This window comes from Phragmites australis, chromosome 9 (genome assembly GCF_958298935.1).
Source record: "Phragmites australis chromosome 9, lpPhrAust1.1, whole genome shotgun sequence".
Taxonomy (NCBI): domain Eukaryota; kingdom Viridiplantae; phylum Streptophyta; class Magnoliopsida; order Poales; family Poaceae; genus Phragmites; species Phragmites australis.
In genome coordinates this window covers 34,013,107-34,154,152 of record NC_084929.1, presented here as the reverse complement: position 1 = coordinate 34,154,152, position 141,046 = coordinate 34,013,107, and the positions used below count along the sequence as shown (strand labels likewise).

Here is a 141,046-nt window from a genome sequence, read left to right as displayed (position 1 = left end):
TTTAAGTGAAATTCAAGAAAACCAAAAAATAACTCAATTTTGTAAAATCGACAACTAATTCATCTGAGCTTAAAATCAAGTGAAACAATTTTTATTTGTTTCCTTGTAACATGATCTACATGATAAAAGTATTTATACTCATGAAAAAGTTATATATTTTTGTGAGAAAATATATTTGCTAAACCTAGTTAAATGCATATTAATTCTTTACTAATCCAAAAATTATGGAACTAATTTTGTTAGTCTTCTTACTTGATACTATGCGTTTTAAAAATACATGGACTCATGAAATGGTTATTGTAACATGCAGGATTGTGTAAATGTGTTGTAACTAGATTAATTCATAACTAACACATCACACCTCCAAAATTAGTGAACCCACTTTATTAATTTACTTATACTATGTTTTATGTAGGAAAAATAATGGTAGACATGAAAATATTAATTACAGTGCTATTTCTTAACATGTTCACTTTATGCTTGTGAACTTTGTTAAAATCATAGAGAAATTAATAAGAATCTAAATAAAGTGAAATAAATTTTAAAGATTCAAGTGAAATAATTTTAAAGATTCTCTTAAGATATGTCCTGCACAATAAAAATATGTGTTTGCATGTTAAGTTTTTCCTTAATGTAATGGGCCAAATTATCATATTCATACGACTTATTTTAGTATTTTGTTTCAAACTTACTTCCATATAAAATATGATGTAAATGATATTATTTTTGAATTTTTTCACATAAGATCTTAGAATTGTCTCTAGTATTTTTAAATTATTTGTGATTTGTGATTTTTTATTTTGAAATTTTTAAATTTAAATTAAAAACCGGTTAAATTCTAGATTTGGTGCGAACATAATTGATCGGTTTTTACGAATATCTAGCGGTTTTGGACGATTTTACAAACCTGGCTGAAACACAAGGCTCCCGGTAGGTATGGCCCACAATGGTGCATTCGAGTTTTTTTTACAGTATCTACTTAACTGACTTAACGACCCGGAAATCACTGGGGCCTGAAAGCAGACACCGTTGTAGTTTAGGAGCCGTAATCCTTGTTAATAAATTGGTATCAGTCAACGTTGTGCCCAAGAATGTCGGCCTCAAAGGCATGCTTAAATTACTGAGGTTTGCATTTGACCATGCTGGGAATCTGTGTACATTTGCAGGCTTGAAGTGCTAGTGTATTACTAGGGCCCCTTGTTGTACTGAGGTTCAGTACTCAAGGCTAGCTGTCTCAGGACTAAAAAATTGTCAGCTTCGTCATTGCCGTATTACTTGGCCGCTCCAAAGTCTCAAGATATATCATTTTAATGTGCCACCACGAAACACTAGGCATTTGTAAAGTTTAAACTTCACACTACGTCTTGTCATATGCGCCACCCTGTCCAAACTTCCTAGCAGTGCTACACTGCTACCGTTCTCTTGAGCAGTAAATTGAAGGTCGGGTGGCCATTTCTAGTTCAGTTACTTGACCAAACCGTATACAGCAGCAACAACTCTCTTTACTTTGACCTCACTCTTCAGTTAGCTAGACACAGACCCGCAGCCAGACATCCAACCGAAGGTAGATACACCAGCACAGTATGTGTATGAAGCAATTGAACAGCCACTCTAATTGCTACATGATGGAAGTAAGGAACTTGTTGGAGTGAGTACAATGTTACCATCTCAAAATTACTGATGCTATCCTGCATTACAAGCAACGTCTCACTTTCTCACTTTCTTCTCTTTCTTAGATTCTACTCAAGTTTGTGTAAAAGACGGTAACTTTTCACTCATATTCATCTTAAGCACGTTTTTTCCTAACTAGCTTGGATCAGGACTATACCAGTCCAAAACTCCGATAGAACTCCCACAGAAATACAGCTAGACCGGTAAGCAAAGGAACAAAAACGGGAGAAGGCAGCACAGAAAGGTTCGCCGCTGACAGAGCTAGTCACCTAGACATCACGCACGCAGAGTCACACACAAAGAAACAAACAAAAACAGTCTTGAGATGTCGATTCCTATATCATATCTGCCACAGCCAACTGTGACAAGTAAAAGAAGCCTGCCTATCCTCGGATCCGGTTTCTCTGACGTCCTGGTGAAGTCACAGAGAAACAGTATGAACAGTATCTTTAACGGTTGACAGCTCGACTTCACCCTCCGACGATCTTATTCCGCCTAGCCCCCCAAAGCCCCTCCTTTTCTCTCTCTTTTCATCTCTCGGCCCCTCCTCGCCCGATTCCAACACTTGGATCATCTGCCCTTTTGCTCTGGATCACTCCACAGTTTTTCTTGTTTGATATAGGATTTAGTTTAGGAAGGTTCACAAGACTTCAAGAGGAATTACAGGTCAGTAGTCATATCTTGAGCAAGAGTTCAATCAGTGGGGTTTCTTTATTCTTTTGTTCTCTAGCATTTGTCCATGGTTGTTCATGGGATGTGACCAAGGCATGATCTTTTGGGCATTTAGCAATCCCGTCAAGATTCGCCGAGTCGAGAAGAATTGGAGGTAGCAATTAATTCTTTGGGAGAACAAAACTTGCAGCCACTGGTTCAAGATTCTTTTTTCTTGCATTTATTCTGAGTTTTGTAAGTATGTGCGCGAGAGAGAGAGAGGCATTCAAGATTCAAAAAGAGGAGATGCATTGCATCACAAGTCTTGGAGAGAGTTGAATTTCCAAATTTCTTGTGGGCGTGGAATATGAAGAGTGGCAGTGGGAGCGCCTCAGCGCCGACCGCCGGCGGCAACAGCCTGGCGATCGCCGAGCGGCAGAAGCCGGCGCCGTCGTGCGTGGCGGCGCTGTTCCAGATGTTCGCCAAGAGGAAGCTCTTCTCCTCGTCCTCCAAGAAGAGCAAGCTGCTCCCCCCAGGTGAGATTGCAAGGAAACTACAGTACATTGTTCTTGCTCTGCACCAATCATGCTTTCTTTTCTTCACGGGGTTGTGCAAATCTGCCTCTGTATTCATCAGCTTGTGTGTCTTCTTTGTTTCAGTGCGCGCACAGAAGTTCTTGCCTGGGAGACCGCCGGGCGGCGGCGAGAAGACGCCAGCGGCCAAGAGGCTGCCCCTTCTGGTACGGTACAATTTCCCCTTTTTCTTCTACTTCATCAGATTTTTTTGGGGGTGAAACTACAAATTTTGCCGGAGTTTTAGTTCTGAAATAGTGATGAACGGATCATGATATTTTGGGCCATTTACCTTCAGCAAAATTTATGCCTGAAAAGTCAGATTCCCCTTCCCCAAGCCATTTACCGTTTGTTTTTCCAATAGTTCTAACTCTTTCACGTTCTTTTCCTTCAGCTTAATTCTGCAGATTACTCATCAAGAAGCAAAAGCGAAGGCAATGGCAACAGTCGCTACCCACAGCCTGGCCAAGACAAAAACTGCAGTGAGAACGAAATGTGTACTCCAGGAGTGGTAGCCCGGCTGATGGGTCTCAGCTCGATGCCGTCTGTGAGCCATCAACGGCAGACAAAAGCCACAGACTCCTCTGAGCTCGGGGATCACCGGAATTCAGGTCCTCAATATTGGTCCGGTACATCTCGGAGCATATACACATCACCTCAGAAGCAACAGAAGACAGGGCAGCTCATAGACGATATGGGGCATGACAATGCTCCAGATACACGGCCGTTGTGGCCACGAAGGCATGCACACAAGGTAGCTTCACCAGTCAAGAGCCCAAGGTCAATGTCCAGCAGGAGCAAGGCTCGATTGATTGAAACGGCTGCCAAGGTTCTGGAACCTGGTTTGCAGTCCAGGAATCGCCGTCTCTCTCGGCAGCATGCGTATTTGGAGTATTCATGTAATCGTGTTGATGGTGCGCCCGGTGCTGCTGCTATCTTGCATAGTTTATCTGATCAATTCTTAGGAGAAATGCACGAAGTTGATGTACCGAGACTAGGTGCTCGCAACATAGGAGGTACCTCTCTGCACAATTCTATTTCTAATCAGTGGACTGAAGAGGATGGTAAAAACAGTATTCCAGTTAGGAGGTCAGACCAGAATGTATCATGTCAAATGCAACCTGAAGAAAATGGTAAGTGCTTGCTCGTTAGCTCAAGCGAGAAGGCTGGATTTGGTGACGGTGTTCAGAGGGCATCCAATTGTATTGCTGCTGTTACAAATCTTGATGTCAGAAAAAATCAGCTGAGGATCATATCCCGGGGGAGTGTTCCTTGTGGCCCTCTCAAGCAAAACAACCTGAAGCAGAATGCACAGCATGTGGCTTGTCAAGCGGCAGATCCAGGATATATGGTCCAAAGGCATAAACATAGAAGTGGGGAGCGAAATGCAACAAACACATCCCAGGACTTTGTTTCTCTGAACAAAAGGATGACAGGAAGTACATCTTTGAAGCCAAAAAGAAAGGTAATGGATAGATTTGGTGAGTCACATACTAGTGCAGAGAACAAGAACATGAGCACAAAAGGTCATCGAAACAGTTGCCTGCATAGTGATAACTCTAACAAACTGAAGCTAAAAACTGCAACACCAAAAGCTATGGAGAAAGACATGATAATTGCAAAAGGCGCAGGGTTGCTCAGTGAGAAGCCGAAGTCTGCCAGTCCAAACTGTGCAATGAGTGATTTGCAGAGACAGGCAGTGCCACACAATGTTTCAAGGTGTAACAAGAAATCAGACATCATTTGTTTCACTTTCAGTTCACCGATGAAGGTTACCCCTACCTCTTTGCCCGGTGATAATGCTACAGGAACAGGTAATGCCGTTCAGGGATCTCCAGTTGGTACTTGCTCTAAAAGACATTCTCGTAGAGATGAAGGTTTCAAGGAAGTTTTACAAGGCACATCAAGTCCGGAGACTGCAGAATCAGTTTTCTTTAACCAAGATGATTTGAAAAATAGAGATATTCCTGGTGGTAGAGCACCCTCTTCTTTGCTTGAAAAGACAAGTGCTATCCTTGTTACTGATGAATCTTTAAGTGATGAACTGCTATCGCAGTGCAACTTAGCGGACAGTGTCATTTATGGTTTCAGAGAAACCCATAAAAAACATGAGGTCAGTAATTTTGATCTTTCTTGTTCTCAACCATGGCATAACACTGAGATAATTCTAATGAAAACCACACTATTTTTTTTCTGACGGAAAATTCCTTGCTCGCTACCATTTGCAGGTTGGTGCAAAAGGTTACTATCCACCTCCATCTATATCCAGAGGCAGCAATAAGCGAAGCCCTACATCTATTCTTCAATCTGCATATGCAGATGATGCCTTCTATTCTGGTATTCCACTCAATACTGCAGGTAAGGAAAACAACCTTTTTGGTGCACTGAAAAAAATCTAGATCTGATCAGTAATGCTTACAAGTAAAAGCTTTCACTCTGGTATTCCACTCTTTTGTTTGTTAGTAGTTTAGTTCTTCCCTTTATCATTATAATTTCGGTCAATCAATAAAAGCTTTCACTGAACATGTGGTTACATTACCTTGTATGTGGCATTATGTTATATAAGATGTAAGATCCGGACAGATATGTTACACAATTTTGAGTTGTGTACTGACTATTTCGTGTCTTCAACAATTGCCAACAGAAGCTGCCTTCACTGACAGCCTTCCAATGGAGACATGCACGCCAGCAGCTAGCATGAAAGATGTAACTACGGAGAGGAGTTCCAGGTGTGCTGAACCTAATTTTGGCCAGGGTGGTGCTCAACCGTTTAAACCGGCCGTCCAAGACAGCAAGCTGGTACACTCTGGAGAGGTTACAACAACTGTTGAACTGCTGCTAACAAACGTTTGCTCATCTAGTCTACGTAAATCGGAAGGATCATCCAAGGCATTCCTTCTCCGAACAATCGAGTCTGCAATTGCCACCTTGACGACAAGCGCCAAGCAGGATTTCAACACCATCAAGGCCACAGAAGCGAGCCCGCTAAGAGAGCTCGCACTCGATTTTGTTTCGGAGTGCCTGGACTTGATGTGTGTTCAGCTCTGCGATTCAGGTTACAGGTCGTTCTCAAGGCTTGCAATGATCTGCACCGAGGAGAGGCTGGCTGCTGAGGTCAAGAAAGAAATTGCAAGGTGCAGTGACATGGCTGGGAGGGGCTTGGACGATATGGCTGGGAGCGACGTCGAGCACGCGGTTGAGGCTGGCATGGATTCCATGCTCGAAGCGTTTCAGATCGGAGCCCAGATCGAGCAGGATTTGGTCCAGGAGCTAGTAAACGAAATCGGGCTAGACATGTTCAAGCGTTTGTGACTCCTAGAGTTCTATTTTGCTGTGTAGTGCTTTTCCTGTTTGCCTGCCGGAACGTTTGCAAAGCCAACGTTCGTGGCCTTCTGAGCAAAATCTAGTTGCGCTGCATCGCTTGATGCTGTCTGCCAGTCATCACTACTCGATACAGCCAGAATCTTATCGCTTCCAGAAGATTATCTTTAGCATGCAGTCCATGCTCGGAGGAGAGCCGCGGCGCTTGGGCCCGTGCTGATCACCATGGTCAGGGTCCGAGCTCGGTCGGGCTGATTCGGTTTGGCTCGTCTCGCCATGGCCGCCGCCCCCGCCGTCTCGTTCTCGTGGCAACCGGCAATGGTGCACTACTCGACGCTTAGGTCGCGACCCGGCACCGCCGATGCCCCCAACGCTGATCCAGGTGGAGCGATCGTAGGCTGGAACCGGGCAGTGTCCCAGGACAATCTGGCTATGAACTGAGTAGCATAGCTATCACAGCTACGAACACAAAGTTTCTGTCCCGAAACTTCAAAAAATCGCACCAAAAAATATTTACAACAATGAATCGCACCAAAAAAAGAAAAAGCAAAGTTCAAAAAATAGAAGAAACAAAAGGCAGAATGGGGTTTGAGGGGGGGGGGGGGATCTCGCCTGGTTAATTTGATGTAGACCACTCTACCGTATCAGTTTTGATAACTCTGGTGTTATACGAACCACAGAAGCCACATTTGTGATACAGCCAATGGAATCGAGATCTACCTTTTCTCTCACAGTCGTTACAAAGTATGTCCTGGGCCAATCACGCAACACAACGGTAAATATACTAAAACAGACGAAAGAATGAAACTGAGAGTGGACAATGGCTTACCTGACACCGGTCCCGGTATTCCTCAGGAAGCTGCTCCGCAGCCAGCAAATCATCAAGCATGCCAAAATACACCTTCAGAGAAACAAACGATTGTATTAGCTTCCATACTGAACTGGAGAAAAGGCTGTACAACATAATCATCAAGATCTGTGAACAGAATAAGGCGTCCAAAAAAGATACTGATAGACCATTCGATATGCACATCAGACACGCACCAAGAGAAAACACTACGTAATTTACTCCTACGGCCCAACACTACGTAATTTACTCCTACGGTCCAAAGGAAGCCTCTAAGGCTGGTCTAAGGCCCCCTTTGGATATGTTTTTTTCTGACTTTTTCTTGAAAAAAGACAGAAATTATCCAAACCGGTTATAACTGAAATGAACTAGAAGCTAAGAAACAGATCGAGAGTAGTTTTGCTAGCTTTTGGTGTCCTGAGCAGCTAAAAATTTATTGTAAAAGCTAAAAACCAAAATTCAACAGCCACAAACGTTTCCTCAGCCAGTCAGAAGCTCTAAAGCCACAAACTATCCAATCTGGGCCTAAGTTGGCTAGCTCAGGTCACCGGTCGAGGACTGGTTGCGAAGTCGAGTCAAGCTGCATTATCTAGCTCTTGCCTTAACTTCACAGAACGGTTGCTCGTTCAAGGTTGCGTATCTCCCAGCTCCAAGCCGGTGACGCGAACACGGCATTCTTCCATATGCACGCAAGATATCGCAAACGCAAGAATTTTGTTCCGATGCTCAGGGATGGGGAGCGGGTCCTGACCTCCCGGGAAGACAAAGAGGAGGTGGTGTGGAACTTCTATAATGCTTTGCTCGGCTCACCACATCCCCGCCAACTGACCTTGAACTTGTCTTCCTTCCACCAGCCCGGGCATGACCTCAGCGACCTTGAGTTGCATTTCACTGAGTTGGAGGTCTGGGAAACCATAAAGCGCTTGCCGTCAGACAAGGCTCCGAGGCCAGATGGATTCACAGGTCGGTTCTATAAAGAGTGTTGGGGAGTGATCAAAGAAGACATTATGGAAGTGTTGCTCGCTATGCATGATGGTGACGGGAGGAAGTTACATTTGCTTAATTCTGCCTTCCTAATACTGATCCCCAAATCTCCTGACGTCGAGCTTATCAAGGACTTCCATCCGATTAGCTTGGTGCACAGTTTTGCTAAGTTGGTTACAAAAATACTTGCTAACCGCCTTGCCCCGAAGCTTCCATCCATGGTCGCTGTGAATCAAAGCGCCTTTATCAAGGGGAGATGCATCCATGAAAACTTCCTCTCAGTGCAACAAATGGCTAAATTCCTTCACGGACAACGGAGCCCTCGGATTTTGCTAAAGCTTGACATCACCAAGGCCTTCGACTCGGTGTCGTGGCCTTTCCTGCTCGAGGTTTTGGTCCATCTGGATTTCGGGCCTAGGTGGAGAACCATGCTTTGCTTCTTGTTGGCATCGTCGTCAACCCGTGTGCTTCTTAATGGATGGCCAGGCCAAGTGATCGAGCACCGTCGTGGTCTTTGGCAGGGAGACCCTTTGTCACCGATGTTGTTTATCCTCATCATGGACGTCTTAAATGCCTTGTTCCTCAAAGCCAGTCAAGAGGGGATCTTGTCACCGTTGGCGGGCAGAGACATAGGGCACCGAGTATCTATGTATGCCAATGACGTGGTCTTGTTCATCCATCCGTTGGAGCATGATTTCTCTGCGATTAAGGCCATTCTTGAGTGCTTTGGTGCGGCATTCGGTCTGTCCACAAATATGAGCAAAAGCTCAATTGTGCCGATCTAGTGCACAGAGGGTGACCTTGAGCTCGTCCTCATTGAGTTACCATGCACCATTTCTGAGTTCCCTTGCAAGTATTTGGGGCTACCACTGTCAATCCGCAAGCTCCGCAAGTCTGACCTCCTACCGTTGCTGGATAAACTTGATGACTTGCTCCCAGGATGGAAGGCCGACCTCCTAAACTCGGTCGGTAGGGCGGTCTTGGTGCGCGCCGTGCTCACGGCCGTGCCCATCTATACTCTCATGGCACTGGACGTTCCCAAATGGACCATCAAAGCAATAGACAAAAGGCGTCGAGCGTTTCTCTAGAGGGGCAGACGTGATGTACAGGGTGGTCATTGTGCAGTGGCTTGGTCGAGGGTTTGCCGACCAATTGAGCTTGGAGGTCTTGGTATTCAGAATCTTGAGTATCTCGCTTGGTCGCTTCGGATGAGGTGGCTTTGGATGCGGAAATCAGAGCCGGGGCAGCCCTGGATGGCGCTTAACATCACCGTTCAACCTAACGCTGCTGCTATGTTTGCTCTCTCAGTCGTCTCTGTCATTGGTGATGGAAGAAATACGTTCTTCTGGACTGATCGGTGGTTGTCTGGGCGGTCCCTATTTGATCTGGCGCCGACTCTGTCTCAGTTCATGCCGAGGAGGGCGGCGGCCAGGCGGACGGGATATGATGCCTTGCAAGAGGGTGCCTGGATACGGGACATTTCCAATGAGCTATCTATCCAGGCGCTGGAGGAATATTTGCATGTGTGGGAGGTGCTGCAACCGGTCGTTCTCACTTCTGACTGCGAAGATCAGCACATCTGGACACCAGCTGCCTCTGGGAAGTTTTCCACTCAATCGGCATACCGTCAGTACTTCATCGGTTCCACCAGCTTCAAGCCCTATCGGAGGATTTGGAAGTCTTGGGCTCCTCCGCGAGCTAAGTTCTTTATTTGGTTGGCCTCGATCAATCGTTGTTGGATGGCTGACCGCCTAGTGCGCCGCGGTCTCCAACATCCGAGCAACTGCCCCTTGTGCGATCAGGCTGAAGAATCTATCCATCATCTCCTTGTTGGTTGTGTGTTTACGAGGGAGGTCTAGTTACAATCGATGCTTCATGTTAGCTTGCAAGAATTGGCCCCTGATCACACCACTAGCGACTTCCAAGAGTGGTGGCACGATGCTGGCCGAAGGACCCCCAAGGAATCTCGTAAAGGGTTCAACTCTTTGGTGATTTTGGTAGATTGGTCGGTGTGGAAGCTTCGTAATCGTTGTATCTTCGACAATGCTCAGCCTAGGATGCCACAATTACTAAGAGAGATCAAAGAAGAGGCTAGCTTATAGTGCTTAGGAGGGGCTTGGGGGTTGCGGTCTTTGTGGCCGTGAGCTTTCGGTCGGGGTAGTTTATATTTTCAGTGGCGCGCATGTATCCATATACTAACCCGGCCGTTGGTACGGCTTCGTAATCGGACGCTATCCTTTTCTTCTTCTTAATATAATGACACACAACTCTCTTGCGTGTTCGGAAAAAAAAAAGTTGGCTAGCTCAGCTACTACAAATCCAACAGAAGAAACAGTGTTTTCAGCATACGGAAAATGCAACTTGGAGAGCATAGCATGTAACTTGTAAGACCAGCTTATGATAGACAAAGTCCGTTTCTACACCCTTCTCTCTCTTTCTTTTTTCAAAATGAAACGCTTGGAGCCTATATGACTCTTAGGCATCCCTCAGATTACTTTGGAGAAAAAGAGCATAAGAAGAGTTTATCAGTGGCAGAGAAAAGAAACTAGAACAACCTAAAGGTAGTAGACGGCTTTTTATTAAGAAATAGGCACACAAATTCGCATTGAAGAGGAATCAAATATGAGTGGTCTAAACGTACATCAACACCCTCAACCAACTGAGTCAGGCTCAGTTTGTAGAGCAAACCAAAATGGTAAATGCAAAATAACTCTTGCTGTTTAAGTGGTGCAGGTTACCGTCATATCTCCCAAGGATTTGCAGCAGATTGGACAAGTGTAGTGAGTGCAAGTATATGCCTGAAATTGAATCTGTCATAACAGCATTTACCCCAGCCAGCGTAGTATATCAGAATACTACTAGATTATCATACCTGAAAACAAGCTGAATGTATGAAATGGCCACAAGGAAGACCTCTAACTGGTGCACTTGATGTAAATATGAAGTTGCAACAGATTGGGCAATTCATCTCTAGCATCTTTTCTCGGCATTTGTGTTTTATCAATTTAATGCTAAGGCAACAATTGCACTTCATGCAATGGAAGAAATCAGTACCCAATCCTTCCCCAAGACGACACAAATTACAGAAAGGACAATGGTAGACGGTCCTGAAAAACAACCTAGAATTAGGAGTGTCTAAAATATTACAAAGATGGACCACATCAACCTACAATTAATTTCAAGTAATGCAATACAATTAATTAAATGTGGCACACAACACATTATACAAAATTAAGGACAGGCTCTCACAGCTTACCACTGCAGTGGCTTAAATTTTTGCATAAAACTTTAGTTAGAAAAGAAAATGTGACTGGACAATTGAAGCATTCATACATAGAACACGACCATAAGAGGGCAAGAAATCAACATCCGCATGTTCAGTGCCAAGAAAGGAAAACAGCACATTGTTCCAAAGAAGTAAGGGCAAAAGTGAGCCACAATGCATTTGTCACAGAGAAATATATGGAACCTACAAAGAGAAGGGTTGTACGCAGCAATAGAAACTAAAATCTAGAGCAGTATAATAGTACCTTTCGTCATCAAAAAACTTGCATATGCTACAGTAATACTTTGCCATGGATAGCCCATTGCAAGAAGCGGTTTGGCAATTTGGACCAACCGGCTGAACTTTCAGGCATAGCATGCACATCATCTCCATCGTTGCTTTCCTACAAATAGCAGCTCCACAAAGTGAACAAAATATTTTAGCCTTTTATCTTATTAGATTTCTAAGTTCTAACAATCAACACTTCATATGACAAAAGGTTGTCCCAGTACGCGATTATGTATCTACCAAATCTTAGCTGCTTCGCAGAAAATAAAAGCTACAACTGGGAATTTCAATAAGAGGAAAACTGTTCAGTTTGCAAAGGAAGTGTTGTCCCATAACAGCATTGCAACCAACAATTTTCAATCGATAACTGCAGGCTTATTTGATGTTTGTAGTTAGATGTTAAAAAACGGAATCTGAAAACTCTACCATAAGAAATACAGAAGCATCCTTTATCAACTAAAGGTGTAGAAGATATTGAAATAAATGATTGTGGCAAAGTTACCTTTCCATTGTATGGTCACTGACTTCATCATGACAGAATCTGCATGTGAACAGCTTATTGCAGCATACAGCAACAACCTTGCAGTTTCGTTTGTAATGTTCACAACCAAATACTTGTCTATCTGGATCTCGATATGAAGGAATGCATCCAGGTATTCCTGTGCATCTATTATTATGTTCTGCACTTGACTCCAGTGATTTCTGCTGAGAAGCTATCCAGCGGCTAAAATTTACATAATTAGGAATAGACAATAGTCATGCCAACTTATTTCCTGTAGTTTTAGAAGGAACAGAAGGAAAAATCACTTGAACTTATGTATTGTTTATTTAAATAACAAACCTGGTCATGAGATTTTGGATCAGATAGGCCTTTCTCCTTGGATCAAGAGTAGAATCTCGAGAAACCTTTCGTATCTCAGCCTCCAGCTCACTCTGGTTCATTCGGAAGATGTCCTTCCAACCAGGCTTAAACATCTGGTCACTCTGTTCAAGATTCCCCTGAAAATGACTTTCTACAAGGCCAAGATAAAAAAGCTCAGTGAAATAAAAGTTTGTATGAAAACTGTAACGTACCGATATACCATGAATCACGAGAAAGAGCTATTTTACAGGTTATCCTCTTTTATCATAATATTACATCCTGCTCTCTCTACTCTGGTTATTATCTAACCAGTCAACCTCAGGTATGATTAATCCATCTTCATTATCCTCGATTAAATTTCTTTTCTATAATAATTCAGAGGCATTACCAAGAATTGCATCGTCTATAGTTTGAGCCGTTCAAATTAGTCAAGCAATTGGGATGTCCAAATTGCCATTTTAGTTGTTGAAATTGCAAGAATATATCAGTCATTGCACAATTTGACATCTAGTAAATTGAATGTTTGTTAATACGCCCCTTGGTTCATCTAAACTAGCATTCTGCCTAAAACTTAGTAGTAATCATTGGCACTGCTATCCGTGTCGCAATAGGAGATACAATGATAATTTCAAATAAAACATCTAACTTATCTATGAACATGTCGCTCATTGAAAATTGTTAAATCTTTTACAAAAATCGTATATAACTGGTAATTATCCTCTCTCTTTTATTCCATCAAACAAGGTATAGACCAGTGGGGCCCAATCAAGGGTTCTCTTATCGATAACGATATGACATCAATGACATTAATAAAATATAATATGGAAACCTAAAACCATGGAAGATGTAGAAGAGAGGAAACAAGAAGAAAACCAATTGAACAGACCTTCTGGAGGAGAAGAGGCCTTGTTTGAAGGGCCAGACGAAGTTGAAGGTCCCTTCCACCATTCATTTAGCCATTCATCGAACATTGTATTCTTAGTTGCTTGCCTCCATGTATCCAGCATTTTATTTTGTTCCTCTAGACTAAGTGCTGATGTAACCCAAGGTAACATTGACTGCAGAACCTCGGCGCCTGTTGTTCCAATTATACGACCGATAATCTTATCCTGCTCCTCTATAGAAAAGTGTTTATCAAACAATGGCCACAACTCAAGTTCTTCTCTATGAACATGATTAGACAAGGTGACCCGGATAGACTTGCACATTCCTTGAAGCTTCGTCAAAAGTTCATTATGCTTTCTGGTCCAATCAATCTTGTTATCTGAACAAATAAAAATTGTTCCAGCTTTATCAACTTCATCAAAGGGATGGCTCAAATCATCATGTAGTTGTGAAAGCTCAAATAGAACACTGGATATATCTTTAAACAGTTTTTCTCCCTGCTTGTGGTCAAGGGTGTACGAGTGGCTGACATTGTGCAGTGTCTCTTTTGATTCAAGAGCAGGAAATACAGTCTCATCTTCAGCATTGCTGTGTGCTCTATAAAGACCCCACAGTAAACGAAACCGTCCGATGAATTGGCGAAGACTAGATTCATCCCCATCGATAAACTTTCCAGACTCAACATCTAAATATTCTAAATCCTTGCGAATTGCCTTATGAAATTTGAATATGGTGTCAATTGGCCTAGAAAGGTTATCTGGGCCAGAAAATTCTGCATCTGTCTCCCATGAAAAAAGGCTTGAATATAATGAAGGTGCAGAATTGTAAGGCAGAGAGCGCAAGGCCTTTGCAGAGGCAAATGAACTAACACCGAGGTCACTACTTTCTACTCTTAACCTAGGAATGTAACAAGGTCTGCTGGCACATGGAGATGCTTCGATGTCAGTATTTTGTGAGCAATGACGTCTATTAATATTGGTACTAGATTCTGCATGACTTAAACGCTTGGCTGGCCTGGAACCATTTTCTGATTGCAATAGTAGAGAAAAGGCTCCCTTGCTACCAATAGAACATGGACAGAATGACTGACATTTTTTTAATTCTTCTCCACCCAATGCGCAGCTCACTGCTCGTGATTTCAAGCATACAAACTTTCCAGAGTTGGATGTGTCCTCCAAACGACCTTTGCATGCCCAGCCAGAGAGAAGACTGACCAATGCAGTTTCAGAGGAAGGTGCTGCTCCATGCATTATTAGTAAATAAAATTAAAATTTGGAAAGATTTTTGCAAAACTAGTGTATTATGGCACAGAGAAAATAGGAAAGTAAATAAATATAACCTGCCAATTGCATATTCTGAAGAAAATATACCACCTCTGCATCATTAAGCTTCGCTGCAAACCATGGTAATACACGTTCCAGTAACTTCAATGGCATGACACAGAGACTCCTATATAACAGTTCCCTTTGTTTCTCTTGTGAGAAATTTATTCTAGCTTCAGGAAGTACCTGGATAATAAGGTGGACAAGAGATGAGATCTATCGGTCAAGTAGGGTTAATATTCGAACTGATAGGACAACAGTTCCAGCTTATTTAGTCTAAACTAACCTTTGTTTCCTCATCATTGAATTGCCTCTCGATTTTCTGCATTATCTGATCAGCTTGTGAACATAACTCAGAGTAAAAATCCACTGCAGTTGATCTTGCTCCTGCTATTTGGATTTGTTGAATTAAACATCTAAATTTATTAAAGCTCTGCTCTTCGTCAGCATGCTCCTTTACAAAGGACAATTCACCATCGACTGCTGGGAATATAACTTGATCCTCGGCAATACTGATCAACAAAAATGCAACTGATGAAACCAAAGAGTTGAGATTAATTCACTTCACTTGAGAACATAAAAACAACATATTTAGATCTGAAACATCAAAAACTTTTGACCAAAAACCAGATGTTACGCCTAAAGGGCCAAAGCATTGAATTCGATGTCCAGATGTATCTGAGATGCATCAATAATTTTATATTCATTTATGATGATGGCTAAATCACTTAATTGTTAATATAAAGCAATGTGTTATCACAGTCTGTGTAAGAAATGTAATGTGCAATTGAATAAATATCAATAATAAGTCTAACACAATAGAGACAAGATTTCATCAGTTGTTAATTTGTCATGTTGCATATGTAAAATCAAATTGGTTGCGCAACAGGCTTTAGAAACAGAGATGCACATGAGTTGAGATTCAAAGCCAAATACCTGTGGAAAACGCACACATCTGCAATGAATTGCAGCCTTACATTAAAGGCTGATATGTCAGAGAAGTCTCCAGATTGCTGGATATTTCTTGTCTCCTCTGCTATAGCACTCAGTTCACTCCGGACAGCATTGTGCCAATACAGAATCTCATCAATTGGATGCGTGACAAGCTGGCTATGACTAGATTCTGTGCACTTTCTCTTTCCAGTTTTGGAATGCTCAAGTGACCGTGCATGTTTATCTGTTTCATCAGAGGTATCCTGACATCTAAAACTTCCTTTTGATTTAGGATCACAGAAATCTTGTGCCACTGTTCTCAATGTTTTCCCTCCAATCCATGCGAATACAATCTTCACAAGTCAAAAACTGACATTAAGTACTCTCGCTAGAAAAAAACTAACATTAAGTAAAAGCATCAGTAGCTTCATAAATAGAAAGGTTAGATGCATTATCATGAGGACCTCTTGGAGAAGTTTCTCTTCAGGAACAATTTTACGCAAGCAGTCAAGAATATCTCGGTGCTCATCAGGTGAAACAGAAGCTGAAAGCCACGGAAGGAACTCTGCCATCATATTAACGGGGATGCTGCATAAGAACTGCCATACTAAATCAGCTTGCTCTTCGTGTGAAAATTTCTTGATAAGCAACGGGAAGACCTGAAACATTCTCAGAAGATTAGACACCAACATCGTATGCCCTACACTGAACATGCTATAATAGACGTAAGAAGGACACTGAAATACTGAATTGTTGCATAAATATCAGCAAGTGAGGAGTCATCATCGAATACATAACCAAAAAAGTCTATGAAAAAACTGTTGTTGGATTAAATCTGTAATTACAGGCCCCCTACCCTCTCCACCCCCCCCCCCCCACCCCAAAAAAATGATATTCAATCAAGTCTTATTTGTGATACAAGCACATATCTTTGAAGTAAAAGAATAAAAGTGTTGGACGAGAAACTACACAAAATGCAAAGTTCTTTCTCTTATATAGGAACCACGCCAAACAGTTAATAGTGAGGATACCAACAATTAAATTCTAGAGAGACTCCACAGTTGGCGTCCAGATTATTAAGCTTTAACAAAGAAGTGAAGAACCACAGATTAAATACATACTTGGGTTCATTATACCAGCAATTGTGACTTTTTATCATAGAACATAACAGCTGGTACACGTCAGCTGGTACACGTTTAGAAATAGGTGCCTCGGCTATTAGAATTACCTAGGATGCAAATTGTGAAGCTACTACAAGTGCTTCACCATATTTAGCCTGATGCTCAGTAAAATGTTTGGAACCACAGATGGGAGTAGACTAACTATTATAGATGTGACAAAGGACAACTAAAAGGTTGACAAATATGCCTTATTTGACTACTAGAACATGTCAACACATCTCATACAGCTGCATAGAGAAACTGAAGGCCTGAGAGTTTTATTTGAATATTTCATTCAAAGGGCAGAACGAACAAACAGGGAAACGGGAAAACCTGTTCTTCTTCCTTGGACATATGTTGGGTTAGAAACGTTTGAAGTGCTCCAGTACAGGATGCAAGTTCCCTTCGAATATCATCATCATTCTGCACATCTAGCTGTAGCAGGACGAATAGATGTGCAAAGAAATCATTTTCGCCATTGTGTTCAAGAGAATATGTCCCTGCGACATTTTTCACTCGAATATCAAGTGCTGGAAAAATAACCTGCAATCACCAATAGGAAAATCTTATACCCCAAATCTTCAGTAAACACTCCACATCACGATAGGCTTACAGTTGACCTAGGAATCTCTCACAGATACACCAATCTATGGGCTTAAAATACCAGCAATTTTTTTGCGAATAAAAGACCAGTAATTAATCTGCAATAAAAATGTATGAGGTCCATGCTTTGAGTATTTGGCATATAATAGGCCTACCCTTTCCCGGTATGGCCGTATGAAACAGGAACAGCACTTGTAACTGCAAATAACAAATTTGTTTGCAACCTTTTCACTTTCTGAATTTTGCAACCTTCATCAAGTCCAAACATCCAGCTCCTAACAGGAATGAATTAGAACAAATTTAACCTACTCCATTGTCAGCAAGTCACATAGGCTATGCTACTCTAACAAGATCTAGGAAACATATAATCCGAGACAGAACCATATATGATAGATACTCTCAAGGGTCAGACATGAATCAATTTTTACCAGTTAGTTTAAGACATAACTAGACGTTCGCATCAGAGTGACAGTGAAATCCTGGAAATCGCCACTGATGTCAGAAAGCAGCAAATTGTTTACAGTCACATGGTCCGTACACGTACAGACATCTCACACTATGCACTTGACAATAACCAAATCACACAGCCAACTAGCTGCACTTGTTAACTCCATCCATTTTCAGACCATGTCGATGCAGCCGCAATTGAACCCGAAACCAAGCCAAACCCTCTGATGAACGGACGCGACAGTTTCCGCAACGTTGAAGCCCTCCCTCCTCCCAGTCACCACAATCCCGCAAGCTCAAACATCGACGCACCGGCACTCGCCACGATCTCAGTACCAAAGCGACGCGAAACAACAATGCAACGAGAAACAGCGGAATCGGCGGCCGCGCAACGAACCGTACGTACCGCGTCCTCGGCGTCGCAGTGGTGCCTGTAGACGGAGAAGAGGAACCGGCAGCGCCCCTCGAGCGCCGCCACGTCCCCCGCGCGCTCCGTCGCGAGCCGCACGGCCGCGGCGTGCATCCCCTCCAGCTCCGCGCGGATCGCCTTGTGGAAGTAGACGAGTATCAGCACCGGCGCCTCGGCCGCCGACCCCCCCGCGGCTAGGGGACGAGGGGGCGAGAGCGGCACCACCGAGTGCGCGATCGGCGCCTCCCCGGCCATCGGCGTCGCCATCCTCCGCGGGTGCCTGCTGAAATGTGCGCGTCCCGGTTCTCTCTCTGTTTCGCCCACTCGGCTCGGTTGAAATGTTTCGATTTATTTTCCCCGGTTGGCTTGTTGTTTTCTGTGGGCTTTATATGTTGGCGGCCGACGAGACTATGAGAGGTGGAGCTGCGCGGGTGGCAGATGTGGGCTCTGCCTCTGTGTGCGCCGCTGGTGCGGAAATGCAAGTTTATTAGGATGGGCGTAGAGTACTGATTGGTATCTATAGATCTATCTTAATATAATTTAATTAATTAATTAGTTATTTTAATCCAGTTAAAATAATTAATTAGTTGTTTGTGTTGAATTAAAATGGATCTACGAATCACTCCACGCTCATCTCTATAGTTCACATGGGTTCAGTGAACGTGTGATTTATCTCAGTTCTTCATCTGTCATAACTCGCGAGTGCACCTCTATCGTACGTCTAAAGATAATACTGTTGAAAGCATTTGCAAATAGCTAAATATTATGCACCCGAATTTAAACACTAATAAATAGAGATGTACCCTCACGCCTGTACTACCACACCAAAATGTGGTTCTGATAGAGGGTAGCTTGGGAAGGTGTTACATTTGTATTTTGGGAAAAATGCAACCCCACCCTGAAAGTTAGTCTGATTTTGAGATTCCCCCTCCTCAGAAGTTGTTTTGTTCCAACCCCACGCCCCACAGTAAATCTGGTTTTGAGATTCTCCCATAATTCAAAAGATTTGAATTTGATTAAAATTCAGCTGAAATAAATATAAGAATTAGATTCAAATCACCACTTAAAGAACCATAAAAACAATTAAATCAAGATACATATGCTCAATTTATTGCAAGTATTAATTTAGAATTTAATTTTGTGTGCTCTTTAAAATACTTAGCCAAAATAATATATTTGAATATATATGTACCATTCAAATATATACACTTGATTTTATGTCAGAGAATAAAAGCACCTAGAGGTTCTTCTCAAGTGCACACAGACTTCACACCCGGAGAAAATTTAGCTCTCAGATATTTTGTATTCCACAAGGAACTACGGATTACACTCCTAGCAGGAAGGCCAAATATACCCCCATGTTTTCCATTTAACCCAATCGGGGAAACGTTATGGTATCCCAGAATGGCAAGTCCAAGTGGAAATGACTAACCCTCAATTGAAACTCTGGTATCAATAAAGGTCTACTGAGAATTTGGATATAACAGCTTGTCTAGTTAAAAAGGATAACAATTATGTTTGACAAATATCACATAGTACTCATACGAAGGTTAAAATAACAGTTGATCAAGAAGAATACCTGATGGAACATAAGTTTTCCGTGATCCCTTCTCCAAACCTTAGATTCGGGGATAAAATTCTTTTTAAATGGGGTAAATTTATAACACCATGTGTTTTAATATCTAGAAAATAGTCAAAATCCACTCCTTTAAAAATCTAATTATTAAACCAATATAAAATCAAGAATATATATATATATATATATGTGTGTGTGTATATTTAAATATATTATTTTGGCGAAGTATTTCAAAGAGCACCAAATTACATTCTAAATTAATCATTGCAATAAATTGAGCATATGCATTTTGTTTAATTATTTTTATGGTTTTTTGAGTGGAGATTTAAATCTAATTCTTATATTCATTTCAGCTGGATTCCAATCAAATTCAAATCTTTTGAATTATGGGTATCCCAAAACTACACTAACTTTTAGAGGGTTTTTGCAAAAAAAAAAACAACTTATAGGGGGATTTCAAAATCATTGAGGTTTTTTTTTCATTTTTCCCTTGTATTTTTGTACGTGCTAAAGCCCATCCGGTGGTTCCAGCCACAAAATCCTCTGAGCGTGCCGTGACTGCTCCCATTGGTGCAGATTCATGCAGCCCATGCACACACGCTGCCGTGTCAGCTCCAGCCGCGTCATAGAAAAAAGAAAGTTTCAGCTGAATTTCAATCAAATTCAAATCTTTTGAATTCTAGTATCTCAAAACTACAGTAATTTTTAGAGGGTTTTTGCAAAAAAACAACTTACAGGGGGATTTCAAAATCATTGAGGATTTTTTTTTTCATTTTCCCTTGTATTTTTGTACGTGCTAAAGCCCATCCGGTGTTTCCAGCCACAAAATCGTCTGAGCGTGCCGTGACTGCTCCCATTGGTGCAGATTCATGCAGCCCATGCACATACGCTGCCGAGTCAGCTCCAGCCGCGTCATAGAAAAAATTCATGCAGCCCATGCACATACGCTGCCGTGTCAGCTCCAGCCGCGTCATAGAAAAAAGAAGGCGTGCCGCGTGCCGCTTGGAAAATCTGATGGCGCGTGCCATGGGACGGTGTCCCCCATAGATAATAATGTCCAATCCATTTGTTAACAGCAGCAGCATGAGACGTTGACACGTACGGGTAATTAAGTACGGCGTTACCGGATCTAGGCTTGCAAACCGTAGCTCCCAACAATTCAGGCATGCGACGTTGTGCTGTGCTACTAATTTTTTACACGGTCTCTGTCGAGCTCTGACCTCGCATTGCAGTCAACGTTTCGAAACTCAGGTCACTTTCAGAGAGGTTAGCGTGCATAAAACAATTCCCAGAATGGAAGAAGCACGATCGCGGGGAGGCGCCTCGTTGCCGCCTCCACATTCGGAAAGGGTGCTTTCAGATATACTAATATACACTACCACTTATCAGTTAAACTAGTTAATTCCTCTTCTTCTTCTTTTGCGAACAACTAGTTAATTCCTCTTTGCACTGGTCTAATACTATACGCATGGCCAGATTGTGGGAGAGATCTGAGTATTTGGATTTAAATTTCGTTTTCCAATTTTTTTCATTCACCAGCGGAAAACCTGGAATTCAAATAAAACGAATTTTTCGAATGAAAAACCCGAAACTCGTGAAATTTCAAGAAATTCCACCGAGATAAAAAATCCATATGCTTATCCGTTGCGTTGCATTGCGATCTCTTCCTGCAATAGCCTACATCGATCCGAATTAGTTTTTTCTTTCTTAGACGACGCTCTGAACTCTCTGTTTCCCAAATGAAACTGGAGTCTCGAAAAATTCAGATATATTAGTTGAGTTAGAGCTGGTATTGTACGACGTACGTACACTTGCGACAGAAGTTAGTAGGATCCGAGTGTATATGTACCACTTCCAGAAAGGAAAGGCCAGGGAGTGGCCAGTGCCAGCGGGAAAGCAGAGAGAGGGTCACGGTGTCCAGAATGGTATGTGTAAGTCACTTCTGATCAACCAACCAATCCAATCTCTCTCTCTATATATATGTGTGTGTATGATCGATCATGTTGCAGCATCAGTTCGCCCGAACTGGTCGCTTTCAGAACCGAGAAAAGACGGTAAAGACTACGATGACAATGATGACGGGGACAGCGGACGGCGATCATTTCAACTGATCGCCCGGGTGTAGAAGGTCAAGGATCTTACGACGACTCGATCGATTCATGTCAGTGTCAGGTAACGAACGGGACAAAAAGCGTGCGGCCGCTCCATCGATTGGCTGCATAGAATACTTGTCTTGAGAATTCGAACCTGATGACCTGTCTTGAGAGTTGAGACCCAATCAGGCGAAGCGTGAATCATGCATGTCTGCCAACACGTTACACGTACGTACGCTCTAAGTGAACGCTCCCCAAATCAGTTATGTAATGCGTTATTCGTCGATCCGCTTGCCCGGTCGAGAGTTCACATTGCATGATTATTCGATTTCAACGATGGCCTTGCTCCTGGCCCCATATGCATGCTCAAATGCCGAAAATATAAAGAAACGCAGCGATTCGTGATGTATCCGACGGGCCCAATGCCACGCACGGTCAGGTCAGGCGGGTGGCTCTTGTGCGTCGGCGTGTGCTAACCCGCGCATCCGTCGGCGTCACGCGTGGCAGCTTTGGCCTGCCGCGAGAAAACGGGTGCCGTGAAGCGGGCGCCGGCACGTCGCGGGGACGGGCACGGCACGAGCCCCTCGCGCGTCATGCCATGCCTGCTGCTTTCTAGAGCGCCCACGCTCACTCGCCTTCTCTTTTTCTGAGCGGATCAAGGGGCGTGTTTGGATGGTCTGCTCCACTCGTGCTTGCATCCGCGCGTGCGTATAAACTCCAAATGATGAGCGTTTGGTTGCCAGGACAGAGCGTGCGGGCTTGCATCCGCTCGTGCAGTTTGGGGGTGATTGGTTAGGGTCTGTTTGGTTGTCCGAATATCCTCAGTCTGGCTCGTACGAGTCATACAGGCTGAGTTGAGTCAGGAGGGTCTGTTTAGTTGGTTGTATGTGCTATGTCTGGCTAAGAAAAGATGGTGTTTGGTTGCCCGCATGAGTATATGTTGTATTACAAAGAAACTCATTTTTTTTACCAAATAACGTAGGGTTCAAAATATTTTTATAAATTAGTACATCACAGGATAAGAATATTAGTGAATTTTTTATGATTTTTGAATAATTTTAATTAAATGGTTAAAGATAATAGTAATTGATGTCTTATAAAGCAACTTGCATTTTTGTTATGCAACATAGGGTTGAAAATAATTTTAGAAACTAGTTCATGCCATATGAAGAATATAAATGATTTTTTCTAAATTTTTGGGAATTATTTTGAAGGCATAAAATTTGCAACAGGTTAAAAAAGGTTGCTTGTTTGAAGAATTTTAGTTCAAATTGGGCTCAAGCTTTTTGGGTCAAATAAGTTAAAATGTATTGCACATGGATTGTAGTTTCACACAAAAATTGTTGCATAATTTTTGGACCACGGGAAGGTGTTCTCTTGGGTAGAAGAAGTGGTAACGATATTTTTCTTCGACCGACTAATGTTCATCCATCGACCTCCCTCTTTCTGTGCATTTGACGGCCGCTGTTTTCGTGGACTTTTGGGGTGGCCGGCCACATCACCGGGAAAACCGAGACACTACACCAAGGCTTCCAGGGCAAGGCCGGTTGACGCCCTTATCCCCACTCCCCTGGCTCTCTCTGCTCACTCTCCTTTCTCTCTCTCTCTCTCACTTGGCGCAGAGCAGTGCAAGCACGGAGCGACATGGCCGCCGGCAAAAATACACGCCGTCGAGCTCACCTTCGCCCCGTCCAAGCCCCCAAGAGCTGGGGTGGATCTTCATCGAGCCCTTCCCGAACGTATTGACGTGTTTCCTCGTCGGATTAAGGCTCACGCCGTCATCTTCTTCGTCGCCGACGCCTATCTCCGCCCCTTCGTCGTTAAGCTACCAACTGCGAGCTCCATCTCCTAAATACGAAGCTTGGTGAGCTCCCTTGCGCCCTATAAAGCTTTTGTGCGTGTTATTTCATCCTTGGCCCATCGTCGGTGCGATTCTCCGCGTGAGCCGCCCACCGCCGCTGCCTCGGCGCATGTCGCCAACCGAGCCGTCGTCGGGCTCCTCGGCCGAGAGTCGTGTCGTCGTGTTCGCTAACACACGTAGATGCCGTTGGTCCCTTCAGTCGGGCCATCTACCGTTGCCGTCTAGCCACCGACGTGCCGAGCTGCCACTGTAGGTTGCCGCCATTTGCTATCGATGGCCGCTCGACGTCAACCACGTGTGTCTCAGTTGGGTCCACCGTGTCGCGCTGGTGCTACGGCTGCCTTCCACGGACCACGCCGCCACGCCGTTCGCCACAGGCGAGGCTGGCCGAACTAGTCGTGCCACCATCACTGTGCTGCCCCGCCTTCAGGCCGTTTGTCCCAAATCAAACAAGCCTGAGCCCATTGTCAGTGGCTGTGGTTAGTTGGCCTTGAGTAGAAAAAGGTGTAGGCCATTTTAATATTCTGTTTAAATCGGATTTTGCAAAATGGAATTAGTTTTGCATTGATAAATTGGGTGAAACACTTAAAATGCATAGGAAAATGTGCATAGCTCCAAAAATCATGAAACAAATTTTGTTAGGTTTGTATGATCATTATATACATGTTAAAAATACTGGGAGATATGAAATATGTATTTAATTTTTATGGGTTAATAAAATAGTTTTCAGCTTCATTAATCCATAATTAATTTTTGGTAGCTCCAAAATTGATGAAATCAATTTTGTAAATCCTATTATCTTATGCACTGGTTATAAAAAATACTCACCATCATTCTAAACCTAATTAAACTATCTATTTAGGGCTAAGATTAGATTTAAGCTTATTAAATCTAGAAAATTATTAAATGTTTAATAATGAATCGAAATCAAGAAATATTTGATGCTTTAAACTCGTGTCATGATGTATTTCATCTCCACTTTGTCATGCACTGTGAAGCATCCATCTTTGTACTTCATTCATGCTCATCATTACACGCGTTCTTCATTAGTGAATGAAGGATCGGAGTGTGACACGAGCACGATCGAGGACAACACCAACCTCCCAGAGTTCTATGAGTGTTGTGTGGAAAGTATTTGACAAACCTTGGAGTAGCAAAGCAAGCATCTAAGCATATTACACCCTTTGTTCAAATTGAACGGTGTCTCAATTGATAAATTATGCTTATGTATATTTGTATGTTTAGTGAGTCGTTTGTCGGTTGTATATGTGTAGAACCTATGTTGAATTGCATATCCTCTCCCTTGAGACGTTGTATCTCCGTATCCTTGTAGTCTTGGTAACATGGTTGATGTCTAAGAGTCGCTCGAAATGCTTAGAAATGCTTAGGTCCTCGGTAGAAGTCGAGCGACGGTGCCCCCGTTATTCGCGAGCATAGGGCTCACTGCAACAACCTAAATTCTCAAAACCAAATATATTAAAAAAATCAAAGAAAATAAAAGAGTTTTTGCAAAATTAAATAAAATCCCCAAGTGTGTATGTCTTTATACATGTTTATGCATATATGTGAATAAGTGTGTTATATGTATAAGTACATATATGCAATGAGGGCTTTTTCCTATAAAAGAATATATATATATATATATATATATGTGTGTGTGTATATATTTTGATTGCTTGATTTTGTGAGCTAGTATATATATATGTGGTGTATACGCTGTATAAGTATAATATACATGTGTATATACATAAGGCAATAGAAAAGCTTTTGTATTAAATAGGTCGAAGCCCACCTCTTCTTTTCTCTCCCTCTCTCTGTTTTGGCCGATCCAGCCCAACCCAACCGGCCCGAGCCAGCCCACCGCTATCTCCCTCTCTTCTCTCTTCTCCAATTCTGCTCGCGCAGCAACACGGCCGTCGCCATGAAGATATCATCGTGTCTGAGTTGGAGATCAACCGCCCAACCGCTCAACAAGATCGCCAAAACATCTACAAGCTCAAGCCCGTGCCAATTTTGCCAAAGCCCGAGCCAAAACCATGAAGAACGCGTAAGAGAGTTCGCCGGCCGTACGAGCTCCCAATCAAATTCGCGGGATTGCGTTGGAGATGAGCTACAGAGTAAAAGGACGAAGAATCCTAGAGCTATGCACGATCTTTTGGCAAAAGATAGAGACCCGAGCTCATTTGAATCCTCAGGGTCGCGCTTGAGCCACCGTCGCCTCTCTATTCAAATCCGAATTGAATTGGAGATGCGGTAGCCGTCCGCCTATAAATATGCAACCCTAGAGGTTCCTTAGATCATTGCATAGTTTTTGCCCAACTCGCCGAAAAGAAATCGACGCCCAGAACGCATCTCCGACAAGCTTCGAAGCTTTGCGCCGCCTGTCGCCATCGCCAGCCTTGCTGGAGCGTCTTCGACGCCGACACATGCCCTAGGTGAGTTCCCCATGCCGACCCGAACCTTTTCCGCCGCTCGCCATCGATTTTAGTTCACCGGAGCGCCTTTCTGGCGAGCTTCTAGCCATGCGCCGCCATGGGAGAGATGCCGCCACCCTCTGTTCCGCAGGAGTTGAGCACCAGTGCATCTGAGCCGTTGGATCTTGATTCGACAGTGAAGATTAGATCCCCTCGTACCCTTTCGCGAGCCAATCAGACGTCACCACGTGTCCTCCACAATCCTAGTCACCCCTGCTTGCCACCTCATCTAGCCACATCAGCATTTTGCCCTACGTGTCAAGCCACCTCAGCAAGGAGTGCTAGTCTGCAAGCCCAGTCAGCATTTTCTTTTCTTTTAATTATTTTAATGACATCATAATTGGTATATATTACGCAATAAATATTTTTTAGTATAAAAATAATTTTGAAAAATATAATCAATAGGAAATTAATTTCTGAAAATATTTTATAATGTTTTATAGATTTATTTAATTCTATTTAATGGTTTTAAATAGTTTTATAATTCAAATAAATGCTGGAAAATTTTAGAAAAATCCCAAAAAAATCATAGATGGCTTTAGAAAATCCTAGAAAATTCTTATAAACATAAATTCATTTATAGATAATCTTTTCAGTCCTGTTCTAACCTTTGAAAAATCATAACTTGTAAACCGTAGCTCCATTTTAACCCGTTCTTCCGCTGAATTGTCTGAAATAGTGTAATATTATGATGATGATGTTTGGTTCTTTTGGATCTTGGTGTTTATGTGTTGTTGTTTTTTCTACGTATGTTGCGAGTAGACGCTAACGTTTCGGAGAAACTAGGAGGTCTGCAAGATCAAGATTTTGAAGACCCAACTGAGTTCAGTGAAAGCAAGTTGTGTTCTTGATCATTTTTATCTCAGTTTTGAAAATATTTGTTTTATAAATATGCATGCTAATAATTTGTTAGGAATCCCAAGAGTTAGGCTTTTTCCTAGATTCCGCTTATCATCCTTGTTGCCTTAGTATGGTTTTGGGTTATGGATGGGTAGATGATGCTTAGCCTTGCTTTGGGATAGTAAATATGATTAATGTTTTACAAACTTGATAACGATCCTATGCAACAATGATAAAATATGATGGTATAACTTTTGTAGCAATATGGTATAGGGATTTGAGCATGTGGTATGATATAATTTATGGTTTGGAAAGTGGTAGTCTTGCTCAAATCTAAGGACCGGTTCGTGGGGTGACCTTTCTGCGTTTATAGTACAACCACAAGCCTGAAATGAGACGGGCATAGCCAAGTAATTTTCTTACTCTCAGCATAATGTAGATCAGACATAAGAGCGATGAATGGACGATGCCTTGGGATCCGAAAGACGCAAGAGGGGGCTTCCATTGTTGAGGTGAAATCACGCGGCAGCGAAACCTTAGCGAGTAGACATAAGCTGAGAGGGGACATTGTAAAGGCTTTGTAGTGGATTCATAGCGCACACCTCGGTAGTGTGTAAGAGTTATCCGTTGACCAACAGATGCTCGATAAAACAGGATGATACGTCTTGTGGGTAAAGTACAACCTCTGCAGAGTTAAAACTGAATATTGAGCCGTTCTCACGGTCATGAGTGACACTGAAAACCTACCATGATTATAATTGGATGTTTTGGTTAGTCAGGTCAACTGTGATGGTGAGAATGATAGTTGAGAGTGGTCAATCATAGTGGTGGGAACTATGATTGAGGTTTCAACCTTAGTGGATGGAACTTTAGTTGAGGTGTTGGTTAGTAGGTTAAGTCAAGGTGGATGAAGATCTTAAGGTGGTTGGTTATTCACTTAATTATATTTGTTTTTCAAATATTTTTACTTAAATGTTGATATATGCAAGTGAGCCATATAGCCTTATCTTTGTCAAGCCTTCATATGCATACTATTCCTTCATAACTTATTAAGTACGACAAGTGCTCAATCTTGCTATCCTCAAACACTCAGTTAGAGAAGGTATCGAGGAGTACGCTAAAGGTGGATCATTCTAAGATGCTTTCTACGTCGATGATGCATGTGGGAGAGTCGTAAAGGATTAGAGTTTTTGTAGTTTGTTTAGTTCCGCTGCAGTTTATTTGGTTCTTCGACCGTTGAAGATCTCTTTTGTAAGATGGTTAATTTGATTAAGTATGGATATTGTAATGATTGTCATCAATGAAGTTACTATATATTGAGATTGATTCCTGAGCTCAACACATAGATGAGATTTGTTTGTTTCTTGAACCGGTCTCGACACTCACTTATGGTTTACGAATACATTTATGATGTTAATATGGTTGGATGAGTGGTGAGTATGAGACGAGATGTGGGTGGTGTTAGGGGTGTTTTCTGCTCAGGAGGATTCCTCGGAGCCATTCGAGAGAGGAACCCAGACACCGTAGACCTTCTGTCGGTGCAGTTGTCTCTAGCACTTACCTTACTCACCACATGCCAATCTAATGGTAAGGTGAACCGAATACTTCTGTAGCTGTAGTCATTTGAGCCTGGACATCGATGGTGTGAGCGGACAGGCTTGTAAAGGTATATAGTTTGCTCCGGGAGTACTTCTAGATACCTTCGCGCCGAGCGATGCATGATCTAAATGGTTGGAGCTTATTAGGAAAGGTTGACATGAGTACCCTTTGCGTGGGCCTGTGTGGACACGTGAGCTGTATGGTCCTCGAGTCGTGTGGGTCCAGGAGTATCCCCTGCAAGGTGTAAAAATATTTTGAAATATCACACTCTCAGTCATGAGCATGCTTCTGTTCATTTGCATCGGTCGTAGAGTTTTTATTTTGGTTTAGTGGCTATGGTATGTTGGTATGAGGATGAGATGGTTCTTTACAATTATTTTTATGATGGTTCCATTCACATTTATGTTCATATGGAGGTTTGCAGGGTAGTTTGTCCATGGTTTGTTAAATATAGGTACTCATACATATATGTTTAGGTTACTTATGCATGTTAATTTACTTAATCTTGTGGTATTTTTTATTGCTAATGGCTCAATGCATAATCCTTAGAGTTGGGCTATTTATATATGCCTTCTATGGATTAAGTCTTGCGAGTACCTTCGTACTCACGCTGCTCTTTCAGGTTCTGCTAGTGAGGAAGATGCGGTGTTTGGTTACTTCACGCCTGCTGATGTTGGCGACGGATATGAGTAGTGCATCCTACTCTAAATGGCGTGCTTTGAGGTGGAGCCTATGAGCATACGGCTTCACCTAGCTTTTGTTGTTATTAGCTTTACTTTCCGTTGCGTATTATCTCTGTAAACTGTTATTAATGATGCTTTCCTAAAGGCTTGTAAGATAACTTTAATTACTCGCTCTTTCTTAAACTTTGTTGTGATGACTTATGTTGGAAAGGCATGTGTTCCGATCTTGAGCACAAAACACGTGCCGGGACTACCGGGATGGTATTCTGGTTAATCATGGAGGTTGTGATTATAAATATTGATCCTCCTCATGATTAATTAGAATATTTTTTGGATGGTTCCTCACACTTGCATCCGCTCAGCCTGTGTATATGGTCCATGCGAGCAACAGGACATGCAAGTAACTAATCACACTCTTTGTACGAGCGTATGTAGGATGGAAGGCACGCGGGAATCAACCGTAGCTTGGATGCAGGCTCACCGGATGCAGCGGTTTGACACTGGGCTCACTGGTCAGCGGCAGTAAACTCCTTCATGTAGCCTCAGATTTAGCCTACCAAACACAAACTCAAACTCAAATTAAACCTACATTCGTAGATCCAACCAACCAAACACTCTTCTTTTCTAAAATACAACCCCTCTCAACCTGTTTCCTCTCATCCAGGATATACGATGCAGCTCTACGAGACACCGTGCAGGCAACCAAACACACCCCTAATTTTTTTTAGATCTCAAGCTATGTGTTTCGACCCATTGCGCCACAACGCAAGCTCTGAATTTTTGGAGATCCCCAGCTCGAGTAGTACTTTATATATATATTTGCAAAATTACATAGCCGTTTGAAAAAAATTCAAGAATAGACTACCATTGCTCGTTTATTGAGCGAGTTCTTGTGAGTCTCAGCGCTAAGAGCATATTAAATGTGTTTCACTGAGATCTCACTCGTTCAGAGGGACCTTACTCTCGCTCGCTGAACGAGTGGGACCCTGAGGAGTAGCCCATTGATTGGGCTAATCCTTTTGACACTGTTAGCTCTAGTGTCTGTACGTGTAGGTGTGTTCACATATTTTTATTTAATTATTGATTTTATTTGAGAGTATAAGAGTGATCTAAAATTTTTAAATATTTTCATGAGCAAACTAGAGCTCATAAGCAACCCATTTTAATTAGTTTGATAAAAAAAAAAAAAATCCTAAACCAATATTTAATTAAATTCTCCAAAGCAGCATTCTTTTATAGCTTATAGAAATTGTTAATGCCACAAATAAATTCCCAAAATCAGGTAAAATTCACTAATATTCTTATCATGTAATGTAATAATTTATAAAAATATTTCTTACCCTAGGATATTTGGTTAAAAAGTAAGTTCTTTTGTAACGCTCTATTTATATGCATTTTTATCCGGCATTACAAATGAACATACTTTTTCACCAAATAACCCTAGTGAATTTTTCCTGATTTTTGGGAATTTATTTGAGGTATTAAAAATTTCTATAATTTATAAAAGTAGGCTACTTTGGAGAATTTTAATTAAATATTAGGTTAGAATTTTTGGATCAAACTAATTAAAATAGGTTGCTAGTTAGCTCTAATTTACTCATAAAAATATTTAGAATTTTTAGACCAATCTTGTACTCCACATAAAATTGATAATTAAATAAAAAATATGTGAACACACTACACAGAATGAGCAGGATGGATGATGAACAGTGCATGAACACTACCCACCAAAAGGAATCTTTCGATCTGTGAGCGATACCTTTTGGTGGGGCCATTAGGGAAAAATCTCGCCTATTGAGCTGGGAAGAACAAGATCTCATATGCTGAACTAGTGAGAGCTGAATGAAATGTATTTAATATGCTCTAATAGAGAAATGGCTAAATGGGTCACTCGGGTTGGCCCGACCCGAGTGGCCAGACTATTGTAACGGGTCGTGCCATGCTAACTCGCGTGTCGACCCATGTGCCACGCCATCGACCCACGACACAGCCCATCTGCCACCGTGTTGTGCCCGACAGGTGCCTCAGGGCGACGGCGCAGGGGCGGGGCGGCACAACGGCGATGCAGCTGGGCGACTAGGCGGGGAGGTCGAGTGGCGAGGCGGGGTAGCACGGCGACCGGGCGGGGAGGCCAGGGAGGGGCGGCACGGCAGCCGGTCGAGGTGGCTGGGCGGGGCAGCCAGCGACGGGATCATGGGATGGGGCGATTGGCGAGGCGGCCGGGCGGGGAAGACGTGCCCGTGCCGACCTGTCTAAACCGGGTCGTGCCATACCAAGGTGTCAACCCAGGCACGACCCGACTAATCGTGTCGTGCTGGTCCGGCCCGGCTCACCTACCATCGAGCCGTACCTACAATATCATACCTTGGGCCGGTCCAGTAGGTATAACCCAGTTGACCATCTTTAAATCTAACCGCGAGGGGCTCATAAGGTCTCGCCCCGTTAAGAAATTAATCTCGTCTGATGAACTAACGACGATAGACTTCTTTTTGAACTTTTTTAACCAGACGTGTAAATTTGAAAATCGCTCAAGTAGAACGAGTTGGCCCATAAAATTCCAACCTACTGGACCGGTACGAGCTGCGCTCAATCGCGTCAAGCCCCAATAGTAAGGGCATGTTTTGAACCCTTGCCCACGCTTGCTTTGCCGGGCTGAACAAGCTTCCGCTGGTTTGGTTCTCTAGCGAGTTTGCCTCGGGGTTTGCGTTTGCAAGTTTTTTCTTGCTTTCGTAGCAGAGCCAATCTAGCTCACCAGCGCTGGTAAGGTAAGGCTTGCTCGTGTAGGAGAGATGAGGCAAACACAGCAAAGATTTCAAACACGCCCTAAGTTCCTGAGAAATATAGTTGGGCTGGATAGATGGTCCTAATTAGATGTGTCGCAACTCAAAACTGCATGTTGCTCTGGTTTGTTCTGACAGCTATATGGGCCGTTAGTGTATCTTGACAACTACACTGTGCAGAGGCCCGTGAACGCTGCATAGTAGGACTCGGACAAGCACGAACTTGGTGAGTGGTGACGGTGAGGAGGTGGTCGTCGTGTCATCGATGTTGACAACTACACGAACATGGTGTCATCGATGTTGGTGTTCCGGTAGGGCTTCTGGCATGTCCGTTCGGCTAGGCTCTGGTCGATGACGGTGAGGAGGTGGTCGTCCTAGTCGACGCTCGTAACCTGGAACCCAGCGGAATTATTCATGTTGATCACCAGCTTGCCATTCGCGCAGGAGAGGCGGTACCCGGGCAATAAGCAGTAGTCCGGCCGGTCCACGCCGTTCACCGAGAACGGGTAATCGACGTCGAACTTTACTGATCCGCACTGGTATGGTGTTGGGGTACAATTGCTGTACCGGAAGAAGGCATCGGGTTGTGGTTTGCAGGGTGGCACTGACGAGAGAAGTAGGATGAAGAGGAGTGGTGCTAAATGCAGCCGATGCATTTGCTCTGATGGCTCCATTGCAAAGGGGATATGGGGACGAGCCTAGGACTCTAGGAGAGGAGCAAGATATATGAATGATCAGAATACTAGACAAGTGTGCTGCTGCAGTGCTACTTAAGATGGTAATTTCTTAGTCGTTGCAATGGTCATGGTTCATGGTGTTACTCGAAAGATTTGCATTTGGACAAAACTCTGAAGGGAAAAACTCACTAAGTTGGGAGAAATTATTTGACATTACAGTTGGCATTGCTCGTGGACTTGAATATCTTCATCGAGGGTGCACTAGCCGTATCGTGCATTTTGATATTAAACCCCACAATATCCTACTGGACCAAGATTTTTGTCCAAAGATCTCTGATTTTGGATTGGCAAAATTGTGCATGACAAAAGAGAGTATTATCTCTATTGATGGTGCCAGGGGAACCATCGGCTGCATTGCCCCAGAGATCTTCTCACAGCAATTTGGACAAATAAGTACCAAGTCCGATGTCTATAGTTACGGGATGATGGTCCTTGGGATAGTTGGAGCAAGGAAGAACATCAATAGGAGTTCAGAGGTCAGTAGCAAATATTTTCCTCAAAGGCTTTATGAGCATTTGGATGAATACTGTACTGTCTATGCTGGTGCGATCAGTGTTGATACTGAGCTTGTCAGAAAGCTGATATTAGTCGGATTGTGGTGCATACAGTTGCAGCCTAACAACCGGCCTTCATTGACTAGAGTAGTTGAAATGTTGAATACAGGACAAATGATCTGCAGATTCCACCACAAAGTCTCTTGTGTTAAAGGCTCCAGCTTCAGTTTTAGTTTGTTCTTATTCCTGTACCATGTAACTGGAACTCCAACAACCAACAAGACGTACTGCAAACGTGCTTTGTGCTCTAAAACGTGCTTTGAACTCATACTACTGGTATGAATCTTTTGTGCATTTGCATTTAAGCGAGACTAGCAAAGAATTAGCAACTCAAAGTGGCCAAACTTTTATTCGTGTAACATTTATTTCATACATATACTGAATACATGACAAGTATCCATACATGACATATCAAGTCTAAAGAGTAGAACTCACATCATACCAAATACTAAAGTACTGGATCTCAATTTATTTTTCTCTACTACTTAAAAATACGTAGTACTCCTTTCCCGCAATTTGCCCTCTCGTATATCCCACGGCCTCCCGCACCGTGGGCCCGCACGCTCTCACCCACGCGCTACCGCACTGTGCGCTCACGTGTTTGCCCACGTGCTGCCACACCGCGCATGATGCGTAAAAACACGTGCATTAAACTAGTAAGTTTTAATAACTCGAAGCAGAACACTCATTTATTAGTACTAAATCACACGACATAAGGCAGTTAGCAATCCAAGCCATGAGATCCGTCTACTTGCATGATTGCACGTATGCGAGAGAGAGAGAACGAACGAACGAACTCAGGCACTCAGCACCTGGACAGGGGAACCTTGCAGGCGGCGAAGACCTTATTGCCGTTGGGGGAGTTGACGTAGCGCTGCAGGTTGGGGTCCTTCTTGTACCGGCAGAAGCAGCTCGGCGGGTGCGCCTTGAGTCTCGCGCAGCATGCACCCGTCGGCGCCGCGTTCCCAACGATCGCAGGCGCGCATGGACACAGATCCTCTGACATATTGCACGGGTACTGTATGCCTGCTGACATGCGGGGCTAGCTCCATATGTCAGCGGCTGTGCAGTACGTCAGAGGATACCAATCCAAAGCGCATGGGTTAGCTGTATCGGGGTGCATATCGTCGCGGCAATCCTATTCTGTGACAATCCTCACAATTAGTATTAGATTTGGTTGATTCGCACGTGTCTCGTTGCATATTCTCGATTGCTTGGTAAATTCCTTGGGGAAGGTGGTGATTGCTTTAGGCGATTGCCGTAAATCCGCTACCTAGGGTCCGGCCAACTTGGAGCAGTGACCACCACGACACCTCCGAAGCAACTTTTGGTGGAGATGGATGCATCTGAGAAGCGCGACCGCAATGAGTGGGTGGCGTTTGAGACCCGTCTGATGGAGCAACTTGCGATCCTCAACGTCAAGGTTGATGTCGTCGACGATCTGAAGACGAAACTCTCAGATGACAACCTCTCAGACTAAGCTTGATCTATCCATGTTGTCCATCAGCAAGTTTCAGCAGGAGCAACACAATACGACACAGGTTCTACAGAACAAGCTTCCTCTGAAGTTGACAATATCTCCCAGAGATGGCATCATGGGGGAACATCCACATCAGCAGCGGTGGGCTTCCACTCATCGCCCTCTGGTATCACTACCTGACACCCCTCATCTCACACCTGATTTGGGTCACCAGCGTAGTGGAGGTGTAGCTATGCATGTGTTTGATAGCCCTAGGAAGAATTGGTTGCCTAAGATGGAATCTTATATTTACTAATTGGAGGCTCCTTTTGGTGCCTCCACGTTAATTCTAAGAAAACCCTAGAAATTCTAATAAAAAAGCAAAATATCCAACCGTCAAATTAATTGATTGACTAACTGTAACCATAGATCAATAATCAGATGAAACAACACAGAAGATTAAAAAATAAATAATAGAGTCCAGCCCCAAGACTACTTCTTGCCTTGCCTTTCTTTCCTTTTTTGTTGTAGATATTATTTGTCCAACAAGGTTACGTTAGCAAACTCCAACTTAATTACGTTAGCAATTAACACACTTTTCCAAATCAATTATAATCAAACATTACAAAATTAAAACAACAGAACGCAAACATATTACGGATTATCACACAAAAATAATATCAAAGAATTTATAATGTATTTCAAAAAAATAATATGAGATACGGTGATGACATTAAAAATAATAATAATTTCAAAAAATCAAGAAACAAATAAAAATCAATTTGCATAACACATAAAATGAAAATTATAAATTAGATCTATTCATAAATAATAAACATGATTCCAATATTATAAACAAAAATTATATTTATATTTTAATTCTAATATTTAAATATAAATAGTTGATGTATCTTAGTATACAGTTATTATTAACACAAATATCTATAATTTAGTCGTAAGCTAAATTTCTAGACTGTGCAGTCGCACGGGTTGATGCGCTAGTTTCTGAAATTTGATGGCTCGGATGTACGCATATGAATTGATAAGGCCCAATCATTCTTCGAGATATATCAGATCCCAATTAGTTTTCAGGTTATGGTTTCAACACTACACCTGGTTGGTCGAGCTCCCCTGTGGTTTCAGACATATAAGCTAGATCATGCGATTTTCACATGGGATCAGTTGAAAGGGGCGTTGTTGTCTGAGTTTGATGTCAATACTCATAGGGAAAAGTTAACTGAATTGTTACTGCTCGAACAAATTGGATCTGTTGAAGATTACAAGTCTGAATTTGAGCAATTAGTGTATTTGGTAAAGCTATATGATCCCGCTGTCAGCGAAACAATGTTGATTACACATTTTATTTTGGGCTTGAAGGAGGAACTCAGGTCAGCTGTGGAAATTTAGCTTCCAGCCACCTTACATAGAGCCTCTGTGTTGGCATTGGTTCAGGAAGGCATTGTCGACAGAACAAAAAAATATGGCATCAAACCTGCCCATACAAGGCCCTTGTCTTCCAGTCAGCAAAAAGTGGATAACAAGTCTAATGCTACGACAGGTGATATTTGGAAAGCCAAGCAATTGAAGGACTATAGAAAAGCAAACAACTTATGCTTTAAATGTGGTGGCAAGTATTCTCCTTCTCATACTTGTAAGTTGACACCTCTCACACAGCTCTATATTGTAACTGTTGGTGAAAGAAAATATCTTTCATGAATAAAGTGTGGCGAGAGCCGACCCATTGAAATTGTAATACTGAATGAAAAAAAGAAATGTTGACCAATAGTTGACTTTTTAATTCATTGCTCAAATGGACGATCGAAAACCGCTGCTACGTATATCTCATCGAGACAAACCTATTTTACTATTCAAACATCCAATTTAGATACACGTGACCCGTAACGAGTCCAATAAATTTAGATTGTCGATTGTTATTAAAAAAAAAGAGAATAAAGGCTGGATCCATCCAGACGCCTCCTGAACTCGCTTGGCTCACGTCGCCCTCTGCCGACTGCTGCCACCCCTCCCCTTACGCCGCTCGGCTCGCCGCTGCCTCCCTCTTCCGCCACGCCACCCTCCTCCACCGGCTCGTAGCCGGTCGCCGCGCTACCGCTCCCCCTCACCACCGCATTGCCGTGCCGCGCTCTACCGCCCACAGCCGTGCGCCATCGCTCGCCCTCGCCGCACCGCTGTCCCGATCGAGCCGCCCCTCCCTACCGTGCTCCGCCACCGCCGCTCATCGTGCCATCGCGCCGCGCACCGCTGCATACTGCCACCGGCCGTCGCTGCCGTGCTGGCCCGTCGCCGAGCAGCCCCCTTCCCGCCGCCTGTCGGCTCCCATGCTCCCCTCTCTGCTCTCTCTCCCTGTGTGTGTTTGCAAAGAGACAAAGAACCGAGAGGGAGAAGGACCAGGAAGGAGAGAAAAGAAAAAAAAGGAAAAGAAGCAAAAGAAAAGAAAAGAAAAGAGGAAGAAAAGGGAAGAAAAAGGAAAAAGTTGAGAAATTTCCTGATTTCCCCGAATTTCTCGTCAATCTTTCGAAGGTGATTCTTAAGTAATCCATAGGTATTTGTGGCTGAATTGGATCAGTCAATTTCCATCGGACATATGATCATCAACCCGATTTACTTACGATAGTTGTCGTTTGAGATAAAGGTGTGACATCCGAATTGAAATATCCATTCCTTTTAATTAAATAAAGTCTAATTAGTAAGAGAAATCTAATTCGATCCGGAGATGAAGGTGTCATGTCCATTCTTGCTGTACGAGTATTTCTATTCGGCATATTCCTAAATATAGATGTATATGCGATGTTTTCGGGCGTAGGAAGAACACTTTCATACTGTTTGTGTTTTCGATATATTTTAGTACTAAAATATACTTGTGCAGGTGGTAGCACTTCTGAGCGTACTTAAGCAAAGTTTCTTTGCCATCTCCAGTTAAAAGGTAAGTAATGTAGGGGTAAAATTTCAGTGCTATGTTTATATTCATGTCTACTTCTTTTGCAAAATAAAATTGAAGTATATGATATTTTCTAATTCTTTCAAATCATAGATGATGTTGCATTTGCTGAATTAAATCCATACCATTCTTATTGATTTGGATTATGTCGTTGGCGTCATGAGTCAGTTGTAGTGTTATTTATCATGAGTCATCAAAAGAAAAGATAAGAATTGACGTTAATTCACATGCATATATTTACAATTATGCACTTCATATGGTGATAAAGGCCGGTCACTGCCATCGTGCGTGACTCGTACTGGTACATGGAGTTGCATGAGAGGTTGGCATCGTCCAACGCAAAACTCTCAATTGGAGTTGCATCATGGCATTCATACATTTTTATAATATTTGAAGAATACAGAGTTTTAGAGAGTTTAATGCCAAGATATACGGGAAAACTGTATTGGAGGTTGTCGTTGTTGTCCTGTTGATGAATATACTGCCACATGAAAGGATATTTTCTTCAAATTCATATGTTTTGGTTTTTCATGGTGAGAAAAATGGTTGTTTCTAAAATACTCCTTCATTAAGTAAGATATGTTTATATTCATAGCCGGTACTTGCTGAGTTTGTCTCACCCCCGTTAACTTATTTTTCAGGTACGCTTAGGTTGTTGACGTGCATTTTTGGGATGAAACTTGGTAGTTGCACGCACTACCTCATCACAATATCGATAATCTAAATTTGTGTTTGAAAACCATATTTTTGGCAGTATGTCATTCGTGCTATAATAAGTTTTGTGCTTGAAGAAATAAACTTGTATATCGCTCAAGCTTGGAGAAGAAGTGGAGAGGAAAAGAATGCTTAATTTGCTAATGGAAAGATCTCCCACTGGCATGATGGTCATGGGTCAGCATTTATATTGCCATTCAGAATGTACGTGTACAAGTATACTACTATGGGGTTTGTAACATCCTGACTTAGCATGTTAACAAGTTACAGAATTTCACTCTAAATTAAAACTTTTTAGGGTTAATTAGGCTAACTACGGGTTAAAAGAATATGTAAGTGGACGTATATATATACCAATATACATGTAAATCATGTCTATAAGTTGCTTAGGTGATTAGAAGTGCTATAGAATCAATTCTAAAATAGTCTCTGCTTCAAGTTGATTTATATGCATTAGTTTGGGATTTTTGATTCTTATGTGGAGGTTTGAACTTGAATGTCTCTCAAATTCAAACCACTAATAGATTCTGTTCGGCTCGAATCCATTTCAAATTCAAATTCTTGAGTTCAAATCATCTTCCAAAAAAGTCTCGAGATCCAAATATCAAACATTCTGAATAAAGATGATCTGAATTAAAAATCAAATCCAAATTCAAATACCTCAAATTGAATTTAAACTTTACTGTTCTTTTTTTTCCAATTATTCTTTTTCCTCTCATAGGCCGAATTCCTCTCTCTTCTCTTTTTCAGCCCAGCCCTTTCCTTTTCTTTTTCCTCGCGCAGCCCAGCCGGCGGCCCATTCGGCCTTCTCCTTTTCTTTCCTCCCGTGCGCGCCGCGTCCGGCCCACAGCGACGCCGAGCGGCCCAGCTCTCTCGCCCACCCCGCGCTGCTGGCCCAGCCGCATGTTCACGCGCCTGCCAGCACGCGCCCGCGCCCTGCCTGCGTTGGCCGTCCACGTGTCGCCGATCCAACGGCTCAATCCCTCTGCCTCCTCCTTCCTTCTCCCTTCCAGCGCGACGATGACTTCGCCGCCATCGTTCCTCCGGGAAAATATCCCGTGCGCGAGCCGACAAACCCTTGCTTCCTCGCTCTCTCTCCTTCGCACCCCTCTCTCCTCCCATGCCCTATGAGCGTGACTTTTACAAACCGCCCATGCTTGCCGGCGCAATCGGCCCATGCTCTAGAGAAAAAGGTGGGCGCCGGCCGCCACCTCGCCGCTGACGTCCCCGTGACACCAGCCCGCACACACCGCCTCTGTGCACTCTCTCCCTCTCTATAAATATTGGCCCCGCATGTCTCTCTCTTCTCCTTCTCTTTCCGCCCCACCACAGCACAGCCGCCATCACCATTGTCACCATCGCACCGCTTTCGCCACCCATTTGCCGACGATGTGCTGCCAGGGATCACCGGTGAGCCATCACTGTCCTCGTGCCGCCGTCCAATCACCGGGAGCCCGACGGGAAATCGTCCACGCCGATAGCCAAGCATCGCTGTCGCCGCTACTTCGACAAGTCACCAGCCGCTGACCCGCTTCTCCTCATTCTTGAGCTCGGTGAGCTTCCTGGTTCCCCTAATAACCCCCCTAGATAGGATGTAGGCGGCGCCCGAGCTCCTTTCTTGCTTATCGTCGTGCGCCTCGGCCTGATCGATGTGCGCCGCTGTGCAAGCGTCACCGTCGACGTACTTATACACTCTGAGTGGTCACCGACCGTAGTGCCATGTGCTCTAGAGGCGTTAGGCCCCTTTCCCGTGCCGAATTGACCCCTCTCCCGTGCGGGCGAGGTGTTGTCCCATCGCGCCGCGCCGTTGTTTTCCTTTGGTGATGTCCTGGCGTAATTTTCGCCGCTGGTCGACGGCGAGAAGCCCCCTGTTGAGTCCGCCGTCTCGTGTAGAAGGCCGACGTCTGCTCATCGTCGTTAAGCTCCGACGAAAATCCAACCCCGACGACCTTTCCGGTGATGCCCGCCACAATTTCTTGCCGTCGACCGAGCCTTTCCCCTCTCCTCTGCCACTGCTCAAACGTGCGCAAAACCAAGCCACGGCTCCGTCTGGCTCAGCCCAACCACCGGCCTCGCCGACCTAGTCGCCAAACGGGCCGCATGGTAGGCCGGCCAGCCTCCACGGCCCGTTAGCCAAGCAGCCCAAACCCGAATAGGCCAAGACTGTGCAACCCAGCCCGTACCAAACCCGACCCAGGCCCGTCCAGGCGCAGATCCGGCCCATCCAAGCCCATTCTGCCCAAAATCATATTGTTCATGTGGGCCCAAGTTACTGTGCATGTGGGCCCCACATGTGAACAGTATCATTTATTAATTTCATGATTTAAATTTTGATTAAATCTTCCGAGGGCAGTAACTTCTATGTTCTGACTCCGATTTCGGCGATTCTTTCGTCGAAATTCATCTAAAATCGAAATCTACTCATCAGTCATGTTGTAGTGTCCATTAGGACTCATTTGGCTTTCCATTTCATGTTTAATTTATTCTTCTTAATGTCACCATTATTGATCGTAGTCGCGATTTCAGGACAACCTGAATTCTGCGAGTGTTGCGTCGGAAGTATCCGGAGTGAGGAGGATCCCGACTACAATCAAGACTTCGAAGGAAATTCTGAAGAAGGCAAGTCTTATTTCCTTGATCATATTGAAGCTATGTTTTCGAATAATATACATGATCAACTAAAACCGGACTTATTATCGCATGTGCTATATATTGCGTTTTCTTCGAACTACTTGTAGTAGCTAAACCTATCAGCACCGTCGTGCCTTACATATCATCATTCAGAATACATATCACCCTAGGAATACCTATTGTTAAATATATTATCGATAGACGACACCCTGATATCTAGTATGCTTAGGATGGAATACGTCTCCCCGGAGACATTGCTTTTAAAAACACTTCTCCTCGGAGATAAGATTTACTGTTATCAATGATAATTCATATAACATGCCTCCTTAATGATTGTGAATTCCGTGATGATCATGAAATCCTTGATGCCATGTGGGACATGGCTGGTGATGTGTAAAAATGGGTGAAAACTATTTTGGCGCAGGTAGATAGAGTAGTTCTCCCGGGAGGATACTCTTGGGGGCTTGAGTTACATGGTGGTATTCATTTCCCATGAAGATGCCTAGCCCGACCGCTTAAGGACCGAGTCATTTCGCCGCCATGCCTTAGCGACCTCGTGCAACCATGTGTCCTGTATGGGCAGGACTTGACTTTTCCTTCACCAGACTGAGTTGGGCATCATACCAGGAGGTTGAGAGCAATGAGCAGCCAAGGGTCTATCTGTCCCGCTGTTTGGAGGTTTCAGGAACCGGCTTAGGCTTAAAAAGGGAGGCTGGCCTTCGGAACATGCAGCTCTGGAACTTGGCGTGTCTCGAGGAAAAGCCCGGCCGGAAAAGTGTTTGGAGAGTCTCGGTATGATTCGCTCCTCCGCTGGCTACGGATGGAGGCTGAGCATATCACGTGGGTAAAATTGTACAACCTCTGTAGAGTGTAAATCTATTCGAATAGCGGTGTCCATGGTCATGGACATGCGAAGGCAGAACCTTTTTGACTAGACTCCGGGTGCGTGTGTTTTGATGAGTGAGTGTGTGGACTAGATGTCCGTGTGATATGGTTCCTGGCTCATTCCGCCAGAAGCTGTGTGGTACTAGAGGTACACTAGATGTGATAAGAAGGGACTGATGAGTGAGGTGTAGCCCCTCCCAGGACTGAGAAACCCCAGAAACAGTTCGCCATTGGCTTCGAACTACTTAAAATATCTTGAAATCAATCATAGTTGATACCATTGGTAAGCTGCATAAAACCTGCTTTACGCTTAAAAACTATGCCGTAAAGCCTTATCCTTGAAATATCCATTATGCATCTATCAACCCCTTGAAGTAGTATAGGACTTATTGAGTACCTTCCGTACTCATTCTTGCTATCGTCCAGATGAAGAACCTAATGCTGACTCCGCCGGAGGTGAAGCCGGGGATGAAGAATAGAGGCCGCGTTCGGTCCCTCATTGCTTGTGGCTTAGGCTTTTGCTTCAGTTGTGTGTTCTGTTGGCCACTAGGCCAGATGTGTAATATTCAATATGGTTTGTAAGCCCTTTTGTACCCTGAATCTTGTTATTTACTTACGAAGTTTAACTATGATATTACAATTATTGTTCTGTACGTATCAGCTACTTAATCCAGGGACTGATATAGGAGGCACAGGAGACCCCGGTAATGAGGGGTCTGACAGGGTTAGTAGGGATACATGTCTTCACCTTACAACCAGGACATAGGGTCAACCCCATAAAACATTGCCACGACTGGTGGCAGCGAGTATTGCGGCAAGTGGCCCTGGTGGCATAGTGCCTAGCCGATTGTCTGTTATGGTGCCGCTCTGTCCCGTGTGTCAGGTCGGTCACCGAGGTGACGAACGACGGTGAAGCACAGTTCGATGCTGAGCTTAGTGCAGAACTCTCAGAATGGGATGGAGTCAAACTGCATCCCGTTGTCGACGGTGAGATGTCGTGGGATGTCGAAGTGGCAAATTATGTTTTTCCAGAAGAATTTTTGGACATTCGATGATGTAATTGCCGTGAGAGGCTTGACCTCAATCCACTTGGAGAAGTACTCCAAAGCCACCACGTCATACCATAGGTTTCCCTTGGTGCGAGAGAACGGTCTGATCAGGTCCATTCCCACGTGTCAGGGGCCAGATGGGAGCGATTGGCTGCAGGGGTCGGAGGCCGTAGGCTTTGGCGCCTCATCTACTGGCATCCTTGGTAGGTGCGGACGAGTTCCTTCGCATCAGACATGATCATGGGCCAGTATAGCCCCTGGCGAAGTGATTTGCCTGCAAGGGCACGGGGCGCAAGGTGGCTGCCGTAGTGTCCTTCGTGAACCTCTCGAAGAAGGTCAGACCCGTGCTCCTTGGTGACACAACGGAGGAGGGGGCACAGACTCTAGCTTTGTAAAAGGCGTCGTCAACAAGGAGGTAGCCCTGGCGCGCTGTTCAATACGACGTAGCTTGACGGGGTCGTCATGCTCCTCCATTCCATTCAGGAAGGAGAGGAGGAGGGGGGCCCTCCAATCCGTGAGTCCAATGGGAAGTATGTTGGCAATAACCCCGTCAGGGATACCTGACACTGACTGGTGAAGGATTTCCAAGAAGGTCCCCAATGAAAGGGCTCTGCTCCCCACGACAACTTTGGCCACGACATCAGCCTCCGATTGTTCGTGCGTGGTATGCTTCGCACTGAGATGCCATGGAAAGACCCTTTAGCTTTGCGGATGGCCTCAAGGTACTCCTCCAGGTCCGGATGCCGAGCTTGGAAACTCTTGTCAACGTGCTCGGTGACAATCTGAGAGTCTGTCCTGACGACAACCCTGGTGGCTCCTAAGGTTCAGGCTTTCTGGAGGCCCAGGACGGCTTCGTACTTAGCGATGTTGTTGGTTGTCTTAAACTCTGAGCGAGCGGCGAACATGGCTTGCTGCCCAGTCGGGGAGATGAGGACTGCCCTGGCCCTGCGCCGGTGGACCCATATGCTCCGTCGGTGTACATTATCCATACATCTTGGAAAGGGGTTACTGGGTGCCTAGCAGTGGGGGAGTCCATTCAGCGATGAAGTTAGCAAGGACCTGCTACTTAATGGCCAAACGGGCCACAAACTTCACAGCAAAGGGTGCTAATTCTACAACCCACTTGCCAATACGTCCCATCACCTCTTGATTATAGAACATGTCGCCCAGTGGGTACGAAGTCGGTACTGTGATGTCGTGGACGAGGAAGTAGTCCCGGAGCTTGCGTGAGGCCATCAGGAGTGCATACGCCATCTTCTCGAGCTTGGTGTAGTGCGTTTTGGCCCCTGCTACGGCTTCCGAAATATAGTAGACCACCCTCTGCAAAGAGCGGCCTTCATTCTCCTCCTCCCACACTTTTACAACACTTACAGTGGAGGCAGACAAGTACAAGAGGATCCCTTCAACCGGAAGGGGTATTGCAAGTGTCTTAAGGTCAGATAGGTGGGCCTTGAGGGCCTCAAAAGCATCCTGGCACTCCGTCATCCATCGGAAAGGTTCAGAGCCCTTTAATATTTTGAAGAATGGAAGGTTGTGCTCGGCGAACTTGGAGAGGAAACGACCGAGGGCTGTGAGGACCCCCTTCGCATCGGTGGGGGGGGGGGGCGGTGACATTTCTGTGATGACCAGGATCTTGCCGGGGTTGGCCTCGATGCCTCTCCTGGAGACGAGGTACCCCAACAGCCTACCGGCTTTGGCTCCAAATACACACTTCTCCGGGTTGAGCCGCCTGCCTGCAGCCCGGAGGCTGCTAAATGTTTCTTGAAGGTTAGCAATGTGGTTGACCTCAAGCTTGCTTTTTACAATGACGTCGTCGACGTAGCCTTCCACGTTGCGGCCTAGTTGTTGCTCTAGGATCTTGCACACCAGGCGGGAGAAGGTGGCTCCGGCATTTTGGAGGCCAAAAGGCATCCGAACGTAGCACTACACCCCAAAAGGGATAATGAAGCTCGTCTTGCCTTTTTCTTCAGCGGCCATCCACACTTGGTTGTATTCGGAGTATGCATCTAGGAAGCTTAACAACTCGCAGTCGGCGGTGGAGTCCACAAGCTGGTCAATGCGAGCGAGTGGGTATGGATCTCGGGGGTAGGCTTTGTTGAGTGATGTGAAGTCAATGCACATATGCCACTTCCCATTGGGCTTCTTGACTAGGATGGGGTTTACCAGCCACTCGGAGTGGATGATCTCACGGATGATGTCGGCTTTTAGCAGCTTCTGGACTTCCTCCTTCGTGGCCTCCGCCCGTTTAGAGGTTAGCTTGCGGAGCCCTTGGCGCACAAGTTTGGCCTGTGGGTCGACCCGGAGGGCGTGCTCGATGATGCAATGGTCTACTCCGGGGAGGTCCTGATGGGACATGCCTGACGCTCCCCTCCGGCAGTGGCTTCAAAGGGCCATGGTGCTCGAGGAACACCGAATGGGGGTCTTCGAGAGGCTCTTTGGCCACGTTATGAACATGGTGGCTATCGAGGGGGGCAGGATGCCTGTATTCGATGTGGCTAGCCTAGCCTTGATCTCCATGGACAGAGATCAGCCCCTGGGGACCGGGCATCTTCATGCAGAGGTGACTGGAAGCTCTATCTGGCCCAGGGCGTCAAGTGGGGCCCCGTTGAACCCCTGAAGGGACCTTTGGGCTGGAGAGAGTCGCCCCTGTGAAATGCGGAGCTGGTCGAAGGCATGTACAAAGAGAGATCTGCAGAACTCCCTCCGTCGACCAGCACCCTCTGGACTTCAACGTCGGCAATGTCGACCGTGACGACTAGGGCGTCAGTGTGGGGAAGTTCACCCCTGCAGTGTCATTGAAGGCGAAAGTCACCTGGGCTTTGGCACATCCGGGGACCTGGTGGTGGATGCTAGTTGCCCCGACATGGTTGACCCCACGCGTGTAGTCTCGCCACTGCCGCTTCGAGGAGCCACCGAAGGTCCCCCCTCCCGTTATGGCTAGGACCACTTGCCTAGCTCAGTCCCCATCGTTGATGAGCTACACCATGGGTGACGGAGGTGGAGGGGGTAGGGCTAGCTGAGTAGGGTTTTGTAAGGCCAGGGAGTCCACCTGACGGCCTACTGCGGGCCTACGGCCCCCGGCCCACTCGTCACTGATCAAATCCCCTGCCACGCATGCCATCTGCCTTACGAGGTACTCCTCTCATAAGGTTACAAGGGTTCAGCGGTCTTCGGTATTATGGGTACATTCGGCCTCGTGCAGAGTGCACTAGTACCCTCCTTCTAGCTGTCGGTTGGGGCGTGCTGTCGCTTGGGGAAGGTACCGAAGCGCCCTTAGCCGCGCCCCATAGATCGAGGCGAGTTTGGAGCCCCTTGCGCGTGGCCAATGTAGTGGATGCCGTGTCGCTGGCGTTGCCTGGATCTACACGCTCCGGAGCCCTCAACCTCTTCGGAGCTCCTTTTTACCAGAGGAGTTGGTGGGGCCCGTGAGGACCCTGCTTGCGAGGATGGCTCTGAGGGCTCGACGTAGGGGGCCATGGCAGCATCCATGACCTCCCGACGGAGCCTCTTCTCCTCCGCACGAACGTATTCCTCGAACTTGCACATGAGGGTGTCCACCGTGCGCACCAGGCGCTGATGTAGTCGATCAAAGAGGGGCTCAGAGGCCAAACCTTGGGTTGTCGCGTTGATGACTAATGACTCTGAGATGCCTTTTATCTGGGCCTTGGTTTTGGTAAACTTCCGGAAGTACTCCCAGAGGGTTTCGCCCGGCTGTTGCCTAATGGGGAATAGGCTCCCAGAGATCACTGGTTCGACGAAGGTGCCCTGGAAGTTTTTGCAGAAAGCAACCCAGAGCTGGGCCCAGGCGTAAATGACCCCAGGTTCCAACGCCCAGAACCACTGGAGGGCTACCCCTTCCTAGGCGAGAGGGAAGCACTTGGCCATGGTGGCATGCCCGCCTCCGTTGGCCTCTATGGCGAGGGCATATGAGCGGACGAACTCTTCCAGGTTCGAATCGCCCTTAGACTTAGGTAGCTTGGGGGTCTGGAACCTATTGGGAAAGGGTACAGCCTGCAGGCTCGCCTGCAGTGGAGAGTCAAAGTCTAGTAGCGGAACCTTGCGCCGACGAGCCTGAGGCATAGGTGCCTACGGATTGACCGCTGACGGCGCTTGTGTGCAATGATCGGCTAAGATGACACCCTCGTTGGCCCCTGTAGCCCGGGCTGGCGTAGCATCGACAATCACAGGAGCGTCGATGTTTATTTCTGCAGATTGCTGCGTGGCGCGTAGGACTGCCTGCAGCTCCTCCAGCTGTGCTCGAAGGGCCGCCATGTGTGCTTGTTGGCTAGTCGTGGTGGTATGTACAACTGTGGCCTCAGTTGTAGCCCCTTGGGGTGTGGGGGGATTCTCACAGTGTTGCTCCTGAAATGCCTCCAAACTGGCGGGACCCCTTGTTCTAGCCGCAGTCGGGGTAACGGCTGGATCAGTGGTGGCTGTAGGGTCCTTTTTCCGCCTGGCTGGGGTGCTAGTGTCGGTGTAGCGTGTGATTGGCTGTGGCTACCTTGCAGACTTTCGCATTGGCGTTGCCGCGGAGTCAGCCACGGCCTTGGTGGCCTTCTTCTTCGGTGGCATCATACCTCTCCTAGTGCTTCTCGGTCCCCACAGACAACGCCATCTGTTGGTGAAAGAAAATGTCTTCCAGGAACAAAGTGTGGCAAGAGCCGACCCAATGGAATCGCTCAAGCTTGGAGAAGAAGTAGAGAGGAAAACGATGCTCAATTTACTAATGGAAAGATCTTCCCCCTATCATGATGGCCATGGGTCAGCATTTATATTGCCATTCAGAGTGTAAGTGTACAAGTATATCCCTACACCATAGGAACCATGTGTATCTTTGAATGCTATTACTGGCACTGAGCAGCCAAGGTCTGTTAGACTGAGAGAAATAGTGGGCAATAAAGTCATGGTTATCCTGGTGGATTCAGGCAGCAGCCACACCTTTATCAACTCTTAGTTTATGGACATGATTCAGTGCAATTTGGTTGATGTTCCTCCTCTCAATGTTAAGGTTGCTAATGGTGACATACCTTGGTGTCATCAAGAAGTGAGTAACCTGCAATGGTGGATACAAGGTCCTACCTTCCACAACAATGCCAAAGTCATTTAGTTGGGTGGATATGAAATGGTTCTTGGCATGGACTGGCTGGAGAAATTTAGCCCCATGACTTGCAACTGGGCTGACAAGTGGCTGGAATTCCAATATTTGAATTCTAAAATAAGACTTCAAGGAGTCTTAGAGCCTTCTGACCCTACCTTGCTACAATTAGATGGAGACAAGTTATTGAAATGGCATAAAGGCAATGAGATTTAGGCTACTGTTGTTCTGGAACCAGTTACTGATGTTTCTGCTGCTCTTTTGGAGGACATACCTACAGTAGTCCAGTCTGTACTGCAAAAATATCAAGAGGTGTTTGCTCAGCCAACTAGCTTGCTGCGAGGAACCGTTCAAATTGTATTCAAATTAATCAAATCCGGCGATCGTCCATTAAGATGAGAGCTAGCACACACCCGCCTCTCGACGTGCCTTGTGCTAACCCACATCCCAAAGCAACAATCACAACCATGAATGATTAAAGCGAATCCAATCCCGGTAGTCCTGGTATGTGTTTTATACCCAAGATCAGAATACACACATTTACAACAAACTTTATCATATCAAGGCATAATAAAGAGTGAGTAATGTAAAAATATTACAAGGCTTTAAGTCATTACAAGTTCAACAATTTAAAGTACTAATTGCTGAAATTAAGGGATGAGAGCCATTTATACAAGTTCGGACTCTCAACATAACATCAACAAATGCTAGAAGAAACAAAATACAACAAGTTCATATACTAGCATGTTAACATTATTACGCAGCAGAATAACATCTATAAACAGCAAAAGAGGTGGCGCCATTTACCCTAAGGCACCACCGAGTCATCACATGTAGCCCAACTACTCTTGCCCATCACCGCAATCGGCGGGCATGAAGTAGCCATATACTAGATCATTCTCACCTACAAAAACACAATGATAGTAACATGAGTACGAAGGTACTCACAAGACTTACTTATAGTGGGTATATATAATAACCCGACTTCAAGAATTATGCATTTGGAATGAGTAGCAAGGAGTCGACGACAAGGTTAAATGAATTTAGACGCAAAAGCAATTTATTGACTCAAGAGTGTGAGCTCCTAACATATCTCAAAACTTATGCTATTCGGTCATGAGAACATAGTGTAAACATACCAACAAAAGAACATGCTCATCTCTTCATAGACATACTCGAGTCACTTCCCAACACACCACCTTAACCCAAGGTCGGAAACTCTATGATTGATGTGGATGGACATAAGCATGATCATAACCGAGAGCGTGGCAATTCAAATTGATCTTATACCTTGCAGGAGGTACATCTTTACCCACACGACTCAGGTTCGTCCACTTGCCCCCCGAGACAATCTTTCGCATACCCGGAACTATCCACTTGCGCTTGCACCTATGGTACCAGGGTTACCGCGAGCATGTCCCGGACACCTCTAGCTCCCCACCACCTTGCTTCTCCCCATTCTTTTTCTCTTACGCGTCATAGGGCCACAAGTCAAGTGTTAGCATGGCATATGATAATCGGCTCATTCGTACATTTATTGAAAATGTAGAAGTACGGAAAGTGATTAAGCCAATGGCAAACAACGGTCGGTGCTTAATCGACAGCCTATGACGTCCAGGTTCCTCTCCCTACCTGCCCCTAACACCACCCACATCTCATATCATGCTCACCAATTCTTTATCCCAATATTATTTTCATTGTGGATAGTAATTAAGCCCTATAGCTCATGAACGATGGAACATTCCACCTCTCGTCTTCTACCAATGACCCTAAGCTTGCTAAGCACATTGCGTTCATTTTAAGTTTGGAAATTACATGGTGAAACCCCGGGTTATAATGGATCAAGATATACACAACGTCAAGGTAGAGGCAATGCAACAAGATAGGTTCTACCCACAAAACCCGACATTGACACGCTAAACATGCATGACATATATGAAGCAATAATTTATCAAAATTAAACACACATAGATCCAAAGTAGAGGTGAAATATGCATAGATATTTGCCTTGGTTTTCCAGTGCTTTGCTCATGTACACCTCTGGTTCGATATCGGCCTCAACCTCTTGAACCGTCGACACGTCACTCTCTATCCAATGGAACAACGCATCGAATAAATAAAAAAAAAATGAGCCAAGAGGTATGCTTATGATACATGATTGTGAACGAGGTGCAATGTGATATGTCATAAAAATATTTGTAAAAGAACGTTTGATCGATTGAGCTAGAAGAGGTTTAAACATCACATGAGACAACATAAGCTTATTGGGTTCTGAGTAGCTGGCGGTTAGACCGGGTGATGTGGCGGTCAGACCGTGGTGGTCGGACAGAGACCAAAACGGTAATGAGTAGCCATGGCGGTCATACCGACTACAGTGGTGGTCTGACTCTTGACTATGGAGTCTGAGCTTGATTCTAACTAGCTAAGTTTCAACTCGACCTTCAGACCGGTCTAGATGGCGGTCAGACCGCTGGGCCTGGCCAGCAACACCTCGGCGAGGTCACCGACAAAGGCTCCGGCGATGCCTTCAACCAAGGGTGGTACCAAAACACTCTATAAGGCTAGAGGGTTCATTTTGGGTGGTTTGGGCGACATGCATGGGGCCAAACTCGAGGACCCCATGGATGATGTAAGGACCCCGCTCTCGACTATCCTTGTGCCTCTTGTATCAGTCCCTAGATCAAATAGCTGATACACACAGAATTCAACATAATGATATCATATACATACTTCGAATAAAATAATTACCTGAACAGAGTACACGATAATCTTGTAGACTAGGATCCACAGCAGACCAACCAGGCAGAAGAGCATACAGCGGAACGAAGCAACACAAAGTGAAACAACCCAATGCCATAGGCAACTTGGGTGCAGACACGATCTTAGACTTCTTCTCTTTAACTTCATCTGGGCTAAGGTTGATCTATATCTTAACAATCTGAAAAAAGCAAGACTGAGTATGGAATGTACTCAACAAGTTCTAATACTACTTCAAGAGGTTGAGTATATGCATAAGGGATGACTCAAGGATAAGGCTTTACGGTTTTAGTTTTAAGCGTAAAGCAGTTTATGCAGGTATCCAACATATATTCTCTATTGATAGCTTTGAAACAGTTTAAATAAAGTAACAAGGTATATCAGGGGGTTTTCGGTCCTGGGAGGGGCTATACCTCACTCCGCAGTCACTGTCATCGTGTCTGGTGTACCTCTAGTACCACACAGCTCCTGGAAGATTGAGCCAGCAACCTCACAAGTGGGCTCTGCTTGACGAAGATAAGCCGCCTCAAGAAGAGCACAAGCAGCGCTTCATCAACATGTTCAAGAATCATGTGCCTCTGAACACCATCCGTGCAGCGGAAGATCTCTTCGACGAGGGGGACGAGCCTAAGAACACGGAAGGGACAGCTACCATCAACTGCGCTTGAATGTACCCAGATCTATGCCCCAAAAGACTGGTGTCTAATCAGTGGTAGTGTCATGCTCTTTGTGAGTCCAGTAGAAAGGAATAATTGTGGAGTTGTAGGGTGGATCATTGGTGGGAGGATGGTGGATGATGTGTGGGTATCGGTGCTTGTTGCATAACCTCTTGCTCGGCTCCACGACTGTGAGGCCGCCATGAGTCTTTGTCCGCTGCAACAGGCAGTTAACCAACGGTGCTTTGTCCTCAGTCTATGAATGGAATTTGCGTCATGTTTAATTGGAATGCTAGAGGATTGAATGATATGGCCAGAAGGCAGGTTGTTCGAGACTTCATACAAGATCATCAGGCAACATTGGTGTGCATACAAGAAACTAAGTTATCCCAGGTTGATGACAGCATGATCTCTCAGACCCTAGGCCAGCAATTTATAGGAGGATATGCAGTGTTGCCAGCACAAGGGACCAGGGGTGGCGTGATCATTGCCTGTTCACAAGACCACTTCGAATTCGGCCACATCGAAGTGGCGCACTTCTCTGTTTCGGCAGTGATCAAACAACGCGCAGACAATTCAACTTGGAGCCTCACGGGTGTGAATGGACCGCAAGATGATGAAGCAAAGCTACAGTTCCTGGCAGAAATCAAAGCCATAAAATTGCACATGTTACCACAGTGGGTCGTCATGGGTGACTTCAATCTAATTTATCGGTCATCTGACAAGAGTAACTACCGGATCAACCAAAGACTAATGAACACCTTCAAGGACGCCTTAGATGAGCTGGAATTACGAGAAATTCACCTCAATGGGAGAAAATTCACATGGTCTAGTGAAACGGTAACACCAACTCTTTCCAAGATAGACCACATTTTTTGCTCTCGTGATTGGGAGCTGGCGCACCCAAATTGTCATATGCAGGCAATTTCCTCTTCAGTCTCTGACCACTGCCCACTATTGTTGACATGCTCACCACTCAACAAAAGATACAAAGGTTTCAGATTCGAGACATACTGGTTACGCATGCCGGACTTCATTGAAACAGTTCTGGACAGTTGGACCAAGCCTTCCTATCACATGACAAGATCAGAGTGCTCCATGTCAAGCTAGCCCGTCTAGCCAAAGCACTCAAGAAGTGGAGTAGAGCACAAGTAAATTCTCTGAAGCTCAAGTCGGATAATGCACAGGAACTCGTGTTCAGACTAGATCAAGAGCAAGAATACCGTCGGCTAAGCACTGAAGAAATGGCTTTGCGAAAGAAGGCTAAGACCAAGATCCTAGGATTCACTGCAGTGCGTCGAATATAGCAAAATCTGCCAACGGTCACGCCTCATAGGCATCAAAGTAGGGGATGCGAACTCCAAACTTTTTCACCTCCGAGCGAATGGCAGACGACGGAAAAACTATATTCCCTCTTTAATTGTGGAAGATCATACTCTCACAACTCAACAAGACAAGGCTGGGGAGCTATTCAGTCACTATACACGGCAATTTGGTAGCAACCCGCCCAGAGCGCACTACCTCAACTGGGATTTTCTCAACATCCAACATCATGAGCTACAACATCTTGATAGTGTCTTAACCGAAGTTGAAGTGAAGAACACCATATTCCAATCACCGGTTGAGAAGCTGATCAGTCCTGATGGTTACAATGGCTTGTTCTACAAGACTTGCTGGCTGATAATCAAAGAGGATCTCATGAATGCCTTACATCAACTCCACAACCTGAGAGCACAGCACTGGAATCTCCTAAACTCAGCCAACATCACCCTACTGCCAAAGAAAGAAGGTGCTACTACTGCAGCTGACTTTCGACCTATCAGTCTTATGCATAGTGCGGCAAAGATCCTAGGGAAGACGCTGGCCAATAGATTAGCTCCCCACCTGGATGGCTTGGTGTCCCACTGTCAAAGTGCCTTCATCAAAGGTAGAAGCATCCAAGACAACTTCCAATATGTCCGAGGGGTCGTGAAACACTTCCACAAGCACAAAACCCCAATGTTGTTTCTTAAGCTTGACATAGCAAAGGCATTTGACAGTGTGAGGTGGGACTACATGCTAGAAGTATTGCAACAAATGGGGATTGGGCAACGCTAGAGAGACATGATGGCACTTCTATGGTCAACCACATCATCACGCATCTTACTCAACAGCAAGCCTGGTCATCCAATTGTTCACCGTCGTGGCCTTCGCCAGGGAGACCCATTATCACCGATGCTCTTCATCCTTGCCATGGAACCCATGCAGCGCATTCTGGATTTGGCAACAGAGCAAGGCTTACTCGCACCAATTGGTACATACACAATTCGATTGCGCACCAGTCTCTACGCTGATGATGCAGCACTGTTTGTCCGATCCAGCACCTCACATATGACAAACCTCCAACGGATCCTTCAATGCTTTGGAGAATTATCTGGACTAATGACAAGTATTCAGAAGTCTGAATTATACAAGATCAGCTGTGACAACATGGATACAGAAGCCCTCATGACCCACCTTTAGGGCAAGCAATGTCACTTTCCATGTAAATATCTTTGACTCCCTCTCCGCATTGGACGTCCCCGCCGAGCAGATGAAAGCAATCATTGATAAAATCGGGGCCAAGCTACCCGGGTGGAAAGGACGGTTACTTACCAAGACAGGAAGACTCACACTGGTCAGCTTGGTCCTATCCTCCATCCCAACCTACCACATCACAGTGTTTCCACTCTCCAAATGGGCAGTCAAGCGAATCGACCATCTTCGCCGAAATTTCTTGTGGAAAGGATCTGAGGATGCAAAAGGGGGCCACTGCCTTGTTAACTGGAAGCGCGTCTGCCGCCCCAAGCAACTTGGTGGGTTGGGTATTGCCGATCTAGCAAACTACAGCAGAGCACTGCGACTGAGGTGGCAATGGTTCAAATGGACAGACCCCAACAAATCATGGTCAGACATGCAGTTACCAAGCACCCAAGCCGAAGAGGAGCTGTTCAAACTATGTACAAAGGTCATAGTCGGCAATGGTCACAAAACAAGCTTCCGGAACGACCGATGGATGCATGGCCGTGCGCCAAGAGAGATTGCTTCAGCCTGCTTCAAACTTGCATGGCACAAAAACCAGTTGCCGCTGGGTTGACAGATAGGAAGTGGATGCGCGGTCTCCGGCGTATATCCGCGAACTTAGAGGCAACACAGTTCGTGGACTTATGGAGCCAGCTGCAGGATTTTAACCTCAACAACCAGGAGGACACCATTTGTTGGAGGTTCACGGCTAACGGCAAGTATACGGCGAGCTCAGCTTACAAGGTTCAGTTCACAGGGGCACATCCTGACCACAATTGGCTGCCCATATGGAAAGCGAAGGTCGAACACAAGTGCAGATTCTTTATATGGCTACTGCTACAAAGAAAACTCCGCACTGCGGATAGAATACTGAAGCGCGGCGGGCAGGCCAACCCGATCTGTCAATTATGCCGCACGACAAATGAATCAGCACTACACATGGTGTCCAATTGTAGCTATTCAGCACAAGTCTGGGCACAAGTGGCAAGATGGTCACACAGGCCAGCACTTCAGCAGCCGGTCCCTGCCACCAAGCTCAAAACATGGTGGAATCAGATGATGGGTAGAGCAGCTAACGAAACGGTGACGGAACACCAACAGCTAGTCACATATACGACTTGGAACCTCTGGAAGGAACGATGTCGGCGGGTTTTTGACAACAAGGCTGCCACGCCACCGCAGCTGCCTGTCCTGATAAAAAAATGATATTGATGCGCTGCACTTGGCGCAAGAAGACCTAGTGCTGTGCTGAACTCTGTCACAACCTGTATCTGTCCGAGTTCTCCCTCGTTGCTTCAGGCGGCGCGCCCGCGGTCGCCGGCGAGACTTACTACAACGCCAGCATGTGCCGGACGTCCCTCGCGTGCGGCGAGAACGTCGACGTCCATTACCCGTTCTTCCTCGCCAACGCAACCAGGTCCATCGATGGGTACACGGCGTACTCCTACTGCGGTTACCCCGGCATGGAGATCACCTGCGAGGGCGGGCGCGCGACCCTGCGGCTCAAGGGCGACAACTACACCGTCATGGACATCAACTACGACAACCACACCGTCACGGTCGCGGACGCGGACGTGCTGAGCGGCGGGGACTGCCCGAGGGTGACCCACAACGTCACCGTCTCGCAGGAGACATGGCTCAACCTCTCGGCTACCGCCAACGACAACCTCGCCTTCTTCTTCGACTGCGTCTTCACGGGGAACACCGTCCCTCCGTCGCTGGACATCTGCCAGATCAACTGCAGCAGCTTCCCGGAAGGGGACGGAGTGTCATTCGTGGCGCCGCAGCCCGTCGTGCTGCCGCAGGATGAGTGGCCGCGGGCGCGCAAGGAAGTGGTCGTCGCGCCGGTGCTGAGGGACCAGCTCCTGAGCAACGAGTACTTCCCCGCAGCTGAACGGCGACGGGTACGGCAAGATGCTGAAGCATGGGTTCCATCTGACCTGGGACCCGAGCACGGGGCTGTGCTTTGTGTGCGAGCAGTCCATGCCTCCATGGGGCAGTGCAGCTACAGCCAGAGCGGCGAGTTACACAGTTGCTTGTGCTCCGATGGCCGCGTACGCAACCCGGATTGCGGTAAGTCAATTCCGTAACCATTACTAATGACCCAGTTGATGCTCCTTGTACTTACTTTGCTTCCACTCCCGTCTTATCTGTTTGTATAAAGGTCACAAATCTGTGGTTTGGAACTTTGTGCAGGAACCAAACCCCATTTTTGGTCCATCTGATGGCCATGCTGATAGGATAATACTATGTACAGACCAAACAGGTTAGGGCAGATTATTTTGCCTAAAGGAAATACGGTAGTACTGCATTCATGGGGGAAGGTGGTTCAGTAGAAATTAGTTGCAAAGAAACCATAGTTAAGAAAGTAGCAGTTCTCCTGCTATGCTGCTTTCAAACAAAGAGTTGCAAATAATGAAACCATAATTAAGAGATCTAATTAGGTGCTGTGCCTTTGACATGTTGCCACATGCACTGACAGTGCAATCGCCTTCGATATATTTTAAGACAAATCATGCTAGGTTTCCAACTAATGTTGCAAATAATAACAGTATTCTATTGATTGGTTTAGGATTGAGAAGAACTCGCTGGGAATTGATGGGGTTCGGTTGAAACGAACTGATAATTGCAAACTGAAATCTGACCCAGGCCACCGTACATTTTACGGTTAATGCCAGATTCCAAAATTTTCATTTGGGTGAACGGAAACGATGAGGCTATAGCCTATATAATCAGCATTCACGTAAAAAGACCGAATTGCAGTGTTTATAAAGTAGTGTAGACTCATTAAGTCATTATGATACCAACATGATAACATGGGGAAACAGTCTAAGGGGACCAAGACTCGTCCGCTTTAATCCTTTTTCTCACTTTACATACCAGAAACTCGCATGCTTCCTTCGTGTTGGAGTAACAAAAATCTTCAGGTCCCAACTCCCAAACAAACAAGGACAAGCGGACCAAAAAAAAAACGAACAAGGACGAAAAATAATTTGAAACGAGGCGCTCATTTGCCACGAACACGAAACGGGCACGCAGCCATGGATCGAGTCCTCACCGTGCAGGCGGACACGCGCGCGCGCGAGGTCATCGGCCGGTGGCGTGCCACCAGCAACCGAAGACCCAACCGCCCCGTCCCAACCAACCGCGCCCAGGCACGGACCCTCGCTCCGAGACCGGGCAAGTCAAAGTCGTGCACCACCGCAAGAGTTAAGCTTAGCAGGCTGCCCGCCCGCGCGCCGCCACCACCAAACCACCAGATGTATCGGACATTCGAAAGCAACCAATTAAGCTAAGTATTCGTCGAGACAGCCGTGTCAGTGTGCGTAATTCTCAATTGCGCATGCTTCGCTTCCTCCTCATCGCCGTCTCCCTCGCTGCTTCAGGCGGCGCGCCCGCGGTCGCCGGCGAGACTTACTACAACGCCAGCATGTGCCGGACGTCCTTCGCGTGCGGCGACAACGTCGACGTCCACTACCCGTTCTTCCTCGCCAACGCAACCAGGTCCATCGAGGGGTACACGGCCTACTCCTACTGCGGGTACCCCGGCATGGCGATCACCTGCGAGGGCGGCCGCGCGACCCTGCGGCTCAAGGGCGACAACTACACCGTCCTCAACATCAACTACGGCAACCACACCGTCACGGTCGCCGACGCGGACGTGCTGAGCGGCGGCGACTGCCCGAGGGTGACCCACAACGTCACCGTCCCGCCGGACACGTGGCTCAACTTCTCGGCAACGGCCAACGAGAACCTTGTCTTCTTCTACGACTGCGTCTTCACGCCGGCGACGCCCCAGCCGACGTACATCGATCCGATCAACTGCACCAGTTTCCCGGAAGGGAAGAGGATTTCTTTCGTGGCGGCGCAGCCCGTCGTGCGGGCGCAGGAGGAGTGGCCGGTCTGGGCGCGGGCGTGCAAGCCGATGGTCGTCGTGCCGGTGCTGAGAGACTGGCTCCTGAGCCCCGACCCCGAGTATTTGCCGCGGCTGAACAACGATTGGTACGGGCAGGTGCTGAAGCAGGGGTTCCAGCTGAGCTGGGACCCGAGTGCGGGGCCGTGCTACGTGTGCGAGGACTCCAAGGGGCAGTGCAGCTACAACCAGATCGGCGAGTTCGTCGGCTGCCAGTGCTCCGACGGCCGCCTGCGCCTCCCGGGTTGCGGTAACTCTCTCTCGGTCTCTCTGTTACAAACGTATTTACTTACTTTTTTTTCTTACGTAACTTCACAGACAGACGTGCAAATTTGCATTGTGTCATGTCAAAGTACGACTATATTACAGTACTATATTACATGACCACTTGGGATTTTACAATGACATCATGCGTACTTGTAGCAGGATCAAGCAAAAATTATTGTTTTCGGCTCAACTTAGAGTTTGTTTGGTTGAACTAATGTTTTTTCAAAAATTGATTTTAAAAGTTGTTATTGAAAAGTTATTTAAAAAATTGCTTTTAATTGACTTTTGCTTTTAAAAAATTGCTTATTATATATATATATATATATATATATATATATATATATATATATAAAATACATCTTATAACATCATCCCTTAAAAACTATAAAAATTTCTCCAAACCAGTTCCTGGCTTCTTATAATAATAACAGCTTTTATTTCTCAGAAACTATTTCCAAAAACAAACTATTTAATTCAGTTTTCTGTTTCTAAATAGAATAAATTAGCAAAAACTGAATCAAGCGTGCCCTTAGTCCAGTAGCATTCTCTCATTTGCTTTTTGGCTCTTCTAATTTGTCTGTAGCTCGGGTGACAAGGTACCAGGATGGTACCGAGCCGGCCGTGGTTCGAACCCCGGTCTCGCATGGGGCCGAGCATCTACTCGATTAGTCAAATCATAAGTAGAAACGGAAATGGCCGATCAGGATTTTAGCGTTTGGATAGTTTTGGCTCGTCTTTGGTCCCGTAGTCTCTAATGAGGCAAGGTGCTAAAGCATGGGTAGTGATATCAATGGGGATCCGATTTCTCGCGGAGAATTCCCTTATTAGCGGGTGGGGATGTGAAGATTTTGTCAATCACAGGGATATAAATGGTATAAATTATATCTTCGTCGGATCTAGCAGGGACGGGTATGGGAAAACATTCCTCATCCCTGTTTTCTCGCAGGGATCTGTTTCGACCCAGCGGTGGTGGTCCAGGCGTGCGCGATCGGCCCAGGCGGGCGCTAGCGTGTAGCCCAGCCAAGCACGGCCTGGCGCCGTGGTATGGTGCGGATCGGCTCAGTGAGTAGCCTCAGCCCAGTGGGCTGTCTCGGTCCAGATGGACGGAGACAGTGATGGAAAGAAAATAGTCCCCGCGAGCAGAAACAGGGATAGAGAATTTTCCTTCGTGCGAGAACGGGGATAGAGATACATTCCCCGATAAGAAATTCTCCGTTAACATCCCTAAGCATGGGTTCCAGCTGATCCGGGACCCGAGCGCGGGCCGTGCTATGTGTGCTAGGAGTCCAAAGGGCAGTGCAGCTATAGCAGCCAGAGCGTCAAGTTCCTCGGCTGCTTGTGCTCCGATGGCCGCGTGCGCAGCCCGGACTGCGGTAAGTCTGGTACAAACTGGTTCATTTTATTTTTGACTCTCAAGATAAATTTTGAATCAGGACTCTGTTGTATTCGTATTTGCATAATTGCATCGTGCCAGCAACCCACCCACCGACCCTAATTGCATCCTGCCACCCAAAAACCACCACCCTAGCAGGGTTCAAAAAACCGTCGGTAATCGCTCAAAAATCGCGGTTACCGACCTTCCCGGTCCGGTCCGATTTCAAAAACCGCTCGGTAACCGAAATTTGAATTCAAAAAATTCGAAAAAATAAAAAAAATTCAAAAAAATTCAAAAAAAAATCTTAAAAAAAACTAGACACAATTCTAAGAACTTCTGTGAAAAAAAATTTCAAAAATAATGTCGTTTGCATCATATTCTATAGGGAGAAAATTTGAAAAAAATGAAAAAAAATTGAAGCGTGCGGCTCAATTATTAACTCACGTTAAGGAAAAGTGTAACATGCAAACACATATTTTTCTTGTATAAAACGTATTTTAAGAGAACCTTTAAAATTGATTTCACTTTATTTAGAGTTTTATTAAATTCTCTATGATTTTTACAAAGTTCACAAGCATAAAGTGAATATGTTAAGAAACATCACTGTAATTAATTTTTTCATGTCTACTATTATTTTTTCTACGTAAATCATAATATAAATAAGCTAATGAAAGTGGTTTCACTAATTTTTAAGGTGTGATGGGTCAGTTATGAATTAATCTAGTCGCAACACATTTACACAATCATGCATGTTACAATAACTAATTCATGAGTTTATATATTTTTAAAAGATATAGGATCATGTAAGAAGACTAACAAAATTAGTTTCATGATTTTTGGATTAGCAAAGAGTAAACTATGCATTTACCTTGGTTTAACAAATAAAATTTCTCACAGAAAATTTTGAACTTTTTTATGAGTATAAATACTTTTATCATGTAGATCATGTTACAAGGAAGCCAACAAAATTTGTTTCACTTGATTTGAAGCTCGGATGAATTAGTTATTGATTTTACAAGATTGAACCCTTTTTTAGGTTTTTTGTTGAACTGCGCTGAAATTCGATAAAACCGCTCGATAAATCGAGAAAACCGAGCGGTTACCGAGCCAAACTGCTCGGTAACCGACCGAATCAAAAATGCGAGAAAATCGCTCGGTAACCGACCCAAACCGCTCGGTAACCGACCCAAACCGCTCGGTTACCGAGAGGGCAAAAACATGATTTTTTCGCAAAAATTTAAAATTTGCCGAATGAATTTTCTCCGAATTTTTTTGAATTTTTGACCGGTAATCACGGTTACCGCGGTTTTTCGGTTACCGCCGGAGGTCGGTTACCTCCGATCGGTAACGTGAACCATGCACCCTAGTGGACGTCGGCGTTCTTGCCGTACTCGAAGGACTTCTGGCACATGCTGGCGTTGTAGGGCATCTCCCCGATGGCGCTGGGCGCGCCGCCAGAAGCGGCGACGGAGACGGCGACGAGAAGGCAGAGGCGGACGAGGACGAGGAGCGGCATGGCGCGATTGAGAATCAATCCGTGATAAACAGAATAAATTCGTTAGAATAAATACGCTATACGATCAGTCCATGTTTTCTTATTGGGTTGACGATCTTTCAGATTTCAGTCAATGAAGAATCGATGTTCACAAATTTTGCCCAAGTCCGACGTTCGAAGAATATGCCGTACCAGCAGAGCACTCCGTTGAAGTGTTCAACACAGGTTGAAGCACTGGTCATTCCACTCCTTCGAGATATACCGTGTAACCGGGGATATGCATTCCAGAAGTCTTCTGAGTTTTTTTTCTCTACGCAAGGGAGCTACGTATTATTATATTAAAAAAATAATTTAGTTCGATTATAACACAATCCCACCGTAGTGGCTCACACAGGGCTCCACATGATTATTAGATTACTCCTAGTGCAAAAAATTTTACTTGTCTATGTCTTCTATATCAGTTAGATACAAATATAGATATCAACCTCATAATACGTAATGTCTAATAGTGGGGCTCAATCAATAAATGTAGGCATAGCTCGTAGACACTCTTCCTTTACCCCAATGCATTGTTTTACTTATGTCTTATTTCTTGGATTATGTGATCAAACTCTAATGCAACTTTTATGCTATATCTATGTGTTGGATTTTATATCAAGTTAATGTCTTATGAAAGACACTACATTCTTTTCTCTCTTCTCTTAATTACTTGTCACACCACCTTTTATCCTATGTGACTATCTAATTAATATCAATACATTGTACAACATGGAACATTGTATGCTTATCGTACGATGTGCCACACTTGTTCATACGCGTTGTACTTGTATGCTTTTCTACTCCTTCCCGGTCCTCTCGTTCTAGAGAAAGGCAAGAGGCTCTTTGACCAATTGACCTTGTCCTCATTGTACCGAATTTCTTCAGATCGAGCCGTCAGGGAAGGAAAAAAACAACCCAATCCATTAAAAAGTCTCAACGCCCCGACACCATGTTCTGTTTACCGAACTCTTCTCACTTCTCAGCCATCTATCTTGACCTGTGATAATGAACCATGACCATTGCAACGACTAAAAGTAGCAGCACACTCGTCTAGTATTCTGATCATTCATATATCTTGCTCCTCTCCTAGGCTCGTCCCCTTCTCCCCCTTGAAATGGAGCCTTCAGAACAAATGCATCACCTGCATTTAGCACCACTCCTCTTCACCCTACTTCTCTCACCAGTGCCACCCTGCAAGCCACAACCCGATGCCTTCTTCCGGTACAGCAATTGTACTCCAACACCATACCAGTGCGGATCAGTCAAGTTCGACGTCGGTTACCCGTTCTCGGTGAACGGCGTGGACCGGCCGGACTACTGCTCGTTCCCCGGGTACCGCCTCTCCTGCACAAACGACAAGCTGGTGATCGACACGAATTCCACCGGGTTCCAGGTCACGAGCGTCGACTACGACAACCTCCTCCTCACCATCATCGACCAGGGTCTAGCCGAAGAGACGTGCCTGCAGCCCTACCGGAACACCACCATCAACGACACCATGTTCATGTACACCGACCGTGACCAGTTCCTGACGGTGTACATCAACTGCAGCGCCAAATCATCGTCGATTCCTTTTGCGTATGATATATTCTCGTGCTTGTCTGGGGGCCGCTCCTACTATGTGCTGGATAATGGCACGTTGGCGCCGGATCAGCTGGGATCATGTAGCTCAACTCTGGTTCTTCCATACAACTCGACGATGGCGGGCTCGCTGGCTGCCGGAAATTCCAGCCTTGGGGATGCGATAAAAGGCGGTTTCACGGTGAAGTGGAAGGCGGGCATGGGGTGGTGTGGAGTCTGTAGGTATTCCGGAGGGATCTGCGGATATAATGGTAGCTATCCTAGTGATCAGATATGTTTCTGCCCTGATGGTCCATCTATTGGGTCATGTTCTTCAGGTATATTCTGCCTTAAAAATCAAACTTTTGAACAGACTCAAGATTGATATCAAGGCTGCTATGTAGTTATTTTGTTTTTATTAGGAGGCTAGCCTTTGATAGAATGTAGTCTGGTCGTGCTATTTGGACTCTATCCGTTTGGTCTAGTACATATTATACAGGTAAAAATTCTAACTGATGATGCGTTGTTCTGACCTGAATATATATCAGGAGCTCCCATCTGGTTATCGGATTCAACCTTTGATCGTAACATCAGGACATGATATCTTTGGCTCAGGGTGCATTTGACATGGTTCAAATGACCCAAAGTTGCTTATGCTACCTGAATTGAGAATTCAGATATCTCTTGAATTGGTCTCTTGCTTTGTCTTCGGATTTTTTTTTTCTTCTTTGATGTTGACACTTCACCTTGTTTGCATATCATTTGTTGACTAGAAGATTAAGGAGTACAGAAGAATTAATTTAGCTAAGCTCACGGCACAAGGCAAACCGAGTACCCTCCACCTAGAACCTTTCCTGAAATCCTACTTTCCTCATCTCACACGATGCGAAATGTCCTAATTAAGAAAAAAAGATGAAAAGAAGAACCGTACCTTGATAAATTTTAGCAAAAGGTTTTTTAGTTTTGTTTTCTAAAAGCAGGTTTTATGTCCATTTGGTCAAATATTTAGGTAACAAGTAGTAGATACAAACAAAGGACCTAACTAAGAATAAGATAAAATTGTAACAGGCTTGAATTGCAATATAATATAACATGACCCCGATTAGGATTTTTTTTGAACTTAATTACTAATAAACTTGGTTTGTACACTGTTATAATTCTTTTTCCTGGTTTTGCAGGGCTGAAGAAGTCGAGCAAGAAATCGATTGCAATAGGTAATTCTAAAACGTCTGTCCACTTTGCCAGTAAGGCAGTAATACTGAAATCTTGCATGGATATGAACTGTAAAACTCAAATCTTTGCCAATAATACTGAAATCACTGTATGTTTCTCTCTTTTGGCTCGTTTGTGTGCTTCCATTTGCATCTCTCTATATGCCTATTCTTTTTCCAGTTTCATTGTATCTTATTTACATTGATAAGAATTTACAGATTACATGTTGTGTCACATCCTTATGACTTTTATAGTGATAAGAACTTACAAATTACAAGTTGTGTCACATCCTTATGACTTTTGTACTGTTTAATGTTCTTGCAGGTATAGTGTCAGCTGTCTCTTGTACAGTTTTACTGTTGCTGCTCCTTTCTATGTGTGCTCTATACCATAAGAAATTCCACGGCGCAATGTCCTGGAAAGGGGGATCGAAACACGCTCCAAGCATTGAATCATTCTTGCAAAAGCATGAAGCTCAGCACCCAAAGAGATATACTTATTCAGAAGTGAAAAGAATGACCAAATCCTTCTCGCACAAGCTAGGCCAAGGCGGCTTTGGTACTGTTTATAAGGGTAATCTGCCAAATGGGCGTGAGATAGCAGTGAAGCTTCTCAAGAACTCCAAGGATGATGGGCAGGAATTCATGAATGAGGTAGCAAGCATCATGAGAACTTCTCATGTTAATGTTGTGACTTTGCTAGGGTATTGTCTCCAAGGATCAAAAAGATCTCTTATCTACGAGTACATGCCTAATGGTTCACTCGAAAGATTTGCATTTGGACAAAACTCTGAAGGGGAAAACTCACTAAGTTGGGAGAAATTGTTTGATATTACAGTTGGCATTGCTCGTGGGCTTGAATATCTTCATCGAGGATGCAGTACTCGTATCGTGCATTTTGATATTAAACCCCACAATATCCTACTGGACCAAGATTTTTGTCCAAAGATCTCTGATTTTGGATTGGCAAAATTGTGCATGACAAAAGCGAGTATTATCTCTATTGATGGTGCAAGGGGAACCATCGGCTACATTGCCCCAGAGGTCTTCTCACAGCAATTTGGACAAATAAGTACCAAGTCCGATGTCTATAGTTACGGGATGATGGTCCTTGAGATGGTTGGAGCAAGGAAGAACATCAATAGGAGTTCAGAGGTCAGTAGCAAATATTTTCCTCAATGGGTTTATGAGCATTTGGATGAATATTGTACTGTCAATGCTGGTGAGATCAGTGTTGATACTGAGCTTGTCAGAAAGCTGATATTAGTCGGATTGTGGTGCATACAGTTGCAGCCTAACAACCGGCCTTCAATGACTAGAGTAGTTGAAATGTTGGAAAGCAGGGCAAATGATCTGCAGATTCCACCACAAAGTCTCTTGTGTTGAAGGCTTCAGCTTCAGTTTTAGTTTGTCCGTATTCCTGTACCATGTAACTGGAACTCCAACCAACAAGACGTACTGCAAACGTGCTTTGTACTCTAAAACGTGCTTTGAACTCATACTACTGGTACGAATCTTTTGTGCATTTGCATTTGAGCGAGACTAGCAAAGAATTAGCAACTCAAAGTGGCCAAACTTTTATTTGTGTAACATTTACTTCGTACATATACGGAATACATGACAAGTATCCATGATATATCAAGTCTGCAGAGCAGAACTCACACCATACCAAGTACTAAAGTACCGTGTCTTAATTTATTCTTAAGTATTAATAACTCGAAGCAGAACACTCATTTATTAGTACCAAATCACACGACATATGGCAGCTAGCAATACCAAGCCATGGCATCCGTCTACTTGCATGAGTGCACGTGTGCGAGAGAGAGAACGAACACAGGCACTCAGCACCTGGGCAGGGGAACCTTGCAGGCGGTGAAGACCTTCTTGCCGTTGGGGGAGTTGATGTAGCGCTGCATGTTGGGGTCCTTCTTGTACCGGCAGAAGCAGCTCGCCGGGTGCGCCTTGAGCCTCGCGCAGCATGCGCCCGTCGGCGCCGCGTTCCCAACGATCGCGGGTGCGCATGGGGTCAGCTGCGTCGGGGTGCACGTCGTCGCGGCGCCCGCGCCTGGGGAGAGGCTCAGCACGGCGCCTGACACCGTGAGCGCCACCAGAAAGAGCACGAGGGACGCCTTGCTCGCTGCCATGTTAGGAGGATCGGATGAAATCGCAGTTGCCGGCCTGATGGACTGATCTCGGAACAGCGAAAGACGATGGTGTGTGTTGCGGGGAGTGGGGGAGTGATCTGTGGTGTATTTATAGGCCTCGCAGTAGGTGAAGCGCGGCGTAAGCACTGGGCAACAGAGTTCATCACCCCCATCGATCACGCGGGCGCGCCGTAGGAAAGCTCGAGCCCTGGTCAAGTTTGGTACGTGAGAAGCGAAGATCGCATCGCGGAAGCATCAAGCATGCACTGGACGACTGACACACTACGGCTCCACTACCGGCCGAGTTCATTGCGCATCTGTGTACATGGCTCTTACGGATTCGGCGCGTGCAGAACCAAAGGGTACGGACCGGGGTGATGTGTTAAACTTTTTCGTTTTTCCGTATGAACAGGACGATCCTTTTCTGGAGAGATAAGTCATAAGAGCTTAGTGGGATGGGGTTAGTAGAACGGGGAGAATGCATCATGAGTTTGCTGAACCGATGGAGGGAGGCAAAAGTGGGTCGCAGCGGCGTCCACTGCTGGGTTACACGTAGTAGAGTTCATGCATGCGCACCCGGAGCTCCGGCTAACTTTCTTTGGACGGCAAGCATGCAAGAGAGCATGCTATATAGTTTCAATTCATCGAAGCTCAGGGCCTCGGAGTCATCGGGATAGCGTGACTGACGTGATCATGGATCAGCATTTCGACATCACTCGTCATTGTGCAAGTATTTGAATCCAAATCCTCGAGATTTAGTTTAGATTAAACTACATCTTAAATTTCCTTGAGCAATCTACTAATCGATCCAAAGAGGGATTTGTGTTACCATATTGTTTTTTTAAACGAATGTGTTACCATATTGTTAGTCTCAAAATTACAGATCATTAATCTCCCTTTACACAAATCTTATATTTACCAATTGGAGACTCTTTTGGTGCCTTCATATTAATCCTAGAAAAATTCTAGAAATCCCTGTAAAAAAGCAAAACATCCAACCGTCGAATTAATTGATTGACTAACTGTAATCATAGATCAACAACCAGACGAAACAACATAGAATATTAAAAAACAAATTATAGAGTCCAGCCTCAAGACTACTTCTTATCTTGTCTTTCCTTCTTTTTTTAGATACCCTTTATCCAACAATGTTACGTTATCAAACTCTAACTTAGTTACGTTAGCAATCAACACACTTTTCCAAATCAATTAAAATATATCAATTAAATATGCGTGTAATCAAACATTATAAAATTAAAACAACAGAACGCAAACTATTATAGATTATCACATAGAAATAATATCAAAGAATTTATAGATGAGGTACGGTGACAACATTGAAAATAATAATAGTTTCAAAATATGAAGAAACAAATAAAAATCAATTTGCATAACACATAAAATAAAAATTATAAATTAGATCTATTCACAAATAATAAACATGATTCCAATATTATGAACAAAATTGCATTTATATTTTACATTCTAATATTTAAATATAAATAACTAATGTATTTTAGCATACAACTATTATTAACATAAATATATATAATTCAGCCGTAAGCTAAATTTCTAACCTGTGCAGTCGCACGGATTAATACGCTAGTGAAGATTAATCACTACCTGCCAGTTCCACCTAAATTGTGAGGCTTCAGATTGGCCCGAAATGGGTTAACCCCGACTTGAAGGCATGTCCACCTCTCGATCTAGGTCCTCACCAATCTATGATAATGTACTATTAGAAGTTCGCTCTACCTTCCATAGATTCTTGGCTCAGCCACAATCGAGTTAAACTTGTTCATCGGATGTGCAGTTTTTTAAAAAAATATATATATGAAAACAACCTGTTTTTTTATGTTAGATATTGGTGTTGGAGCACAAAGACGTGCCCAAACAGATAGGACGAGAGCCTCCTCCATCGAGGGGCTCAAGCTTAGAGATGAACCTGTGAGATGGAGAGAGAAAGAGAGAGAGATAGAAACATCACTTTTGTAATGGGGAAAAACCTTCGAGGGCCCTCCTCTCTTGCCCTTTGAGGGCTTATTTATACAGAGAAGGGGCTGGAGAAATTACCAATCTGTCCCTAAGATATTATGTTACAATCATATGTATAGAGGAGTATTTTTGGTATTTTATCTCTTTACATACCACGTGGTGGCTGAGACACTATGATATCTATAATAATACCGCACTGTGTCGTATAAATATCTCCAGGCTAGGGTGTTCCCCCAACAGTACCCCTTCATTCGCTGGCTCCGAGGTTCTGAGGGGCGAGCGAATGAATCAGAGAACTAGCTCCAGTGCTGCCTTAGAGTTAGGATATCCTGAACAGCTTCCCGTCCTTGTAGAACCTCTCAGTGATGGCCGCAAGCAGCGATGGTGAGGTTTGAAGGAGGTGACCTAGTCCGGAGCCCCATGACGATGCTCGACGGAGGCGAGGCCTGCCGGAGCATCGCGGTGAAGCTAGAGACGAAGTCGAAGGCGAGGCTAAGGGGCGTGATGGAGGCACAGCCATCCGGAGCCCCCGATGGCGAAAGCCGGAGGCGGAGTCACTGATGAGGTTGAGGCAGCCCGTTACCCCCTCAGCAGTGGATGCCGAAGGTGGAGTCATCGGCGAGGCTAAGAGGGGTGATGGAGGCGGAGATGAAGTCGACGACACGGCCGAGGGGGCAGTCTGCTACCCCCTTAGCGGTGGACGCGGCGAGGCTTGATGGAGGTAGGACCGTTCGGAGCCTGGCAAAGTGAGCTGGAGACAGAGTCGATGATGCGGGTGACAGAGGCGGAACCGTCCGAAGCGTGGCGGAGTGAGCCGGAGACAAAGTCTATGATGCGGCCGAGGGGGCAGTCTGCTACCCCCCTCAGTGGTGGGCGCGGTGAGGCTTGATGGAGGCAGGGCCGTCCGGAGCCTAGTGGCGTGACCCGGAGACGAAGTCGATGACGCGGCCAATGGGGTAATCTGCTACCACCTTAGTGGTGGACGCAGTGAGGCTTGACGTTGGCAGGGCCATCCGGAGCTTGGTAGCGTGAGCCGGAGACGAAGTCGATGACGCGGCTAAGGGGGCAGTTTGCTACCCCCTCAGCGGTGGACGCGGTGAGGCTTGACAGAGGCATGGCTGTCCGGAGCCTAGCGGTGTGAGCTGGAGACGAAGTTGATAACGCGGCTGGGAGGGCAGTCTGCTACCCCATCAACGGTGGACGCGGCGAGGCTTGATGGAGGAAGGGCCGTTTGGAGCTTGGTGGTGTGAGCTGGAGACGGAGTCGACGATGCGGGTGATAGAGGCGGAGCCTTCCGAAGCCCCCGGCGGCAGAAGCCGGAGACGGAGTCGATGACGCAGCCGATAGGGGCAGCCTGCTACCCCCTTAGCGGTGGATGCAGAGAGGCTTGACGGAGGCAGGGCCGTCAGGAGCTTGGCGGTGTGAGCCAGAGATGAAGGCAACAACGCGATCGAGGGGGCAGTCTGCTACAACCTCAGCGATGGACGCAGCGAGGCTTGACGGAGGTAGGGCTGTCCGGAGCCTGGCGGCGTGAGCTGCAGACAGAGTCAGAGATGTCCAAATGGGCCATTCGGGCCGACCCAGTATGGGCCCAGCTCGGCACAGCCCGGCTATGGCACGGCCCGAACAGCCCAGCTACTGTAACGGGTCGTGTCGTGCCGGCCTAGGCACGATTTCGGACCGGCGGCACGGTCGGCCTGGCGGGCATGGTGCCACAGGCGGCCCGTCGACACAGCCAGCTCAAAAAATAAAAAAATAGCTACAAAATTAAAAAATAGATAGAAAATAGATAAAAATATAGAAAATAGATAAAAAAAATAGCTACAAAATTAAAAATATATATAGAAAATAGAAAATAGTCGGGCCCATGTGTGCCGGGCCGGATCATGCTGGGCCGTGCCGGGTCCGTGCCGACCTGACTCAGCCGGACCGTGGCGTGCGCTCAGCCAGGCCGTGCCGTGCGCTCAGCCCAGGCACGGCCTGTGGCCTCGTGCCGTGCCGTGCCTGGGCCATACCTACAGTGTCATGTCTTGGGCCGGCCCAGTAAGCACGACCCATTTGGACATCTTTAGATGGAGTCGACTATGCGGGTGATGGAGGCAGAGCCGTCCGGAACCCCCGGCGGCGGAAGCCGGAGATAGAGTCGATGACACGGCAGATGGGGGAAGTCTGCTACCCCCTCAACGGTGGACACGGTGGGGTCATCGGAGGCTGGGCCGTCTGGAGCCTCCCGTGGTGGTAGCCAGAGATGGGGTCGATCTCAATTCTCGCACCAGTCGTGTGCAGGATCGATCAAGCCTTTTGGCTCCCTGACTTCTCGCCCCCCTCGCGCCTTTCGGCCGCAAGCGGGCAGAGGGCACGTTTTATTAGCGCTATTGTCATGGCTTTAGCCAAGACAAGGAAGCTCCTAGGGCGGTTATACCACATGTGAGTATATGTACATGTATGTATGTATGTATGTATAAAATTGTACTGTGCTGACTTCACCTTTTGCCTTACAATTTTGGTTGCATCAACGCTTCTTTTGTCTCCCCTATCCCGGCTCCGTCGCATTCTGCGGTTGCTACCGACCCGAGGGTGCGATTTTTTAGGGGTGCTTAGTTGCGTTGGGTGTGAGCAGAGCTAAACTCTTCGTTGGCTAGTGGTTCGATGCGACTTTTTCGGCGTGGAGGCTATGCCTTCAAGATACCGAGGGTCCATACCTCTCTGGCATGTAGCCAAAGGGTCCATACCTCTCCCATATGGGGAGGGTTCACACCTCTCTGGCACGTAGGCTATGCCTTAAAAGATACCGGAGGGTCCATGTCCTTGCCAGCACGGAGGCTATGCCTCCAAGATGCCGGTGGGGCCATACCGCTCCGGCACGTAGGCAATGCCTTAAAGATGCCAAAGGGTCCATATCCTCACCAACATGGAGGCTATGCCTTCAAGATGCCGGTGGGGTCATACCTCTCCGGCACGTAGGCAATGCCTTAAAGATGCCGGAGGGTTCATGTCCACGCTGGCACGGAGGCTATGCCTTCAAGATGTTGGTGCGTTTTGACCGCTCCATCACGTAGGCAATGTCTTAAAAATGCCGAAGGATTTTCATGTCCACACCGTCACGAAGGCTATGCTTTCAAGATGCCAGTGGGTTTTTGCCGCTCTGGCACGTAGGCAATGCCTTAAATATGCTGGAGGGTTCATGTCCACATCGGCGGAGGCTATGCCTTCAAGATGTCGGTGGCTCCGGCACGTAGGCAATGCCTTAAAGATGCCAGAGGGTCCATATCCACGCCACCACGGAGGCCGTGCCTTCAAGATGCCGGTGGGGCCATACCGCTCCAGCACGTAGGCAATACCTTAAAGATGCCAGAGGGTTTTCATGTTCACGCTAGCACGGAGGCTATGCCTTCAAGATGCCGGTAGGTTTTTAAGACATCTCCATTGCGGAGATTTTTAATTGCTATGCACTATTTGAGTAAAGGTATAACTTAAGTTTTATAGTCTATCGTTGTCAGCAAATAGCTAGTTGCAGCATAAGTTATGACTAGGTCAGACGGCTATTCTTAGCATATGCCAAATCAAGATATAACTTTAAGTTTTGCTATCTACTATTGTCTATGAACAACTAATTGCAGTAGATAATATCCCTAGCTCAAACGGTTATTTGCACCATGCACTAATGGACAAGAACAACAAAAATTAAGCACCCCCTAATTGTTAGCTCTACCTACAGCAACTCTCACGATCTGGGCGCTATCTCACACGAACTCGACTCACGTGACACTGGAACTCATGCAAACCGAGGAAGAGGATGAACAGTCGAAGAGATTGATTTTGCGCTGCTCTACCTCACATCTTGCAGTGGGTTTTCTCTTCTATTTATATGCGATCAAAACAAACAGAGAGGTGCGCCATGATCCCGATTCTACCACACCATCCCACGGACTCGCGATCATGGCGATATCCCATGCAGCTGCATGAGTGCACAAGTCGCACAATGTGCAGCGACTCTAACAAACTCTGACAGACTCTAATTGCCTAACTGAACTACTCTATGGAATCGGCCACATAAATGCATGCTCTGACCCACGACTAACTCCGGCCTCACCACGAACGCAGCGTGACTTGGGTCACATGCAATAACAGACTTAACCGGGCAACATGATTACAACTAACAAATCACCCCCTAATTATAATGCCATGACTCAACCTAGATGACGTCAATCTTTGGGCATAGATCCTCTACTCAGCTCGACAAGAGGCCTCCAACACATGCATGGCTAGTTTCAATGACACATACGTGCACTCACCTCCTGGCTTTCGATCCGCTCTCTACTCACTGCCGATCCGGGCACTACGCCATGTTGCAAAACTTCGCTATCTTGAACTCTAGCCCTCTCAATGTTACAATGACATGTGAATACAACTAACATGTAACTAATGGACAAGAACAACAAAAATTAAGCACCCCCAATCCCCTTAAACTTGTTGCAATTATTTCAGCATCTTCTCATCGGCTTCAAAGTAGCGCCGGGTCGTCGTCGGCATCCGCCATAATGAGATGTGCCTCATTCTTCTTCTTCGACACATCACATTTCTTTTCCCAAGAGTAGTGCAGTGGTATGAGATGTGTAGTGGAAGAGAAGGGTGAAAAGTTGCTGGAAACTACAAGGCGCAAAATGGGGCTTCTAGGTGGTGTGAAAACCACTTTGACGTTGATGAAATCTAGCAGGCGTGCACATACTGGATGAAACTTTGTAACCGCCTTGTAGTGATATTTCAGGCGACACACCATGGGCGTATGTTAAGTATTTCACGGACATGGCAACAAGGAATTCACGACTCATGGGGAAAGCTGGACAACCTCTACAGAATGTAAAATCTGATATATGAGTCGTGCTCACAGCCACGAGAGACTTGAATCCTCACATGATTAGATGAATGAGTTTGGTTTGGTTGGTTGGTTTGGGAACTTGATGTGGGATTCAGGGAGTTGGGAAACCCATGGAAATATTTTTAGAAGTTGAAAGTCTAGTGATGATTCACCTAATTAAAAAGGATTGCTTTTATAACTCTTTCGTGAGCATAGTTGGTATTTATGCAAATTTAACTTGTTATAGCATGTCCCTTTATTTAAGCTTGTATGCTATTTATTTTTCACACTTGCGGAGTACGACACGTACTCATACTTGCTATATCCAAATATACATCAAACGTTGCTCAGACAATGAAGAAGAACCATACTACTACGTCGATGAAGATGAAGATTGCTAGGCTGGTGGACCCCGATCAATTGCCTATGAAAGATAGGAGCTTCGCTATGTTTAGTTTATATGCTTAGTTAAAGATTTTGGAGTCTATGGGCTATGTTTAGTTTATATGCTTAGTTAAAGATTTTGGAGTCTATCTATTTTATTTAAGTTAAACGTTATAATAATGACATTGTGTGTGATACATTGATAAAGTCGATGTATGTATGAAACTTGATCCTGATATATATGTGATTTACATCTAATTTTATTTCTTTATAAAATCGGGTGTGATAACTTGTCACTTTTGAGTTTTGACCATATGGCTCCAAAGCAACCATTTTGTTGCTTACTATGATTAGAGTGTCCTTAGCAAATGAGCACACTGATCAAATATTTTTCTTTTCACAGCCCATTGCTTGGAAATGGGGATATGGTACCCAACGAAAAATCATGCATCCACTGACACGTATTTGTGGACAAATAAAGTGATCAATAGTACTAACAAGTACCCATGAATGGAGCGAGTTGACCTTCACTAATCATTTGCCTTCCAGATATTACTATCTACGTTATTTTTACCACCATCATTTGCTTACGAGCGGTCCGAAGTTGAACTTCCATTATTTAAAATTAAAAACCATTTGCTCACAAATCAAAGAGCCATGAACTGACACTATATATAGTGGCACACGTCATTATTACATCCTTTATTCATACACTGCAGCGGAGTACACCAACACCAACGGTAACCGATAACCATACACGGCACGATCCAAGTACGTACGTACGGAAACAAGCGACACCACACTGTGCCTCTGCTGCATACTACTGGTTGCATCTCTGTCAAGTGGATGCCCATGCTACCGGCAGACCGACGACTCATGTAGCCACGAGCAGATGCCGCACCACTGACCCTGCCGGCCAGCTCGTCGTATTCAGCACGTCGGCACGGGCACCTTGCACGCGGCCATGACCTTCTTGCCGTTTTGCGAGTTGATGTAGCGCTGCAGGTTGGGGTCGCGCGCGTACGTGCACAAGCACGGCTGCTGCTCCCTCATCCTGCTGCAGCACGCGGCCGTGGGCGCCGCGTTCCCGATGATGGCGCCCGCGCACGGGGTCAGCTGCGTGGCGTCGCACACCGTCGCCGCGTCGGCGCCCCGCGGCGCGACGCACAGCAGCAGGATCATCGCCCAGGCGGCGAGGAGCGCGAACAGCACCTGGGCCGGCTTCATGGCTTGGAACTTGGGAATGTGTTAGCTGATGGGACTACAAGGATCGGTAGGATTTGGATGGTGCAAGCGTTCCGAGAGAGACCGGCGGCATTTATAAGCTTGAGGAGAGTGGCGACTTATGTGCCACGTTGAGCAGAAAGCTGCAATCACAGGACAAGGGCAGGCATTGCTAGTGCAGTACAAGTGTGCAACGCAGATTGCAGGAGCTGATGAGAGGAATATGCACGATGCATGCGCCACTAGGGAAGACAAGATGATAAGCGTCTGCACTACTTAAATGGAAGCGAAAAAGAAAGGAAAGGGAGCTAAGACCATCTTCAACTATTTTTTCTTCATTTTTTCCTTTTCGATTTTCTTTCTCGTTCTCATTATTTTTATTTTCTCTCATCTCTAACAGCTTCCTTTCGAAAGATTTGTAAAGTGAAATGAGAGAGAATTCTGTCTTGAAAGGAATAATCTTGATAATTTTTTCGTGACGAGAACTGTAAAGAAAAATCATTGAAGCGTCGAAAGAAATCAACATCCCTTTTTATTCCTGACGGAAATCTCTTAGAGATGATCTAACAATTTTGGTGCAGCACTGAAAGGTGAAAGCGACTCAACTCGCGCATAAGAAAACTGCGCGCACTCCGCAAGTGTCTGGTGGGTCGGCCACGATAAGGTTTGTTAAATTGCACTGTTCATTCTGCTGATCAGGTCAGATTAGTTAAGCTGGCAAAAGTATAAGGAAAAGCTGTTTTACTTTGGAAGTTAATTTGGTTGCTTTGCAAAGCAAAGGGAACATAAAACATCTGGTAAAAGGGTAGGGTAAAAAGGTGATGGAATGAATGGTCAGGGCACGGCAAAGCTAGTACTGCATGCTTAGCTGAATATCTTCAGAACATTTTGGGTAGATACAAGAGCAGAATTTCCCCTTCTGTTCCAAGAAAGTTGCATTCCATTCACAAAATCGTGCTAGGCTGTTAGCTGAAACAGAAGTACAGCGAAACTGGATTCACTGGTGCAACAGAACTCGTTTGCAGAAGTGGTTTTGCATTTCTATTTTCTAGAGAAACTGTACTCATAGGCCCCCAAAATGTAACATTTCAATATGCTAATATTATATGCCCACTGAATTCTTTCTCACCAACAGATAGGCATGTTATGGAAAGGAAATTAACAGGATGCTAATGCCCATTCCATTAGACCAAACTTTTTTTAGTGGCAATGGAACTTCCCTCAGCTATGCCACGCATCACACTGACAGATGTTCCTGTTCTAGAAACATCCGGTCCTAAACGTCAGAACTCAGAATAAAGCTTATACAGTCTGAAATCTGAACCTTACAAAGTTCATTCCATCAGGTAAAAAACTCACTCCAGAACTCAGAATAAATCTGAACCTAACGCTTAACCCATGCGAAGGAACTCTTCTCCAAGTACAAAGGAGTTCTTTGACAAAGATGCCCAAGTGCAACAATCACCGAATGCAAGATACTGGCAGGCAATTTTTTAAATAACAAGTTTGGCTTCAAGTCTGCAAGAAGGAATCCCTGGGTTGTTAGAAAACCTCTGGCTGAAGCAAATCTTGCCTCATATTCGTTCATTCCCCTGTACCCCCAGCACAAAGCTATCCTTCCCTCCTTCTCAAGCTAGGCTTCTTTGTCCTAGTACCCTGCTTGCTTATTACGGGAAGAGCTGTTGTGACCAGAGCAATTAACCCAACGTACCAAACCGCACAAGGATTTCTCAGAACTCTGAAGCCATGCCTCTTCATTTTCAGAGCGATTCTTCTGACGATGATCGACCGACGATAAGACTGTCTCATAGGCACAGATCAGTTCATAAGCTACTCGGTGGGCGGAAAGGTGCAATACTAGTACTTTCTGAAAACTGTCATGTATCAGCAACACTGCAGGACTTGTGTCTGAATCGGTTCCACTATGCTCTCTGAATTGTTTTGGATTTGCAGTTGCGGACATCCTGCTATGGAGGAACAGAAACTTATCGGCAGGGATCCTCGCAGGTGCCACATTGGTATGGTTTCTGTTCGATGTGGTTGAGTACAACATAGTAACACTCCTTTGCCACATTGCACTCCTCGGGATGCTTCTGCTCTTCATTTGGTTGAATGCCGCTCCTCTCTTTGACAGGTCGCGTTACCATACTGTCTAAAATTTGATAATTCTGTCTCCTTGCGTAAGGCATAATAGGTAAGAAAATCTCAACTAACACTCGCTTTTGCAGGCCTCCTCCACAGATCCCGGAAGTGATTGTTTCTGAACATGCCTTCAGAGAAATTGCACTGACCATCCATTACAAACTTGCTCACTTTGTGTCAGTCCTGTATGACATCTCATGCGGGAAGGATCTCAAGAAGTTCCTCTTGGTACATAACGATTTGCTTCTTTGATCTGTGCTTAATAGTGGCACTAAGTCCTATTACAGTAGCGTTGTTGCCTGATATGCATCAAGATTCAGAGTTCTGCCGACTTGCACAAGTTCTGAAAACTCAACATAGCAATATAAATTGATGTTACTTGTTCTTCAATGGCATAAACTAATATCAAACTTCGAATTTATTAGAGAACATCCATTAAGCATATGAAGTTTTCCAAATAATCTATATGCAATTATGCGGCTATTGACACTCAGCTTAGAGAACTGACTATAATACTATTTACCCCCTTCAATATAAGGTGATTGGGTCTCTGTGGATACTAGCAGCAGTTGGAGATACTTGCAGCTTCACCACACTATTATATGTTGGTAAGTATCAGTGAAACCGAAAACTTCAAATTGATCCAGTACATAAGCATGAAAAAGAACCTCTCCATGTGTACTGGCTTGCTGACAATTTCCATGTCTTTCTTCACTAGGATTCTTGTGTGCTCTCACTTTACCGGCATTGTATGAAAGATACGAGGCAGAAGTAGACCATCTGGTCGCCAAGGGTGGTGAAGACCTCAAGAGGTTCTACAAGAAGGTTGACTCCAATGTGCTCAACAAGATACCAAGAGGCCCTGTCAAGACAAAAGTTCACTGACATACACTTCCGTTAAAAAAGAGAGTCATAAGTTACTGGAGCTGATTTGACTTATGATATACAATTGTACATGTTGGATTGTTACCGCACAATTTCATCGTACTTCACTCGAGATCAAAATATGTCTGAAATATGAAAGCATTACGTTCATAAATAGAAACAAGTACTAGATGAATAGAATAGTTGCAAAACAATTAGCAAAATGAGTGCAAATTTGATGCCCCAGTGGGTATCTATCCATCTAGCATCCACTGTTGAATTTGCTTCAAGATTCGTGCACTCTTCCCTCGTATCATAATAACAAGCATTCCACATCTCTCCCCTCCCTATTCGATTTGAATATAATATAGGACCCTTATGCCAATTTTTGTAAAAGAAGAGAGAATGTCATCTAGGAGTTGAAACTATCAACTTGAATCCGGAGCTTTCAACTCAAACTACTTTATGAGAGCTTTCAAAATAAAATTTTACAACTTTCAAGAAAATCCAGATATTTGAACTCAGAAAAACAAAAATTAATAACAAGGGGTGTGTAGCTACCCCACGGATAGTCATATATTTTCAATGGCAAAACTTGTCTGCTTTACTATCGAAGGACATTATCATTGCATTCGTATTGGGTAGAAAAAATAATAACAAGGGGTGTGCCCTTTAGGTACCTCAAGGTGTGCTTGATCAGCTGAAAGCATTGCTCGTGTAGATCATGTATATGGAGGCACACTTGCTGAACGGCGTGCGTGATGTCGGGCTGAGTGAATGTGAGATACTGGAGAGCATCTGAGACTTCTGTACAATATCCAGCGAGACCCAGTAGGGAGGTGGGAGATATGCTTGAAATAGTAGTGATAGCAAGATGTCATTGGTGGTTGGATGATGCGCTCTGCTTTTCCGTTTTGTTGGGAAGTGTGGGGGCATGAGAGACAAAGTTGGATGTCATGTGCAAGAAGAAAAGTGCGTGTGATTATCGAACTCACGGCCATTGTCACACTGGACACTTTGAATTGTGTTGTGGAACTGGATGGTGACATAAGCATGGAAGTGTTTTAAGGTTGGTAGAGTTTCGGATTTTAGTATGAGAGGAAAAGTCTATGAATAATGTGTAAAATCATCAAGAACCACCAAGTAATATTTGAAGCCAGATATGCTAGCAACAGAGGATGTCCACAAATCATAATGAAATAACTCAAAAGGTTTGCGAGTTCAAGATAAAGATGCTAAAAAAGGGAGACAAACATGGCATCCTAGTTGACACGCATGACAGAGATGTGGTGTCGAATTATTGGAGTCTAAGGCGATGACATCTTTATCCTGATGGACTGGCGCTGGTGGCAGTATGAATGGGTACAAGTCGTCAGAGCTAGTGCACCTAAGAATCACGGTCAAACGAAGGTGTTGAACCGTTGCGAAAAGAGGGATCACTAGAGTAGTTGTCGTTGCCGCCTCCACGATAGTTGTTTTTGCCCTGGTTCTTCTTGCTTCCGACCGGGTTGAGGTTGGGATTGCAAGTGCAACCACTTGCGTGTCTGGAAGCGCTTTGGCCGGTGGGCATGGTGTTGGGGGCGACAACCAAAGTCATGGGGGTGCCGGAGGGAGCGAGCTTGATGTCGGCCTCCTCCAGGAGGAGGGAGCGCGCCTCAAGAAATGAGGGGAAGGGTGTCTTGGTCTTGATGATGGTGGCGATGTTGCAAAACGATTTGTTGAGGCTGCGAAGAATGGTGAGGAGAGAGTGTGCTCGGAGACCTTATGATCTATGTCGATAAGGGCATCAATGTAGGACTTCAGGTGTTAAGAGTAAGCGAGGATCAATTGATCGCCTTGAGCCAAGTTGCGGAACTCGACCTCAAGTGATAGTGCACGAGCAATCTTGTTGTCACGAAAGAGACCCTCTAGGCTGGTCCAAATAATGGGAGCGGAGGCACCAGGGGTGAGGACGATGGCAAGGACCTCCTCGAAGATGGACACGTAGAGGAGGGAGAGGACATCATAGTCTGTCGTGTCCCAAAGTGGCGTCATTGGTGGATGGAGCTCGACAGAGAAGGGGATGTGGGTGTGAAAGTTGATTGTGGAGATGGTGAAAGCAGAGGCTGTGGAGTTGTCAAACATAGCAGCGCAGCGGGGGTGAGAGGCACAGAGGAGGCTGGGTACAGGAGAGGATATATGGGATGGCTGGGTACAGGAGAGGATATATGTTAAGTTGGTACCATGGAAGAGTAGAATACTTGGAGCAATCTCAGCTTGTTCTATTCCTTTGCACACATTGTCCTTATATAGATACAACACAAGATAAAAATGGAAACCATCAATTAGATTACAAACTGCTAGCTATACATGGTAGTTAGAATCAGCAGGATCAGCGCCAGATCAGCGTCAGGACTTCCAACAGTTGCGCGTGCGTGATCAGCCCTCTGACATCCTCCCGACCCCCGCACGCCCGCCCGACCGGCCGCCTTCGCCCCCTCCGCCCCCGCACACCCGCCCGACCGGCCGCCCCCTCCGCCCTCGGTCGCAAGCTTCGCCGCTGGCTGGCCACATCTGACCTGGGGCGTTCACGGTGGCGGCCTCGGCGTGGAGATAAACAGTGGACGTGCGGAGGCACATGGCCGGTGTTGAGGAAGCTTCCGCAGCTGACATGCCGGGTCTACGAAAGCTTTTATTGTTGGGAGTCCTGAAATAATTTGTTGAAAGCCTCCTGGTTCTCCAGTGTTCGTTTCGGCCTTTGGCTGAGACATCTGTGCGTCCCCCCTCTCTATAAAAGTTGACAAAAGGAGAGATTTTTGCATCTTTGGGGCAATTTCGGAACCATCTCGCCCCAGACCAGGACGACGCCGACGCGATTTACCCTGAGATCAGAATTCAGGAGTGCGTGTTTCTCCGTCCAGCACGGTATGAACCCTTCCTCTTCCACTCAGAATTTTCAGGATCTTTAGTGTCTCTTTACATGATTGACTTCAATCTTGGTACTACTGAATTTCTCCTTTACGATTACATCGATTTCATCTAACAACACTTGAACACCAATCTGATATTTGTCACCTTTGTGCTGTCCCCGATTAGAGAACTTGGGATCTAAGATTATCTTGACTCCTGAGACCAATTTTTTCTTCTCCTGTGTTTATTTCAGTGTAAATTATCTCAGCAAGTTGATCAATTTTGGGTGACATGACGACGAGCAATAAGAGGAGGGATGTAGCATCTGGTGGTGCGCATGTGCTCCCCGAGGAGATAATGACAGAGGTGTTCCTGCGGCTGCCTGTCAAATCCATCCTCCGCTTTCGGGCCGTCTGCCGGTCCTGGGCTGCAGTGCTTTCATCCGAGGAATTCTGCGACCTTCACATGTCCAAGGCCGAGGCGGCGTCAGTGCCACCTAAGCTGTTTTTCACCTCACCAACAACTGGTTTCGATGCCACTGCAGTGTATTTAGGCTCATCGTCGGGCCCTGATGATGGCCTGCTGTTCACTCTGAACAATGTACGTGGTGACTTCGTGGACATGACATCTGCTCCGTGCCGTGGCCTCACCCTTCTATACGACGCTGTGGCGCCAGCTTACTATGTTCTCAATGCATCCACAAGGGCAGTCACCCGGTTGCCGCCTTGCCAAGATGTGGCGTTTGCGACTGCTGGACTCGTGTTTGATGCCCAAACAAAGGAGTACAAGGTGGTGAGGTTATTCAATGGGAAATATCTTGAGAAGCAGCATATTAAGTGTGAGATATACGTGCTGGGTGGTGAGCAAGGGGATTGCTGGAGGCCAGCTGTTGGAGGGGTACCCTTCAGGTTCTGCACGGCTGCTGGTGTCGTTATTAGTCATGCAGCATTGCATAGACTGCTGCCGGTGTTTGCAAATGGATTTCTGAATTGGCTTATCCATCCTGGTTTTGTTGTCATAAGACCTCGAGCTGCCATCCTATCCTTTTCTGTCACAGATGAGTCCTTTAGATGGGTCCGGTCACCGCCCTTCGTGGTATCAGGTGTGCACTTGGTGGAGCTTGCTGGCCACTTGTGTATGGTTCGAGACCTTCGTAATGTCTCACCTTATTATAGCATGTTGGAGATTTGGAAGCTGAACGATTATAGCTCTGGTGGTTGGTCACTGAAGCATCGCATTGATTTATTACAGTGTGTTGCTAGAGATTTAATTGAGCCACAGATTATTAGAGTTATCGGTTCTGTTGGCACTTGCGGATCAACGGAGAAGGTAGTCATTGCTACGTCCAAGCGCAAGGTGGTTGTCTATGATCCTGTGTTTGAAACTCTAGAAACCGTTCTTGCAATCAGAGAAACCTATTCATCTTATCAAACTGAGCAATCCGCTCTTAGAGTCTCTTTATTTAAAGAGAGTCTTGTTCCAGTACGTCAGACAAATGAAGAGATGACCTTGTCAACTCCCCTGGCTAAGGTGACCAGGGAGATCCTACTCCGACTCCCAGGTGATTATGCCGTGCAGTCCAAACTTGTCTGCAAGCAGTGGCTTAGGTTGATCGAGAACGAAAGCTTCATGCACTCTTATTGTTCACATAACAACATGGACAGGAGGCCGAAGATCATGCTTGTGGGCAAGGGCAATGGAGGATCGGGCTTCAGTTTTGCTCCCCTAAATAAATTGCTGCAGCACACTCCCAATCATGATACATGGCTTGACACAAAGGTGGTTTGCTCCAAGCCTTGCCATGGTATGAATCTGATTAGCACTGAAATGGAGGACTACCTCTACAACCCTTGCACAGGTTACCGTCGTGTCTATCTCACTCGAGGGCGGACCACTCATGTGCCCTGGAATAATAATCCTGGCTATGGATATATGCCAGAAGACCATGCTTTTGCTGTTGGCAATAAGAATGTCGGCTTGGGGTTCAATCTGTTGATGCAGGAGCATGTCATTGTTAAATTTTTGTATCACCGGAAGGATTTCAAATCCCGTCAATATTTATTAACATGCTCAGTTACTACCTGTGGCATTGGCTGTGTGCAATGCCACTTCCATCCGCCTCTGCCTGTGAATGACATGCCACCAGCCTATCTCGTAGGGGTGCTCTACTGGATGAGTGAACCAAGGTTGGGCCGGAGTTATGAGAGGGCTATTGTGTCATTCGACATAGCAACAAATATGTTTGATGTCATCCCCTGTCCTTCGTACTTTGCAATGTGGAACAAAAGTCCTTGCCTAGCTTTTGTGGTAGAGCTTGAGGGAATGTTGTGTGCTGTTCTTGCAAATCCAGTTGCAGAAGAGTTAGATATTTGGAAGTTGGAGCATGGTCAATGGGATAGAGCACATAAAGTATACTTGAAAGGTTGGTCGGACTATTCCCTTGGAACAAATGTTGTGGTGCCGTTGGCTGTTGATCCCAAGGATGGGAGGATCTTGCTGAGCACAGGGAGGAAGCTAGGCCTGTATGATCCAACAATGCATTTTATTGAAAGCTTATATGATCTTGATGAGATGCTACATGTTAGAAACACAGAGCAATCTTCACTTTCTGGAGTTTCTGAAGGTTCTGGCATTAACAAATGCAAGCATTCCGTCAAGAAGTTCAGTACGTGGAAGACACCGTTAACGCAGCACAAGATCTTTAATGAGCCTTCGCCTGCTTTATCTGGGAAGAATTCTGCCAGCTCCAGTGGCGTGCAATCTTTGGAGGAAATAAATCCATTATACACTAAAATTATGCCCTTGGTCCCTATGTTATACGAGGAGAGCTTGGCAAGTTATCCGCGTGTGCGCAAAGCAAGGAGTTTAGAACGATAACATGTTGCTAGTTAAAATCTACTCTTTTTTATTTTTGTTTAATAACTAGTTCTGGGACATTCGCATGTTGCCGACAAGCCCCTTCATCACCAATGTTATTACTGTTCTAGTATATTTTGATAATGTATTTGTGTCTCTTGATGTTTCTTCTATCTCTGATTTCTCTTTGGGTTTCATAATGAAATCCTGTTTTCCTAGTGAATATTTCTGAAAAGAATAGTGTGTCTCTTCCATGTTCCAAAAAAGGAGAAATAAATTTAACCAGCACAAAGGGTGACAGAATGGAGCCTCACCAGGCACATGCTACGTTGGCCAGGAGTTTGCCATTGATGATAGCTGAAATGATACAAACAGTACACTACACTGTGGATAATATCTGAAATGACAAATAGTACACTACACTTGTGGATAATAGCTGAAATGACAAACAGTACACTACACCTGGGAAGAAAATAAACTAGCCCGTGGCTCTATCGCATCAATGCTAATGAACTGTTGAATTCTAGTTGAACCTTGTAGGTTTTGTAGGTAGAAACGATGTATCTGAATGATAAGATACTGATGATCACTCATAACTTCTTCAACTCTCGCGTAGTAGTAATCTATCCTATTCCCTTGTCTCTCGGCTCTAACATCCATGGCACTGATGGAATAAGGAAATACTGGTGAATTTGTAAGTTGTAACTGACCTAGGTTTGCGGCAAAGAGCAGAGCCAGGGGTAGATTCTGGCGAACCGGGGATTCACTCTCGCAAACACAATTATAACAGTAAACTTGAGTGCAGCAACTGCTGTAAACGACATCAAGATGCTGGCATGCTACGCACCGCACCATAGGAATCGGTCGAGGGGAAAATGCAACCTCCTGGCCGCCGCCTCATCCGCCTCTGCCGCCGCCGCCGCCTTCGCCTCCGCCGCCCGAGGTGCAGGCCACAGCACCATGGCCGAGACCCGCACTGGCAGGTGCGCCATGGCCACGTCCCGCCCTGGCAGGCGCGCCATGGCCACTTCCCACCCCGGCAAGCGCGCCACCAGCATGTCCACCGTGGCCTTCCCCACCGTGTCCGCCGGCCCGCGCCGCGCCCGCTCGCGAAGCGTCCGCCCTCGCCGCGTCTGCCAGCGAAGGTTCCGCCCGCGCCGCAGCCGCTCGCGAAACCTCCTCCCTCGCCGAGTACGCCCTCGAAGCTCCCGCCCGCGCCCCGTCCGGGCGAGAGTCGAAGCCGTCTCGGACGGTCCGCGCGGCCTCGGACGCTCTGGGTGACGAGGGCCCTCCGCCGTGTTCGACGGTTGGCTCGACGCCGCGCGGCTCGCGGCCGCGCGCGACGTCCATGCCGATGACTCCGCCGGGGGTGTCGTCGTACATGGCGAACGGCGCGGCCTCACGCCTCTGCGCGCCGTCTACGCGGACGACTCCGCAGTGGGTGGAGTCGTACCTGAAGAACGGTGCCTACTCGCGCCTGCGCGCGACATCTCTCCGACGAAGGGACTGCTTCGCCGGGTCCCCCTGGCCACGGCTGGCAGGGGCGCCACCACTGGCGGGAGCGGTGGCTGGGACGGCGTGCCCACCTTTCTGCGCCGCTCTGGCCGGGACGGCGCGCTCACCCTCCTGCGCCACGGTGGCTGAGACTCCGCCAGGGGTGTTTGGCTTTATCACCAGGAAGAATACAAACCCATAAAAGGAGGATAGATTTTTCTCAACACACACTACTACTTTATTTTTTTATGCACACATATTTTATTATTTACGGATACGATTCTTTTCTCACAGCATCTCTATCTTATCCGGAGCATATTATAGGGTGTCCCCCTCTCTTCATTATATAGGAGTCAAATACTAGATTCCTAATCCTACTCCGATGCAATTCTATTTCTACCAGAACTCTAATCCTACTCTAACTCTCTATTTTAACATGATTAATTTTCAACACTCCCTCATAATCTTATTTTCTTCACACTCGATTCAGGATGACGAACACTCCTTCATCACCCCGAACACACTTGCACTTAGTTCAGGATAGCGAGCACACTCTTGCCTGCCTCCCTGCACACTTGATTTAGGATGATGAACACTGCTTCATCAACTTAGGATAGCGAGCACACCTCTTCCACCCTGCACTTATTTTAGGACGACGAACACTACTTCATCATCCAAGAATAGAGAGCATACCTCTTTCACCCTACACTCACCACACACCACTTTAGACATGCATGGGTACTACATGCACGACCACACCTCAACACAAGATCACAAAAGAGTTGTCTCATACGTAAGTAGCCCTTACTCATAATCTTTTCCTTTCTTCTCTTTGTCAAGACACTCATTAAAACAATACCTAAACTTCTGACAATTATAGCACTATATCTTTGACTTGTCAAATTTCTTCTTGCGACCACCGGCCTTCACCCCCTTGCTTTCCACTCGGCCTTTGTTAGCAGGAGATGTTCACCACCTTCATTAGCATCTGCATAACCACGTAGTCGCTCCTCATGTGCTTTTAGTCGACTGATTAGTTCCTCCACAATCATGATCTTGAAGTCACAAAATTGGTCAATGGTAGAAGCAATATGAAGAAACTTCAAAGATAGGGCCCGAAGAATTTTCTTGACAACATAGCTATCCTCCACCTTGTCACCAAGTCCGCGTAATTTGGCGATGATGGCCGTGACACGTGTGGCAAAAACATCAATTGAGTCCCCTTCTTTCATGCGCATCATATCAAGTTCATTCTTGAGAGTTTGAATCATTGCCTCCATTACATGTTCAGCACCCATGTATATTGTCTTGAGCGTGTTCTAAGTCTCTTTCGCTATCTCCTTCTCATAAATTAGCAAGAGAGTCTCCTCGTCGATGCCTTGATAGATGGTCGCAAGTGCCATCTGATCCTTGCTTGTGTCGACCGTATTCTTATCCGCATCTTTGTCGACAGCTTCCCACAGCCCCTGAGCCTTTAGAAAAACCTTTACCTTGATTGCCCACGCCGCATAGTTGGTCTTCATGAGTATAGGGTACTGCAACGATATGGAGCTCGATTTCGTCTCTCCGATCTTCGCCATGGCTCTGATATCAATTGTTGGCTTTATCACCAGGATCGAACAACCACGAAGAATACAAACACACAAAAGAACGATGAGATTTTTCTCAACACACGCTGCTACTTTATTTCTCATGCACGCACACTTTATAATTCACAGACACGACTCTTTTCTCACGGCATCTCTCTCTTCTCCGGGGCATATTATAGGGTGCCTCCTCCTTTCATTATATAGGGGTCAAATACTAGACTCCTAATCATACTCCGATGTAATCCTATTCCTACTAAGATTCTAATCCTACTCCAACTCTCTACTTTGACATGGACTCTCTTACATGCTAAAACTAAACCTACCATAAAACAAGATTAATTTGTAACAGTGTCGTCGTACGTGGCGAATGGCGCAGCCTCACGCCTCCGCGCGACGTCGGCACGGACGACTCCGTCGTAGGTGGAGTCGTACATGACGAACGGTGCCTCCTCGCGCCGGCACACGACATCTCTCCGACGGGACTGCTTCGCTGGGTCCCCCCGGCCATGGCTGGCAGGGGCGCCACCACTGGCGGAAGCGGTGTCTGGGACCACGTGCCCACCTTTCTGCGCCGCTATGGCCGGGACGGCGCGCTCACCCTTTTGCGCCACAGTGGCTGTGACGCCGCGCGCACCATTCGGCAAGGCTACCTCGGTGTAAGAGGCCTCGAGTTTTAGTGGTCGTGCCACCCGAGCGGGCTTCAACCGCTCGACCACTTCTTCTCCAATGGTCCGAAGGAGCAGGAACCGGTTGGCTGGGTCGGGGCTATCGCGCGGCTCGCGTGCGGCCGGCGTTCGACTGTGAAGTCTCCCTCCGACGCATGGCCGCGTGCAACCAAGCCCAGATGGTTGTGTCCTCGCGGGCTGGGGAGGCGGCCATGAGGTTTATGATGATAATTGCCACTTCTTTAGAATAATAACTGAGTAATTATCCCAGAAGAAGAGGAGTTGTCTGGTACTACTTTGTTTCTAAGGAAGTAGAGGGTGGTGCTTGTTTAATTTTGGTTTGCTTAGCGTTTAGCAGTGAGGTGAGATGAGAAGGATTGGAGAGAGAATAGAGATTTTGTATTTGTAGAAGAAAATGTAAAGACTTGAAATATATTCATTATAAAAAAGGCAAAAACAACAACCCTAACTTACAACAAAAGACGAGTATAATACTTTTATCTTTTGTGTGCAGCACATAAATGATTCTAATTCTTCAACTTCTTTTATAGGTGCTCACGCATATTAACATTTACTAGTATATTTTTGAATTTTTGAAGAATAATTTGCGGTGCAGGTGTGTACAAACCGGTGCATATGGACATGGTTCACGCCCAATGTGTGGTCGCAAGTTACCACGGCAGTTTGCTTCACGCCCAAGACAGAAAATGAACACGGTAAAATGGACATGAAGCTGTGGACACGACGATTAAAAAATTTGCGCAAACGCTTGGAGCATGATCAACCTCGGCTGGAGCCCAGCTTCCAACGGCACATCTGCGCGCAGGCGCAGGCGCAAGCCCCTGCTAGGCTGCTACGACCACCGCGCCTCTCCCCTCGACCACTGCAGCAATCTTTCCTTTTCTTTTTCTTTTTGAGTTTTCCATCCAATGTGTAGTTCTCACTTGGCATACTCAATGGCGGAGGTAGGTGTGGTTCCTGTATGCCTAGACACAATCAAACTTTGTTAGTGTTAGTAGAGATCAGTTCTACATATGGACTACATTCTATAAGGTATAGTACTTTGGTACACTTATGCATACCCAATAAAAATTCTCTAGATCTGCTACTGGGCATACTCCAATTGCCCTACAACATTACTCCTCTGCAGGGATACTTTTACCAAGAAGGCAAGAACAAGACCAGCCCCGATTCAAAAAAAAAAACAGAGAGAAAAAAGACCTGGACCAGGTGGTTGTAACTTGGAGGATACTCCGTACGTTTTGGCACGTTAGCCGCGGCACCTCCGCTTGCCCCCCGGCAGGCAGCTAGTTGGGGCGGTCAGTCTGGACGTCCTGCATGCCAAGAACGAGCGAGCGGGACATGCGCGGCGTGCACCGGAACCGGCCGACCTGCACGGCATGACAGCGAGGCCGCGAGTTGCTGCATGGAACTCCATGCGACAGATCGTGCGGACGGGCCGGGGCTAAAACACTCGAGTGTGTTTTAGCTAGCTAGCTTTTCCGTTAGTATAACACGTGCAAATAACACTAGCCAGGACTCCCAGGAGTATATTGTTTCCAAACGGCGATGTTAATTAAACGTAATTACGTAAGTGATAGACAGATGACGATAGCATCGTGTGCTCTGCAATCGTCCTTCTGTTCTGTACTTGTGCAGATAGGCTGGACGTAACACACAGGGGCTGTAAAAACTGGAATGTCACTAAACTACACGACCTACGATTTACATTTAAAAACAATAACACTATCTTTCCAGTTTTTTATAATACAGAAATAATAATATAGATAAACAAGATATAAAACATAACACACTAGTGTTTAAAAACATACTAACCAGGAAAAAAAACTATTAAGTTTAAAATCACAACCACACTGTAAACTTTAAACACACGACTCTAACGACTAACCATAATTTATTATTACAACTCGGTGATATTAAGTAAAGATATGAAGTGCAAGACGTGCTTTTAATCCCTGCCCTCCATGCTAGCTTCAAGTAGAATAACCTGGGGAGGAATATTGCAAGAGTGAGATTGGGTAATCTCAGCAAGCGAACTACTTTAACCAGAAATTTAAATCAAAGTATTTAAAGCATCAATTTAGAACATAAACAGGTATAAAAGACATCATATTATTCATCATGTTCATTTTTAAACAACTTAAATAGTTACTTCTAAAAGAAGATCAATAAATACATGCACATAGCAAACAAAATTATAACATAAGCAAGATAAAAAAGAGAGACTATCTATCTCATAGGACATGATATCAACATCAATAATTGACTTCAACTTCTAAGAGTTAAATAGGATTTGTAAGAAAATATCATCATTCAAGACATCGTGAATAGAATTCAAACTATATTAATAATAAATAACAGTTTTAACAATAACCCACTCGCAACCACATACCCTTTACAATTAGTAAAAGTTACTCAACCATCCACATACCATTCATCACAACCAAATTCAATGTGGAAGATTACTGTAACACAATATGATGTATATAGATACTATGCAATACAAATCCATGTAGGACTTCAATACCTTCACAAATCCACGAGTCATACTATAATAAACATATCCACGGAGAAGTGTCACTTCTCATAATGACCTCTAATGCAACTTCAGCATATCCAACATTCAATTACATACAACAATGCATATGAATGCAATGACATGCCTTCTTTTACATTGCACCCCTCGTCGGGCACCGTACGATATGTACCAGTACGGTTGTGATCTTTACGACATAACTTCCAATGCATATGAAATACAATGCAGTGCAATGCATATGATATACTTCAAATGCAAAATATAAACTGCATAGTTCACAACCGTGAACATACATCAACATAAAAGCATTTTCTAGATAATTAATGTAAGCCACTTTCATCCACATATATCCATAATTCCGTCTTCATGTTAAAGAGATGATAACATGAACATAAACATACAGCAACAATAAACTTGCTTTGAAAGAGCAAGATCTGCACCATTTTATTACCACATATTACAAATTTAATTCTATGTAGGGAACAAAAAGATAACAATTATGTTTTTGCTAACTTATCATTTAACATGCATAGGGTTTCAAAAGATTATATTCCAATTAGTTATAGACATATGAAACAACCCTCTAAAAAGAATTAAATACCCACATACCAGTCAAAGCATGTCCTCATCTATAAGCTTTTTCATAACCAACATTATTATACTCAAGTAAACTAACCATTATACATAAGATAAGGTTGTGCTAGAAATAACTAAACCGATAAGGTATCATCACTATTGCATAAGACTCCATCAACTATAACCAAAAGAATAAGCTAAATTCATAGATCCAGAGCAAATAGGTATAATCTTCCAAATTAATGAGTATAATCATGTGTGTTGCATTATTATAAGTGGTGGTAGAAAAAATAACAAGTTAAAGTTGTGGTAACAACCGCCACACTCACTTACCTTTACCGAAGACGAAACCAAACTATGCACACTTTGGTGTAGTATCACATGCTTAGTGCTCATACAGCAGGAACACTTTACACCATACAACATATAAAGAACAAGGAATCTGATCCTATGCCGAGCAACCCGATAAAAAGAGGCATACCGATAAACTGAAAATAAGCCAACAACAGTAAGGCTACTTCACAATTTTGTATCTTTTTTTCTAATGCACCAAACATAGCAAACCATAACATGTCTGAAAACTAAGGAATGAAATCTAGAACTTTCACGAATACTTTTTATTTTAATTATGTCATTAAGGGCGTCTAATCTGTAGTGGAATACTGCTAACTGAAACTGCACACAAAATTTAATAGAAACATTTAGATAAGCACCACACCCAAAATATAATGATGTATATGTTGGAAGGCATGTGTTCCGATCCTTGGGCATAAAACACGTGCCGGGACTATTGGAGCAATATTCTGTTTAATCGCTGAAATCATGATCGTGTCAGTGATCGACTTAGTGATTAATTAGAATACTATTTGAACGGTTCCTCACAAAATGCATCTCTTAGAACCCTCCATGTAAACTGTGCAAGAACGCAATCAAAGAAGACATGGTTGACATCCTCAGGTTTACAATATAGACAACAATGCTTATTTCCTTTTCATCCCTCTTCTTAAGGGAGGAGGCCAATGAGAGCTTATTGTGTAACATCTGTTATAAAAAATCTTGATTCTGAGGGGTAATTTGGTTGTCCGGATCTTCTTAGCCTTATTGCTAAAGACCCTTTCAAAAGTCAGAAACATATATAAGGATTTAGTAGTAAATCTCCTTGACTTATCTACAACCAAAGCCACTTCATCTTCTGTGTCATTCAACTAAATATTATACAGCTTATGCATCAGCTCCTACCACTATAGTAGATCATTTGTTGTCGAACTTCTACTAAATTGAACCTCCTACTCATTATCCACCCAGTAGTGAGAGATAAGAGAGTCTGGATTAGCACATAGGCAGAAAAAGGTAGGAAATTGGATTTTAAGTGGTGTTTCTCCCAACCACACATCTCTCTATTCATTTTGTAAACAACTCCCCATTGAAAAAGGTGTTTAACCTTGTGTAAGTCTTACCAAAATTGAGAGGTACCTCTCTGTCTAGAGGTGAAGAAATTACCATCTGACATATACTTGGCTTTGAGGAGTTTGAACTAGATCCCCTCATACCCTGAGCAGATCTTTCCGATCCATTTGACAAGCAAGCACTCATTTATAATTATTGGGTTTAGAATACCAAGGCCACCATAGTCTTTAGACCTGTAAATAACTTTCCATTTAGCTAAATGGTATTTGTTGATATCCAAAAGAACTGAGATTGAATAGTGTCTATTTTATTATGTACTCCTCTTGGAATGAGGTAAAACCCTGTAGTATATATATGAGTAAGTTAGCAAGGCAAGAATTTATCAGAGTCAATTTGTCTCGATAAGTTAGGTTTTTACTCTTCTATTGGTCTAACCTCTTGTACATTTTTGTTAGCACATCAGAAGAAGCAGCACTGCTAAGGTGATGATCTGAGATAAAAATATTTAGATACTTCGAAAGTAACAGTCTCAGTTTATAGTTGAGTATATTAACTTCTTTTGTTATTCATCCTACTTTATTCTAGACCTTAGTTTTTATGATGTTAATAGTGAGACCAGATAGCCAATACAGTTCGTCTTTCTGAACTGTTCATTCATCGCCTCCGCTTCTCCTATCCTTGCCGCCCTGTTGACTTGGTCAAGGAACAAAACGATCCAATCCATTCGCCACTTCCCCCAATCTGCCATCGCAATCCGCGAAACCCTAGTTTCACAGAGCGGAACTCGAATTGGCGGCTTGGCGCTAGGGATTTCTGCCGTCCGGGCGCGCGGGATGGATTTGGATCTGTGGATCGCCAAGGCCAAGGAGGGGCAGCACCTCGCCGAGCACGAGCTCCAGTCCCTCTGCGAATACGTACGATTCTTTTGACTCTCCGATGCCACCCCCCTCTCCACTAGGATTTTGCCTCTGTCCATCGCAAGTGACCTGGGTCCCAGGGTTCCCGTCGGTTCACGTTCACTTGGTGTCCAATGAGTGGAATTGGTGATAGGAATTTGGGGCACGGGCGGGAGAAATAGCTGTTTTTGCTGATTCCTGTGTTTCGTTGGATGTTTATAGGATGCCCATGTTTATATTGGTGCCCTGTGTGTGCGTGGTGTTTGAATTAAAATGTGATCGATGCCTCTGTGTGGTGGATCATTCAGGTGAAGGAGATTCTCATCGAGGAATCGAACGTGCAGCCTGTCAACAGCCCAGTGACTGTGTGCGGCGACATCCACGGGCAGTTTCATGACCTGATGAAGCTCTTTGCGACCGGAGGCCATGTCCCCGATACGAATTACATATTTATGGTGTGTTCTTGAGCTATAGCTGTTCCCGGTGGTTAGTTATCTTAGGTTGGAGCGGTGACCCTGATCCCTGACCTGAGGTTGAATTGACTTGCAGGGCGACTTTGTGGATCGTGGGTTCAACAGCCTAGAGGTCTTCACCATCCTTTTACTTCTAAAAGCTAGGTATTGCATTGAATGCTTGTTTGCGTATTGTTTCATCATTGTTGACTTGATGTTATAAAGTCTTGAGCATTTAGGAAGCACATAATTACTTATCCAGTTGTGACTTTGTTTCCTTGATGTCACGTAACCAAATAAACGTTTATTGTTGAATTGCAAGAGAAACATCTAGATAACTGTTATAGAAATTAGGGTTTTCTTAAGTGGTCTACATCTACATAATTATAGCTATTGAACTTCATGCACACTTATCAATTAGACTATGCTGGTTTTCTTGCTCCCTTTTCAAAATAGTATCTATATCGATTTATCTTGTCGTTATAGCTTCTTGTCAGCACTGTATCAAAAGATAGACTGCCTAGGCACTAGGCCCCACCCTCCCTCCTAGCGCCTAATTGCTGCCTGGACCACGTAGGCACTAGGAACTAACGGACTGGCAGACTAGCACCAAATGCTTTCTAAAACACTGCTTGCCAGTGATTTATTATGCTGTACTTAGTGACTGGGCGCATGGGGTTTGATATGAAATGCTTCTGGAAAGTTTGTATCTATTACTGTTAGCCACCTAAGTAAAGTTGGAACTTGGAACATAAAGGTGGTTGTGTTAGATACTACTTGTCCATAGAATGAAACACAGTCCGTTCTTAACAGAAATTTCCTAACAATTCCAAATCGTTTTGACTCCATTTTGATAGATCAATAGTAATCAGTTATTTCTGTTTGATTCCAACTTGTTTTGCCCTTTTTGTAGACTTGTTCTCAATTCGTTATTTCAAGAAGCTCATATTATAAATCTATGCGAAGCATCATTTGAATTTCTTATTGTTTCATTGATTTTCCTGTACGTTATTAGGTACCCTGCCCACATAACCCTTCTGCGTGGGAATCATGAAAGCAGGCAGTTGACACAGGTAGAAATTATGTCCTAATATAAAGATTATTTTCCCTCTTTGCAGTTTCCCTAATTTGCGCTCTGCAATGGCGATCTCGTTTAGTTTAGTTCACTTCTTTGCAAGGTCAGGTTGATCTTTACTATTGGCTATTGCATCTAGCCAACTAAACAGTTCTTATCATAAAAATGAGCTAATTTATTTATTTATGTTTTTAGGTGTATGGTTTTTATGATGAGTGTCAGAGGAAGTACGGAAATGCCAATGCATGGCGATATTGTACTGATGTTTTTGATTACCTTACTCTTTCAGCGATCATTAATGGCACGGTAAGTTACAGATAAAGAACTTGTAAGCTGTATGTTTATGTTGTGACAAATGAGAAGCAACAAGCTGACAAGTGATACTTAATGACATATTGCATATTTAGGTCCTTTGCGTTCATGGTGGCCTTTCGCCCGATGTACGGACAGTCGACCAGGTTAGTGATTCTCTTCATTTGCTTTCATTTCACGAGATGTTTCCATTCACAATCTGATGAACTAGCATAATATAAGATGTGTTTATTTATGGTTTCCGATGCCATATTAAGGCTTGTTGTCCTTGTTCCTTTGTTAAATTAGTTGGTAACATTTTATACCCCTTTGAGTAGCCTTCTATGTGTTTTGAAGGCTACATTCATTAATAGCAGCATTAGAAAATAAGTGGCTATCAGTTATTCTAACTTTCCACCAGTTTTCTTTGTGGACTGGCTTTTTGGAGTTCAATGCTACTAGCAAATAGCAATATACTTGTGATAGTTATATCTCTTGGTGGGAGAAAATGTGCAAGCCCTTCCTATATGGAAAATGCTAGTTTAGTGGAACTATACACTAACTGAAAAAATATCGGACTTTGTGATTGCACTGTGCCCTGTTGGATGAGATTGGAGAGCTGTTTCCAGGCAATGTCTAAATGAAATGCTGCAACAATTTTGCGTCTCATGAATAATGTTCCATATCTTTACGTGGGTAGATACGAATAATCTATCGCAATTGCGAAATTCCCCATGAAGGGCCTTTCTGTGATCTGATGTGGAGCGACCCGGAAGAGATAGAGACATGGGCAGTTAGTCCCCGTGGAGCAGGTTGGCTCTTTGGATCAAGGGTGACTCAAGAGGTATGGGAATAAATTGATTTTTTTCTTTTTACTTTCTTTTTAGTTTATCTCAGTACAAGCTTCTTACTGCTGGCCTTTTCTCAATGCAGTTCAACCATATTAATAAAATTGAGCTGGTTTGCCGGGCTCATCAACTAGTCCAGGAAGGCCTAAAGTACATGTTCGATAAAGGCCTTGTAACTGTGAGTTCTCGATTCACATGTAGAGTTGCCTCAAAATGCAGTTCCATATGCTCACAAGGTCCTTTCGTTCTTTTTTTCCCAGGTGTGGTCTGCACCTAATTATTGTTACAGATGTGGCAATGTTGCTTCTATACTAAACTTCGGTGAAAATATGGCATGTCACTTCATCTTCACTCACACACTTATTCTAGATCCCTTTTTTTTTCTTATGTTCTTTTTCTCCTGTTATTTGGAATTTGGATGGCCGAGTTCAAGATGTAAGAATTTTTCAGAGATGTTTTACTTGCCTTGAAACATTCAAGAAATCCTCCCATCTGAACCTTTGATAGTTTTGATGAAACCCTTTTGGTGTTGTGTAGATCTTGGTTTTTGGATGTTCTGTTTTCAGATGAACTTTAGAAGCTACCGAGTTCTGATAGCCTTGGCATGTAGGGAACAGAAACTCAGCAATTGCTGTTTCTAGTCACTCTATTCTTTTTACAACATTCCTGCCATTGTTTTGCAGTTGGAACAATTCCATTATAACTGTTGAAATCCACTTTTTTGTGCCTGTAATATTGATGAGGTGGATATAACAGTTAAGACTAACGGTTGCTTTCATCTACTGCAAGTAAATTTTAAGCTTTCAGGGTGTTGCTTAGCAACTTATATACTGTTCTGTGCTTACAGCAGTTCTATGTTTTTCTTTTGTTATTTTCTTGTACTTTATTTCACCATTTTGCTGTGTTGGCAGGAAAGGGATGTCAAGTTCTTCACAGAGACAGATGAAAACAACAAGATGCGAGGGCCAAGGACTGCAGTCCCATATTTTCTTTGACCCTGGTTGTACAATTTTTATCTGTGGTTGTTTTTATTTGCAAGGGCTAAAGGTCATCAAAGAGGTGCTCATTGTTGTAGATTCAGCTCATAACACAATCTGATGCAGTTTGTGTCATAGGTTGTTTTATCCGCTTGTACAACAGATATTTGGAAGAACTATTGCTCCCTTTTTGGCAGATCCTTTGTTCCTTCATCACGGATCTGGATCCCCTAACTTCACACCGTTTGAAGTCAGGGTACTGCAGCATAACTTCAAACACATGTGGAACGCTGGATCTGGAACGGACGTACAAGATTTAGTGATACGTGATACGGTAATGTTATAAACAGTATTTTGATGAAAAGTAAATCTATACAGTATTTGAAGTCATGGTACTGTTTTTACTGTAGCATCAGAGACATTTTACTGTTGCCCTCTGACTTCACAGTCATTCATGTTCACAAATCCCTTCATCACATGTTCTGCACCTGAGCTCCTATTGCCACCTACAGCCATTCATAAATCACAAGTGCAGTGTGCTGTCACCTTGCCGAATTTTATTCGAAGGATTAAGATATAGAATTGTTTAAGGAACAGATGAATTGTCGAGTATATTCATATGGAATGTGAGAATCGCATATCAACAGGAAAATAAGGAAGAGGGAAAAAAAAAGGACAACAGCTCGCACTATCTCCGGCGATTCCGGGAAGGGAAGCTTGCGCCTGCGGCTGCAATTTGCTGCTGCCGTGCTTCTCCGGTATAGCCTGCGTTACTGACCTATCCGTCGGAGAACGAACCAGGCGCGCGCGGCGTCGGAGATGGTTTAGCAAAAACCAATTTTCGCGAGGAATAACGAAAATTTAATTTTCGGTTTGAAACTACAAAAATAAATCACATGTCCAAAGCGCGAAAATACAGAGATTTCGCACAACCATTGAGCGAAAATCAATTTGCTGCAGCCACGCTTCTCCGGTCATAGCCTGCGTTACTGACCTATCTGCCGGAGAACGTTTATGAGGATTCTTGTTTTTTAGTATTATCTAAAATAACTGATGAATTATGAATTTTTCATAACTTAGGTAAGTGTTTTACCAACATATGTAGTGTAGTAAAAAAATAAATGAAATTTAACCCCTCTATGCTTGCTATAACTAGTTATTTTAGTTTTTTATTAGCTGCTTTAACTATAACCCAGCTCTATTTATTGGCTTGAACAAGATACGTCTTATTTGATGAATAGAGGGCCAGCGCGCCCAGCGCGGCGCCGCCTGCCGCGTACCTGCGTGAGCACGAGCCACGCGCGCGCGCGGCGGCGCAGCAGAGAGCGGCCACGGGCAGGCACGCGCACAGCACGCGGTCGTGCACTCCGCTGCCACCTCCTGCCTCTCCGCTGGCGTTGCCACAGCCACCAGCACGGCCCGCGTCCCTTCCTCTCCTCCTCGCCGCTTGCCGCGGCTGTTTTTCGCGGCAGGAGCCATGTCGTCTCGTGTCTCTGCTGCCGTCGTGGAAAGCTTGCACCTAATGACTGACTGTTGATCGAGGCCTGCAAGCCTAGGAAATTCCGGCCTGTTTGGTTTGGATTGCAATTATATTTTTCACGTCTAAATTTAGTTAAGTTTAGTTTGCTATAAAAAATGTGACTAGTGAATTCTTAGTTAAGATGTGAAAAGTTAGTGAAAAAAACTGAGCATATAACATGTGAATCATGGAGCTAATAAAGTATGATTTGTCAGGATTGTGATAGTCAATTAAATAATTGTTTAAAATCTATGACGTAATTAAGCTTAGATATAACAAAGAAGATCAAACCAAACATGCCCTTCTAATGATCTTATAGCTGGCTATTTTCCATTACTCTTACCCGCCAGCCAGGAGCTGTCAACTGTCTTTCATCACACAATCCCCTCCATTTGGAGCTTTATCTTCTCGCTCCATACACGCTCGTCAGTGTTGATCTGGTCCATAACAGTTTTTGCCTGGAAGAATCTCACATAACAATGGTCACATAGCAACAGTCATGTTATACCTGTAAATTTGTCGGAGTGTTGAGCTGGTTTGCCGTGTGCACAAGAGCCAAAAGGGAAAAGGAAATTGACCGGTTGTACCTGTGCTGTTCTGCAGGTCATTAGGGAAACGAGATTCTCTGACCTTGGAGATTTTGACGTTCAGAGAGCAGTTGGGCAGTTTTGAGCCGTTCGATCATAAATGGGCGGACAAGATCTGACGCTACAGTAGGTATGAGAACAGTAAAATCGCTACAGTATATCGATGAACAGTAAAATCCGTTACTGTACACCTCTGACGTTGCTCCACCAACGTCAGAGGAACCGGTTCCGTCATTAGGAGTCTCCAAAGCATGGGCATTGTATCTTCCTCACCATATGACGAACTCTATTGATGCTGTTAACTTGCGTGACGCAAGCACTGGTGGTTACTAGCAGTGACAGATTGGACCGTCTACTCCACTGGACACTGCACCGTATCAGATTGCTGAATATGTTATTCAGTCACCAAAATGTAAACAAGAACATGACAGTTTGGCATATTTATCGCCGAACTTTTTTCTGGAATTTTTTTTATGGAAAACTATGTCATCCGATATGAATTCGCTAAACTTTACGCGATGAAATGCAAAGTTTTTTTTTTGTTTGAACAGGAAATGCAAAGGTTTTCATCACAGTGACATGCCAGTTGAGGCTGCCTCACTGACAAAATCCAATCTAAACCGCTCCTAATTTTTCATTGGTCCAAAAGGACCACGGAAGTTTCATGTATACACTGACCAATATGCTACGAGAGCTGCACAAAATTACAGCGACAATACACTGCCATCTCTTTTTTTTGAACACGGGAACACCCCTTTTTCATTATGACATAACGGAATCCAGAGTTTTTACAGCCAGTATCTGACCAGGAAATATAGCTAAGAAAACATAGTATCATCCAACCAACTAACCATCCGACAATACACTGCCATCTGACGAAACAAGAAAATGTGAGTTGGGAACAGATCACAATCGCCGGCCAGGCACGCTGTTTTCTGGAAGGAGGATGTGGCAGGAACATAGCAGATAAGGTGAGATCAGCTCCATTGTGCTGTAGTGAGCTCCTCCGAACTTTGCTATGCCAACGCTTGTCATCACTGACAACACTCGACTCCAGAGTCCAGACTCCTTTTGCATCTTTTCACCTATATAACTATAATCTTCCAGCTCCCAAGAGACCTTCCAAAACTATGGAGAGTACAATGGACCGGAACTCGGTAGAGAGCAGATTAGGAGACGCCATGAGCATCTTTGGTCAGGGCATCGATGTAAGGAGGCCGGGGAGGAGCAGGAGAAGAGCCACACAGAAGGTGCCATCTGAATTCTGAAACAAAAAAATGACGAACCACTCCTCTGTTTCTTGCCGATTTGTTCTGTTCTGTTGTGTTTGACATCTACCATGGCGCGTGCAGAATTTGTCACCTGAGATCGAACAACCGGTGAAACCCAGCATGGACAGGCTGCATCAACGCAGGGCCGTTGCGGAGCGAGAGCAAACCCGTGCCGAGTCCGAGCTATCAAGGACAAGAACCATGGCTAAGGAGCTGGAGCGACAGATCGAGCAGACCAGTGCCAAGGCGAGGTCTCACAGATGGGAGCTCCAAGGAACGCGCGCAAGCGGCAGCGGAAGAAAGAAAGGCCTCGCCGACGTCGAGGCACCCGGCGTCGATCATCCTCAGGAGATCAACACGCTGTACGTCGAGGTGATGCAGGAGCTGGACCGCGTCAAGAGGGAGATCCGGAAGCTGCTGCGCGAGGTGAAGTCTGCGACAGAGGCCAAGGCCAAAGCCGAGAGAGACGCGGAGACTCCAACGCTCAGGGTGATGAGCTCTGATTCGCGTGTCCCTGACAGCGGGAAGCGCGAGGCCGGCGAGGCAAACGAAGATCGCGCCATAGCAGAGCTCGCCGAGGCCGGCGGATTCGGCAAGGGCATGCAGATGCAGGCCACGCGGACGCGCGCCAAGGGGCTCCACAGAGATACGAGCAGCGAGAGTGACACTGAAGAGAGGTTCGCCACGGCGAGCAGCTCCGATGTGGGACTCCGGGACGCCGAGATGGCGATGGTGCCAGCAACGGAGACGGATCACGTCGAGAACGACGAGTGGGCACTGACGATCACGCAACACGATGATTCATCGCTGCAGGCTGCAGAAGCCGAGCTGCATTCAGCGAGGATAGAGCTGGAGTGCATCAAAGAAGAGGGACTCCGGTTCGTGAACTCCATCGAACGCACGCGCAAGGAGACGGCGCGGGTCGCCGAGGAGATCAGCCGGCTCAAGGAGCAGGAGAAGAAGGCCAGCGCGCAGGTGCAGCAGCTGGACGCCAAGCTGTTCAGGGCCAGGTCCCGGCTGGAGGCCGCCACGGCCGCCGATGAGAGTGCCGAGGCGATGCTCGCCGAGCTATCTGCGGCGCTGAAGCAGCTGGGCGAGGAAACCGAGGTGGCGGAGAAGGAGAAGGCGCTGACGGAGCTGGAGAACCGGTGCGTCAGAGAAGACGCCGAGAACGTCAGCGCCGAGATCGCCGCGGCCGAGCAAAGGGTCCGGGAGTCGGTGAGGGAGCTCGAAGCGGCGAGGGCATCTGAGGCCGCAGCGACGGAGAAGTTGAAGGCCGTGGTTGACAGCGCGATGCTGGCCAGGGCGGCCGTGACGTCGCAGAGGTCCGGCAACGCGACGATCCCCAGGTTCGAGTACGAGTACCTGACCGGCCGCGCCGATGTCGTCCGAGCGGTCGCCGAGAAGAAGGTGTCAGCCGCACAGGCCTGGGTGGAGGCGCTGCGCGCCGGCGAGAAGGAGATGGCGATGCGTGCGGAGGCGATCGAGAGGGAAATTGGTGAAACGATGGCCGGGCAAGCGGAGACCGCGGGTGGTCATCGCGCAACGGGGCATGAGCCGCGCGATGGCCCGCAGCAGCGAGACGCGGAGGCCACCGGCGCCCAGAGAGAGCGAGGTGCCGGCGGCGTCGGGTCAGGCAAGGACACTGTCATCGTCAATGGCGCGGAAGACGAGGTCACCGTCGTTCAGCATCAAGAAGAAGAGGAGGGCATTGATACCGAAGTACCTGAAGCTTATCGCGGGAAGGTGTAGGGGTCTGAGCTGAGCTGCAGGAAATGCCGCACAAGGTTGCTTGCTTTTCTCCACTTGTAATGTAGCATATGATCCTCATGTTTCATTTGGAAAATTGTAGCCAGCAGATTGCAAAGAGATGTCGATGGGCTTGATTTGAAGAATGCACGGGCTTATGACCCGTATACTCTTTGATCACCTTCAATCATATTTTTTTTTTATTTTGTTCTTTTCTCGATTATCATTCTCGTTCTTATTTTTTTATTTTTTCTCATCTTTAACAGTATTTTTTGAAAGTGATTTATAAAAAGAAATGAGAAATAATCTCATCTTGAAGAGAATGATATTGAAATCTTTGTATGACGAGAACTGTAAAACTACACTATTAGAACGCTGAAAAAAATAAAAATCGTTTCATAAAAGGATTCTAGATCCTTAAAAAAAGGGTTAAAAAAACAGTTGAAGATGGTCTTACCTGAGACGCTAGGACTTATGCCGCGCGCAGGCGTGCAGGACTGAGACTGACTACCGAGTGAGACGTCGGCCCCTGATGGCCAGTGTGCCGAGCGCCGGCCGCGAGTTGCCAGATGCCGCATGCCCAAGAGGCCAAGACTACCAATGGGGTATCTGGTTTGAGAAATGGTCCATTCGTGAGGTCATCCTATGGATTTTAATACAATCATATTATTCCTAATATTACATTAGTTAATTACTTACGAGCCAGAACTTAAATGATAGTGGTAACAAATACACAATCCAAAGTAATATTGATCCTAGAGTTTAATTTATCCTAATGCACATATAGTCAAAATAAGACGGTTATTACTAAATTTTTTATTTAACATAGTGCCAACGCCCCACCCTAGCTCTACCTAGCTCCATCCGCTTAACCACCACATCCCTCGTAAGCAGGATCAAGTTGTTCGAACAAAACGAGTTGGTTAAGTTCGAAGAGTGTTTAGTTGGTTAAGTTCGAAGCTTGAATCGGATGATCCATCGCTGCCTCTGCTCCTCAAACTAAAGTAAACACTCCACACAAGTCCCGCCCGGTCCGTGCCGGGTGCGGCATGCCGCAGAAAAGAAATTGGACTCCGGCAGGTTGCAGCCGTGCGCCGCCAGTGACCAGGCGCGCTCACGTGGTCCACACCCACCGCATCCTGCAGTCTCATCACATCAGTGCGCCCATGCGTCGCTGGCGCCTGGCAACCAGCCCGCCACTTTCCACCATGCACATCCCGCTTCGCCAGTTCGCCTGCTGCCCTGCACTGCACGCACCATCGCCGACTCACCGTTGGTTTCCTCCAGTTCTCGCGGGTTTCTTCTACTCGGCATCCCAACTCCTCGCTATGAACGCAGGCCCATTTGGATGTGGGTTAGAAATCAAGTCGCGAAAATGCGAAATCCTAATGCGTGCACTATGATCTCTTAACGCAACTCAATATCAATTGGAATGACATCGCCATGGTGCTGGTCTGCCGGAAGAGAAGCGGTTAAAATGAACAACAGATGCAGCGAATCTCTGAACAGCCATCAGAAGAAATCATTTAGGAACTTCATGAAGGTCCGACTGTCATGCATTGATCCAGTACCGGATACTCGATGGACCATGTGAAGAACGTGTAATTTCTATTTGCAAATAAAGTCTTGGATCCTGTGTTTGTACATTCAAATATGCGGATGGCTGTACAGCAACACAGAAGAACACATACTCTTCACATTTCAACCCAATTAAGTGTGGTATCGTGTAGAGCCTTCAGGTCTTTGAGACAGTGGTCTTGCAAACCGGGCAGGCGTTCTTCCGGGAGAGCCACTGCTTTATGCAATGCACATGGTAGCTGTGGCCGCAATTGAGCTTCCCAGCTTCCTCGTTTGTTTCAAACTCTTCCTGGAACATGAAATGGAATGGGTAGCTAAGCATCACAATCACATCACGATGTGAAGAGACAAGGGAGTGACTACAGAGAAACTACAAGGAACATACTTGACAAATGCTACATCTCTTATCCATTTCTGTTGAAAAATGCTTGTAGTTTAGTGCCGAGTATTTGACCATCCTAAGGCTTCGAATGATCTCATCCTCGCGCAACCCTGTACTTACATAGCCAATCCGGTCCTCAAGATCTAGCAGTTCCTGTCAAATGATATAGTGAGTGATGATGACCGTGCAAACTTTGTTCTTTTGCATGATATGCAGCGGGAGGGTACCTCGTATGTCATGTTATCAACATCAAGGCGCCAATCCTGATACTGGTCATACATACCCATTCTTCCCAATAATAGCCTTGCTCGAAACATCATCATCTGCAAGTTGAAAATGAGAGTATTTGAAAACTCAAGCAGAAAACATGAGTTAATAGTGTTTGGACAAAGCACATCCTGACTAAATACATTAACAGACTACTATAGAACCACTGCAAAAAAAGGACTACTACAGGATCTAGAGCGCTCATGTATGGCTGAGAATGAACTTGAGGTCATCAATGGACAGGCGCCAATCTCAAGTATAAAACAAATATATATAGTTCCCAAGCTGATTATGACTAAAGTGGCATGAAAATAATACTGTTAAATCATTTCACAAATTAGAGAGTAATTTGATCAGAAACTGCAACACTAAATCTACCACCAAAGGCCACCTTCCACTGAGGACAAAGTTTATTCATACAATAAGTGAGTGTTTTGCTCTGTACTAGCATTTCAGTTCATAGTACTTAATACCTATCGAACCCACTTAAACAATAATCATTGCCCCTGGCCTGTTCTAAAACACACGATAAACAACAGATCAACCATCATTTCAGCAACATGGTAGTGAAGCAAAAGAATCGACCAAATGGTTTTTCAGTTCAGCACAATGATTAGGCACTTGTGGATTTAAGAAGGAAAGGAAGGGGATTCTGCGTCTACACTCAAAGGCCCTCTTGTGCCCCCTTCATATCTGTTGCAGTGCCCTAAATAAAAATGAGTACATTACTGCGAAGTAGATAACACGAGGTGCTACACACTTCCGGAACTGCAACCTCTTAGATATTGAATGTCTAACTGAAAGACACATTTTAGACACTCGATATTTCAAAAGGATGATATTCATGTGACACACTCAACTAACAAAATGAGCCAAATCAGCACATACCGTTAGTTACCTATGAAAGTCTTCCCTATGAAGTGGTCATTATGCAGGACCAACCTTTCACACAATAAGGCTCTAAGTACAATATCACATTGTAAAATTGTAATTTGCAAAGTTCCAATGGTGAAGTCCATACGCAAATACACGACACAACGGGCAGAAGTGAACAGATGATGCATAATTGCATTGTACCTCTTCCTCAAGCCGTGCGCGAGAGTGCCGGAGCCCACTCATATGTCGGTTGCGGGCAGAAGGTATACGGTCGGCATCAATGAACGGCATGCCATGCTGTGGCGGTGAATTCATGGGAGACGAGGACATGTGCTCCCGCATGGTGACCCTCCTAGCCGGAGGTGCGCCGGGCCTCTGTCACCGAGCAATCATTGGTCAATTCGGCAGTGCGCGACAGAGATTCGCTTGGGTTGATGAAGAAGAAAAAAACTAGTACAATGCTGGATTTGCAGCAAGAAATTAAAGATTTGGAAAGACGAAGCATCAAAATTGACTAAACTTGACCACACAGAGACAAGAAATCCTCACAAGATATGAACATTTTTAGTACAAACAGATGCAAATAAGCAGCAGCAGCATACCTCTCTGCGCGGCCTCTCTGCATGGGCGTGGCGGCGCGTAACCACCGTCGGCTGGTGCGGCGCCACCACGCAATCCACCGACGACGCCTCGGCGGCGAACGGTATCCCCGGAGTATACCACACGTCCCCGCCCATCCCCCCACCACTCACAACGCCGCTTCCTCCGCCCCTCGCCTTCCGCCTCTCCTTCCCCTTCCTCCGTCGCCTCCCGCGCCAGTCCGCCGAAGACCGCGCGGCGTCCACCGCAGCGGCTGGCGCGTGAGCCTGGGACGCCGCCACCGACGTGCACCCGAGCCCGCGCCAGTCCGCCGCAGCGGCCGGATTGTGGGCCTGGGCCGCCGCCGCCGACGTGCACCCGAGCCCGCGCAGCAGCCCCTTGCTCGGCGGCCTCACGGCCTCCTCCGCCGCCGGCGGCAGCGAGGACGAGGAGGACTCTCCACCGGCGAGAAGGACACGCAGCGCCACTCTCCGCCGCTCCGCCGCCGGTAACCCGCTGCCGCCATCGCGGGCCATTCAAGGTCGCTTGCTCTTGGGCGGCTCGTGCGCTTCTGCTTCTCGGTAGCCGGTAGGTGGGGGGGGGGGGGGGACTTGGGAAGTTCGAAGTGGGCGAGCGAGCACGAGTCACGGTCGATAAAACACGCGCGTCGAACCGTCACGGTCGTCTCCGACCGCCCGATCCGCAAGGTCTTTCTCGATCGGACGGTCGTGGACTGGATACTCGTCGAAAGAAGGACACGTCACGTATATGCAACTGCCAAAGAACGGCAGGCACATAGATTATTTATTGTTCGAAAATAAGCACATGGACCATTGCTAGGATTGTTTGTTAAAAAACAGATTTTAGAATATGAATATCCAAAAACTAATTATGAGATTAGTTTTTGATGTGAATAAAATGTATAATATATATAATACTTGGTTGTCAGTCTCAAAACATTATTACTCAGAATTCGCAAAAACACCTTCAAACTAGCTTTTGAATTTTAGTTATAAAATCAGCTTTTGATTTTTATAATCACTTTCTATAATCAGTCTATATATTTCAGCATTTGATTCTAGGACAGGGTAGAATCCAAAATCAAAAGCAGAGCCTTAATATCGTGGAAGAGATTTGGAATAGATAAACGATCAGACATGTCCCTTTCGACAACCAACCGTGGCACACAGGCTTCAAGCAACTGCTGCACGGCAGCTCAAACAATTGGCTGCAACCGTCTGACGGGAATGTCATCCTCTGAATGTTTGTCTCACAACGGTGTCGTCTTCTGAAGATCGAGAACAAATCTGAAAGCAACTTCCTTTTCACTGCCAACGTTGCAAAATCGGCGCCCATTTCTCGATCTAATGATTGTTGTTTCAACTTGCACGGCTCCGCAAAATCTCAATCAGGTACCGTGAAGTTTTTAGGGCACACGGTTGTGTAGTTTTTAGGACGCCAGTGAAGTTTACTGCATTTTCAGGACGGCGCGGAGGAAACTTCTGCAAATTCTTCGTGCTTTTCTGGTCCTTGTGGAGGACAGACGTTGTAGCCGTGCATTAGTCATGAATACAAGGACCCATTGTCTCGGCCAAGGGAGATTGTGTAGAACATGACTGTTGACAGGCGTCACTGTATTCATGATGCTTAGTCGTGCATTAGTCAGACGTTGTAGCTGTGCATTAGTCATGATGCTTAACTAGACATATGTGTTTGTGTTGGCGTGATGATATGTTCACTTTGGTAGTGTAGGTGAACTCTTTCGAGGGAGTTTTTGTAGTTTCAGACCCAACCTAAAATTTGAAGGGGGATATCAATGATTGCGTCTTTGCAATTTCAGAGAAAAGAACTAAGTTCGCTGAAATCTAGTGAAGTCCGCTGTAGTCCTTGAAAACAAGAATTTATGCGGAGCCTATGCCCTCGGTGGGCCTCTCTTGGCCGGCTCTTGTTTTCAGATGGCCAGGCTAAGATATCTTTAATCATATTTTCTATATTTCGGTTTTTTCTTGATTCTCTTTTTTATTCTCGTTCTCTTTATTTTTTTTTATCTTTAGTAGCTTTATTTCGAATGAATTCGTAAAGGGAAATGAGAGATAATTATATCTTAGATGAATAACCTTATAAATCTCTTTGTGACGGAAACTATGAAGTGAAACTATTAAAACAGTAAAGAAACGAAAATTCTTTTAAAAAAATTGACTCACTCGTGGATGTCTAACACAAAAATTAGGTCGCATGCATTCCTAACTTCTGACTTCTGAAGCATGGACTGTTGTTGGCTACTTTGAGCTTCAGCCTGCATGGGCTAAAAGTATTGGACACTTTGCGTTGAGATGGCGTATTAGTTTTCTGAAGATATATGACCGTCCTCCTTTCTCTCTAGTTTAGTACATCTCTTCACATCACGGTTTCTAGGTTTTTTTATTTTAACCTTTTTATTCTAATATTTTAATATTAACTGTTTTTTTTTCGCGCCATCAAAGTAGTGGCTTGACTAAAATATTTAGTTTCTAAAACTATAGTCTAACAGGAGTTGGTATCAAAATACTAGAATAAAGAAGTTCAAAATAAAAGAAAATCCCCGGTTTCTAGTGTTGTGAGGAACCAGCTGATTACTGTTGCCAATCCAGTTTTAGTCTTGCAGATAACGTTCGTTTATGAATCCGTATCCAGTGGTCGCGTTTCTAGTTGCCTTCCAACCTTCGATCCAGTGGTCGCGTTTCTAGCAGATTCTCTGGATTTCGTTTTTCTAGTTGACCTTCCAACCTTCGATCCAGTGGTCGCGTTTCTTCTACTTCCTTAACCACAAAGAGTCAGATCAGAGAGGAGCTCGTACTCATCGCCGAGGCCGTTCACCTCTGCAAGGCAGGAATCAACTCTTCTTCCTCTGTGAGTACCGAGTACTGCCACCATGCCGTGTCAGTCTTGAATGTTAGGCAGGCACGTAGCGTGCACGCCTTCCAGCCGAAGATAGCTCAGGCGGCAAGCAAGGCAAGGAGATCAGCACTGAGGAAATCCAGGATAGGCTTCCATGTTTAGCCGTTCTGTTTTTTTTTTTCATGTATCTCAACCAATTCAGTTGCATCCTGTACTTTATATATACTCATGCCAATCAATGGAAACAGTAAGTACGATTCCTAATTCGCCTTCATGGTATCGGACACCTATCCATCATTTATAAATAAAAGGCAATTCTTATAAGCATATAAAAAAGTAGATCTAGACTTCTCTTCAAAGAGTTTCTTCTCGGCACTCTCAAGCTGACTGGTGACTTGAACATGCACATTATATTACAAAGCTCGGCAAGTTCAGTCATGACAATCAGATAACTCTCACACTTAACATCGAGTCTAGACCTAAGCAATGCAAGTTCAGTAGAGACAAATTTATATTTAGACTTAAGATCCTTCAACTCAATCTCAACTTTTTTAAATAACCTATCCTGACTAACGAGAGCATCATTCAAGGTATCGTCTTGGATGAAAAGCTAGTCGTAGGAAGATAATACCTTCGGAAGGATTCAACTCGGGGTCGCTATCGTCGTTGTTGTCATCCGCCATGAAGCAGAGGCCAGTAAAGTCATTGATCTTCTTCTTGTTCTTTACTTGCAGTTTATCCTCATCCGAGCTTTCCTCATCGCTGAAAGAAGTGTCGATGTCGCTGAGATCCGCCACAAATGCCCTATAAGCTGCATTGGTCACCTTCTTAGCCATCTTGTCATAGTTCTTCTTGAAGAAGGGCCTCTTGTTCTTTTTTTTGTGCTTGTTGTAGTTATGGTCGCTGTCCTCCCTCTTCTTGAGCTTGGAGCAGTCCGCCTTGAAGTGAGTAGTGTCACCGCACTTAAAGTAGGCATAAAAACCACCCCTCCTCGATCTCAACGATTATTGTAGAAGCGGGTGAACTTCTTCACGATCAGCGCAAGGTCCTCATCATCCAGCGCGTTCACCTGCTCCTATGTGACAGAAACCAAGAAAGACAAAACAAATCCACTCAATGAAGTGTTACCGCAAAAAAACCAGCTGCAGACTGATTGCCACCACCAAGTCTGGAAACCAACGCCCTGTTCTGAGATAGGGGATTTTTGAGACCGATCCGAGTTGTATTGGCTATCTCGATGGATTTGAGCTTGCTGAAGATCTCATCACAAATCAATGTGTCATAACTTGGAGACTCTTCAATGCTCGAGATCTTCACTTCTCATATGCTACGATCAAGAGCATAGAAAAGCTTGATCGCTCTCTCGTTGTCAGTATAGGGCAAAACAGTAGTTGATCGAAGATTGCTAACAATCCCATTAAAGCGAGTAAATATCGCATTCAAAGATTCTCCGGAGCCTTGCACAAATATTTGGTATTCTTAGTTGTATGTGCTTTGACGTCTGACCTTAATATGATTAGTATCTTCATAAAAGACACTCAGAGTATTTGTCGGTGTATCAGGAATCGGGGGTCCCTGAGTCCCGAGGCCAGGCCAGCCGTCCGCCACGTGTCACCATCCTGCGAGGTCTCTCCTGCGGGATGAGGAAAATCTAAGTTCCGGGAGAAGGTGCTCGGGGCCACAGCCTCTGGTCCCCGAGCACCCCAGTTCCCCGATGACCCGCAGAGTCCAAGTACCGGGAAGAAAGTGTTCGGGGAGGTGCCCGCTCGCCCCCGAGTACCCTAGTCCCCCGATGGTCAGAAGAGCTAAGTACCGAGAGAGAGCGCCCCTGTCACTTCGCCCAGAGGAAATGATGATGCCTTTCTCAGTCGTGGTGTCTTGGAACATGTGCCCCTTCTTTCCCGTTTAGGGTATGTCTTGGCCGGCGAGTGCATAAAAGGATGGGCGTGCAGGAAAAAAAGAGATAGACGAAGACACCGGATTGACTCGAAGCAATCGACCGTGCCACACTTAGACGAAGAACACTGCAAGCAAGCCTGAGCAGAGCTAGAACAAGGGAGCCTCAAGCCCTTAGTTAGACAATATATTCTTGTAACCAGACATATCCCTGAGGGATCCCCTTCAGGGAAGGATATTGCATCCACACAGGAGTAGGGTATTACGCCCCCGTGCGGCCCGAACCTGTCTAAACTCCGGTGCATTTACTTTTCCTGCACTAGGTCGATCATCCCCCACCACCGGCCGTTGCATTTATTTCTCCGATGAACTCATTCAGGATCATCCCCCCGGCCGAATCTCTAAAAAGGGGTCTCTCGGGATCCCTGCGATAGGAGTTCACCCTCCGACAGCTGGCGCGCCAGGTAGGAGGGAACATCCCTGAATCTGTTCGTTTATTTTCTTCCACAGGAAAAGATGGCCGGTGGGCACCGTCTCCAGCGTTCCGGCTCCACTTCCAGTGACGGAGTGCTGCCTGACGTCCAGGAGGCCTCAGTCGCTACTGCATTCCAGCAGCAGCCACTATCTGCGCGCGCGGCTTTTCCCTCCCAAGGGGACCAAGGCGCTGGGCCCAGCAGGGCCGCCGCCGCCGCCGCCGTCGCCGGTGCACCCTTCGACCCCCAGCAGGTGGTCGAAACCCCGGCCGCCAGGTCCTCCTCTGGACAACGTCGGGTGCCACTTCGGCGTAGACTCGCCTTTAGCGAGGCCAGCCCGGGGAGCGCGCTGCTTGCGGCGCATGCTCTCCTCAGGTATCCGCCAGTCCAGGCAATGCCGAATACTCCGGAAGGCCGGTGGATCCAAGATGTCGTTGCCCTGGTCGGCACTGCTCGCCGCCAGGTGCTGGCCGGGAGTTCTCGCGCCACCACCCAGCGTGGCGCTGCCAGAACTGGCTCATCAACGGGCAACGTTCGCACGGGCCGGGGGGCCTCCAGGCGGGGCGCCACCCCCCTGGCCGTATCTGAATCTCGGGACCACCGCTTGCGTCTCAACGAGCGGAGGGGCCACGAGGATGCCCGCGTCACTCTCGAGAGCCAGCGGGAAACCCGGCAGGAGGCCGAGGCAGAGGATCAGGCTTCCTCTTTCCCGGCCCACGCTCACCGGGAATCCCCGGCTCGCCGGCATTCGCCACCAAGGACTCCCGCCCGCGCCGCGGGGTACGGCACCGGTTGCCGTGCCTTTACCACTAGCTCCGTCGGGTCAAGTGGCCCTCCAAGTTCCGCCCCGAGCTGCCGGAGAAGTACGACGGGTCCATCGACCCCGTCGAGTTCCTCCAGATCTACACTACTGCCGTTCAAGCGGCCGGAGGCAGCGAAAAGGTGATGGCGAATTATTTTCAAGTTGCCTTGAGGGGCTCTGCCCGTTCTTGGCTCATGAACTTACCCCCAGGGTCTATTAGCTCCTGGGATGACCTCTGCCACCAGTTTGTGGCTAATTTTCAGGGCATATTCACGTGCCCCGGTTTGGAGTGCGACCTCCACGCCGTCAAGCAACAGGAGGGGGAGACGCTGCGGCGCTTTATTCAGCGCTTCAGCCAGGTCCGCAACACCATCCCGCGGGTGGCCCCCCATGCTGTCATCGTCGCCTTCCGGCAGGGCGTCCGTGACGAGCGGATGCTCGAAAAGCTAGGTACGCATGAAATCGAGACCACTGCGGAGCTTTTCGCACTGGCCGATAAGTGCGCCAAGGCGGCGGAGGCCCGGGCGTGGCATGCTCCACGCCCCACCGCCGACCAGCCAAGTTCTTCCCATTCCGATAGGCGGGAAAAGAAGAAGAGAAGAAAGCGCGAAGCCGCTCCTGTCGAGCCAGCCCAGGGCCCCGCCCATAGGCCGGCTCAAGAGCCTGATCGCCGGCAAGAGCGCCGGGGGGCCGCCGATAGACGGCCCGCGCCCGCAAGGGCCCCTGCCCGGGCCCCTCCTCGGGCCCCGGCGCCCGCGAGGGCCCCGGCACCAGCTAGGGCACCGGCTCCCGCAAGAGCCCCGGCACCCGGCCGGGCTCCTGCTCCAGCGAGGGTCCCCGCTCCCGCGAGGCCCGAGCCAGGCAAATGGTGCCCCATACACCAGACCAGATGGCACGATCTCACTGAGTGTTGTACGGTCAAAGGCCTCGTCGAGCAGCGCCAGAGGGAGCGCGACGAGTCCCGCGGGGGAGGCGACGCTGAGGCCACCCCCGACAACGCTGAGCTCGGCTTTCAGGAGCCCGAGCATGCCGTCGCCTTCATCGACGGAGGTGCCTACACGCCTTCCTCGCGCCGAGGCATCAAGGTCATGCGGCGCGAGGTGTGCTCGGCAACCCCGAGCGAGGAGGCCGCCAGGCCCCTGAGGTGGTCGGATGCCCCGATCACGTTCAGCATGGCCGATCACCCCGCGAGTACTGCAGCCGTGGGGCGACTACCCCTGGTGGTGTCCCCCACCATCTGCAATGTCAAGGTCGGCAGAGTGCTGATCGATGGTGGTGCAGGCCTCAACCTCCTCTCCAAGGAGGCTTTTGAAAAGCTACAAGTGTCCTCCAGGCGCCTAAGGCCGTCGCTCCCCTTCTGCGGAATGACCCCCGCGCACTCCCTGCCCCTCGGGCAGGTCGAGCTACCCGTGACCTTTGGGAGTCGGGACAACTTCTGCACGGAGAACGTCCTCTTCGACGTCGTGGAGCTCCCCCTCCCCTACAACGCCATCCTCGGGCGTCCGGCGCTCGCCAAGTTCATGATGGCCGTGCATTATGCGTATCTCACGGTTAAGATGCCGGGCCCAGCGGGCCCCATCTCCGTGATCGTCAACTCCGGCGGCGCCGTCTCCTGCGCCGAGCAGTCGTACATGGCTCTGGTCTCAGCGTGGGCCGAAGTCGAAGGCTGCACAGGGGGCCCGGGACCCTCTTCATCCAAACCCCGACTCGCCGCCGACGCCTCTGTTCCTACGAAGGAGGTCGTGGTGGGCGAAGGCGCTACCCAGGTCGTCCGGATCGGCGGTGACCTGGGCAGCAAATAGGAAAGCGCGCTTGTCACCTTCCTCCGGGCTAACACAGACGTGTTTGCCTGGCAACCGTCCGACATGCCCGGGATCCTTAGGAAGGTGATCGAGCATCACTTGGCGGTCCGCCCGGACGCCCGCCCGGTGAAGCAGAAGGTCCGGCGGCAGGCGCCTGAGCACCAGGAGTTTATCCTGGAGCAGGTCAGCAAGCTCCTTGACGCCGGATTTATCCGAGAGGTCCTCCACCCCGACTGGCTGGCAAATCCAGTCATCGTCCCGAAGGCCAACGGCAAGCTTCGCATGTGTGTGGACTACACCGACCTAAATAAGGCTTGCCCTAAAGATCCTTTTTCCTTACCTCGCATTGATCAAATTATAGATGCAACCGCGGGATACGATCTTTTATATTTTTTAGATGCAAACTCTGGGTATCACCAGATCCGCATGGCCGTAGGGGACGAGGAAAAAACTGCTTTTACCACTCCGGTGGGGACTTAGTGTTATATGTCAATGCCTTTTGGTTTGCGCAATGCTGGGTCCTCTTTCCAGCGCGCCATTCGCATTACCCTTGATTCACAGGTTGGCCGCAACATCGAGGCTTATAACGACGATCTCGTGGTCAAGTCCCGAGACCGCGCCACCCTGCTCGAGGACCTTGCCGAGACTTTCAACAGTCTCCGCACCACCCGCCTCAATATCCGACATAGCGAAATAGCGTTAGTTGGAATTTGACCTTTCACCTCTCTTTCTTCTTGTTGTCACAAAGGGATAAACGACGTTCCTTTGGGTACGCTGTTAGTGAACTCTTATGCCGTAACCATACTTTTGGATACTGGTGCGTCACGTTCTTTTATCAATAAAGATTGTGACATACATCACAATCATCTCACCCACGCCACCCTTTGCTTTAGTAGGAATCTTGTATTCTTATTTTTCTTATATATGTACACAATCACCATCAAGTCACTATAGAGACCATCCTCACCCTTTTCTCATGTATGTGAGTAGAAGTTGTGCTTTATCATGTCAGTGAACTGAGATGAGAAAATTTAGTGACACCATCACCACTCAGACGACACCCACTGGTTATCTTGTAATATTTTGTTATAAGATTAAATTGTCTAGGTCAATATGGCCCTCAGAAACCTAGGACTTTTCCTGAGTTCTGAGAAATGTTTCCTACAGCACTGTCGTGTCATCAGACAATGCCAGTGTCGTCCGTTTCTGGAATTCCTAAGTCCCTCGTACTCTTCCCTACTCGTATTGAATCTCGGGACGAGATTCTTTTTAAGGGGGAGAGGTTTGTCACAGCCCAAAATCCTTAACTAGATAATTAAGCATCATGAGTATCATTAACATCATTGTTTAATTGTTTTGAGCAATTTTAGGCATGCAATTTTTAATTAAACAAATTGTAAGAATCAATATTAGTTGATGTGTTGTTAAGCAACTCACAATATTGCTATACAACATAGGGTTGGAAACAATTTTAGAAATTAGTACATGGCATGCGGGGAATATAAATGAATTTTCCAAAAATTTTGGGAATTACTTTGGAGGCATAAAAATTACCACAAATTAGTAAAGGTTGCATGTTTAGAGAATTTTAGTTTGAAATTGGCTCAAGCATTATGGGTTAAACAAGTTAAAATGGGTTGCACATGAATTATAGAATCCAACAAAATTGATCCTCAATTTTTATGATGACTTTTCGACCGCTAGAGAAATTCAAGAAAAATAAATGAGAAAATGAAGACACACGTACAAAGTAAACTAACACCAGAAGTTGCTAGCTTTCTTCCTTCTTGGTACTGTTCATGGCCACGGCTATTCTTCAAGAGACTTCATCCCGGCTGCCACCGAGTTCCCTTCCAGTGGGTTCGGCCACCTCATGGCCAGTGCTGTTTTCCCTTTTAGCCGGCCAGCTGCCGGATATCTCTCTCTCTCTGATGTTTTCTTGCACAGCATGTGCCGCATGCTATCTCTCTCTCTTCTCAGCCGAGCACAGCACAGAGAGCAGCAGCAGCAGCAGCAGCCATAGCTCACTCTCTCGTGCTCTCTCTCGTCCAATCAGTAGCAGCAGAGCTTCTGCTCCTCCATTAGCTGAGCTTAGAGCAGCACCTACGGCTCCCTCACGTCCACGCCCCCGTCTAGCTCTGACGCCCAGGCCTCGGCTCGCAGCTCCGCAACCACCGCGCGTGCGCTCGTTTTCCCCGCGCCGGCATCAACGCAGAGAGCTTCGCTGCCGCTCCTCCTCTCAAGCCAATGCGTGCAGCCCGGACTAGAGACCTTCTTCCCGTAGCCCAGTGTCGCAGCAGAGCTCCTCCATCGCCTATGTGAGCCCGAACCGCCGTCATCTTCTCCAACTCCGGCAAGCAAGATCCGGTCGCATGTCGATCCGCCACCGCAGTGCATCCCCCGACCAACCGAGAGCACGGTGAGCTTCTTGGGACCCTCCTTGCACTTTTGCCCGCGCTAGTTCATCGTTGGCCTGTCTACAGCGCGGCAGTCCGCGCGGACCGACCGCCGCCGCCCGTCGCCGGCCCAGCTCCGGTCGGGCTCACCGGCCGTGAGTACCTTGAATGGACTCCCCACTTCACGCTGGTGTCGCCGGTGCTCTCCGTTGGCCGTGCTGCGCCGCCGTTCGCCGCCGGCGACGTCACCCGAGCCCCGGCCGGCCGCGCTGCGCAGTGTCCCGGGCGTGGGTCGATTTTGACTCGGGTCAAAATACGCCGGCCCCACTGTCAGTCACAGCGGCTGGCCGAACCCGAGTGGAAAAAGGTTTTAGGGTGTTTAAGTATTCGGAAAAATCGGAAAATGCGAAATTGGATATTTGTTTAATTGGTAAATCGGCTGATAGCTTGTATAATGCGTAGAAAAATGTATATAACTCCAAAATTCATGAAACCAGTTTTGTTAGGTTTATATGATCATTATCTACATGTTAAAAATACCAGCAGCCATGAAATGTGTTCTGGGAATTATTGAATAAATGAAGCATGTTTAAGCTTTGATAATTCATAATTAAATCTTGGTAGCTCCAAAATTGATGAATCCAGTTTTGTGAATCTTGCTAAATTGTTTCCTGTTCAGTAAAATATACACCCTCATGTTAAGCATAATTAACTTTCCAGTTTGGTTTAAGCTTTGGTTTATGCTTTAAAGTATTTCAGGAAATGTTTAAATGGTTAACGCTAATTGCAATTAGGAAATATTTGATGTTTTAAGCGCAAGGCATAATGCATGTCACCTCCGTTGTTGCATGGCTTTCATACTCATCATTGCACGCGATTATTCTTATAGAGAACGTCGATTCGACGACCGAGGCGAGCGAGGCTATTCCCGGAGGTTCCCGCAGTGGTGATCGTGACTCGGGTAGCTGTGAGCAGCAGCTAGGGCAGCAAGGCAAGCATCTATCATATTGCACCGTGTCTACTTGAAAATCTAATATGTTATCTACGCTTATGTATACATTGCATGTGTCGGGTTCCGTGTTGGGTAGAACCTATGCCTATGCATTCTTCCATTTCGGTCACGTGTCATGAGTTATTCCATTGGAGCCTAGTGGTGTCATCGCGGTCTAATTTTAGTTCGCTATGCTTAGTGGTACTTAGGCTTTCCGGTAGAAGTCGACGACGGCGTCCACCGTTGTCGCGAGCCTAGGACTTATTACTTGTTCACACTTATGGTTGTGTTGATGATGAGTCGGTTTGGTGAGTGGTGAGTTGAGACGAGGTGTGGGCGGTGTTGGGGGTGTCATCTGCTCACGAGGAGTCCTCAGGCAGTTCGGGGAGGGAACCCGGACACCGTAGACCGCTTGCACCGGTTAAGCACCGATCATCGGTGTAGTCGGCTTTAGCACATACCTTACTCACCACATGCTGATATAATGGTAGGCGAGCCGATTACCTTCGCAGACGTGGTCATGTGGGCCTCTTCATAGACGGTGTGAGTCCGGTTTGAGTCCGGGCTTTTAGCGGTATTAGTTTGCTCGAGGAGTAGTTCTAATACCGCCTCGCCGAGCTATGGTTGATCCACATGGTTGGGCCTGGTTGGGAAAGGTTGTCACGGGTACCCCCTTGTGTGCATCTTAGCGGGTGGCACAAGCCGTATGGTCCCTGTGTCGTGTGGGTCCAGGAGTATCCCCCTGCAGGGTGTATAATCAGTTCGAACTGCCGCGCTCTCGGTCATGAGCATCGCTATCGCTTATCTCCACCGAGCGACCATGTTTGGTCGTAGAGTTTCGATGTGGGTTGTGGCATGGTTGGATTGGGGTGGTTTGGTCGGTATGTGGTCGGTGGTTTGGTGGTGTTGGTTTACTTTTATACACTTGTTGTTTACATATCTGTTGTGGTCAGTTGGTTGGCAGAGTTTGAGTCGGTGGTTGGTTAAGTCAGTTGCTTACACCTAGAGTCTAGGTTGCTTACCGCTTAATGAACTTAAACATGTCTTAATCCTTGCTACAGCTTTAAATGCATGATCCTTGGAGTCGAAAATATATATACTCATACTGTGTAAGACTTGCTAGTACCTTCATACTAAGGGGTGCTGCCCTTAAGTTGTTTTCAGGTTCACAGGTCGGCGAGGAAGAGGCAGTTTTCGGCTACTTTTTGCCTGCCGATCCGGGTGGCGGGCAGGAGTAGCACATTCTACTCCGAACTCCGACGCTTTTGGTATGGAGCTTAAGGGCATACGGCTCCATACTCTTTTGTTGTATAGGTTTTTCTTCCGCTGCTTAGTTGTTGCTGTTCTTCTTTTGTTGTAAATTGTGGAAGCAGTTGCATGTTTAATAATTGTAATCCAGTTTAATTACTTGCTCTCTATTAAACTGTGTTGTGATATTTGAGTTGGAAGGCATGTGTTCCGATCCTGGGCACAAAACACGTGCCGGGACTACCGGAATGGTATTCTGGTTAATCGTCGAGGTTGTGATTATGAATAATGATCCTCCTGATGATTAATTAGAATACTATTTGGACGGTTCCTCACAGCTTGGTATCAGAGCTTGGTTTAATTTAGTAGCCTACATATAATTAGTGCGTTGTTTAGTAAGTCGACAACTCCACCTAAACAACCCATAATTTATGTTTATGCCTCTTCATGTTTAATATGTATTAAACTGCTATCGTTTATGCCCCTAAGTTAAAATGCGTATTATGAGTGGCGTTTATATGTCTTTTACCACGTTGTTTCGCTTTCGACCCTGCATTGATTCATGTTGAGCATTGCATCTTCGGCTTTGCATCGTCGGAAGGTAAGGTACGACGCTCGGTGGCGGTTAATCACCGAGGGCTCAGCCGGATGCGAGGCAGGGGCCCGGCATGTTCCGTACGGTGATCCGTACGGGAAGTGAATACGCTAGCGATAGCGTATGAACATCCACCATGCGATGGGAGACATGGTCGTCTACTCGTGTGGCGATTACACGAGATGTCCCGTAGGGTCTACGGGGAGTGAATACGTCGTTGTCGACGTATGGATTGTCGCTTGTACGGCATGTGGTACAAGGGCCGTTCGCGCTCTTACTCTTTCTAGCGCGAAGGGTACGTTCTGGATGATTAATTAGAATACTATTTGGACGGTTCCTCACATACGCCATGCTCATCACTTTCCAGAAGCTGCGCCACTACTTTCAGGCGCACAAGGTCTCGGTGGTTACTACGTATCCACTGGGACCCATTCTCCGGAACCGGGAAGGCACCGGGCGTGTTGTCAAGTGGGCGGTGGAGCTGGCGGAATTCGACCTGCACTTTGTCAGTCGCCAGGCGATCAAAAGCCAGGCGCTCTCCGACTTCGTGGCAGAGTGGACACCCGTCCCCGAGATCGTCCCAGAAGAGATCTCTGCGTATCTTGGGCACGACGCGCCCGGGTACTGGGTCATGCACTTCGACGGCTCCCTCTCGCTGAAAGGCGCGGGGGCCGGAGTGGTTCTCACCTCCCCAACGGGTGAAGAGCTTCGGTACGTCGTGCAGTCGCAGTTCCGCGCATCCAACAACATGGCGGAATATGAAGGTCTCATCGCTGGTCTCCGGGCTGCGGTGGGGCTTGGGATTCGTCGCCTCCTGGTCAAAGGGGACTCCCAACTGGTGGTCAATCAGGTATCCAAGGAGTACCAGTGCACGGATCCTCAAATGGCGGCGTATGTGGCAGCGGTCAGGAAGCTGGAGAGGCGTTTCGATGGCCTGGATTTGCGGCACATCCCTTGCTGCGACAACACTTTGGCCGACGAGCTCTCCCGCCTGGCCTCCTCCCGTGCGCGCGTCTCTGCCGGAGTCTTTGAAGAAAGACTCGCACGGCCTTCCGTCCTACCTGCCGAACAGGACGAAGGGGAAACCTCGAGCTCAATTCAGGAGACCCCGGCGGTGCCCTCAGTGGGAAGCCCCGTCAGGGTGCCGCCGTCCGGCGAGTGCGCTGCACTCGCTGAATGTTCTCAAGATGCCTCGTGGATGTCCGACATCCGAGGGTACTTGAAAGAAAAGTCTCTTCCCGGGGATGAGGCGTCTGCCGAAAGAGTTGCTCGGCAGTCAAGACGCTATGCCATAGTATATGGGGATCTCTACCGGCGTAGCGCAGGAGGTGTCCTCCTGAAATGCATCTCCCGGGCAGAAGGCGGCGAGCTTCTCGCTGAGATCCACGAGGGCGAGTGCGGTGGCCATTCATCGTTCCGCACGCTAGTCGGGAAGGCCTTCCGGCAAGGTTTCTACTGGCCTACAGCTCTCCAGGATGCTTCCGAGCTGGTTCGGCGCTGCAGGGCGTGCCAGTTCCACGCAAAGCAGATTCACCAGCCAGCTCAGGCTCTTCACATCATCCCCCTGTCATGGCCTTTCGCGGTCTGGGGGTTGGACATTCTGGGTCTGTTCCCCCGAGCAGTCGGGGGCTATGAGTACCTCTACGTCGCCATCGACAAGTTCACCAAGTGGCCGAAGGCGGTCCCAGTCCTCAAGGTGACCAAAAACACGGCGCTCCAGTTTATCCGCGGCATCACCAGTCGCTTTGGCGTCCCGAACCGGATCATCACCGACAATGACACCCAGTTCACGAGTGCCCTGTTCGGGGACTACTGCGAAGACCTCGGCATCAAGCTCTGCTTCGCCTCCGTCGCTCATCCTCTTAGTAACGGGCAAGTCGAGCGCGCCAACGCGGAGATACTGAAGGGCTTCAAAACCCGGACCTATAACGTGCTCGCCAAGCACGGGAAGAGATGGGTGGACGAGCTGCCCGCCGTGCTATGGGCTAATCGGACCACGCCAAGCCGCGCCACCGGGGAGACTCCATTCTTCCTCGTCTACGGCGCTGAGGCGGTCCTCCCCTCCGAGCTCACTCTAGGCTCCCCTCGGGTGCATGCATATTTTGAGGGTGGGCAGGAGCAGCAAAGGCGCGACGACGTTGACTACCTGGAAGAGCACCGGCGGCGTGCCGCCGTCCGGGCGGCTCGGTACCAGCAGAGTCTGCGGCGATACCATCTGCGCCATTCCGGGCCCGGTCTCTCGAGGTGGGAGACCTAGTTCTCCGACGCGTCCAGTCGCGCGAAGGAAAGAATAAGCTTTCCCCCATGTGGGAAGGTCCCTTCACCGTGATCGGGGTCCCGCGAGAAGGTTCTTTCAGGTTGGCGGCAGAAGATGGGCAGCCGCTCCCGAACCCGTGGAACATCGAGCACCCGCGCAGGTTCTACCCGTAGACGGCCATGCTCGCGCCTCAGGTCAACCAAGCCGGAGGCTTCCCCCCGCCCAAGTTGACCGGGGGCTACCACCCATTGGGTAAGTCACCCAAACTTGTAAAACTTGTAAATTCAATATCTCAATATTCAGTCGTATGTCAATTTCTTTTTTCTGGATTCCGTATGTTTAACCTGTCTGGTGAGATGCTCGATTGTGCGAGAAAAAGTTCGCTCCCTCATTTTCCCCGCTGATAAAAGAATCCCAATCGGTATGCACGCGAGCAGTTACCGCTGACTTACGTCCGACATGGTAGGCTGTGGTGTTCGATGTTGTGGCAGGCTCCTGGGCACTACCGAGTTCCGGGGTGCTCTGGGTAATCCTATCGCTCGAGCTGCTCGAGTAGTCCGGAGCCTAGGCCTCAAGGGCGGGCTGTCAGTGCTCGGTCCGGTCCGTCTTAAGCCCGGGCACCACCGAACCATGGGGACTCTTGGTCACATTTTCGCCCGCGCACGTCTCCGGTCTACTGACTGAGTGGTCGCGAGGTGAAAAAGTATTCACCGGTCATGGCGTGTTCCGTGCTGGATCGATCCATCTCCCGAGCAAGGAAGTTCGTGTCTTTGTCTTTTGACTTAGACGATGCGGACTCGCGAGGGCTCGGGGGCTGGACGCGCCAAGAACGACGATCGGGATGACTTCGTTCTCGGGGACGGAAAGGTCGGGAACGGTCCGACTGAGTACTCCCCGGGGCTTCAAGGAAAAACATCGGAAGGAACACTAAGTACTCAAGAACACTGGAGTTGCGAGCCCAAAGCAAAGCTGCCTTTATATTCACAAGGAAAATACAAGCATTTCTGAGGGATCGCTCCCATATTTACATCCATCCAAGACAACAACAAAAGAAAAGGAAACTACTACAAAAAGCCTAATCGGCGGCAGAATCGGCATCAGAGTCGTCTGGGTCATCCCCGGGGGCTGGCGGCGGCGGCGCTTCCCGCCTGAAGCCGGCCGCCACCTCGGCAGCGGTGCTCCGAACCGCTTCCCGGGCAGCCTCTCCCTCGGCTTCAACCACTCCTTCCCGCGCCGGCTACAGCGGGAAGTTCGGGTCTCTGCTCCGGTAGCAGGCCAGGACGTGCTCGGCCACCGCGTGGGCCAAGCCGCGTCCTTCCCGGGCGGCGAGTTCCTGGACGGCCCAGGGCAGCGCCTCGAGGCGCTCGCAGACCTGTTGAAGCCCTAGGACTTGTCGTGCGGGGCTATCACTCTTCTCGTCCGCGACGAGTCACCCGAGACCGGCCCTCTCCACGGCCCGCCGCATCCGCCGGAGTATGTCCTCCAACATTTGCTGCAGGTTGACCCGCGAGACGAAGGCAGTCTCGAGCTTCTCCTTCGCGGCCCGCAGCTGCGCCTCGAGTCCCTGGCCCCCGGCCGGGCCAGAAGAACCGCCGTCGGTTGCGGAGCCGGCGGCTTGCTTTGTCTGCGCCACCAGTTCGGACAAGGCGTGCTCACGGGCGGTTAGCTCCGCATCGTGTTTTGCGTTCTCCTCCTCCCTGGTGGCGACGGCCGCTACCGCCGCGGCAGCCTCCCCCTCTCGACGGGTCAACTCCCCCTCCCGGCGGCTCAGCACGTCCTCCTGGTGGGCCAGCGAGTCCTCCTGGGCGCCCAGATCCGCCGCCGTGATCTCATTGTCCACCTCCCGGAGGGAGATGTCCTCCTCCCACCGGTGGATGTCTTCTTCAATCTTCCGGAGGTCTTCTTCCCAACGCTGGAGGCCGGCGCGCGTCTGTTCGGCCTCGCCCTCTCGGCGGGTCAGCTCAGCCCGGAGCTCCTCCGCCGCCTTCTCGCGGACCGCGACCGCTTCCTCCCTCTTCTGCGCCTGCCCCGCCCTGGCAAGGGCCTTGGCAGCCTGCTGCCGCGACGCCTCAACCAGGCGGGCGGTGTCTTCTCGCTCCCGCGCGGCTTCGGCGCGGGCGGCCTTCAAAATCTCCTGTTCCCGCGCGACCTCCGCGCGGGTATCTTCCAGGAGTTTCTGCTCCCGCGTAGCCGCCGCGCGGGCCTCTTCCTGGGCGCTCGCAAGCTGCGCCCTCTCCAAAATCAGCCAGGCGCGCTCTGCTTCGAGCTGCTCCTCCTTCGCGTTCACTGCCGCACCCAGCCGCCCGACCGCCACCTGGACGCCCTCGATCGCAGCCAGGAAGGGGTCGGCAGGCCGGTCGGGTGCCGGTGTTGCGCCGGCCTCCCCGCGATCTGCCTCCGGGGGGTTCGAGGTCCCCAAGGGACGCCACACGACCATCCGCCCCGGGCTCTGCATGCCCAGGGTAGGTTCCACCGGCGCCGAAGACTCGGCGACGGCCGCATTCCCGCCTCGACCGCCGCATCCGCTGGCCCCGGCACGGCCGCTGCTTCCGCCACCATCCGCCCCGGGCTCTGCATGCCGGGGTAGGTTCCACCGGCGCCGAAGGTTCGGGCGACCGCTCCGTTCTCCCCTCGGCCGCCGCTTCCGCCGTCCTCCCCTTGGCCGTCGCGTCCGCTGGCGCCCCCACCGTCGCTGCGTCCGCCTGCCTCGGCACGGCCGGCGGGCTTGGCTCTGGCCCCGGTGCCGGCACTCCTTCAATCGCGGCGGCACCTTTGGCGGCCTGTAGGAGATAGACGAAGATTAAAATCAAAACCTAGTTCGGGCAAAGAGCGCCCAAGAAAGAGCGAAGAACGAAACTTACTCGGTCGTCGTCCCCCGGTACTGCCATTTGGCCGCCGGGAGCCTGAAGTCCGGGTCCGGCGGTGCCGGCCCGGAATCCTCCCGTCTCCTCTTCCGCCGGGGGCTCGGCGGGGCCGCCGCACGGCTCTCAGGCGCCGGGTCAGGCCCCATCCTCACAAGACACGGTTCCAAGACCGGGAACGCCGCCGCTGCCGACGGCGATGGCGGGGAATCCGGCACTGGGATGTAGACTCGGGGGCGCTTCCCCCGATCCCCCGGCGCCGCCGCCACTACGATGTCGGCGGTGCCCTCTTCTCTAGTGCGGCGGCTGCTGCCCGCAGCAGCCCCTGCCACCAGCCCGCGCCGGGCTGTTCGTGGCCTCCTCACTGGCCAGCTCGTCCAACCCAGGGAGCTCGGGGGCCTCGGGGCTCCGGCTCCTCGGCCGGTCCACGAGCCCCTGGGCATCGAACTCCGGCAGCTGCGCCATGATCGCCACGCGCTCGGGGTTGGCGCAGAGCGCCATCTCCGGCCACGGGAGCTCCGCCCGGCTCATGTCTTCCACTCCGGTTATCACTCGGGTCATGCCTCTCAGCTCCGCTGGGCCCAGATCCCAGCTTGCGCCGATTTGGGTCCGAGTGATATCCTCAAGCCCTGTGTAGAACCAGCACGGCCGGGCCCGCTCCCCCAGGGGCGCCAGGCGACGGCGCAAGAAGTCCGCCACCACCATGACTGAGGTCAGCCCGGAGTCGCGCAGGAATCTGATGCGCTCGAACACCGGCTCCATCCTCGCGTCCTCCGGCGGCGGCACCTCCCACGTCGACCTCCGGGGCTCCGCCGCCGCTTCCGGTAGAGCGAGACGATCATGGGGGTCGACGTCGACGAAGAACCAGTCCCGTCGCCATTCCTCCCACTTGCTGCGCAGAACCTGGGGGATGTACTGCTCCCCCAAGCCGTCTCGAAGCCGAAGGTTGCAGCACCCCACGACGTCCGCCGTGGAGTACCCCCTCTTCTTCCCGACCGGCCGCAAGACGAAGAAATGTCAGAGAAGCATCGCCGAAGGCACCACCCCCACGAACATCTCGCAGAGGTGCGCGAAGACCGCCAGCACCACGACGGAGTTGGGGCTCAAGTGCACCAGCTGGATGCCGTAGGTATCAAGAACTTGGAGGAAGAAGGTTGAAAACAGCGGCACCAACCCCGCCGCCACGAAAAAGTGAACAAAACAATTCGCCCGGGAACGGTCGTCGCCGGCGGGAAGTTCGCCGGCGTCACCACCACGGCTCCCTCCTGCCCCTCGGGCACCAGCAGCTTCCTAATTTTGGCCGCCGCTTCTTCATTCTTCAGACGAGACTCCGGCAGAACGCTGTCCAGAGTCCTGTCGCGACGGCCTCCTCCGACTCTCGGCATCTCGACGGGAGCGGAGGTGTTCTGGTGGTGGAGAGAAAGGAGGAGGAGCGCTCCGATCACCTGAAAGGTCTCTAAGGGCTTCGGAGCACGAAGGAGTCAAGAGCAAGATTGCAAGAAGGCGTAAAGAGGGGGACAGATCGATCCCCTCCCCCTTTTATATCTCAGAGTTCAAACGTTGCCGGCCAATGGTTCGCTCGGCGGGACGGCCTCCTCGGTCAGCGCAACTGCAAGGCGAATCTCCCGCCGATCGTGCGGCGTCAGCGGCTGCCAGGCGTATTTTCCTCGATCTGCGCGGCAGCCGCGCGTGCCGCCCGTACCGTTGCCATGCCCTTCGGGAGTTGTGTGGACACGCGTCTACTTGTCTCCCCGCTGGGCCATACCTGAGGCCCGGGTCTAAAAAGCCACCTCTTGAAAGCCTGCCATGTGGCGTCCACGCCAGCCTCGGCCTCGTCCGCGACGAAGGGCCCATCCGCAGTCTCCGTGCCATCACCTACCAATGGGCCCGGGGGCTACTGTCGGTGTATCAGGAATCGGGGGTCCCTGAGTCCCGAGGCCAGGCCAGCCGTCCGCCACGTGTCACCATCCTGCGAGGTCCCTCCTGCGGGATGAGGAAAATCTAAGTTCCGGGAGAAGGTGCTCGGGGCCACAGCCTCTGGTCCCCGAGCACCCCAGTTCCTCGATGACCCGCAGAGTCCAAGTACCGGGAAGAAAGTGTTCGGGGAGGTGCCCGCTCGCCCCCGAGTACCCTAGTCCCCCGATGGTCAGAAGAGCTAAGTACCGGGAGAGAGCGCCCTGGGGGCTGCGTGCGGCAGGCTCCGAGCGCCCGGTTCCCCGAGGGTCAGTACAAAAGTGCTCGGGAGAGAGTGCTCGGGACTGCACGTGGCAGCCCCCGAGCACTCGGTTCCCCGAAGGATCGTGCCAAAGTGCTCGGGAGAGAGTGCTCGGGGCTGCACGTGGCAGCCCCTGAGCACTCGGTTCCCCGAAGGTTCGTGCAAAGGAGCTCGGGAGAGGGTGCTCGGGGTTGCACGTGGCAGCCCCCGAGCACTCGGTTCCCCGAAGGTTCGTGCGAGAGCACCCGATGCCCCGACGACCCAGAAGGGCCCCCGAGGGGCCCGCCGACGAGGTGTCAACCAGCCAGAGGTCCAAGGCCACATTTAATGGGCATGCGCGGCCTGACATCCTGACATCCCTAACTGCTCCCGCCGCAGTGTCAGTCCCTGCCATGCTTTGGCAGAGGGGCGTGGGGCCATTAATTGCACGGGTCCCGTCCCGTATCATCCGGTGTATCTCGGGATAACGTTGCCAGGATCAAGGTGTTCCGCCTGCCACCCTGCCCTGGCAGAGGAACAAGACAGGGTGGGCGCGCCGGGTGCCTCTGTGGCTGCTCGGTGGGCCCTCTCAACGGCGCCCGGCGCCAGGGCGTCCACAGTGACGGGTCATCGGACGCGCGCCGCATTTTTCCACCGCCCCTGTCACTTCGCCCAGAGGAAATGATGATGCCTTTCTCAGTCGTGGCGTCTTGGAACATGTGCCCCTTCTTTCCCGTTTGGGGTATGTCTTGGCCGGCGAGTGCATAAAAGGATGGGCGTGCAGGAAGAAAAGAGATAGACGAAGACACCGGATTGACTCGAAGCAATCGACCGTGCCACACTTAGATGAAGAACACTGCAAGCAAGCCTGAGCAGAGCTAGAACAAGGGAGCCTCAGGCCCTTAGTTAGACAATATATTCTTGTAACCAGACATATCCCTGAGGGATCCCCTTCAGGGAAGGATATTGCATCCACACAGGAGTAGGGTATTACGCCCCCGTGCGGCCCGAACCTGTCTAAACTCTGGTGCATTTACTTTCCCTGCACTAGGTCGATCATCCCCCACCACCGGCCGTTGCATTTATTTCTCCGACGAACTCATCCAGGATCATCCCCCCGGCCGAATCTTTAAAAAGGGGTCTCTCGGGATCCCTACGATAGGAGTTCACCCTCCGACAGTATTCTAGATCTCCCGGACAGTACGGAGGTGTTGTACCCTATCAAACTCATTCCGACTTAAGCTAGTGAACAAAATATTTCTGGCGTTATTATTGGACTCATAATGTTCGATTTGAACCTAAATCATGCGAGAAGTAGGGATCTCGTAGTTGGAATTAACTACTTCCCATATTGTACTTCCTTGGCTTAGAAGATAAACTTCCATGCGCACCTTATCAGTACAAAAAATCACGACCATCAAACAGCAGAATCTTTTCACTTCACTTCATGTCGTGTACGGATCACAAAGCTGGTTAATATCAACAAGTGATCAAACCGACTCTGATACCAATTGTAGGAATGAGATTGGCGACTAGAGGGGGTGAATAGGCGTCTCAACAGATTTCTTACGAAATCGATGGCCTTCTCCTATTTGAATCACCCAACGCACCTCAAAACTCAAGCGGAAGCAAAAATCGAGAGAAGTTTTAGTAAGGGGAAATCAAGGCAACACAACTATACGGATGGTATATAAACTATAGGTTTCATTTAATATCAATTAATGTGTCTTAGCACTTGAAAGATCACAACTAGCAAAGAAACAAGAAAAGATGAACACCGAGCAACAAAACTCTCCAAATTGATTGTCTAAAAGCAAGAGAATTCAATACCCTATCACATAAGTGTGTGTATGCGAATTTTATGCCTCTAGCAACAAGAAGAATAATTTCACAAGGTGCTAAAATTTTAACCAAAAACAAAAACGAAAATCAAAATCGGAATGGAAAAACTTGCACACAAGGCAAGGGAATCAAAAGAGGAAAACTAGAAGGAGGAGAATTCAAACATATGAAACAAAATAAACTTCATTACTCAAAGAGATCAACCCTATTTTAGACGGATTACAAAGATTTACCTCTCAAAACTCTTCCAGTGCTCCCGTGGTTTTGAGACCAAACCGCGAAACTCTAGCACGCTTATCAAAGCGTGACTAGCTGCCACTTACTTCCACCTGAAGCAAGCACTCCGATGATGACGCGTGTCCTCTGTCTTATGATCTTGACCGTTTGTAAGTCACTCCCGCTCCCGAACTCTCGGGCCGCTTTGTCACTTGCACCGGCATCCCCTTCACTTGACTTTATCAACACGTCATCTTCATCCTCTTTTTCATGATTTGCCTGACTTTCATGTGTACAGCTAGTGTCACCATTGACTCCGCCCGGCCCTCCTTGATCGCCCGACAACGAGCACCCACTTAGCCTCGATCACTCGATGTTGACCGTCAAGTTGCATCTGTCACCTACACATCTTGAAATAAGCAAACACATTTCTTCACACTCCAAAACATCTTCAGATTAGCACATAATCAAAAACTTCAACTCAGAGCACATCCTGTAGAAAACGTGAACACCGAATATTCTGGTGTATTCTGCTCCTGAACACTGGGCCATCCGGTGAGTGTAACACTATCTATTCTAGGAATACTTTGCTCTCTGCAAGAAAAGGTCCGGTAAAAGCTTCCGGTAATTTCATGTCCATCACCGGATAATTCGGTACATGCCAATCCATCAAACCACTATTCAGCAACATCTCTGCAACAAAAAGTCCGGTGCATTCTCCGGTGTTCACAATCTCAGCACCGGACTATCCAGTGTATATAATCAAACTTGATGTCAAAAATCTCCTCTGTGCATAAAATACTCCGACGCTCTCAAAGTCTATCACTGGACCATCCGGTGTTTTCTTTCATCTATGCTTCAGTACTGAAAATGCTCCGGTGATACTCTCTGGTGTAGCCACCATATTCACCGAACCTTCCGGTGCATTGATCTCAAATTTCTCCTAAAAATTTGTTCTCTATGCGAAATAGTCCGATGAGTATACACTGTTCGCGTAGGAACTTCCGGTGTGTGTGATTTTTCTACGAAAAGAGAAGAATTCGCCAATTCTAAACACCGCCAACTTAAATTAGATATGAACAAGAACAAACATCTACAAATACATACTAATCAAGTTCAAGACACACCAACTATTATCAATACCTATTATATACAAACAAAATACTTCTTCACTTGATTTCTCAGTCATTCGAGGCAAGTTCTTAGGCTGGCACTTTATCAATACTTTATTATATACAAATAAAGATACTTCTCTACTTAATTTCTCCGTCATTCTGGCAAGTTCTTAGGCTGGCACTGATCTTGTTCTGCTGCAGGTGTGTCCTGGTGTGTTGTTTGGTTCTAACATGGGCTGTGGCTGAGCTGGCCTTCTGTCCTCCGTGCTCGTAACTGGCGTCCTGACGGACGCGACCAAGGATGGCCTTGGCCGGCCGCGGCCAAATTTCTTCTGGCGTTGCTTTCCTGACGGAGTGCCGGTGAGTTCCGTTCTGAACCTCCATGATTAGATCCGTCAGAAACTCCGATAAGAAGCTCCTACCGAGCTTGCTTGCTTGCTTCTTCTTGTCACCACGGTGAAATTGAATGGTTCACTCGCTCCATTTTAGAAGTACGACAGCATCACCAGAGGAGTCATATGCCATGGAGACCCGCGTGTCATCAAAGAAGGGTACAAAGAGCCCCCCAAGTGGCCATTCTTCATGTACGTGACTACCTGCAACTCTGAAAACCATTTGCTGCATGCAAGCGGTGAACATATAGTATCTTAAATTATCTCGCTAAATCCTTTTTCCAGTTCACGTTCTAAAAAATAATTCCTTTTCCAGTATGCAAAATGCTTCGCGTTTACAACTTTTGTTCCACTCCAGGGTCTTTTGCTGGGCTAGGCTTCCTGTCATGGTATCTGGCGGGCAAGATCAAGGCGTTCGATCGAGGTGGCCATATCGCCAAGCTCTGCATCGTCATCCTGCCCCTGCTTCTTGCGGCGATGGTCGTGGTTTCGTGGGTAGACGACTACTGGCACCACTGGCAGGATGTGTTTGCTGGTGGCACTCTTGGTAGGTAAGTAGCAGGTACCCATCTCAGTTGATTTACCTTCCATCTGTTACCACCAACTCTTCTTTTCTAAAGATCACATTCCCACACTCCGGATCTATTTGGTTCGCGCCTAAGACCTTCGCATGTGCTTAGGGTAAAGCTTCAAGTGCAGAGAGAGAGGGTTTAGGAATAGGTGCACGCACTGCAGCCAGCGATGCCCACACCAAAGAAAAAACTGGAGCCAGCACTGCAAGGTATGATGGTACTATGCTGCGTAGTTGGCTAGTTGCATACAGCAGACTAGTACTCTATGGTCTTTTTTCTTCTTTTTTCGAGAGAACAAGTACTACTTTGTTGTCTGGTGGAGCAGAATAGAGTTAAGCATATTTGTTTATTTGGGCTTGGAGTGGGCCAAATCCCAGTCTATTGGACTGGCCCATGTTGGTCATATCATTTTGGAAAGGAAAAAGTTCATTTTGCCTTCTTAAACTATTGTCCGAATCTGATTCCCCCACTGTAAAATTAGGTATCGAAGATCCCGTAACAATTGAAACCAATTGTTTTTCCTCTCCGTATGGTTTTAAACCCGGTTTGTCCTATGTGGCGCTGACGTGGCATCCAAGTGTTTTAGTTTTGCTAACATGACGTCTACGTAGACAACACACTAATCACCTTCCACCTATCGTCATGCTTCCAGGTGCATTCCGCAGCTCTGCCCACCGGCATGGCTGAAATCACCACACCGAAGGTGCTACCCCTCGTGGAGCGGGCCATCTCCGCAGGCGACTTGCTCTGCCTCGACCGCACCGCACACGTGGTCCTCATCAAGATGACGCTCACCAGCCACACGCTCCTCTCCAACCACCTCGTCGCACTCTACTCACACTCTCGTGCCCATCCGCCACCATCGTCGCCTTCAACTGCCCGCCCACCAGCGCTAACCGTAGTGGCTCGCCAGCATTGTTCCACATGCTGAGCCTGTCACTGGGGCTGAGGACTAGACAGTGGTGCATGGTGACAGGGGCGACCTTCTCCCGGTCGAACACGCCCTCACCGTCAATGATGTACACGAAGTCGTTCCAGTCCTCCGGGACGGGCTTGTGCAACTGCGAACCCTCCATGAAGGCCCAGTCCCGCGCCAACCTCAAGGTCGCCCCCCCCCCCCCACATGCCTCAAGGTCAAACGACTTGAGGGAGGCTCACGAGGACCGGATCCATAGAGAGGTCGAGGAGACCGTTGTAATTCGCTTCCCTTCTTCCACTCCAGTGGCATCAACAAGCTCTCCTCTTAATCTCAAGCCCCTCATAGAAGCTCAAGACCCTTAGAATGCACATAGCATCCAACTCCATCATTGTCATCGCCACCTGAGCTCCATCTCACCGTCGCCAGCTCAACTTTGACTACCCTAGAGCCCCCAGAGAGCATGGTGAGCATCCTCAGCGTCTTCTCTAGCTTTCTAGCCCTCTTGTTCCCCTCTTCGGGCCCCCACCGATCTGACACCAAGTACAACACCTCCACAGCCCATCTTCTTCGCCGTCGGCCATTGGTAGAGCCCAAATTTGTGCTGAGGAAAAGGAAAGGAGCACCCCGCGTTGCTTGGATGGAAAGCCAGAAGCTAGAGGAAGGAAAGGAACCAATCATTTGACAAAAATGGAGAACGGAAACCCAAAATCACCCGCAGATTTCTCATCAGCCGCCGGACCCAAACCGACCTCGATTCTACACCTCTGAGCTATAAAAGGACCCCAGACCCCCTCATTTGCAACCCAGAGCCCTCGTTAAGTTTTCCCCTCGAAATCCCGAGCTCCAACGTTGCCTAGGAACTCTGTCGAGCTCCAGCCACCGACACGTCCCCTTGTTGTCGTCAGGCCGCCTTGTTGCTCTCCGATGACAACACGTCCCCCAAACGGAGTCGCCATCACCCCAGGATGATTTTACATCACTCGTAGTTGGGTTTCAAGCCGTTTCACATCGTCTCCGCCTCTCTCCGGTGAGTCTGCGTTGCCCCGGGCCATCGCCGAGCCACTCCAAGCCGCCTTGATGCTGACGTGTACGCCCAATAGGTTCGCCATCGCCCGATGACCTTGCTCCGCCATTCACTATCGCCATCCGACCATCAAAGTCCAACTCCAGCGAGCTCCCATGGCTGCCCCGGTGGTTGCGCCACCGTGCCCAATCGCCATCGACACTGTCCCAAGCAAAAGAGAGGAGAAGGTAAGCCCCATCGTCCGATTTGAAGTCAACAGCTAGGATTAAATCGCCATATACCCCTTTGGCCGAGCCCAGTCAGTAGCTCTTAATTTGCGTCAGTAGCCGTGTCAACGTGCCACGTGTGCATCAACATGCCGCATCAACAAAATGCTGCCAATAGGGCAAGCTGAGTTGTCACCGCGTAGGATGAAACCACCATCAAAACCAGTTAAGGAGATAAATTATACCAATTTAAATAGTTGTGAGAGGTAAAATATCTGGTTTTGCGGTTGAGAGTGAAAAAGACAATAGTCAACAGAGGCAAAAATTGACTTTTTCCTTTTAAAAAAAGCACATTGGTCATATTGGGCTATTTACAGCCTATGGGCCAATTTAAACTACCCGGGCTTGGGAGAGTTAGCAGGCCTCTTCCTGAACATTACAAGATACTAGATCATTGAGTTTTTTTTTTCATTTCGAAAATAAAAAATACAAAATAAGCGTCCATTCGATTTTTTTGCAAAAATATGCTGACGTCGGCCGACGGCAAGTTAAAAAATAAAAACACAGTATTTCAATGCTTTTAAAATTTTAAACACTATCGAAATAGTCATAAAAATTATGAAAAAAATATATTATGTAGAGAATGCTATAATCTAGCTCTAAAAAAATTCAACTCAAACAATTACTTTTACAATGAGAAAAAAAGATAAATTTTATTGTACACAATTTGACAGACTGTGCAATCATATTTTTGTATGAAATTTTGGAGAGCTAGATTATAGTATCATCTATACCATAAAAAATTTAGATTTTTTTTTTACTATTTCGATAGTGTTTTGAATTTTGAGAGCAACAGAACATAATTGTTTTTATTTTTATTTTTTATGGGTGACATGTTTGCTGTTTTTAAACCTATCACCGTTGAAAAAGCAACAAGTGTAATTTTTTTTTTCAAACGGATGCCTACTTCATGGATGTTTTACCCGTGGAATGGTAGGGTTATGGCCTCCTCGCCTCATGCGTACTTGGATTACATTCTTAACCCCGAGGGTGACAGCCAAATGCAGTCAACAACGAACTCGAATCTCCATCCATCACTGGCTGGAAGCCCTGTTGCAATGGAGATGAGAACCATGAGCCAAGCATTAGATTCCATGGAAGCAGGCCAGAGAACTCGGTGACCGAATATGCTGCTGTTACGAACTGGACTTCAGACTGTAGGCGGCACCTAAAAACTGAGAAAACGTAGGAGAGAAGCATTTACACTCGCTTTCTTTTTTCATATTTGCATCTTGTAAAGGTAGGTAGGTGAAATTAGCATGAATTCATTCACAATGTTCATGTGTTTGAGGTGATGGCCCTCGATGGATGCCTCTACATGATTTCCACAACGGAAACATGCGCTAAATTCAGGGTCCTGTGTCAGGGATGCATATATCTCACCTAGATATTATTGCCAAAGTAAAAAGGGATGTGATATTTTCATGTTTTTCTCATGATTTTGTCACATGTTAGGTGTTTCATCAGTAAGATAGTGCGCCTCACATGATGTCACTTGCGACCCAAGTTATGGACGTCATCCTCTTGAGGATGAACACCAACATGGAGTGCTCCACATCTTCGGCCTACCGGATGCAATTCTAGGGCTGCATCGACACAGACTACATTGTTATTTTCTGGAAAGCTTGGGCATCGCTGAAATACAAGTTCTTTGCTTGGCTAGCTATCCAGAACAGGCTATGGACTATGGATCATCTAGTAAAGAGAGGGTGGCCTTCCAACTCTGTCTGCGCCTTGTGCTGTCGAAACCCAGAGACCTCTCACCATCTTTTGGTCGATTGTCGTTTCACCTGGCACATATGGGGGGGGGGTATCGCATCTTGGTTTGCCTAGCCAGCCATCGACCTCACCAATTGGTTGCCATCGGTTTCGGTGCATGAATGGTGGTTAGCTATAGCAACCACGCGTTACACTCCGCAAAAAGGGGTCTCGGCGCACTTTTGACCACCGAGAGTAATCTTCGGCCCAGATCATATGTCTTACACGAGAGGAAGCCTCCCTCAGGGCTTTTACGGGAGCACACCACTTGGGGCACCTTATAGCGCAAGAGTAGGCCTTTTTGTTGTATTGGGTTGTAAAAAATCTTTTATTGGCTTGTCATATCTTCTTTTTATTAATATAATGGGAAGTTTTCTTGCTGATTTCATTAGAAAAAAGATAGCAGGTGTACATGGCACTGGTTCAGTGGTTTGCAACGATGTAATGTGTCACAAAAAGGATTGTCAAGACAGATGGCACATATAGTACAAGTCTAGGTTCAGACTGATGATATATCATCCGAACGATGATACTCAATTCATGACAAAGTAGGCGAGTAGCAAGCCTATTATTATGATCACAGATTAAATTTTTTGAAATTTTGGAGAAAAATGAAATATTTATTTTTAGATTTTTTTTATTGACATGTAAAACCTACATAGCGAAGGATATAAAATGACCAAAATTTCAATAAAAATTCATAAATTTCAGTCTTTTCGTCCGTGAACAAAAAATTTGTAAAACAAAATTTAAATCTTTGATCACCTTCCTCTGCGGCAGCGACGACTTGATCAGCTCAAGTCAACTACTGGACAGCCGTACTGATACTATTCTTGATGCGGTAATGCTATGGAAAATGATTGATGTGGAGCCTGGTGACGTTTATAACACGGCTCGCATGTTGCTTTGGCCTTCTCCCATGTGATCTCCCTTTGGTTTTCCTGAGAGAAATTATTGCGTAGCAGTACTCTGTCTCTGTGATCTGTCTGCCGTGTGATTCAGACATTCAGGTGATAAACGTTTCCAGTACCTGCACCTCGATCATAGCCATTGCACGGATCACAACCATGATGGAAAACTGACGGTAACATGCGAAAAAGTTCGCTGAAACAGTGAACCCGGCCTCTGCATGTTCCTTTCGTATGTGCAACTTATTTTTCTGTACGTGATGCGTATCGTGCAGATCATCATGGAGACGAGTCGACTGCAGAGAAAGAAACACATGTACTGACGGCATGCATACTGGCTGCTTGGTCTTGTGGTTCTAGGCTGTTCAATGTTTCAAACAGTAGCAGTGGTTTGAACACAGCGATAAGGTCCGAATGGATCCGTCAGGCATCCACCAATCTGCTGCACAGCTTGACCGGTGCCCATGCGCAGCTGCATTGGATCGATCGCCCACATGCAAACAGAGAAAAATGCGATCTGAACCTGACACGACGACTTGACTTCTTCAACTTTCTTTGCCCCCAAGGCTGAAGAAGATCTCAGCAGAAACTTCCACCTGATGTGCAAGCTGGTCTGAGTGACCAGTTGATGTTTCTGTCGTCAACAGATCCCATTTCAACAGTGCAAAATTAAGAAAACTGAACCACTCATCACTGGCCATTAGCATTTTCGTCGACAGAGATTTCACTGGAAACAATATGATTCTTGTAAGCTCTTCACAAAATTTATGTGCTTCAAATGTGGTCTTAACATTTCAAATAGCTACTTAGCTATCGATAAAGTCTAGCAACGACAAATTTTATGTCAGATACAGATGCTTAGATCAAAGCTTGCGTAAGCTACATACCTTGATTGCTTGTGGCATCAGGGTTGTCTTTGACAACATCAAGTTGCACTCTCACATGCTTCACAAGCAAGAAATTGATGATTCCTAACCCCAATTGGTACCTCCCCAGCGATTTAACGATGAATCGACAGCATACTGATACTCGAAATTTCCTGCTTGTTTGAATTGTTCACCTCTACCAGAACGCGAAATTTCCCAATAGCGCAAGTTTAACAGAGTCACCATCTTGTGCTCCTAGTCTACCCTACCTGTCAGTCTCCTAACTGTCGTTGTGTTACTCGATCGAGCTCTCTGAACTCTCTGACCGGCACCTGATGCTATCTAGCTCGTCAAAGCAGCACAGAACCCACCCAGGACAAAACAGCCAGCACATGTATTTGGGAGAATGAATTGGCAAGGAATATTATCGAGATGGCTACCAATTTGAAAAGCGCCAAATTGATAGGACTGTAGATAGATACCACTTGATTTGTTTAGGACTCTGAACCGAAAACCCGGATGGGATTAGGTCCCCCTTTTAGGTTAGAACAGTATGCTAACGACAAATTGTGGCTCATGATCACGCCTGTGGCATGTGCAGGGATATATATATATATATATATATATATATAATCTCATCTCGTCTCATGAACACATCTGCAGTGCAAGATAGTTCTATGAAGATGACAGGCACAATGCAGCAGCTGACGGTCAGTACAGGTCGAAATGTATGCATGGCTGATTTGTCAACGTTGAACTCGCCAAATACTGCATCGATTTCGAGATAATTTTTTACCTGCCGAAAGCATGCAAGATGAGAAGAGCTATCAGACACAAGGATTTCGTCATCTGTTTGGAGCAAGCAGCGAGGTTCATTCACTCTCTGTTGTATTACCTTGAGTAATTTCTAACAAAACGAAGAGCTAGCCAGTATTGTGGCTCAAGCACTAGTTGACCAAGTTTGCTTTTGATACGCTAAGCATGGGCTCTGAACCTGACGTTTGTCTATCCCCACCAATGGCATGACATGTTGTCCAACTTACAACTAGGTACTTATCCTCCACCATCCGTTCATTTTAAAACTTGCATTGACATCGTAAATGCGACGTTTGTCCATCCGTTCATTTTATAAATACTTATCGTTTTTAACTTTTTATGATCTTTGACGTGTAAGTTTACTATTATTTTTTATTAAAATATAGTTATAATAACTAATAAAAATATAATATATATTGTAAAAATATTTTAAAGATAAATCTACCCGTATGATTTTTATGTTTCTAAATTAAATATTTTGGAAGTTATTAACGGTTAAGATTTTAAAAATTTATGAATCTTGATGAAAATGATAAGTATTTAAGATTAGATGGAGTAATTTATTTACCACGTCTTACCGTGCTTCCCAAGCAGCAGCAAAATTTACGCCAACTTGTTGCATGCACATAGCTTCCACTACTGCACATATATATATAGTAGCAATGTCCTTATAGAAATTAAACAAGCAAAGTTAAACTAATGTTGCTTCTTGATCCGGCTTAGATGGTGACCAAGAACAGGTCAACAAATCGCTGATTTCACCGTACCTCTGTTTGGAGATAACTTTTTCTCTCTCCAGATTTTATATTTAATGGTGACCCGGTAACCTTTGACCCCCAACAATTCACATTAGGATCCTGCTTAATAAAATTCCAGCTTCAAGATCCATATATAATTTAAAATTTATAGAATTAAAATAAAATAATTAAAATATTTATTTTTAGTTTGAAATAAGAATAAGATGTCTAAATCAAGACTCTCAATATACTTATATCTTCAGTTTTAAAAATTTATAAACTAGACTTAAGCTATGTCAAACAGACTCTAACCCACTGCGCACAAGACAAGGTGAAACTGTCAGACGGCAAGGGCTTGCATGGAGATAATTAAGGAAATGCATCTGGAGAAGACCAAGGCGAACGAAAACGACCTGAACCGGTGTAGAGACCTGAGGCATGGATGGAGCTGAGTTGAGAGTCGGTCAGCGAGGCAGGGGCAGGTCGTCGTCGGTCGTCGTCAGGGCATCGCAAACGCAGGGCCGGCTGACTCGTCATAAATAGCCAGCCACTCCACATGCAGAGCCTCGACCGATCGCGCTCATGCATGCAATTTGCACGGTGCAGATAAGTGTGATGCGCCGTGCCCAGCTGCGCGCATGCAGCCGCCGCAGGTACTGCTGCTGCCAACTTGAACTGCAGGTGGCCGGCCGGTCAGCACTCAGCAGCCAGCGGCTCGCAGATCGCTAGCCTGACACCCAACGCGCAGATGGGATAGGGTCCTGGTTTTTGTCAGTGGTCGCCGAAGTCCGCGGCTATCCATGCGGAGTCTGCTTTGCGGTCTCTGACCCTATTGAATGAATCTCGCTGTATCTGTGTGTCTGCGCGTTCCATGCCTGTGCAAGTGTCGCTAGCCAACAATATTTGCAGGATCCTCGCAGCAGTGCAGTCGCGGAGAGAAATTCCAATAATGAACAGCGATCGACAGGGGCTCTGTGAGAGATCAGGATTAGATGACAGGGCTGCGCAGGTACGATGAGTTGAAGTCTACATGCTGCTAACCAGCACTGTGGGAACTAATTCTCTGACTCCAGCTTTCAATCGTATGTTAGATGTAGTCAACCAACCAGATTAAAATAGGTTTATCTTGATTGCGTATTGTGTGTTATTTGCTTACTGCTTATGTGACTATCTTTAGTTATATGATACTTTTTAATCTATTATCTTAGTAACAATTTTGATTTTATTTTTATTTTTTTATTATGAAATTTAGCTATTAATTAATTGTATTTTACATGGACTCTATTTAGGTATTTTATTTTTATAATAATTTTTTTAAGACTATGTTTTATATGGAACCTTCTTTTTTCTATTCTACCCCAATTTCAATAATTATTTATTTTATTTTATTTGGACTATTTATTTAGATATTTTATTTCCCAAACCATATGGAGATTGAATTGCTAATTTTCTATAATTTTGAATTCCAAATTTAGTTGTTTATTAATTATATTTGATATGGACTTTTGGTTTATGAATTTAGCTATTTATTAATTAATGTTCTTTGGTTAAATCTAGATCGTTAGATGTTTATAACAATGAGTGGTCTAGATCATTTTTTTAGATTAACGTGGTAATTTTGTGGACTTAAAGAGCAAACATGATGTGTATTTTTTCTTCTCAAATAATAATATAATAGATCTAGTAGAGCTCCTATCGACAGGGGCGGAGACAGGAGCACACAGGGGTCTAACCCTAACCAATAAGAGAGCCCCATTATTTTCCATACTAATTAAATGCTTAATTAAGTATGTCTCATACATTATACTTCTAAGCACAATAAGAAAATTAGCCTAATCAAAAAAGGCTTTTTTTTTCCATCATTAGCAATTTATGCTCGTTTCATACCGCATGTTCTACTTACTCTATTTCTTCGCGTTGCTGCCACCCATAGATCGTCTATGCATGTGCTCCACTCACTACTGGACGTTGATGCAGTATTAGGGCTACGAAGCTACGAACTTCAGAAAGGTACGACACGAATTCCAATTTTAGTATATTTTGATAGCCTTTACATGTTGACTTGTTTAGCCATGATGAAGAGGTTAATTAAGCACGATCGATGGTTTTTATAAGCCAGTTATTTCAAGTTTTGGTTGTGCTAAAAATCCTAATGCGATCATTGATCAAACTATTGAATCGGTTGATATACAAATTCCTGACCAGAATAATTATGCACCACCATAAGATAAATAAGCAAGAATTTGAGAGGGACCACACCTTCAAATTTGATATACTTGTTAGCTAATTAGTAGAAAAAACATTTTTTTTTGGTATCTTGGTATATTTGTTATATATGCTCAGGTGAGTTAGTATATCACTACAAGAGAAAAATTTGTATAGATGGTTCAAAAACCCCGTGCGAGATGCTTTTTCGAACTGTCTATGAAAAAAAGTCTGCACAAAACAGATTAGTACAAACGATTATAAATTGTAACCGTCTGTATAAATGATTAGTACAAACAGTTCCAAACTTAAAACCGTCTGTACTAAGTTCATTTGTACAGACGGTTCCAAATTGGAACCGTCTGCACTAAATTTTCTAAAGCTAAAAAAAAATCTAAAAATATATTTTTTTCAACCCACACCAACACCCTTTATTATTATGTAGGCAGTAGGCGCAGTCGTAAGTCACACGATTTTTCATGCAAAATACCACTAGTGCATTTTCTAGGAGTCGAACTCGCAACCTCTGACCTCGCACGAACCTTTATTACCATCTCACCTGTCGCTCTTTGCTGATCGTTATATGAAAATAATCTATATAAGAGATACGTTCAAAACAAGTGGGACACTATTAGTATGTATGGTTTCAAACTCTATACTAATAGTACAGACCGTTCTAGTTTAGAAATGTATGTACTAATACGCTCAAAATAAGTGGGACACTATTAGTATAAACGTTTCTAAACTTGAAACCGTCTGTACTACTAGTACAGACCATTTTAGTTTAGAATCGTAGTACAGACAGTTTCAAATTTAGAAATATCTGTACTTAATACGTTCAAAACAAGTGAGACACTATTAGTATTAGAATTATCTATACTATAGATACAATAATACAGATGGTTTCAAATTAGAACCGTCTGTACTGTAGCGTCTCGTTTTGTTGGAACTGCTCGTTTTTATTTTTTTCAGGCGGTTTTAGTTTGGAGCCATCTGTGATACTTTTCTACAGATAGCTCTATAGATCCATCTGTACAGGGACGTCTCATATACCGTCATATTATATTTGTTATCATATGATTATTATCAGTATTTACGACTTAGCCCTCGCTACGATCAATCTTAGTTTCGCCCCTGCTTACTGATCCTTAAAAAAAAAACTACGGCGTGCCTTTCCTCCTAGCTAGCCTCTCTCTTTTCTTCAAGGGCCGTGTAGGCTCTTATGTCTCTGCACAACGGCGGCCGTAGTTTATCTGCTTCAAGAGTCGTCGGAGATACAGTGGATATGTTACCCTCGCAACTCCGGAAGCTTATCCGGTCTAAAACCGTTGAACGATGCTCCTGCATGTCTCTTCCCATTGGAATTTACCTCGTATCAAAGTTAACTAGACGATATACTATATGCATGTGAACCATGTCTGAACAACAGATTAGAACTAAAAAAGTGAACAACTAATGATGCTAATTGTACTCCCTCTATCCACAAGTATCTAGCTAAGGCGTGCACGTATTTTAACATTTAAACTTTATAACTTTTGACCAACAATTAGGCAAATTGTATATAAGTTTAGTGACACAAAAGTGATACCACTAGTTTTTTTATTTTAATGTACATTCTTATGGTTATGATTTATAATTAGCAATAATATATTATTAGAGAAGTATCAAATCCAATCGCACCTTAATAAAATGTACGGATGAAGCATTTTTTCAAAACATCAATGCTGCTTAATTGTCAATTACTAGCATTCTAGAAACCGGCGTGCTTCCTAGATGCCACTCGCTGTTACCGTCTCCTTTCTTTTTTTTTTCTCGATCAAAATCTCAAAACTGCCGAACGTTCCGTTGTTTCCTGGACAGTCTCAGGAGAGGAAGATTCACAAGAAAAAAATATCACCTTGCCATTATCTGATGACCTGAAAATTTGCAAACATTATTGCATCGCACTATAATGTGATTTATGTGATGTAAATTTTGCTGTAAATGACGAACAAGCATTCTTTT

At 46.5% G+C, this 141,046-nt stretch overlaps 12 protein-coding genes and 2 pseudogenes across 15 annotated transcripts; 9 read left to right on the top strand and 5 right to left on the bottom strand.

Moving 5' to 3' along the window:
• The first annotated feature begins 1,863 nt into the window (after positions 1-1,863).
• On the top strand, positions 1,864-6,335 carry LOC133929357 (uncharacterized). Its single transcript, XM_062376082.1, has 6 exons — positions 1,864-2,337; positions 2,459-2,858; positions 2,982-3,061; positions 3,289-5,007; positions 5,123-5,252; positions 5,539-6,335. The coding sequence occupies exons 2-6, from the start codon at positions 2,690-2,692 to the stop codon at positions 6,204-6,206; spliced, it is 2,766 nt and encodes a 921-aa protein (XP_062232066.1). The 5' UTR covers positions 1,864-2,337; positions 2,459-2,689; the 3' UTR covers positions 6,207-6,335.
• Positions 6,336-6,529: 194 nt separating this feature from the next.
• LOC133929356 (zinc finger protein BRUTUS-like) lies at positions 6,530-18,560 on the bottom strand. 2 transcript variants are annotated; one of them, XM_062376081.1, is made up of 15 exons: positions 18,218-18,560; positions 17,095-17,304; positions 16,066-16,260; positions 15,605-15,954; positions 14,955-15,180; positions 14,686-14,854; positions 14,437-14,583; positions 13,348-13,725; positions 12,441-12,612; positions 12,102-12,323; positions 11,577-11,714; positions 10,919-11,153; positions 10,785-10,844; positions 7,045-7,116; positions 6,530-6,966 (listed from the first exon to the last, which is right to left on the bottom strand). In XM_062376081.1, exons 1-15 carry the CDS (start codon positions 18,485-18,487, stop codon positions 6,832-6,834), a joined length of 2,979 nt encoding a protein of 992 aa, XP_062232065.1. In that variant the 5' UTR covers positions 18,488-18,560; the 3' UTR covers positions 6,530-6,831. The 2 variants fall into 2 exon arrangements, with proteins under 2 accessions (XP_062232065.1, XP_062232064.1); XM_062376080.1 differs by having other exon boundaries at positions 13,348-14,583.
• A 14,377-nt stretch (positions 18,561-32,937) lies between these two features.
• LOC133928186 (PR5-like receptor kinase) lies at positions 32,938-33,751 on the top strand (annotated as a pseudogene).
• Positions 33,752-57,258: 23,507 nt separating this feature from the next.
• LOC133928185 (LEAF RUST 10 DISEASE-RESISTANCE LOCUS RECEPTOR-LIKE PROTEIN KINASE-like 2.7) lies at positions 57,259-59,012 on the top strand. The gene is made up of 2 exons (XM_062374425.1): positions 57,259-58,326; positions 58,927-59,012. Exons 1-2 carry the CDS (start codon positions 57,507-57,509, stop codon positions 59,010-59,012), a joined length of 906 nt encoding a protein of 301 aa, XP_062230409.1. The 5' UTR covers positions 57,259-57,506.
• A 3,214-nt stretch (positions 59,013-62,226) lies between these two features.
• On the top strand, positions 62,227-65,626 carry LOC133929354 (LEAF RUST 10 DISEASE-RESISTANCE LOCUS RECEPTOR-LIKE PROTEIN KINASE-like 2.1). Its single transcript, XM_062376078.1, has 3 exons — positions 62,227-63,150; positions 63,991-64,026; positions 64,349-65,626. Exons 1-3 carry the CDS (start codon positions 62,367-62,369, stop codon positions 65,407-65,409), a joined length of 1,881 nt encoding a protein of 626 aa, XP_062232062.1. The 5' UTR covers positions 62,227-62,366; the 3' UTR covers positions 65,410-65,626.
• A 22-nt stretch (positions 65,627-65,648) lies between these two features.
• Positions 65,649-66,348, bottom strand: LOC133929355 (probable non-specific lipid-transfer protein 2). The gene has a single exon (XM_062376079.1). The coding sequence runs from the start codon at positions 66,165-66,167 to the stop codon at positions 65,865-65,867; it is 303 nt and encodes a 100-aa protein (XP_062232063.1). The 5' UTR covers positions 66,168-66,348; the 3' UTR covers positions 65,649-65,864.
• Positions 66,349-73,999: 7,651 nt separating this feature from the next.
• Positions 74,000-74,709, bottom strand: LOC133929898 (non-specific lipid-transfer protein 2-like). The gene has a single exon (XM_062376653.1). It carries the CDS (start codon positions 74,629-74,631, stop codon positions 74,335-74,337), a length of 297 nt encoding a protein of 98 aa, XP_062232637.1. The 5' UTR covers positions 74,632-74,709; the 3' UTR covers positions 74,000-74,334.
• A 1,326-nt stretch (positions 74,710-76,035) lies between these two features.
• Positions 76,036-77,850, top strand: LOC133929897 (reticulon-like protein B9). Its single transcript, XM_062376651.1, has 5 exons — positions 76,036-76,477; positions 76,582-76,762; positions 76,857-76,998; positions 77,309-77,378; positions 77,489-77,850. Exons 1-5 carry the CDS (start codon positions 76,375-76,377, stop codon positions 77,653-77,655), a joined length of 663 nt encoding a protein of 220 aa, XP_062232635.1. The 5' UTR covers positions 76,036-76,374; the 3' UTR covers positions 77,656-77,850.
• Positions 77,851-79,919: 2,069 nt separating this feature from the next.
• Positions 79,920-83,552, top strand: LOC133929353 (uncharacterized). Its single transcript, XM_062376075.1, has 2 exons — positions 79,920-80,538; positions 80,777-83,552. The coding sequence occupies exon 2, from the start codon at positions 80,815-80,817 to the stop codon at positions 83,398-83,400; it is 2,586 nt and encodes an 861-aa protein (XP_062232059.1). The 5' UTR covers positions 79,920-80,538; positions 80,777-80,814; the 3' UTR covers positions 83,401-83,552.
• A 724-nt stretch (positions 83,553-84,276) lies between these two features.
• Positions 84,277-84,762, bottom strand: LOC133928184 (uncharacterized). Its single transcript, XM_062374424.1, has one exon. It carries the CDS (start codon positions 84,760-84,762, stop codon positions 84,277-84,279), a length of 486 nt encoding a protein of 161 aa, XP_062230408.1.
• A 7,529-nt stretch (positions 84,763-92,291) lies between these two features.
• LOC133929352 (phytochrome-associated serine/threonine-protein phosphatase 3-like) lies at positions 92,292-96,402 on the top strand. Of its 3 annotated transcripts, XM_062376073.1 has the most exons (10): positions 92,338-92,581; positions 92,872-93,018; positions 93,113-93,180; positions 94,031-94,088; positions 94,286-94,396; positions 94,498-94,548; positions 95,082-95,225; positions 95,315-95,407; positions 95,490-95,561; positions 96,141-96,402. In XM_062376073.1, the coding sequence occupies exons 1-10, from the start codon at positions 92,501-92,503 to the stop codon at positions 96,222-96,224; spliced, it is 909 nt and encodes a 302-aa protein (XP_062232057.1). In that variant the 5' UTR covers positions 92,338-92,500; the 3' UTR covers positions 96,225-96,402. The 3 variants fall into 3 exon arrangements, 2 of the variants coding, with proteins under 2 accessions (XP_062232058.1, XP_062232057.1); XM_062376074.1 differs by having other exon boundaries at positions 92,292-92,581; positions 95,490-96,402; XR_009911593.1 differs by lacking the exons at positions 95,490-95,561; positions 96,141-96,402 and having other exon boundaries at positions 95,122-95,225.
• A 3,040-nt stretch (positions 96,403-99,442) lies between these two features.
• LOC133929350 (protein PLASTID MOVEMENT IMPAIRED 2-like) lies at positions 99,443-101,338 on the top strand. The gene is made up of 2 exons (XM_062376072.1): positions 99,443-99,562; positions 99,665-101,338. Exons 1-2 carry the CDS (start codon positions 99,443-99,445, stop codon positions 101,333-101,335), a joined length of 1,791 nt encoding a protein of 596 aa, XP_062232056.1. The 3' UTR covers positions 101,336-101,338.
• A 1,585-nt stretch (positions 101,339-102,923) lies between these two features.
• Positions 102,924-105,633, bottom strand: LOC133929349 (uncharacterized). Its single transcript, XM_062376071.1, has 5 exons — positions 105,038-105,633; positions 104,637-104,810; positions 103,520-103,615; positions 103,296-103,445; positions 102,924-103,199 (listed from the first exon to the last, which is right to left on the bottom strand). Exons 1-5 carry the CDS (start codon positions 105,548-105,550, stop codon positions 103,068-103,070), a joined length of 1,065 nt encoding a protein of 354 aa, XP_062232055.1. The 5' UTR covers positions 105,551-105,633; the 3' UTR covers positions 102,924-103,067.
• Positions 105,634-123,411: 17,778 nt separating this feature from the next.
• LOC133928183 (lipid phosphate phosphatase 2-like) lies at positions 123,412-130,005 on the top strand (annotated as a pseudogene).
• Positions 130,006-141,046: the final 11,041 nt, after the last annotated feature.

Coding starts and splice junctions, on each gene's coding strand:
- LOC133929897 (XM_062376651.1), top strand. CDS start 76,375: ATGCCTCTTCATTTTCAGAGCGATTCTTCTGACGATGATCGACCGACG. Junction 76,478..76,581: donor GCTACTCGGTGGGCGGAAAG/GTGCAATACTAG, acceptor TTGGATTTGCAG/TTGCGGACATCCTGCTATGG. Junction 77,379..77,488: donor CACCACACTATTATATGTTG/GTAAGTATCAGT, acceptor TTTCTTCACTAG/GATTCTTGTGTGCTCTCACT.
- LOC133929349 (XM_062376071.1), bottom strand. CDS start 105,550: ATGGCCCGCGATGGCGGCAGCGGGTTACCGGCGGCGGAGCGGCGGAGA. Junction 104,811..105,037: donor CAGAGAGGCCGCGCAGAGAG/GTATGCTGCTGC, acceptor GCTCGGTGACAG/AGGCCCGGCGCACCTCCGGC. Junction 103,200..103,295: donor AGAGATGTAGCATTTGTCAA/GTATGTTCCTTG, acceptor TTCATGTTCCAG/GAAGAGTTTGAAACAAACGA.
- LOC133929354 (XM_062376078.1), top strand. CDS start 62,367: ATGGAGCCTTCAGAACAAATGCATCACCTGCATTTAGCACCACTCCTC. Junction 63,151..63,990: donor TATTGGGTCATGTTCTTCAG/GTATATTCTGCC, acceptor CTGGTTTTGCAG/GGCTGAAGAAGTCGAGCAAG. Junction 64,027..64,348: donor CAAGAAATCGATTGCAATAG/GTAATTCTAAAA, acceptor ATGTTCTTGCAG/GTATAGTGTCAGCTGTCTCT.
- LOC133928185 (XM_062374425.1), top strand. CDS start 57,507: ATGCTTCGCTTCCTCCTCATCGCCGTCTCCCTCGCTGCTTCAGGCGGC. Junction 58,327..58,926: donor CCTGCGCCTCCCGGGTTGCG/GTAACTCTCTCT, acceptor ATTTGTCTGTAG/CTCGGGTGACAAGGTACCAG.
- LOC133928184 (XM_062374424.1), bottom strand. CDS start 84,762: ATGTACGACGACACCCCCGGCGGAGTCATCGGCATGGACGTCGCGCGC.
- LOC133929355 (XM_062376079.1), bottom strand. CDS start 66,167: ATGGCAGCGAGCAAGGCGTCCCTCGTGCTCTTTCTGGTGGCGCTCACG.
- LOC133929356 (XM_062376080.1), bottom strand. CDS start 18,487: ATGGCGACGCCGATGGCCGGGGAGGCGCCGATCGCGCACTCGGTGGTG. Junction 11,715..12,101: donor AGTGACCATACAATGGAAAG/GTAACTTTGCCA, acceptor TGCTATTTGTAG/GAAAGCAACGATGGAGATGA. Junction 6,967..7,044: donor AATACCGGGACCGGTGTCAG/GTAAGCCATTGT, acceptor TGATTGGCCCAG/GACATACTTTGTAACGACTG.
- LOC133929350 (XM_062376072.1), top strand. CDS start 99,443: ATGGAGAGTACAATGGACCGGAACTCGGTAGAGAGCAGATTAGGAGAC. Junction 99,563..99,664: donor GGAGAAGAGCCACACAGAAG/GTGCCATCTGAA, acceptor TGGCGCGTGCAG/AATTTGTCACCTGAGATCGA.
- LOC133929357 (XM_062376082.1), top strand. CDS start 2,690: ATGAAGAGTGGCAGTGGGAGCGCCTCAGCGCCGACCGCCGGCGGCAAC. Junction 2,859..2,981: donor GAGCAAGCTGCTCCCCCCAG/GTGAGATTGCAA, acceptor TCTTTGTTTCAG/TGCGCGCACAGAAGTTCTTG. Junction 3,062..3,288: donor CCAAGAGGCTGCCCCTTCTG/GTACGGTACAAT, acceptor CTTTTCCTTCAG/CTTAATTCTGCAGATTACTC.
- LOC133929353 (XM_062376075.1), top strand. CDS start 80,815: ATGACGACGAGCAATAAGAGGAGGGATGTAGCATCTGGTGGTGCGCAT.
- LOC133929352 (XM_062376074.1), top strand. CDS start 92,501: ATGGATTTGGATCTGTGGATCGCCAAGGCCAAGGAGGGGCAGCACCTC. Junction 92,582..92,871: donor TCCAGTCCCTCTGCGAATAC/GTACGATTCTTT, acceptor TGGATCATTCAG/GTGAAGGAGATTCTCATCGA. Junction 94,397..94,497: donor CAGCGATCATTAATGGCACG/GTAAGTTACAGA, acceptor TTGCATATTTAG/GTCCTTTGCGTTCATGGTGG.
- LOC133929898 (XM_062376653.1), bottom strand. CDS start 74,631: ATGAAGCCGGCCCAGGTGCTGTTCGCGCTCCTCGCCGCCTGGGCGATG.